This window comes from Nelumbo nucifera, chromosome 2, assembly GCF_055504915.1.
Source record: "Nelumbo nucifera cultivar China Antique chromosome 2, China Antique-T2T, whole genome shotgun sequence".
NCBI lineage: Eukaryota > Viridiplantae > Streptophyta > Magnoliopsida > Proteales > Nelumbonaceae > Nelumbo > Nelumbo nucifera.
This window is the reverse complement of record NC_142650.1, coordinates 107,861,511-107,971,161: the sequence shown is the minus strand read 5'-3', so window position 1 is coordinate 107,971,161 and position 109,651 is coordinate 107,861,511. Positions and strand designations below refer to the sequence as shown.

At 41.4% G+C, this 109,651-nt stretch overlaps 1 protein-coding gene, 1 non-coding gene and 4 pseudogenes across 6 annotated transcripts in view; 4 read left to right on the top strand and 2 right to left on the bottom strand.

The window, feature by feature from the left end:
- Nucleotides 1–2,214: 2,214 nt before the first annotated feature.
- Nucleotides 2,215–30,981, bottom strand: LOC104603569 (origin of replication complex subunit 1B-like; annotated as a pseudogene). The gene is made up of 18 exons (XR_016082460.1): nucleotides 30,017–30,981; nucleotides 29,786–29,927; nucleotides 23,008–23,160; nucleotides 22,752–22,889; nucleotides 22,515–22,662; nucleotides 22,337–22,435; nucleotides 22,059–22,188; nucleotides 21,813–21,973; nucleotides 21,643–21,700; nucleotides 21,373–21,551; nucleotides 21,147–21,261; nucleotides 8,671–8,883; nucleotides 8,060–8,307; nucleotides 4,528–4,596; nucleotides 3,800–3,895; nucleotides 3,214–3,290; nucleotides 2,890–2,962; nucleotides 2,215–2,651 (listed from the first exon to the last, which is right to left on the bottom strand). The product of XR_016082460.1 is annotated as an origin of replication complex subunit 1B-like (transcript).
- Nucleotides 23,023–23,100, bottom strand: LOC148802746 (small nucleolar RNA snoR28). Its single transcript, XR_016083307.1, has one exon. It is a non-coding gene; the product is annotated as a small nucleolar RNA snoR28 (small nucleolar RNA).
- A 487-nt stretch (nucleotides 30,982–31,468) lies between the features above and the next one.
- Nucleotides 31,469–89,225, top strand: LOC104603433 (uncharacterized). 2 transcript variants are annotated; one of them, XM_010267458.2, is made up of 11 exons: nucleotides 31,469–31,657; nucleotides 33,789–33,850; nucleotides 67,316–67,452; nucleotides 67,843–67,901; nucleotides 68,101–68,124; nucleotides 69,860–69,942; nucleotides 70,058–70,122; nucleotides 70,344–70,393; nucleotides 84,524–84,625; nucleotides 87,571–87,630; nucleotides 88,724–89,225. In XM_010267458.2, the coding sequence occupies exons 1-11, from the start codon at nucleotides 31,655–31,657 to the stop codon at nucleotides 88,832–88,834; spliced, it is 756 nt and encodes a 251-aa protein (XP_010265760.1). In that variant the 5' UTR covers nucleotides 31,469–31,654; the 3' UTR covers nucleotides 88,835–89,225. The 2 variants fall into 2 exon arrangements, with proteins under 2 accessions (XP_010265760.1, XP_088753701.1); XM_088897575.1 differs by having other exon boundaries at nucleotides 31,469–31,699.
- A 9,671-nt stretch (nucleotides 89,226–98,896) lies between these two features.
- Nucleotides 98,897–100,653, top strand: LOC104603570 (pentatricopeptide repeat-containing protein At5g42450, mitochondrial pseudogene; annotated as a pseudogene). Its single transcript, XR_016082459.1, has 2 exons — nucleotides 98,897–99,192; nucleotides 99,501–100,653. The product of XR_016082459.1 is annotated as a pentatricopeptide repeat-containing protein At5g42450, mitochondrial pseudogene (transcript).
- A 31-nt stretch (nucleotides 100,654–100,684) lies between these two features.
- LOC148802745 (pentatricopeptide repeat-containing protein At5g42450, mitochondrial pseudogene) lies at nucleotides 100,685–101,167 on the top strand (annotated as a pseudogene).
- Nucleotides 101,168–108,395: 7,228 nt separating this feature from the next.
- Nucleotides 108,396–109,651, top strand: part of LOC104603434 (folate synthesis bifunctional protein, mitochondrial-like) — a 3,545-nt pseudogene continuing 2,289 nt past the window's right edge. Inside the window, exons 1-2 of the transcript XR_016083132.1 lie at nucleotides 108,396–108,536; nucleotides 109,600–109,651. The exon at nucleotides 109,600–109,651 is cut by the window's right edge and continues 37 nt beyond it. The product of XR_016083132.1 is annotated as a folate synthesis bifunctional protein, mitochondrial-like (transcript). The remainder of the gene's footprint in view (nucleotides 108,537–109,599) is intronic.

Genomic DNA, 109,651 nt, shown 5'->3' with positions numbered 1-109,651 from the left:
TAATAGCAATACTCTATTACTATTTTAGAGTAATGATCATGAGAGAGCACTCAGCAGCCACGTCAATAAAACTGGTGAATCCCACCATGCACATTGGTGGGATTTAAAAAACTTGCTAATAGTTATTTTGGAGCCATTGACTGAAGAGCACTGTTATAGCTCATAACATTTACTAGTGATGCAAACTGATTGGAGCGGATTTGAATCAGCGTATATTTGAATCTAATCCGATATTATTCATAGTGGGTTTGATATGTCTCGATCTAAATTTGAATCTTATTGGCAAGTCGGATCTGATCCGATTTGACTTGTTTTCTTTAAAAAATTAATAAATTATTAAAAGAAAAATAAAATATACCTAAATAAAGAAAAAACAAAAAGTACAAGTATTTTTTCATTATTTTCATCATATATACATGTTTTTATAAAAAAATAAATAATATAACAAATTTATAAAAATACAATATAAATAATATATTTATAAGTAAATAAATAAATAACATATATATTATATATATTTATATAAATAAATATATAACATATATCAAATCAAATCTTCTCGGATCGGATAGGGGTGATCTGAATTCAACCAAATAGGATTGAATCTTGGATCGGATCAGTTTCACCCCCTAGCATTTATCTAGGAAGTCAAGAAGGGATAGCTTCTGAGGAATCATCCAATTTAGAAAGCCATGTTTTTCGTCTAATAAAAGTTTGGTGCATCTTTTTGCCCAAGTTGTTGGCTTTTTAAAAGCCCAACAGCCTACTTTTTCGTCTTTTTCCATTTGGTTGGGAAATGATCTAGTTGCCGAAAGATGCAGTCCCGAAAAGATGTGAAAAGCCTGTTTCAGGCTATTTTCAAGAAGCTCCAAATGGATATTTTCACTTTTCTTTTGCCTCATCTTCATGCAGAAAGACGCATGAAAAGATGTGCCTCCACCAAACGGTCTATAACTATAAGCTACCAAGATCTTTATGCAAAAGCTCAGTCTTTTGACTGTTAAATTTTCGAGAAGATCCTTAATAAAGACTTATCAAACGACACTGAAGAAAAAAGCCAAATTCATGCTTCAATTGGAAGGGCTGAAGTTGGTTGAACTTTTCACTGAGTTACTTAGAGCCATCTTTTTTTCTGTCTGAACAAGAGCAAATTTGAGCTTTCCATAATCCAGATTTTTTACCAGCATTGACTAATAGGCTGTTCGGATGGGGCCTAGCATGCAAAGCCAAAAGCCGCCACAGGAAAGCCCCCTCAAAGGGCACAAATAATGTGGGGCTACAGCCTACAATCCCACGAGCAATAGATAGATGCTGGAAGAGTAATAATCAGGAATTCACATTGCACTCCACATGCACATCATCACAGCGTGCATCAGGAATATTTACCGTACTTGACATTGGTTGATGTTCTCAATACACGATTGAGATGCGTTGATGTCGATTCAATGAGTGAACTTGAGTCACGAGTAAGAGCTCTCGTTTGACAAACCATTACAGAAAAGAATGCTTTTCAAAACTCAAAAGGGTTTCTTCTGGCAACATAGCATGGGGTTACCAGTCCAAACTTGCCACGTGAGAGGATGATGTGGCAAGCATAAGAAGCACTTTTGGGCTAGTACTTACCTGTAGGAATGGCAAAGGGGCAAGGCGGGGCCGGGTTTTTCCTGCCTCTTACCCAAACCTAAATTTAAAATCTCCACCCCATACCTGCCCCGAACCCCAATGGGGCTAAAAATCTTAACCCCATCCCCATCCCTGCAGGGAACGGGAATCCCAATTTTACCTCGCCCCAGTATACTTAATAATTTATTTTTTTTAAAATTTATCTAAAACTATTTTATATTATATAATATAATATAGTCAAGTCGGACCCCACCCCAACCCGAGTTTCGGGTTTTCCTCGAATCTGCCCCAAACCCCAATCAGTGGTCAAAAAAACCCCGCCCTGATTGGGGTGGGACCCCACGGTACGGGTCAAATTGCCGTCTCTACTTACCTGCCACTAGTAAGAGCCCTGGCTTTTCCTTTGGCCATAAACCGATTATCTATTTGTGCCAACCATGGCTTTGCTTCTGGCACAAGGAATCCACCATTTGACCTGTAATTCACTCCATACAAATAGAAATACTGACCCTAGAAACAATCACTGCTAGGAACCTAGCGCAAATGTAAGACCTTTTTACAATTAATGCTTTAACCAATGATTCTTGGAGCATTTTCATTTGCATCCACCAGCAAAGGGACGAACGTTCCCTCTCATATTTGTCAAATGGACTAAAGATCCTCGTTTGAGTCAAGTCATCCATGATGTTATCCACCCCAGTACACAATTTCCTCTCTCTCTCTCTCTCTCGTGTGTTGTTTGGGGGGGGGGGTTTAAATACATGGTCCTAAAAATTGGCATTCATTGTCTAGAAAAATTGAATGTGAAGTTCAAAAAAGAATTGTGTGAAGAAAACATCATTGATAAAAAAAAGATCATCTAATCCAGGAAACTCGATCCATACTTTGATGAGAAGGTGAAAACGGAAAAGTCAATAAATAATTCCAAGAATGTAGTTATGATTTTTTCCTCTCAAGTCATCTGTCACAGGTACTTTGCCAACCAAGGTATCTCTTTGCTGTCTTTCAGTGCGAATGCCACATCATCACTGCCATGTCATAACATTTTCTATTCAATTGCTGTCATCTGATGCTAACGTTTTAATCGAGATGATTAGAAACTACAGAACAAGCGGAGATATGCAGATTGCAGACTGACAAGAATGATCACACGTTATTTGGACAAATCCATAAATAATATATGTGCAGAAATATGCAGTCGAATCAGTCTGATCAGTTAGGATACTTGGATACTTAAATATGAATTCTTCAGTAAAAGGAACTAACCTCGGGAAGTTAAGCTGCAACTTTTGTAATCTATGCCTAGCTCCAGACAATCCTAGTTTGTTACACACGACAACTATTGCAGAGGCCAAAAGTCAGTCTTATGTTTTTTACACATTGAGATATGTAATACGGTGCCAGAAGCCAATCTAAAATACCAAATTTATTTTGACAAGCTACAAATTCAAGGGGTGTTGATAATTGATGTGCCCAATCCAGAGGGTGTCCCAGTGGAAAACCTGGATTGGTCATTTTGTTACTCTGTTCAACCTGACAGAGATGGAATGTAAATTGACCAAACAAAAAATAAATGTCAGCATGTCTTACCCAACTCTCAAGAGCACATCCCAGCCAGGAAATGCTTCACCATTGCTTGCACAGAGACAGGAAATGGTTGTCGCTATCTGCAACGGTCGAAATGAATTAGAAAAAAAATTGAAATTCGCCTTTTAGAACAGGAACCATCTCATCAAGATTAATTATCATCATAAGTACTTGCATCTAAAGATGTTATTGAAAAATGACAAGTTCCTGTTTGGATGTAATTTGTTGCTAAATCTCAGTATGCCTGAGAAGCAAGCAAACCTCATATATTCTGAAAATCAAGTATCTCAGCAATATATATTTTTTTGATGAATAAAGAAAAATTTTATTACTTCAGAAGCTAATAGAGAACTTTAAAACTCATATAACAGCCCTTGGAGGGGCGCAAGCTGGAGCCTCTCCCAAATGAGCCCAAAACAAGACTTCCCAATTTGTCCCTTGCTTAGATAAACCATCAGCCAAACAAGTATCTCAGTAATATTGCATAACAAAGCTATCTTGTATGAAGGAAAATAACAGAATACTGCAGGCTTTAAAAGTTACACCTTGAAATTGAGTGTTCAGATAAGCAGGGACAGAAAATATGTACCTTCTCAAAGGTGGTTTCACCCATTCCAGTTTTGTAGAGCTCATGCACCATAGCAACCAGAAAGACTTTACTCAGTCTGGAACAGTTTTTCATAACCTGCAAAAAGAAAAACGAAAGTCGTTTGCCAAGAAAAGAAAGGATCAATTAGTTGTAAGTGGTGATCCAGGAAGTGGAAAAAATGTGCATCCAAGAAAAAAAAGAAAACAAAGAAAAGTATTGCCAGGACCGAACAACCATCTATGAAAATATCTGTGACAATCAAGTTTCCACACAAATATATAAGTTGTAATTTCTACTGAAAAAGAAATTTTAGAAACCAATTAAACATTTATATGCAGCAGTTGTAAGACATGCTGGCTCCTGTTAGACAAAAACAACCACATAAATATGTACGTAAATACATGCACATGCTTTCCCACCATGCACACACATTCAATCACTAGATATAACTTTCATTACATATTTTTTAAGATACAAATATAATTTCATTATTATGAGGCAGAACCCCAAGAGAACAGCTAGCAAATATACAGTGACTGTACAGAAGGCCTCCCACAAAAATAAAATCAAGGAGAGCATGCATTACAATATTTTTCAATTACATTATATACAAGGCACAGTCTCTTTATATTGCATAGTACCATGAAGTAAATTATGTCAGAAACATAACTTATTAAGCAGCATGTTTTCCTTTTTCTTAGCTGAACATAATGCATTTGCATCATTACCACCAACAAACTCTCCAAAAGAACAAAGGAGACAAGAACACTAATTCTGTGGTGCAAACTTTCAGATAACTGCAGCATTTCAAGTATAAATACTCAGTCATTCACTTTCCTGTTTCTATCTTTCATACATGCTCTCTGGATCCTCTAGTCACAAAATACTGATGCAGCTCTACGGGTTGTTGATATTAGATCCATATCCAGATGTTAGGAATACAAAGACATGTCAAGACATAATCACATAAAAATTCAATAAGAAATGGAGGATCCCACCTCATCAAGCTTCTTAAATAATTCATTTGGTAGTCTACTTAACGAGTTAAAATTTGTATCTCATCAGGTACCTTCAAATTTAAGTTTTGAAGAGCATTCTAGTGCCTCTTTTTCTTTCTTTGTTTATACAAGAAGAATTGGTGTGGCTTTAATTACTTTCAGAGATGGCATGAAGCAAACAGTTTCTCATACATCAATTCTTAAAAGAAAAACTAAAAAAAAAGAGAGATGCCAGAGGTGGAGATCCAGTATGGGAGAAAATAAATGAAATAGTAGCAGATGAAAATTGGTGCCTCTTATTAGACAATCTGATAAAGACATGGAAGTAAGGAAAGAAGCCATGGGTATTCAGAAACGAGATGAAGAAAATTATTCATATTACAAAGGATATGCAAATATTATATCAGTGGACTCCAAGAGCAGCAAATGGATTTGCGGACCAGCTGGTGAAGCAAGGGGCTAATAGGGAACACTGTTTCTGGTCTCAGGTGTAAGGATGTAAAGCAAGTCCTAGGTGGAATCTTAAAGGTTATTGGGGTAGCCGAGGCTACTCATTCTCTGTACTAAATCCATTATCAATTCTTAAAAAAATCACTTTTACTGATCAAAAAAAAGAAAAAGGAAAGAAGCCATGGCAGAATAAGTCAAGTTACTATGGCTTCCTGCATCGGTGGCAATTTTATAATTTTTAGGTGATCTAAATTGTAGTCAAATTGAGATATTTAAAATTGATGTGATAGGTTGTCTGTTATTATTTTGAACTGATAAATTGTCACTTGATGTGATAGGTTGTCTGTTTTCATTTAATAACAATGAAATGCCATAAATGTAAGTAAAAGGTGTTCTGGTGGCCTTAAAAACTGATACAGTTAACCCTGTATTGGATGTATTGTATCAATACTTTGAACCTTGGGTAACAGGTTGGCAGCTGGCACTAAAACTTTTGCCAAACCCTCATGATCATGGATCCTGATTTGTCTTTTCGTGCTCATGCTAGGGTGTCCTTTGGAAATGATGCACTACACCTTTAACTAAGTGAGAGGAGGAGTGGCTGGGATGAAGAAGGGGGAGAGGAGGAGGTTCTGGGGGAGGATATGTGAGAAATTGGGCCTCAATTTGTTTGTAGGGGTCAGACAGGGTCTTGAGGATGAGGATTTGGGATGGAACATTAGGGGTCTGAGGGAAAAGAAAAGCAGTGGTCAGGAATTTAATCAGACGATTCAAACCAGAGGTTGTCCTCCAGGAAACAAAGTCAGAGAGACCTTCAACCTTACAATAGGCAATGTTTTAAAACGCGGAGGCATTCCGCTACCTAGAGGTGTGACGCGTAGTTCAGAATGCAAGAGGTGTAAGCCTCCTGAACACAAAGAGGCGTAAGCCTCCTTAAGAGGAGGAGGATTAGGAGGAGGATGAAGAATAAGGGGAGATCTCATTTTTTCTTTATTTTTAACAAAAATCTTTTATTTTAAGAAGAATAAAGATGAATAACATTAGTTGAAAGAGGGGGTCTGGGGGGCGAAGCCCCCTAGCCGAAGGGGCAAGGGGCAAACTACTTTCTTTCCCCTTATCTTTTCTTCCCTTTCCTTTCCTTTCCTTTTCTTTTCTTTCCTTTTCTCTTTTTTATCTTCTCTTTCTTTTTCTTTCCCTTCCCTTCCCTTTCTTTTCCTTTCCTTTCCTTTTTTTTTGTTTTTTTTGTTTTTTTCTGTCTTTTTATATAAGATGTGCATGAGGCGCAAGAGGTGTGCACCTCTAGCACGCCTCATGAAAAAGGCACAGGAGGGGTATGCCTCTGGCATACGCCTCAGGGCGTTTTGGGAGCGCTCCAGGCGTACACCTCCCATGCCTTTTAAAACACTGCCAATAGGTTGTCCTCCATTTATTGGAAGCCCTATACTTGCTGTTGTACTAGAAATGGTTCCTCACTTTCTTGATTACCAGTTGACCCCTGCTACAACTGCCAAGGTTTGTTTAGGCCACTTCTAGCTTGAGGCTACACCACTCTATCCGTCTTAGTCAATTTTTGAGGCTCTGGTAGAGGCCTCCCCTCCCCCTTCACACTTGATGTGTCTTGGTTGCCACCGGATTCAACACCCAACCAGACCTGAACTATTTCTCCACACTATCAATACTTGAAGCTTCTTTTGAAGCACTAGCCTCTTCGGAATCATTGTAGCTGTTCCACCCTTCATCATCAGATCATCTCTCCAATCTGCATTTGGTCTAGTATACCGTGGGTTGGGTTTGTCTTGGAGAGAGGGAGGATGTTTCACCCAAGCCAATTGATTAGACTTCTACCCTTGTAAGTTTGACAGAGTGGAGGACCAAGCAGGATCTGAAATACTATCTCCCTTCAACTTGTCCTATTTACAAACCTTGTACAGTATTAAACAAAATCCCATCCCAATTACCATGACCAAAAACCTAAATCAAATATCGCAAAAATCCCTACCACATAACACCAAAAATAATCAAACAAAAACACAAATCCATCCAACCCATCCATCCCCTACCTTAATACAATGAAAAGTCACCTTGATCCCAAAATACATTTCCGATGAGAGGCAAATCTCCTACTTTATCCATTTTCTAAGCACATCCATTGTCTAAGACAGAGCTTTCACTTCTTATTTGAGAGGCTTTCTTTAACTTCTTCCCCTTCTTTAGCCCCATTCCAAATACTACCAACTTTAATCTAGAAAAAACTTTTGAAACTTGCACTATTTGGTTCATTTTCTGTCTTCTAAATTTTCTTATTGCATTAGGAATTTTCTCCATCATCGAAGAGGTCTCCCTTCTAGAATTGATTGTTTCCAATTCAAGCATTGCTTTCTTCTCGAAAAATTGAGCTGCACCCAATTTACTCTCCTAGTGTTCCCCTCCCCCATGTCTCTGTCAACGTTTAAACTCACATCCTTCTCAGCCATCTGAGAACTGGAACCAGCTGCCTTTGTACCTGAGATAAATGTCCCCATGTTCTTCTCCTTCAACTGCTCTCTAGGCTCTTCTTCCACCTCCCTAAATGCTTCCTTTGCAAAATCCCCCCCCCTCCCCAAGAAGAATAAACCCAAGATTTTACTAATCTCCACCTCTTTGTTCAGCACCATTTCCATATCCGCTACTCTCTTGATTTTGTGAGTCTCTTCTATAATTACTTCTATCCCCTTTTAGCTGATTCTACACCATCCTCATTGCCTAAGTCCTCATCATCTTATAAGAGTCTAGTTCTATATTTTTGTTTCCTTCTATATACTCTTGAATATACTCTTGAAAAGGACTTTCCTTTTTCACCCTTTTCATCATCCTTCTCAACATTCTTCTCTGCTGCTTCACTATCTTTCCTGATTTCTGCATCCTCCAATTCAGGCCCTGTTTGAATACTGCCCCCTCTCTCTCTTCTCCATTTATCTTCTTCCCCGACTGTTCTCCCTTCTGTCCCCTTCTTTTCTACCTCCAACGTTTCCATCTTTTTGATATCAACTTCTCTTACCCTGTCATCTTCTTTTGAAGGTTCTTTTTCCGATTGAAAGCATTCATCATCCTTGGATTCCTCCCTCCCTTCTTTGAGTTCTCCCACTGATTCTTCTCATTCTTCTAGCTCTACCCCATCTGAGGAAGACACAACATAAGTGGCAACTATGTTTGGTGAGGCCCAATTGCTCGAGTTTATCAATGCTCTATACCCAACCCCATGCAATCTAATCTTTTGAACTGCTGGCGGACCAGCCGGTTCACTTCCTCTTCTCTTTTATTGATGGACTCCACCAACTAACCCACTCAGCCCCTTTCGTTGCTACTTCCCCGTGCAATTCTTCTCTTTATTAACAGCATTCATTTCCCCTATTGCATTTGGCTTTGGCATTCAAAACATCTTACCCGATGTCTTCCCTGCATCCTTCCCAACGTCCATGCCACTACATACATGTGCATATTCAGTTGCACATGCCTTGCCACTTGTAACCCATCTAGCCATGTCATCATCTTCCTCCTTTGTCTTCCCAAACCAGAATGCCGCTTCCACATCCAAAGCCACCCACACCCTTTTCCATAGGCCTCCGACATGCAGCATGAAGGATCTTGGAATCACCTCTAGCTTGCTCCAGCAACCCTCAAGCGTAATGCTCTCAGATCACGTTTGTTATACGAAAGCAGAGCTCCATGGTGCAATCACCTCCCATTGCCGTCACAATCTGCTCAAGAATATATCTCTTCCAAAGTGAGTGCGTTTTGTTGGGAGGTCTTCCATGGTGCAATCAACACTTGTGATATTTTACAGAGGAAGAGACCTGGATGGTGCCTCTCCCCTAATTGGTGCTGCTTGTGTGAATCCAATGGTGAATCTGCTCTTCACTTGTTCATTTCCTGTCCTTTTGCTTGTGGTATTTGGGATCGGTTCTTTTCTCTTTTTGGGTGCAGGTGGAATACTTTGGACAGATTGGACAGGTTGTTTGATAGATCCACTTTCAGCTAGCCAAAAAGGAGGGGAAGACGGATGTGGAGGTGCACAAGAGCAGCAATAACATGGACCCTATGGGAGGAAAGAAATAAGTGTATATTTGAGGAAAAGAAAAGAAGCAAGGAAGCATTCATTGAAGGGATCATGACAAAAGTGGCCTTCTGGATAAAGACTTTGGAGTTGTTCTCAGATTTCTCTATTGATGATATATTAAGGAACTGGAGAACAATTGCAGCCTCAACTTCAGCTAAGCGGAGAACACTAAAGGAATGGGAACCCCCAGAGGTAGGTTTCATGAAATTAAATTTCAATGGAAGTAGTTTTGGGAACCCAGGGCCCTCTGGAATTGGAAGGGTTCTAAGGAATGAAAGCGGAGTGATTTTGGGAATGTACTCGGGTTCCATTGGAGTGTGTGACTCTGTAACAACAGAATTGAAGGCAGTACTTTATGGGATGCAGAAATCTTTGGAAATGGGGTTCCAGAAGCTAATAGTTGAAGGCGACTCCAAAATAGTAATAAGTTGGTTTAAGCAGAACGAGAAGATTCCTTGGTTTTTCAGAAACAATTTCAAACAGTTCAAGAGGTTCTCAAGGGATATACAGCTGATATTTCAATGGGCTTCTAGGTCAGCAAATGGCTTAGCTGACCATCTAGCAAAGCAAGGGATAGATAGAGCAGAGTGCTTTTGGGCTCAATTGTGAGACTGATCACCAATTTGTCTATGTTTTCTATTGTTGGTAGCTGAGGCTGCCTGTTTGCTGGAACACAACAGCCGAAGAAGAAGAAGAAGAACTAGTTTCCGGAAGAAGTGAGGTGAGAAGAAGGTAGAGGGATGTGTAGAAGGAGAGAAATGGAGTTCGTGCAGAATTTGGCATCTAGATTTAGATGGTTTATTTTCCTATTCATCTTTCTTCAACTTACTTGCTCGGTCGACTGGGGGGGGGGGGGAGGTAAACTTTCCTATAAAAGAAATTTGGTGTAAACTAATTCCTCCTTGTTAGCGTAGGGGTATTTCTGTCTTTATACTTGTTGAGGTTGCTGATCTGTATTATTATGTTAGAACTAGTGTCTCTTACTTAAATAAGGGCACTTGTGTCTTTTCCATTATATTAATAATATAAAAACATGTCTGGCCGAATGGTAGGCCGAATTATAACATGGTATCAGAGCCAAACTAAGCAAATCGGATCTGCCTAGATTTCTGTTCTCTGCGCACTCAATCTAGGGTTTTCCCTTGAATTCTTTGCCATCGATTGGAGATCAGGGAAAGGGCTGAAAAAGAGTGATCACCTTCTTCCCTTGGAGGTTTCTATGCCTCCGGTTGTGTCTTGTGTGGTTGGTTGCTGTGGTTTCTAAGCCCTCCCCTAATCAATGTAGGGCTGGCTCGTGTAGTGCAGTGGGTGTCTTGTGTGGACTGATTTCCTTCTCGTGTGGTTGTCCTTTAGGTGATGAAGTAAGGGATTTCTATGCATATTTTCTGTTATGAATCATATAGGAAGTATGTTGCAGATCGTATGATGGGATTTCAGAATGTAGTGTGCTAGGGTTTATGCTGTTTTTTGTGTGATTCGAAGGAGAAGTGGTGTTCATATAGTGGTGAGATTTCAGGTAGCCGTAGGGTAGGGTTTGTGGTGTAACGAGTGCAACTTTCAGCAATAATAAGTGCTGAAACCAGTGTGATCAGTGTGATCAAGTCGTGTGCAGTGTGCAGAATTCAGTGATAAAAGAATTCAGCAAGTGTGCAGAATTCAGTGATAACAGAATTCAGCAATGGGAGATAACAGTGATAGCAAATCTAATGTGATGATACCTACTGACTACCTGAATGTTCAAATGACCTCCATTAAATTGAATGGGGAGAATTATGTCCCTTGGGCTAAATCTGTAGAAGTTTTTCTGAAGGCAAAGAAGAAGGTGAAACACATAAGAGAGGAGAAACCCTCCACTGACTCTCATGAGTACGAAGGTTGGGAACAAGAGGATGCACAGATTATCACGTGGTTATGGAATAGTATGGAACCCAGTATTATTGTAAACTTCATGTTTCTTGACACTGCCAAAGATGTGTGGGACCATGCTAAGAAATTGTGTTCTAGTCAAGACAATACAACCAGGGTATATCAGCTGTATCAGGAATACTTTAATCTGCAACAGGGCAATCAAAGTCTTGAGGAGTACTATGCCAGTATGAGAAACATCCATAATGAGTTGAATGTTTATCATCCCCTCACTTCTGATGCCAAGATTTAGCAATAATAGAGAAAACAACTTGATGTGACTCGATTTTTGGTGGGGCTGAAATCTAAGTATGAACCAGTACGAGCCCAGATACTAGGAGGATCAGCTCTTCCGTCTTTAGAAGAGGAGTTTGCCCGACTTCGGAGGACTTCTATTGGATCTACGGAGAATTCTAATGTCTTAGATCAGCATTTGCAGTGTCGAGAGGCCGTGGTGTTAGAGGTGGAGCTCTAGGAGCTCAGTCTGGCCATGGTGGTAGTAGTGGTCCGATATATGGCCGGAGTGGTAGTGGTGGATCTACATATACCTGTGGTGGTGGTCGTACTGGAGGCAGAGATTCAGGGGGAGCCCGTGGTAGAGGACGTGGCTCGGGTCCACGGAGGTGTACTCATTGTGGTATGGATGGACATACCATTAATTATTGCTATGACTTGCATGGTCCACCCTCAACCTGGGCCAATCATGCCATGACTAGTGACACCAGTTCCAGTTTTAGACAGGAGAATCGTTCAGCTGATCAGATGCCTCCTACCTCTTAGATGGTCCCGGGAAGGAGATGGTGAGTGTTCCCCGTGATGAGTATGAGAGGTTTGTTCAATCCACGTCTCAGCAGAACACGGCTACTTTCGCACACTCAGGTATGGCTTGCTTGGCATCCACACCCAATCCCTGGATTATTGATTCTGGAGCCTCTGATCACATGACTGGAACTCCAGGTTTGTTTTCTTCCCTCTCTCATTGCTCAACATCACAATCTGTTACCCTTGCTAATGGTTCCACATCCTCCATTTGTGGTGTTGGTACTGTTGACCTGGACCCTGTATCCCTGTCCTCAGTTTTGTATGTCCCTAAATTTCCGTTTAGTCTTATGTCTGTTAGTAAGCTGACCAAGTCACTTAATTGCTCCATTACCTTTTACCCTTCTATGTGTGTTTTTCAGGATCTCAAGACGGGGATGAAGATTGGTGGAGGGCATGAAACCAGTGGACTGTATTATCTTGACAGTGGTGGAAGAACATCAACAGCACTCCAGTCATCTATCTCTCCTCTCCAATGGCATTGTCGATTTGGTCATCCTTCGTTGAAAACTTTGAAATCTTTGGTTCTTTCGTTGAGTCAACTTTCTGTTTTAGATTGTGAGTCGTGCCAGTTTTGGAAACACCATCGTGTTCCCTTTAGTTCTAGGGTTGACCACCATGTGTCGAGTCCTTTTTCTTTGATTCACTCAGATGTTTGGGGTCCTTATAAAGTGATGTCATACAATGGATATAGATATTTTGTTATTTTTGTTGATGACTTTTCAAGGATGACGTGGCTCTATTTAATGAAAGAAAGAAGTGAATTGTTTACCATCTTCGTGAAATTTTATGCTGAGATTCGCAATCAATTTGGTGTTCAAATTAAACTTTTTCGTTCTGATAATGGGCGTGAATAGTTGTCTTCATCATTTCAAGAATACTTGGACCAACATGGCATTATACATCAGACCTCATGTACCTACACCCCACAACAAAATGGGGTGGCTGAGAGAAAGAATCGACATCTATTAGAAATAGCACGATCCCTCACGCATCACATGAATGTTCCCAAACCCTTTTGGAGTGATGCGATGCTTACCTCTTGCTTCTTGACTAATCGGATGCCCACGTCTATCCTTGATGGTCATTCCCCATTTACTGTCTTGTTTCCCACCGTGTCTCCGTTTCCGCTTTCTCTCGGGTATTTGGGTGTGTCTGCTTCGTCCATAATCTGGGCCCCGTGAACGACAAGTTAGATGCACTTAAGGGTGCATCTTCCTTGGCTATTTCCGGACCCAGAAAGGGTATAAGTGTTACCATCCTAGTTCTCGCCGTTCCTTTGTGTGTGCTGATGTCACATTCTTTGAGTCTACTCCGTTCTTCTTGGGGTCCGGTGATGCTTCTTCCTCCTCCTCGCCTCCTCTTCCACTTCCAGTTGCCGATCCTCTTCCCCTTGTTCCAACCGTGCCTACGTCCTTGCCTCCAGTGCCACCACCCGTTGAATGTCCACCTATCCGTCAAGTTTATACACATCGCCCACGTGTACCGGCTGCTACTCCTTCGGCTCCATCACCGTCGATAGATCCAGCTCCAGATCCGAACCCAGTTTCTGATCTTGATCTTCCCATTGCCTTGCGGAAAGGTAAACAAACTTGCACCCTTCATCCTATTTCTAATCATGTTTCACTTACTCACCTTTCCGCCTCCCATCGCCAGTTTATCTCTTTGTTATCCTCAGTGGTTGTCCCTAAGGATGTCCAGGAAGCCCTTGCCTCTCCAGGGTGGTGCCGTGCTATGGAAGAAGAGTTCTCCGCTCTACATCATAATCATACTTGGGACCTCACCGCTCTTCCTCCTGGGAAGCAGGCTGTCGGTTGTAAGTGGGTTTATACCGTTAAGTATTTGCCTAATGATAGTGTTGAGCGCCTGAAAGCGCGATTGGTTACAAAAGGGTACTCCCAAACCTATGGTATTGACTACACAGAGACCTTCTCCCCGGTTGCTAAGATAGGGTCAGTTCGCGTTGTAATCTCTCTTGCAGCTATGTATGATTGGCCCCTATATTAGCTTGATATCAAAAATGCCTTTTTGCATGGTGATTTGCTCAAGGAGGTCTACATGGAGCAACCACCAGGGTTTGTTGCTCAGGAGGAGGATGGTAAGGTATGCAGACTCAAGAAGGCTATATATGGGCTTAAACAGTCTCCTCGAGCATGGTTTGGTAGGTTCAGTGAGGTGGTCAAGAAGTTTGGTATGAAACAGTGCCAAGTTGATCATTCCGTCTTCAGTCATGACTCTCCGACAGGAAAAATACTACTGGTGGTATATGTAGATGATATCGTTATTACCGGGAATGATAAAATGGGCATTGACAGGTTGAAGACCTTTCTACAGGAACACTTTCAAACAAAGGACCTTGGTAAATTGAAATATTTCTTGGGCATAGAGGTAGCAAGATCTAAGCATGGTATTAATTTGTGTCAGAGGAAATATGTGCTTGATTTGCTGGAAGAAACAAGTTTGTTAGGTGCTAAACCAACTGAGACACCTATGGAAACAAATACTAGGCTGAGCAGTGATATGGGTGAAGTGTTTGAAGACCCTGGAAGATACCGGCGACTTGTAGGTAAACTGAACTACCTAACCATTACTTGGCCAGACATTTCATTTGCGGTTAGTGGGGTGAGTCAGTTCATGCAAAAACCTCTGGTTCCTCATTGGAATGCGGTTCTAAGAATTGTGAGGTATTCGAAAGGAGCCCTTGGTCGTGGTTTGATATACAAAAGTGGTGGAAAACTGGAAATAAAAGGGTATACTGATGCTGACTGGGCTGGTTCTATGTCTGATAGGCGGTCTACCACAGGCTGTTGCACTTTTCTGGGGGGTAATCTGGTGACTTGGAAAAGTAAGAAGCAGACAGTCGTGGCAAGAAGTAGTGCAGAGGCAGAATATAGGGCTATGGCACATACTGCTTGTGAATTAGTGTGGCTAAGGAACCTTCTACAGGAGATAGGGTACGACATTAGTACTCTAATGAAGTTCTATTGTGACAATCAGGCTGCAGTTCATATTTCTTCTAATCCGGTGTTTCATGAAAGAACCAAGCACATTGAGGTTGATTATCATTTTGTGAGAGAGAAGGTGCTAAATGGAGTGATAGACATTGCATACGTTAATACGGGAAACCAGTGGGCAAACTTATTTACAAAAGGGTTGAGTTAGGGAAGAGTGGACTACATATGTAACAAGCTGGGATTATATGATATATACTCACCAGCTTGAGGGGGAGTGTTAGCGTAGGGGTATTTTTGTCTTTATACTTGTTGAGGTTGCTGATCTGGAAGAGGTGTTATCGAGGGAAGAAATCAGAGTGTTAAGGAGACAATTAAAAAAGGATTTGGAAGAGGTGTTATTGAGGGAAGAAATCAGTTGGAGACAAAAATCTAGACACAAGTGGATTAAGGAAGGCGATGAGAACACTAGATTCTTCCATGATTTGGCAAATGGGAGACGAAGAAAGAATTTTGTGACCAAGCTAGAGATAGGAGAGGAGGTGTTTACCAACCAGGATGACATAGCCAGAAAATTTGTGGACCACTTCAAATCGATTTGTAGAAGGCCTTTGAGAGAGAGAATAGTCAAGGAAAGGGTGGATTGGTCAAGAATTGATGGAGTGGCAAGGTGGCTGGAAAGGGATTTCGAGGAAGAAGAGATTAAGAAAGCTGTCTTTATAATGGATAGATCCAAGGCTCCGGGTCCAGATGGCTTTACAATGTATTTTTTCAAGACTGTTGGGAGGTGTTGAAAGAGGATCTAGCTGAAGTCTTTAAGGAATTTGCAAACAATCACACTATAAGCCCTGGAATTAATGCCACCTTTTTGGCCTTGATACCTAAGAAGAATGATGGCAACCACCCAAAAGATTATAGGCCTATTAGTATGGTGACAAGCATCTATAAAATTCTGGCTAAAGTGCTCTCATTGAGAATCAAAACAGTCCTCCCTACCATCATTAGTGAAACCCAGGGGGCTTTCATTCAAGGGTGACAAATAACAGATCAGATCTTAATTGCGAATGAGTGTGTGGAGGAAATGAAAAGGTCTAGTAAGAGAGGATTCATTTGTAAATTGGATCTTGAAAAGGCCTATGATTTGGTGGACTGGAAGTTTCTATTGGAGGTTATGCAAAACTGTGGACTTGGGGACAAGTGGTGTAGTTGGATCTTTGGGTGTATCAGTACTTGTCACTACTCTATTCTGGTAAATGGTATGGTGAGAGACTTTTTTCCAGCTTGTAGGGGTGTCAGGCAAGGGGATCCACTTTCACCCTTCCATTTTACCTTAGTAGCTGATGTGATTAGTAGGATCATTACTAAGGCTGACAGCGAAGATGCCATTAGGGGTTGGAGAATAGGGAGACACCAAGTCCCCGTCACCCACCTTCAGTTTGCAGATGACCTAATGATTTTTTGTGAAGGAGGTATTAGTGAAAAGGTAGCAAACCTAAAGGAGATAGAAAAAAGGATTTGAAAGTGTCTCTAATTTGAGAATAAATCTGGAAAAGAGCTGCATAGCGGGTATAAATTTGGAGGTAGAGGAGGTCGAGGCTATTGCGGAGTGTCTTGAGTGTTCCACCTCTGCTTGGCCTATGTCATATTTAGGGCTTCCTTTAGGGGCAAATCCTAGGGAGAGTAGATTTTGGACCCCAGTGATAGAAAAGTTTGAGAAGAGATTAGCCTCATGGAAGAGGAACTATATCTCTTTAGGAGGGAAAATTAACCTAATAAGAGCTACCTTGGCTAACTTACCTACCTATTATTTGTTTGTCTTTAGGATACCAGTTAGGGAAGCCAGGAAACTGGAGAAGTTGATGAGAGACTTCTTATGGGAGCCGGGACAAGAAAAAAAGGATCACTTGGTTAATTGGGAAATTGTGTGCAGAAGTAAAGAAGAGGGGGGCTTGGGAATTGGGAGGGTAATTAGAAAGAATCAAGCTCTGTTAGGGAAATGGTTGTGGAGATGGCCTTTGGAAAGAGAGAGATTGTGGCATGAGGTGGTGGGAAGCATTCATGGGAGGTCAGAGAACGGATGGGATGCTGGTGTATCGAGGCAAGCTAACCTAGCAGCACCATGGAAGGCTATTCACAACACCCTTCCTCAATTCCTCAATTTTATCAGGTATGAAGTTTGTTCTGGCAACTCTGTTCTTTTTTGGGAGGATATTTGGGTAGGAGACTCACCGTTAAAGGACTTGTTCCCTTCGCTTTTTTCTATTTCTTTGTAAAAAAAGAGGTGGTCTCAAAATTTGTTTCACCTTTGGGAACACCCTTAGATCCTACTTGGGATTTTGGGTTTCGTAGAGGACTTAGGGATGCTGAAATTGAGTCTCTTTCTATTTTGCTTGGTTGTCTTAATCAGGTTTGTTTGGATCCCTCCAAGCCAGATAAGAGAGTTTGGACTCCTAGACCCATTGAAACCTTCTCTTGTGCTTCTTTCTTCAAGTCCATCTCTCAACTTTCTTCTCACCAACCCTTTCCGTCTAAAGAAATTTGGTGCAGGCCAGTCCCCCCAAAAATTATGGCTTTTTGTTGGGAAGTATTCCATGGGAAAGTAAACACTTTAGACAACCTACAAAAGAGAGGACCTTTTCTCTGTATTTCTCCTAATTGGTGTATCCTCTATAGAGCTCACGTTGAGGATTGTTACCATCTACTAGTATCTTGTCCCTTTTCTGCAGACCTTTGGGCTTGGCTACTTTCGTTGTTTGGGGGTAGTTGGAGTCTACCAGCAGAAGTTCACATGCTCTTCAACCATTCTACCTTTTATTGGCCTACAAAAATAGGGAGAATTATGTGGAGATGTGCTCGTGCTGCTTTGACTTGGACTCTTTGGGAAGAAAGGAATCTTAGAATTTTTCAAGACAAGGAAAGGAACAGCCAAGATTTGAAAGACTATGTGTTAAACAGGGCAATACATTGGCTGAAGACCTTGGAAATCTTCCATCAATTCTCCTTTAATGACCTTTGGAGAAATTGGTCAGCAGTAGCAAGGTACTCATCTTTAAAGGACAAATCAATTACAAGCTGGTCTCCTCCACCCGAAGGCTCAATAAAGTTGAACTTTGATGGAAGCAGCATGGGTAATCCAGGATTATCCGGAGTGGGGGGTGCTTTGAGAAATGAGAAGGGAGAGATTTTGTTGCTCTACTCAGGTCCCTTGGGAATTGGGAACTCCATCAGGGCAGAACTCTTAGCTGCTGTACAAGGGGTGCAATTTGCAAACCAGCGGGGGGTACAACACCTAATAATCGAGGGGGATTCCAAAGTGGTGGTGGGTTGGTTAAAAAATTCTGAAGAGGCTATGTGGCGATACAAGAATGAAATGAAGAAATTTAGTTGGTTGACAAGGAATATGTTGGTCACTGTACAGTGGGTGGGGAGATCAACAAATACTTTGTCAGATGTGTTAGCTAAGCAAGGGGTAAATAGGGAAGAATTATTTTGGGCTCAGTTGTGATTATTGTTTTTCTTTCCTAGTTTACTTGTAAGACTCAAGGAGGGGCTGCAGCTCGTGCCTCTCGTTGGGATGATGTATGAACTCACTCTAAAGTTGCTTCTGAATCAATAAACTTATTATTATTCATCAAAAAACTAGTGTCTCTTACTTAAATAAGGGCACTTGTGTCTTTTCCATTATATTAATAATATAAAAACATGTCTGGCCGAATGGTAGGGTTTACTTTTCCCTAATTCGAACCAGACTTTTCTCCTCCTTTTCTCTCTCTCTTTCTTTTTTCTTTCTTTCTCTTTCTTCTTGACTGTTAACAGACAAACAGAATTCAAAGGCAGGCCGAATTATAACACTCCTAAAGTACAAACTTTTGCTAGGAAATGTTTCTAGGGAAGGTAAATACCTGTGACATGCTACAAAAAAAAGGCCAAACATGTGCCTTGCTCCTCATGTGTGTGTTCTGTAAGGCTTGTGGTGAAACTCTCTCTCACTTACTGCTCTCCTGTTCATTTGTTTCTTCTATTTGGGACTATTTGTGTTAAGAAAAGGGGAAGATGCATGTGGAAGACAGTACGTGCTGTTGTGGTTTGGTCAATTTGGGAAGAGAGAAATCAGAGGATCTTCAATTGAAAAAGTAAATTCTTAGCGGAGGTGATTGAAGCCATCAAAATCAGATTGGTACATTGGGTCAAAACCTTGGGTTTGTTCAAAGGTATTCCCACAGATGACTTCTCAAGAAATTGGACAGAAGTGGCATTCTCAGAACTACATAGAGAAAATATAAGAGTGGAGTGGAAACCACCAGGACCAAATAAATTGAAACTAAACTTCGATGGGAGTTCCTTTGGCAACCCATAAAGAGCAGGAGTATGGGCCTAGGGGAGTCTTTTGAGACCATCATGGAGTAGTGCTGGCCTTGTTCTCAAGACTAATTGGGTTTGCAGATTCGATCCAAGCTGAATTAAAGGCTCTATGGCAAGGAATGAAGCTTGTAGAACAGCTAGGGGCAAGAGAGCTGGAAATTGAAGGAGACTCTGATTATAACATGGGCAAAACAAATTGAGTCAGCACCTTGGAAGCTAAGGTTCACTTTAAACCAAATTGACCAACTTGCAAACAGATTTAACTCTACTTTCAATTGGGTTAAAAGCAGTGTTCTAAAAACCGACCCAGAGGCCGAACTGTTTTTTGCCTTTGGGTCGTGGGTCACCGGTTCGACCAGCCGGGTCAAACAGTTGAGACTGTGCCATGTCATCGCATGTATGTGTATATATATATATATATTTATATTTATATTTATATACATTATATATGTGTATATATAGGCCCAATGGTTGGGCCTGAATGTATTCTGTTGGTACAGAGACAAAGCCCAGCCCAAACCCAGCCTGTCCCGGCCCATGAACAGGTCTAATCATGGGATCCTTGTGCACAAGGTACGTGCTATAAGCAGTGTGTGCAGTATAGATGATGAGTGAAACTCGTTTTTGGCTGTGTAGCTAGTGTATGAGGAGGTTTTCAGCAGTTCCACTAGTTTGATTAGGGTTTGGTCCCTTATTTTTCCCTTTGTGTGTGCTGAAAGTGGGGTGTTAGGTTCTGTTTATTGAGTTCAGACTGTGTTTCTGGTAGTTTGGGTGTTTGGTTGCATGGCAACTAATGATTCTGCATCATCTGGAGTAATATATCATCTTAGGGAACCTCCACTGTTGGGGTTGACAGCATGTCCATTAAATGGATTAAATTATCTGGAATGGTCTAAGGGAGTAAACTTGTATGTTACAGCCAGGAGGAAAGCTGGTTAATATTAATGGGAAATTAAAGGAACGTAACACAGGGACTGCTGAGCATGACAGATGGGACCAGGAGAACAGTATGGTGATTGTCATTGACATGAGAGCAGTTTGGCTGTTATAATATTAATATCCCATTGTGGTCTCCAAGGTGGTGGTAATGGTAGTTGAAGAATCCAGAGCAAGCTGTGTGGTGGTACAAGAAGAAATTTAAATGGCTAATATGAAAGTCCTAATAATAAGATGCATCAGCTTGCATTTGAAACACATAGGGTTGTTGCTGACTGTACGGGCTGCTGAGGCCAACTGGCAGCATGCTGACATCAGCAGGTCTTCTTGTGAGTCACAACCAGCAGTAGAAGAGTCCCTAATCTCAAGGGTGCTTTAATACCAAATTATAAAGATTAAAGAGAAGAAGAAAGAAGAAGAAGAAGAAAGAAGAAGAAGAAGAAAGAAGAAGAAGAGAGATTTGTCTCAATAATGTGCTTAGTGTTCACCCACAAGAACTTAGTATTTGTATAGGATAAAGAAATTACAACAATACTCTTAACTGGGCACCCCAATACCCTTACTCTCTCAATAGAGTCCACAAGGATCAAAACCGGGTTGTTAATGTGTGGTTGGGATAAGATCAATCTCATGCATACCAGAGATTAGAAACAACAATTTCTATAGACAACATCCTAAAGAGATCCTTAGGAGCATGGAAAACACATAGTACTTGAAAGGCAGTAATTGAATTGAATGCAAGTTCTTATCAGATTATTTCCCTACTGTGATGTTGCTTTCTTCTTCAACTTTGAAATGCATGATCTCATAACTTAGAAAAAAAATAATACCTGAAGCAGCAGGATCATGATCAGAGTGTGATTTCTTAAGTCGATAATCTGCTAATTCTGCTGCACGCCTACAAATTTCCAGGGCACAACGAGCATCTCCTGAAATAGCTGCTACCTGAGTACAAGAGCAGGTCCATGTGATGATTGAGTTTAGAAAACAGAGCACACACAGAATTAAATATAAGATTATAAGGCAAAATGAAATAAAATATAACAAGGGATTTACCTTTCTTGATGCAAACTCTATAGCTTGTTTGTCAAATGCATCAATGCCTTTAAGACGAGTTGAAATTATCTCTTGAAGTTGTTGATAATTATAGGGGCCAAAGCAGAGCCTTTGAATCCCCATGCGGCTTGAAATGCGAGGAAGCAACTTCTCTGGAAGATCCATGGTATTAGCTATTCCTGCATTTCAATATGTAGCAAAGGTAACAGAGTGTTTACAATTTAGCAACAATATGGTTCACCATGAAAGAAACATGATGAAGGGTTATGCCTCACCTATTACAATTTGAGTGTGGCTTTGTAGGCCAGTCAAGAATATTATACAGAACCTGCAGTTGGAAGAAACTCTCACAATTCACTAATAACAAACTTCTAAAATTCATGAAAGAAAATAGCCATAAAAATGGTGCAAATTATACAAATTATATATGCAAAAATTACCGATTGATTCCTGGTTACAAGAAGATCAAGTTCATCAATAAGTAGGACGCGTGGTTGGTTGTCCTCTTTGTTGACTTTATTACCCTCTGAAAATCGTTCATTCAGCAAGTGCAAAGCCTTTTTCCAACTTACCCTGTGACCACTTAGTGCCTCGTATAAACCTGCAAGTACATTGAATAGAAATATTATAGGAAGGAGAAGGAATACAAACAAGAAGATGTGGGTGAGGATAAATTTTCATGAAACAATTTACCCTGTAAATATTCTCTGGTGAAGCCAATTTTAAACCATTAATTTCTACAAAACAATATGGTTTTATACTTCCTGCATCAACTTCAGACTTTAGATTCCTCATCACTGCAAGTACACTCATAGTCTGCAGTATGGTGTAGAGAGAAATATAGAATCAACAAATAAGTAATCACTCATTAAAGCAGCACAGGATAAGAAGAAAACCAATAATTCTCTAGAGTTGTATCTGAAAAATATAAGCCAGAACGTTATTAGATAAGCGCAACCACTACCTTGCCAGTTCCAGGAACACCATGGATGTACAAGCAACGCCCTAGACATTGATCATCACAAATGGCACCTTCAAAAATGTAGTAATCTCCTCCATCTCCCTGGAATTTAAGCATGTATTGGAGATCTAATGCACATACAGTGAAAACCTAAAAAAAAAAAATCAACACCAGTACATACTTGTTCCTGCAGGGCAGTGATTTTGGTAAAGTTGCCAACAACAGCGTGGCTTTTGCTCTTTCAAGTTCAGTTAGCTTGTGAGATCTCACATGCTCTGGGATCTTCTTTGCCCCTATTTTCTGAAGGCCAAAAATCCGTTGTGTGAGTTCTGTATGAAAGATATAGATGTCAGTATTGTCCACCAATTAACCATCAAATTAAAGGCTTTAAATATATAATTCAGAAAAGTGACCACACCACAGCCAGTTCATGAGCAGGGGATTGTCCAGCTAATAAACCCTTCTCATTCTTCTCTTCATATTCCAATTCTTCTTCTGTATCAGAACCTGATTCCTTGCAAGAATCCCAATCTTCATCACTATCAGCTTCTCCATCCTAGCAAATAAGAAAGATTTAATAAAATCTGTGCTCCAAGGTTCAACCCTTATAATACCACCATTTTCTTGAATTCAGAGATACCAAAATGCTTCTTTCTAGTGCCTTAGGGACCTACCTCATCATTGTTATCAATCTCTGCTATACGCTTGAACCTGTGCCAATGGATATCATATTCATATTCACAGAGAAATACATCATCTCCCTCATTGTTCGCTTTAGAAAATTCCTTGGGGTTCATAACATAGCAATGTCTAAGGACAGATTCCATCTGGCTAATAAAACACAGGTTAGCATAGTTGCATCATTGCATGAGACATCAAACTTCTCAAAAAGTTGATATTACATTGAGAAAATAATGTTGCATATTCTTTATCTTAGATAGGGGCCATTGCTTGGTGTAATGATAAAATCTTGGGCTAACAAACATGAAAACACAATTTTGAGTCTGAGAGCAGCCACTTTGTGCCAAAAAAAAAAAAACAAGGTTAGGTCCATACCCAGTCCATCCCTCACAATTCCCCAGATAACTGGGACCAACATTGGGTTATGACCTTTATCTTAGCTTAAGACCATCCATTTCTTGTACAAAAATCCAATAAAACAAAGCAGAAAGGAACAGCTTGATGCAATAAATTTGGTAAACTGAAATGGGTACCATGTAAAATTGTTAAAACATATATGATATGACATCAAAGAGTTCTTGATTGAGATGTTGGTTTATAGTCATGCAACTACTAGTTCTAGTAGTTAAAAAGGTGAAGAATTTTGGTATGCCATGTATAGCAATGGACCTGCTATATCTACAATAGCTGATCGATAAAATTGATTCTTTGATGTGTTATTTTTCATGGAAAAAATTTTCCTATGTTGCAAACTATCCAAGTTCTCAATAATCCAGATTAGTTTTCATGCGTCTTGTTAGAGTTGGTCGGGTAAGGGTAGCTTAGTCTTTTCATTATGTTTTAAGTTAAGTGATGATGTGGTAATTCTGTTTTATCTTTTTTAATTCACTTGTCCCATACTTAAAGTAATTTGACCTTGCACCCTAATTCTAATATAATAGAGATTATGGTTGACTAGGAGAGTTAATGTCTCTAGTTCAACTTCTTCTTCTTCTTCTTCTTATTCTTCTTCTTCTTCTTCTTCTCTCTCTCAGAACAGGAGTACAAGACCTATCTGAACCATTGAAACATGGTATCAGAGCATTAAATACAGGAGAAGAAGGCTGCGGTTTCAAGTATCTGGACCTGCGATCTCCTCTCCTCTTCTTTTCTTAGTTTCTGGGCTGCGATCTAAGGTGCATAGGTAGAAGGCTACGGCAAGTTATTTTTTGGTAATCCAGGACTGCCACAATCTTCATTACAGGTGTTAGGAAGGTGCAGCAGCCCTAGGTTAGTAGTTCTAATACTGCTGTCACCATGAGTGACAGCCCTAGTGGTTGTGTTGTGGTGTTTGTGGTATTCCAGACCCTCTACTGAGCAGTTTCAAGAGGGTTCTTGGTGGTTGTTGAGTAACAGTTATGGTGGTTTATTATCAGTAGTGGTGTGAAGATTTTTTTTTTGGGGCTGAAAGAGTGGTCGAATGTGTCTGAATGGTGGTTTACATCAAGTTTTTCCTTTCTTTGGTTGTGGCGGGTTGAGAAATTGCTGTAAGTGATGTGGAGACTGCTGTAGTGTTGACTTAACAGCAGTATTTTTTTTGGTAGTTGATAATCCAGAATTAGAAATTGTATTAGGGAACACAATGGCAGCAACTAGAGATGGTGGTAGTGAATCGAAATCTGGTGTTCTCCCTCAGACTATCTAGGTGTGCAGATGACATCAATTAAACTTAATGGTGAAAAATATGTGACACGGTCCAAGTTAGTGGAAATTTTTCTCAAGGCAAAGAGGAAGGTGAAGCATGTAAAAGAGGATACCATCAGTTGAATCTCCAGGGTTTGATGACTGGGAACAAGAAGATGCCCAAACCATGACATAGTTGTGGAACAGTATGGAACCCAAGATAAGTGTCAACTTTATGTTCTTAGATACAACCAAGGAAATATGAGAACATGCCAAGAAACTTTATCCTAGATAGGGTAATACCATGGGAGTATTTTAGCTCTATCAGGAGTATTTCAATTTGCAGCAAGGAAATCAAACCCTAGAAGTGTATTATGCTAGTATGAGAAACCTTAGAAGTGAACTCAATGTCTATCATCCCCTAACTCTAGATGTTAAAATTTAGTAACAACAAAGGGAGCAACTGGATGTAACCAGGTTCTTAGTGGGGCTAAAATCAGAGTATGAACCAAGTAGAAAACAAATATTGGGAGGTTCTGCTCTTCCTATACTTGAGGAAGTATTTGCTCGGCTTCATAGGATTTCATTGGGACCCACAGAGAATACCACAACGTCTGACAGATCAATGTTTGTTGTAGCAGAGGAGGTGGACATGGTAACAGAGGGGGAGGACATGCATTTCAAGGAGGCCGTGGTAGTCCCATGTTTGGTCGTGGTGGTGGAGGTTGTGACTCAAGGGGAGGTCGTGGTAAAGGAAGAGGGAACACTACTAGAAAGTGTACACATTGTGGTAAAGACAGACATACGATTAACTTCTATGATCTACATGGCCGACCCTCTACATGGGCTAATCATGTGGTTGCTAGTGGGGGTGATGTGAGTGATAACCAACAGACAGATCAAACACCTTCCATGTCTACATCTGCTTCTAGGAAGGAGATGATGAGTGTACCACGAGATGAGTATGAGAGGTTCCTTCAGGCCACTTCACAACATACCACTGTTACTCTTGCATACTCAGGAATGGCTTGTCTAGCATCCAAACCTTTTCATTGGATTATTGGTTCTGGAGCCTCTGATCACATGACCAGGACTCCAGGTGTGTTTTCTTCCCTCTCTGAAACTTCCACATCACAAACTGTTACCCTGGCCAATGGTTTGTCTTCCCCCATTTGTTGTGTTGGTAAAGTTGACACCGCATCTCTTTCTTTATCATCTGTTCTATATGTGCCTAAATTTTCATTCAACCTCATGTCAGTTAGTAAATTAACTAAGGCCCTTAATTGCTCTATCACATTTTACCCTTCATCTTGTGTTTTTCAGGATCTCAAGATGGGGAAGAAAATTGGTGGAGGGCATAAGGCCGGTGGATTGTATTATCTTGACGGTGGTAGATCTTTGGTTGCACTTCAAACTTCCTTAACTCCCCTCCAATGGCATTGTCGACTGGGACATCCATCTCTCAAGGCACTCAAGCTACTAGTTCCTTCTTTGAGTCATTTGTCTTCTTTACACTGTGAGTCATGTCAGTATGGCAAAATACCATCGGGTTTCCTTTAGTCCTAGGGTTGATAGTCGTATGTTGAGTCCTTTTTCTTTACTCCATTTAGATGTTCGGGGTCCGAATATAATTGAGTCCTATAATGGTTACAAGTATTTTGTCATTTTTATTGATGATTGTTCAAGGATGACATGGATTTATTTAATGAAATAAAGGAGTGAATTGTTTTCTATTTTCCAAAATTTCCATGCTAAAATACACACACAATTTGGCATTCCAATAAAAGTTCTTCATTTAGATAATGATCGCGAATACTTTCTTACTTCTTTTCAACAATATTTGGAACAACATGGCATCATTCATCAGACTTCGTGTGCATCCACCCCTCAACAAAATGGGGTGGTTGAACGAAAGAACTGCCATCTTCTTGAGACTACTTGGTCTATTCTTCATCCTATGAATGTTCTAAACGTTTTTGGAGTGATGCAGTGCTTACTTCTTATTTCCTTATTAATCAGATGCCCTCCTTCATCCTTCATGGTCAATCTCCCTTTTCTATTTTGTTCCCTACTTTGTCTCCCATTCCATTAACTCCCTAGGTCTTTGGGTGTGTGCTTTGTTCACAATTTGAGTCCTGGTTTAGACAAGCTGGATGCACATTCTATTAAGTGTATCTTTCTTGGCTATTCTCGGACCCGGAAAGGGTATAAGTGTTACAATCCTATCACTCGGAAGTCATTTGCCTGCACTAAAGTCACCTTTTTTTAGTCTGTACCGTTCTTCTCGGGGCCTGATGTACCTTCCTCTTCACCATTGATCCCTCTTCCTCTTCCAGTTGGTGATCTCGTTTGGGTTGTTCCTATTATGTCTGAACCTTCACATCCTCTAGTGCAGATTCCTACTGAACAACCACCAATTCGGCACGCGCATACTCATTGATAGACACCGACACCTCCTCCAACTTCTACCTCATCTGTGGATCCTGTAGTTGCTCCTGTCCCAGAGCCTTTTGAACTTGATCTTCCCACTGCTTTACAGAAAGGTCAACGTAGTTGTACCCTACATCCCATTTCCAATTATGTTTTTGTCTCTCACCCTTCCAATTCGCATCGGCAGTTTGTTTCTCTATTGTCCTCTATATCTATACCTAAGGATGTCTAGGAGGCCCTTACTTCACCCGGGTGGTGTCAAGCAATAGAGGAGGAATTCTTTGTTCTTCAACACAATCACATGTGGGAGCTCACGACGCTTCCTCCAAATAATCATATTATAGGTTGTAAATGGGTGTATACTGTTAAATTTTTACCAAATGGTAGTGTGGAGTAGTTGAAGGCCCAATTGGTTGCTAAAGGTTATTCTCCATTATATGGGGTGGACTATATGGAAATCTTCTTCCTTGCGGCTAAGATTGGTTCAGTTCGTGTCTTAATTTCCTTGGTAGTTATGTATGATTGGCCTCTGCTTTAGCTTGACATTAAAAATGCCTTCCTCCATGATGACCTTGTAGAGGAGGTATATATGGAGCAACCACCAGGGTTTGTTGCTTCAAGGGAGGATGGTGAGGTGTGTAGATTGAAAAAGGCAATTTATGGGCCGAAACAATCTCCTTGTGCTTGGTTTGGGAAGTTTAGTGAAGTGGTGAATAATTTTGGAATGAAATAATGTTAGGTCGACCACTCAGTGTTTAGCTATGATTTTGAAACCGGAAAGATTTTATTAGTGGTTTATGTGGATGATATAGTCATAACTGGTAGTGACAGATTAGGGATTGACAAACTAAAGGCATTTCTGCAAAACCATTTCCAAACAAAAGATCTTGGGAAGTTGAAGTATTTCTTGGGTATAGAAGTTACTAGGTGCGAAACTACTTAACACCCATTTGATCTGTTGAAAGAAACGGGATTGTTAGGTGCGAAACCAACTGAAACACCCATGGAACCAAATGCTAAGTCGAGTAGTGATGCAGGTGAAATATTTGATCTTGGAATAGATGGTTGGTGGGGAAGCTGAACTACTTAACCATTACTAGACTAGACATCTCCTTTGTTGTTAGTGTGGTGAGCCAATTTATGCAAAATCCCTAAGTACCTCATTGGGATGCAGTTCTTAGAATTGTACTGTACTTGAAGGGAGCTCCAGGTCGTGGGTTATTGTACAAACCAGGGGGAAGACTTGAGATAGTTGGGTATACAGATGCAGATTGGGAAGGCTCGGTGTCTGACAGGAGATTTAATATAGGCTATCACATGTTTCTTGGAGGAAATTTGGTGATGTGGAAGAATAAGAAGCAGACTGTTGTGGCAAGGAGTAGTGCTGAAGCTGAATACAAGTCCATAGCACACACTACATGTGAGTTAGTATGGCTGAAAATCTTCTACAAGAGGTTGGATTCTCAATGAGAAAACCTATGAGATTGTACTATGACAACCAAGCTGCAACCTACATCTCTTCTAATCCATTTTTCCATGAAAGAGCGAAACACATAGAGGTTGATTACCATTTTGTGAGGGAGAAAGTCTTTATTGGAGAGATAAGCACAGAACACGTGAGTTCAGGTGATCAATGGGCAGATTTGTTTACAAAAGGTTTGAGCTCAGGGAGAGTGAACTATATATGTAACAAGCTGAGATTATATGACATATATTCTCCAGCTTAAGAGGGAGTGTTAGAGTTGGTTAAGGGTAACTTAGTCTTTTCATTACGTTTTAAGTTAAGTGATGATGTGGCAATTCTGTTTTATCTTTTTTAATTCACTTGTCCCATACTTAAGTAGGGGTATATTTGACCTTGTACCCTTGACCTTGTACCCTAATTCTAATATAATAGAGATTATGGTTGACTAGGAGGGTTAATCTCTCTAGTTCGACAACTTCTTCTTCTTCTTCTTCTTCTCTTCTTCTCTCTCTCTCTCTCTCTCTCTCTGAACAGGATCTATTTGAACCATTGAAACACTTCTAACTAGCAGCAAGTCCCATTCTATACAAACTGTAACTGGTTAATATTGTGCCTGATATGATCTAAATATAGGATATATTTCTGGGGAGTTGGGAGTGGCTGTGTACAAGAATTTTAGTTTTCATTCATCCCTATCTTTATGATCATGGTTTCACAAGGTAAAGCCGTAGGCCCATAGCCCTATGCAATAGGAGACTCATTGTTCACTCCATGTTATTCCTGCACTAATTTATTTCCAAGCATTTGGTGATCTCAGATGTGTCCACATCAATGGAACATGAGACTCATTGTTTTGATGAATCACTTCTTCAGACAAGAAAATTATGTAAACACTTGTCAAAATCTTATTAGATTACATCATGGAAGGCAATCTTACTTACTAGATTACATCATGGAAGGCAATCTTACTTGTTAGATTACATCATGGAAGGCACCATTTTCCCAAGGAATTGGCCATGACATATCCGATCTATGCATAATATCGTGAAAAATGGAAACGTGTTTTGAGATTTAGTCCCATAGTAGTCACTGAATTGTCATGGAGAACCCCAGCCTTAAAAGTTAAAAGATTATCACTGGAAAAACAGAAAAATAGCAATGACATAACATGTTTCCATGAAGGAAAAGAAAAACACAAGTAATAAATAAATGGCACTAATCTCAATGTCAGCAAAATCATTTGTGCGATAAAGCTCTCTCCTTAGATTGTGTGGTTGTCTTCCTGATGCAGTTTCTTCTGGAATTATATACCAACGTCCCCGAAACCAGTAGACCCCTTCTGGTTCTTTCCATAAACTAGTCCAATTCCAAAAGAAAAATCTCAATAGACTACTACATAAGACGATCAGAGCAAAAAGTGATATTACTCTACTAAGAGAATCTACCTCTCAATACGTGCAGCCCATGGATCGCTTGAAAGAAGCTTCTCTCTCAAGGTTCTACGTCGTTTCTTCCCCTTTGGAAGGGATGGAAGTTCAACCGCCTTCCCCATTTTCCTAGCCTCACAAAATCCACAATATCCAATCCCCTTCTAGAACCTCCTTTAAAGGAGGTTTGAGACATCTGAGATGAAATCCGCCCAAGCAATCATCGCATTCAATCATCCGAGCCTTTCCAGACTTGAAGCATATGCGACACTCATCCACCTCAGGATCTTCATCATCAGAGCTTGCGTCCTCTCTCCTCTTGACATAAACATCATCTCCTATACTGAATTCCCCTTCGTCATAGACGACCTTCTTGTAATACACACGCCTCTTGGGTACGTCATTGTTCTTTTTCTTTTTATGAGACGTCGAGTTTCTCAAAAACCGAGCTCTCGTTTTAGCTGTTTCCGCCCTCTCAGATCTTTTCCTTTTCTTTGACTCTGAACAATCAGGAGAAATCGGAGCAAATGAAGCTCCGATCGATGCTTTCTCCGAACGTTTGGTAGATCTTCTGCCATTTTTAGCGGAATTTGGAGTTTCTCCATGAATGTTAGTGGTTTCTTCAACTTGAAGAAGTGATTTGCAGGGGGGTGGAGGGCTGGAACCCAAAGAGATCCGCCACGACGACCGGCGAGGAACCAAAGCTTCCGGTGTCGGGGGGATCGAAACGGCTGAAGATGGCGACGATTTGAGAATCCGAGGAGAGGATCGTTTCGTTAGTTTGGGGGTTTCGCCCATCTTCCTGCAGATAAGCTGCTAGGGTTCGTGAGCTCAGAGTCAGTAGAGGGAGGGAGACCAAGAAGTTCGGCATTTCCTTTAGAACGACAGGTTTTGGCGGGAAACGTTCCTTCCTTTTTGAGCCGTTGAGCTCATCTGCTGTTGTAACTTGTAAGACTAATCCAAGTCCGATGGGATTCGAATTAGTTCACTCCGGATCGATTGCATTTTTAAACAATTGAAATAGGTTCAAAACTTCAAATATAGCTGTGGATCCGTTTCGAACCTAACCCGATTACAACGACATAGATCCCACGATAAGAACAAAGTAATGGCAACGGGGCGGGGCGGGGCCGGGTTTTGCATATCCGTCCCGACGAGAGGTTAAAAGTCCTGCCCCGACTGAGGCGGAGGGGGTGGAGGGCCGTGGAGCTCTGACGGGGCGGGTCAAATTGCCAAAGAAAGTTTAGGGGAAAAACCGCAAAAAAAGTCCAGGGCGGGAGTTTTTTGTACAAAACAAAGTATAGAGCACGTGTCTGTAATTTATTTATAAAATAGGAGGTGTTTTAACGCTAATCTGTACATCGCATAACTCCTCTAAATGAAATAGAAAAAGTTATATGTCTTTGTTAGTAATTTAGCAAATTAACCGGGCGTGGGGCGGTGGGGTGAATATGGCGTCGACGCCTTTCTATGGTGTAATTGGAATCGGAAACCGAAGCCAGGGAAAAGGAGGGCGAGAAGTAGAGAGGGAGGAGAGAGAGAGAGAGTGCACGACAGTGAGGCAGAAAATCGAAAGCCTAGTTTCTCTCTCTCCGTAATTCTGTAAAGAAAGCCGTCCTTTTCTTCGATAATTAGGTTTTCTACAACGAACTCAAAATGGTCAGTATCTCTGATAGAATTTCGGTTCCAAATTTTCATATGGTCAGTATCTCTAATTGTGTTTATTTTATATCATTTTATATTCATGAAGCGTTTAGGCTTTAACAGTACGGTTCTCCTTTTGTTTCTTTTTTATCTATCTTTTTCTTGAATTAAAGATGATCGACTTTGCTGTTTTTTGGTTTGACACCTTGTATCTAACCTGAGTGTCGTATTCTAAGATAGAATTTTATGTTTTTAAGCAATTCGGGTATTCTTTGCGATGATCATTTACAGGATAATAAATCATTATTCCCTGAACCAAATTATAATCATACTAGAGAGGATCATTAATCTTCGTATATTTTGGTGCATATGGGTTTGCAAGTTGCATTTTAATTAATATTTTGATGAATACCAACATATTTATATTGCAAGAAATGATAATTACTTGATGAATGGGAAGATAACCAGCCACAAAACAGTCATCAAACACGATTACACAAAAGGGTGAAGAAGAAAATTTTCCTTTGCACAATGCACCAACTGAAAAATTACTCAATGTGATCCCATCTCATGCTTATAAAATCCTTATGAGTATATGGGCTTTAAGAGGAACTGGCCTGCTTCCACAGGGTCCAAACAAAGCTGTGGTGTAGGAAGTTTTTTCTATCATATGCTCAAACTGCACTGCCAAATGGAAAAATGAAGAAAAGTCTCCAAAATCTGCTCATTCATGCTGATTGATATCTAAACCCCCCCTTAACAGTCACGGGACTGAACAAAATATTGCTAAAAAGAAGGGAATCCTGCACTGATTGAACAGCAAGCAAATAATATAAATGCCCTCTTAAGGTCCATGACAGATCCTTGTTCTGTTGGGTCATTTCTAGATCCAAGTTTTTAGGCCTGAAATAATTCTGTTGGTAGAGGGCTTACCCTGATTGGGCTGATAAGGATCTGAACTTATTATATAAATATATAATAACATATGATATAGTCTATATTGATATCAGTGCATATATTTAAAACATGATTACGATCTATTTGGGGAAATCTAATCTCCTTGTCCTAGGTGGGTGGCTTCATTCTCATATCTTTTCATACAAAAAATACTCTATAACATGTTGTTAAGGGAAAATGTAAAACCAGGTAATATAGTTCTCTTTCGTCATTCTTGTTTCTCCTTCCTAACTATGTCTTCTTCCCCAGTGAAAATGAGATAAATCCTAAACCTTTTGGTTCAGGCAGCTGGCAGCCATTTTCCTCTTTGTCTGATCTAAAATCCTGACTGTTTGTCACAGTAAGAAGATCCCCACTTGCTTCTCAGTCACCTTTGAAACACGGTATCCACCTCCCCCCTTCTCTATCATTGCTTTCCCCCCTTTCCATGCAAGAGCAGAGGCTGTGCTTTGCCTCATTCACAATGAGAAAATTTTGGTGTCCTTTGCTGTCCATGGAGTCCTTCCTATGTAACATGATAGTCCATACAAATTCCATAAACCAGTAACATCAGTCCCTATGGACTCCATACACCAGTACTTTCAAAAATACACTGGTAACAGGTAACGGGCCAGAGGCTTGACTATGTGGACTAATGTGTCATGTGAAGAGAGCCTGTGTGGACTGTGGACAGCATAGGATCTTGAGCGGGGACAGTAAAAGATTTCTCATTAACAATTTCCCAATCAGCAAGCCACTGCACTGCTGCAGCTGTTAATTATCTCCTTTTCAGATGCATTATCCTCTGTTAGTCTCCATGAAAATATGCAATTGGAGATAAACACTCCCGTCAGTCATCTGGTTCTTTGACAGCAGATTGACTCTAAAACATTCATCAGTTAGATGTTTATGTAAGGGTTTTCTGGGATGTGAACTGCTATTTTTTTTTTTTTTTCAATCACCATGGATAATAAGCCTTGTCTAATATATATGTTATATTACCATAGAGAACAAGGGTAAACCACAAAAGGATAGAAGGACTTTACATGATTAATGAGCCAAAACCATGTGCCGAGTCTATGTGCATTCCTGCTTTACAGCATATACATGCTTTCTTGAAATGTTAAACTTTTTTATTGGTATATTCCTTGCAATATTATTATTTATTAATTATTAATGATGTGCTAACTGCAATCTGCTTGCCTGACAGCATAAATTGGGCAGAGGGCACCGTGACAAAGTTCAGCAATTCATGGCAATAACTGGAACAAGGCAAGCATTTCAAATTTGCATTTTATTTTTTCTTTTTTCCTCTTTTTGCTCAGATTTTTATCTATGTATATTTTATTTGACTTCACATTGTGCTTGCTTCATTTGCTTTATTTCTTTTTCTGATAGTTTTGGTGTGCATGAACACATGCATGGACAGACATTCTGACCGAAGGCCCTATATTTTCCAATTAATAGCCATAGGTGTTGTCAACTCCAACACCTAGAAGCTTAACATTCCCTGTTGAACAACTGCCAAATTGAGCATCTCTAATAGCAAATTTGCAATGATTATCCTAGGTGTGTGAGGCCTATATGGAAAGAACATGGAATTTTGATCCCATATATTCCACAAATGGCAGCCAAGATGCATCTCCACATGCTTTCCTCCTGCTTGTAGGAAGGAGGCTTTTGGCATACCAACTCTACAATGACTCCTGAATATTTTTATCGATAACAATAATATGCATTAAAAAAGCAAGAGAAGGAATAATGCAAGGAAAAGGAACCCCACTGTAGGGAAGGGTCTCAAAAGAAAACCAAACAAAGAAGAACTTAACAAACAATTTTGCAAGCTTAAATCCCCAAATATTGATACAAAGAATGGAAATCTGTCCTATGATTGATGTCTCCAAAACAATTTCCCTACTTGGCTCTTAGCCAAACTGCCAGTTGAAGAGTTAGCCATACCTTCAAAAATGGCTCCTCACCTGTTGAGAAGTTGCATGGAAAATTTGAAAGAATTGTGCTGAAATGGGCATCTGTTAATAGTCTTTTATGGGCCTTCAACTAGAGAACCTTGGGCATTTCACTAAAGCAGTTATTAATCTTCTATCAACGATGCCATGGTTTCCATCTTGAGCTCCATGGCCTCCTATTACTGAATTCACTGAACTTTCTTCCTTGCAATTGATGTCTCAAAAAATGTCTGTTTCCACAATCAATGAAGGAAGTGGGAAAGATAGGAGATTGCTTGGGGTGGAGAAAGCCAAAGAAATTTATATTGGCAGGGTTAATCATTGAAGATGATTCAAAGATTGTAGTAGGTTGGCCAAGAAAAGGTGAAGGGGTGATTTGGAAGCTCAAAAATGAATTCAGGCACTTCAAATGGCTCTCAAAAGATCTGAATATTCAAGTAAGATGGATTAGAAGATCTGCTAACAGCTTGGCAGACAATCTTGCTAAGCAAGGAGTTCAGAAACAAAATTTGTACTAGGCACAATTGTAATACTTATGGGGGGATAGTCTTGTTTTGTACTGCTTTTCTTCTGGTGATTTAAAAGGCATGCCTAGGAGCACAGGCAAGGCGCATTTTAGGGTAGGTACCTCACCCAGGTCCTAGGTGCAGCCCTTTCCCTAGGTGTGCACCTGATGCCCCTTGTGCCTCAGCCCAGGCGTGTGCCTTTTGAAAATTTGATGCTTTTTTCCTTTTTTTGAACCTAGTAGTTGGGTTGGGGGCTTCGCCCCCAAATCCCCGTGCTATACCCCTTGAGGTAAGCCCAAACAACCCCCTATTTGGTAATGTTGGTCATTCATTCATCCTAATAAAATATCTTCTTAAAAAGCAATTAAAATTACAAAATCATTATTTTTTGTGTGAGAACTAAGAATTTAAGACCCTAAAATGGACTTGTTTGGGCTTGCCTTGAGGGACGTGGCACAAAGGCGGCTCGTAAAATCAGGAATGTAATATGTTTTACATCGCATTAGTTGCTTGAAGTAATGCAATTGAAGAAAAAAAAAGAGATTGTGGTTTTTACATGCTTGAAAATGTTTTATATGTTTTATTTTATTTTTAAGTTCTCATTTGAATATGCTTTACATGTTATTTTTATGTATTTTAATTTTAGATAATAGGTTTTTTTAAACATTTATTTTAAAATTTAAGTTTATATTTTTTATTAATATTTGTTTTGCATTTTTTTATTATTTTTTTATTTTTTAGCATTTTTTTTTTTAATTTTGTGCCTTGCTTCAAAAAGGTGCACACCTTGCCTTGCACCTTGCGCTTTTAAAACACTGTTTTCTTCACAACTTCTTGTTGTAATCTGTACTTTCTTTTCTTTAATAAAATTCTTTTCGTTGTGTTGCTGATAAAAAAATTCTATTATCTAAAATTGACTAATAAAAAAAATCTTATATCTAAAGTTGAATAAGACCAATTATAAAAAAAGAGGGGTCCCTATTCAGGACCTTGGGAGCCCATGTCCTTCAGGAGTTGGGGGGATCTTTAGGAACCATGAAGGTGCTATCGTGTTCATCTATTCAGGACCTATAGGCCATGGGAACTTGGTGAAAGCATATGTTGGCATTACTATATGGCTTAAGATTCAACATGTCTCTTAACATTACAAGCCTCCATGTGGAAGGTGCTTCAAGGACTGTCTAGTGTATATAGCAATTTTTCAAATTTAATAAAAAGTTCCGAGAGAGAGAGAGAGAGAGAGAGAGGAGCCCCTAGAATCAATTGTAAATATATGCAAAGAGAAGTGCATTTTTCTCTAGTCTCTTTGGACAACAAGCCGCTCCCCCACCCCCAAAGCTTTAAACTATTTCTTGGAATGTCAGGGAAGCTTCAAATGTAAGTCTAAGGAAACTAATATGAAGTCATGGAAAGCCATTATTTGGAAATATCCTCAAGTGGGGTCCATTAAAATCAATTTTGATGCATCCTGTATTAATGGTGAGGTCTGTTCAGTAGCTTGTATTGCTAGGAATCATTTGGGGGAGGTTCTTAACCTTAAAGCTTGTTGTCTGGGTATATCCACTATTAACCTTGTAGAAGCATGGGCTGCTCCAAGTTGGTCATTTTGTGCCCTCTAAAGTTCTTTCCACCTTGGTGGTTAAAAAGCAGTTTACAAAAGACAAGGGGATGTGAGGCTTAGAGTGGAAGGGTTAGAGTGGCCTAGATTGGACCCTGAGGTGGCAAATGTTTTTTTGATGAATGAAAATAAATTTATTAATTCAGAAGCAGATTTAGAGTGAGTTCATACAACATCCTAGGGAGAGGCGCGAGCTGCAGCCCCTCCTTGAATCTTACAAGTAAACTAGGAAAGAAAAGCAAGAATCACAACTGAGCCCAAAACAATTCTTCCCTATTTACCCCTTGCTTAGCTAACACATCTGACAAAGTATTTGCTGATCTCCCCACCCACTATACAGTGACCAACATATTCCTTGTCAACCAACTAAATTTCTTCATTTCATTCTTGTAACGCCACAGCCTCTTCAGGATTTTTCAACCAACCCACCACCATTTTGGAATCCCCCTCGATTGTTAGGTGTTGTACCCCCAACTGGTTTGCAAATTGCACCCCTTGTACAACAACTAAAAGTTCTGCCCTGATGGAGTCCCCAATTCCCAAGGGACCTGAGTAGAGCAACAAAATCTCTCCCTTCTCATTTCTCAAAGCACCCCCCATTCCGGATAATCCTGGATTACCCATGCTACTTCCATCAAAGTTCAGCTTCAGTGAGCCTTCAAATGGAGGAAACCATCTTGTAATTGATTTGTCCTTTAGGGATGAACACCTCGCTACTGCTAACCAATTTCTCTAAAGGTCATTAAAGGAGAATTGATGAAAGATTTCCAAGGTCTTCAGCCAAGGTATTGCCCTATTTAACACATAGTCTTTCAATTCCTGATTGCTCCTTTCCTTTTCTTGAAAAATTCTAACATTCCTTTCTTCCCAAAGAGTCCAAATCAAGGCAGCACGAGCACATCTCCACATAATTCTCCCTATTTTTGTAGGCCAATAAAAGGTAGAATGGTTGAAGAGCATGTGAACTTCTGCTGGTAGACTCCAACTACTCCCAAACAACGAAAGTAGCCAAGCCCAAAAGTCTGCAGAAAAGGGACAAGATATTAATAGGTGGTAACAATCCTCACCGTGAACTCTATAGAGGATACACCAATTAGGAGAAATACAGAGGAAAGGTCTTCTCTTTTGTAGGCTATCTAGAGTGATTACTTTCCCATGGAATACTTCCCAACAAAACGCCATAATTTTTTGGGAAATTGGCCTGCACCAAATTTCTTTTGACGGAAAGGGTTGGTGAGTAGAAAGTTGAGAGATGGACTTGAAGAAAGAAGCACAAGTGAAGGTTTCATTGGGTCTAGGAGTCCATACCCTCTTATCTGGCTTGGAGGGATCCAAACAAACCTGATTAAGACAACCAAGCAAGATAGGAAGAGATTCAATTTCATCATCCCTAAGTCCTCTATGAAACCCAAAATCCCAAGTAGGATCTAAGGGTGTTCCCAAAGGCGAGACAAATTTTGAGACCACCTCTTTTTTGTACAAAGAAACAGAAAATAGCGAAGGGAACAAATCCTTTAAAGGTGTCTCCTACTCAAATATCCTCCCAAAAAAGGACAGAGTTGCTAGAACAAACTTCATACCTGATGAAATTGAGGAATTGAGGAAGGGTGTTGTGAATGGCCTTCCAAGGTGCCGCTAAGTTAGCTTTCCTTGATACACTAGCATCTCATCCATTCTCTGACCTCCCATGAATGCTTCCCACCACCTCATGCCACAATCTCTCGCTTTCCAATGGCCATCGCCACAACCATTTCCCTAACAGAGCTTGATTTTTTCTAGTTACCCTCCCAAGTCCTAAACCCCCCTCTTCTTTACTTCTGCACAGTTTCCCAATTAACCTAGTGATCCTTTTTTTCTTGTCTCGGCTCCCATAAGAAATCTCTTATCAACTTTTCCAGTTTCCTAGCTTTCCTAACTTGTATTCTAAAAACAGACAAAAAATAGGTAGGTAAGTTATCCAAGGTAGCTCTTATTAGGGTAATTTTCCCTCCTAAAGAGACATAGTTCCTCTTCCATGATGCTAATCTCTTCTCAAACTTTTCTATCACTGGGGTCCAAAATCTACTCTCCCTACGATTTGCCACTAAAGGAAGCCCTAAGTATGACATAGGCCAAGTAGAGGTGGAACACTCAAGACACTTCGCAATAGCCTCGACCTCCCCTACCTCCAAATTTATACCCGCTATGCAGCTCTTTTCCAAATTTATTCTCAAATTAGAAATACTTTCAAATCCTTTGATTAGCTCCTTTAGGTTTGCTACCTTTTCGCTAAAACCTCCTTCACAAAAGATCATTAGGTCATCTGCAAACTGAAGGTGGGTGACGGGGACTTGGTATCTCCCTAATCTCCAACCCCTAATGGCATCTTCACTGTCAGCCTTAGTAATGATCCTACTAATCACATCAGCTACTAAGGTAAAAAGGAAGGGTGAGAGTGGATCCCCTTGCCTGACACCCTTGCAAGCTAGAAAAAAGTCCCTTACCAGAATAGAGTAGTGACAAGTACTGATACACCCAAAAATCCAACTACACCACTTGTCCCCAAATCCACAGTTTCGCATAACCTCTAATAGAAACTCCTAGTCCACCAAACCATAGGCCTTTTCAAGATCCAATTTACAAATGAAACCTCTCTTCCTAGACATTTTCATTTCCTCCACACACTCATTCACAATTAAGATCTGATCTGCTATTTGTCGTCCTTGAATGAAAGCCCCCTGGGTTTTCACTAATGATAGAATGGAGGACTGTTTTGATCCTCAAAGAGAGCACTTAAGCCCGAAGTTTATAGAAGCTTGTCACCAGACTAATATAGATGCTTGTCACCAGACTAATAGGCCTATAATCTTTTGGGTGGTTGGCATCATTCTTCTTAGGTACCAAGGCCAAAAAGGTGACATTAATTCCAGGACTTATAAAGTAATTGTCTGCAAATTCCTTAAAGACTTCAACTAAATCCTCTTTCAACACCTCCCAACAGTCTTGATAAAAACCCATTGTAAAGCCATCTGGACCTGGAGCCTTGGATCTATACATTAGAAAGACATCTATCTTAATCTCTTCTTCCTCAAACTCCCTTTCCAGCCACTTTGCCACTCCGTCATCAATTCTTGGCCATTCCACCCCTTCCACGACTGCTCTCACTCAAAGGTCTTCTATAAATCGATTTGAAGTGGTCCACAAATTTTTTGGCCTTGTCATCCTGGTTGGTAATCACCTCCTCTCCATTCTCTAGCTTGGTCACAAGATTCTTTCTTCATCTCCCATTTGCCAAATCATGGAAAAATCTTGTGTTCCCATCGCCTTCCTTAATTCACTTGTGTCTAGATTTTTGTCTCCAACTGATTTCTTCCCTCAGTAACACCTCTTCCAAATCCTTTTTCAATTGTCTCCTTAACACTTTGTCCTCCTTAGTCAACCCATTTTGAGATTCCTTTACATCCAAGTTTTCTATTCGAGAGATTAGGCACAATTTTTGCTCCTCAATTCTACCAAAATGATCTCTATTCCACTCTTTTATTTTGGCTCTCAACCTTTTTAATTTCTTATGAAACTTGATCCCCTTCCATCTTATCCCCCTCTCCTCCTCACCCCACCATTCCTTCACTTTTTTCACAAAATCTGGATGGGTAAGCCACATTTTCGATCTAAAAGGTTTGGGTCCTGTAGGAAAAAACTCAGTATCTATCTGGATCGGACAATGATCGGAGGTAACCCTGGGTAACGCTTTAGCAACCAAGTTTTCCAAACTATTCTCCCAGGCAAGGTTAAATAGGAACCTATCCAACTTCGAACACAAAGGGGTTTCTTGAAGGTTGGACCAAGTGTAACTGGCTTGCAGCAGAGGTATTTCCTTCAATTCACATTCTTCAATAAAACCATTAAATTTCCTTATGCTTGTTGTAATTACCTGTTGGGGATTACTGGTTTCATCAAAGAATCTAGTGACATTAAAATCCCAGCCCAGGCACCAAGGGCCATCTCATAGCCCCTTGATTGCATATAGTTCCTCCCACATCTCATTCCTCTCTCTATAGGAATTAGGGCCATAAACATTGGTTAAGATCCATACACACCCATCCTCTACATTCTTACACTTAATGGAAACTGAGAATCTGCCCATCAATTCTTCCACTACTTCCACCACATCCTCCCTCCACAATGTTACTATCACCCCCGAGGCTCCCCAACCTAAACCTCTAGACCTCCAAAAATTCCTCACCCATCTCCCATCTAATTCCATCATTTTGGATTCTTGTAATAGCACAATATCGGGTTTTTCCCTTCGGAGTAGGTCTTTGATCACCCTTCTCTTTCTTGCACTCCCTAACCCTCTTACATTCCAGCTAATAATTTTCATCGAGACAAAATAGCAAAAACACTCATTAAAAGGCCATAATCTCCTCATTTTAGGCCCTTCCTCCTATCCCCTCTACCACTAAATTCTAAATCTCCCTCAATGTCTTAGATTAGTCTTTCCACTTCAGATCTTTTTTTCTTCTTTGTTCCTTCCCCCCCTCCCTTCCTAATACAACAATCATCCTCTTTCTTTTCTTCATCCTTTCCAGCCAATGTCTGAGGAAGAATTTTACCTTGCTCACACTTATTTTGGCTACAACATCTCTCTAAGAATCCTTCCTTTTTTTAAGTTCCTCCATCATTGTACAAATCAACTCCCAAATTCTGTCCGCCTCCCCCTTACTACTTCCTTCCATCACCCTCTCTCCTCCTTCCACTATCACCCTCTCTCTTGCATCAGAACCTCCTGGATGGGAAGCTGGCATATCTGTTACAGGCATAGCACACTAGTTAGTACCTAAAGAAGAATTGACACCCATGCCTGGTAGGACGGGGGTAGGACTAGAATCACTAGAATTTAGTTGTTGGCAGTCGACAAATGGTTTTAAGGCCTTTCCCCTTTTTGGACAAAGTTGTGAAGTAGACATAGTGAAAGAATCACTTCCTGACGACCTACCCACTTGGAAATCCTTTCTCTGTGTTTCCGACACTAGAATACCCACATCCATCCTCACGGCCGATTCTTGTCCCTCTCCACCAACATCTTGTAATTCATTAGACTCAGGGCAGCTCCCTCAACGAAGGGAAAAGGAGTTTTCACAGCTTTAGGACCATTTTCTTTGCCATTTCTAGTCTTCCCGCCACCTGCCTCTTCAATCTCTTCCTCTAAAAACAACAGCTTTGTATGCAAACTTTCTATTTCAAGTAAATCATTGTTGCTTTTCGGAGACAGACTTCCCAAGCTTACAGTTTCGTCTCTATCAGAATCGTCACTGTTGTTTTGTTCACTCAACCAAACTTCAGACCCTGTTTTGTTCATATCACTAGGCTTCAGGTATCTCGGGTTGTGCCTATCTGGTGAGAGACAGTTCGCCAGGTTGGATGGGACCCACTGTAGAGAGCCTCGAGACTGAGAGTCTTGAGATTTTGCACCTGAACTGTTCGACCAAAAGGAGGGATTCGGGGTAGAAGAAGATAGACGCTTAATCTTGTCTATCAGTTCATCCCTCCTCCCAGTCACATGCTTACTTAAAGGGTCCCTTGGCCCATCTGTCTTGTAATGGGCCTTGGGCTCAAAACTTGTAATATAAGAACCCGACTTTAAAACCTTTACTTGAGTTGCCTTCTCCGGCGCACCAGAAAAGGGATCCACTTGATTGGGTCCATTTTCTAAGTCTTTTCCTCCCACATGACCTCTTAACAAGTCACGCCCCCCTGTTTTAATGGTCGAACCAGCAATCCTCCCTGTCTGAGGTTGCTGGTTCAGCTCTCTCCCTTTAGACATTGGTATATTTTTGTCTATTTCCCCTGACACCACCTGCGCAAAAGATCTGCCATTTGTCATAGCCTTTTCTTGCTTTCTACAGGTTTGACCTTCCATCTGCCCCAAAGCTTTTTGGCTTCCCAGAATTTGTTGGCCCTTTTTAGTGAAACATTCCTTTCCATTTGAATTAACCAATCTCACAAGTCCATGTAATGCTTCTTCTTCCTCCTTCTCCCCTCCTACCATACGAGCCTCCTTCCACAGCCTTGCTTCAATGGAGGATGCTAGCCACACAGAGACAAAACTCCCCTCTGTTCGTACCTCTACCTTTCGTGGAATGTCTTCTGGTTTCACACCACTTAGCAGGATTGCTACTGAATAAAGAGCACCCCAGAAAGCTCCTTTCAAGATTCCTCCACACAATAATGCTATAGACTCTGCTACTTCTTGTTTCCACAGATGAAATGGCAAGCCTATTACACGCAACACCACACCATCTTCGACGAATAAATCCTTGGAGTTGGATGTTGGATTCCATTTAAAGACTGTGAATGATCTGAAATCAATATTTCCAATTCATTCTCTACTGGATCTAGGAGGGCTTTACAGTTATCGAAGGGGGTTACTATGAAGACACTCTTCAGCTTCAACCTAGTTGCCAGTAAGTCAGCTACCCTCCTCCAATCATTAACCTTATTCTTGGCTTGTATCACAAACTTACTATCCCACTCCTCTCTCTAGATCTCCCACCATTCTGCATTGGCCTTTTTTTTTGCCATGACCACTGGTCCTTGTTCTACCCTGCTGTTGCTGAGATATGCCTTCTCCTCCCTTATGGAGGCTTTTTTATCATTTGCTACTCTTTAGGCTAAAAACTCTTTGAGCAACCAGTCAACTTCCCCCCATTCTTGGCTCTGTTTTCCTGCTGGTAAACACACCAGTTGCCTTTGTCCCTTACCAAAAAATTCAGCGAAAGCTATGAAGAAGCCTTTTCTATTCCTCTTACATTCAACAACATATCTTCTCCCTTCTAATGTACTAAAATCCTGCCAGTTTATCTGCTTACCTTTTGAACAGGCTCCAGCTATGAACTCTCTTAGCCACTTGATCACTTCTAATCCTTCCAGCAATATTGTACCCTTTTTCGCTTTCCTTACCTTTAGGCTTACCTTCCCCTTGATTCTCATCTCTTCAAACGGGAAATTTTTTGCTTCTATCTTCAAGGATCTCCTCCACTGACCTGCCTGCATGAACTCCATTCCCTTTTGGTTCAAACTACCCCCCACCCCTCCTTTCCTTACCATTCGTTCAACTGATAAAGGGGGGAAAATCCTTCCCAATGCAATAATACCAAATTGCAGCTTCAGACAACACTACAAAATATTAGTTTCTCACATCACATTATTAACAAGCCCACTTTCTTTCTTTCTTTCTTTTCCTCTTCCTCTTTAACAATGCAAACACCATTGTTCGGATCGCTCGAATATTTACACGTAGAGATGCCACAGGACCAGAACGCAACAGGGATCTGCAGGTAGCATATTCTGGTTTGTTGGATTCCAAAGCCTTCTCTGCATGGAATAGTGATAAAAAATACAGGTTTCAAACCCAAGTTCGTAGCCTGAGGTGGCAAATTTGCTGGAAAGGATTTTGACTTGGAAGAAATAAAGGGAGTTGTGTTTTCAATGGATAGATCTAAAGCACCTGGACTTGACGGTTTCACTATTGCTTTCTTTCAGGATTGTTGGGATATCATCAAGTTAGATTTGTTGGCAGTATTTGTGGAGTTTGTGGGTGTTCACTTTATAAGTCTAGGGATCAACTCCACTTTCTTGGCCTTGATACCTAAAAGGGAGATGCTGTCCAACCGAAGGACTTTAGGCCCATCAGCCTAGTGACTAGCATTTATAAAATTATGGCCAAAGTGTTGTCATTAAGGTTAAAACTAGCCCTTTCTAATTTAATAAGCCAATCACAAGGGGCCTTCATTCAAGGAAGACAGATTATAGATCAAATTTTGATAGCAAATGAATGTGTGGAGGGTTTCAAGAGAAGGGGGAAGAAAGGTTTCGTATGTAAACTAGACTTGGAGAAAGCGTAGGACATGGTTGATTGGTCTTTTTTGTTGGAGTCCCTGAGGAACTTTGGGTTTGGAGAGAAATGGTGTGGTTGGATCGAGGCTTGTTTAAAAATTTTCCATTTTTCAGTTTTAGTTAAGGGAGTGGTTAGAAACTTCTTTCCAGCCTCTGGAGGGTTGAGACAAGGGGATCCCCTTTCTCCTTTCCTTTTCACTTTGGTAGCTGATGTGTTTAGTAGGCTCATTTTGAGAGCTGATGGTTTGGACATGTTTAGAGGATGGAGGGTAGGAAGAGAAGGTATTGTGGTAACACACTTGCAATTTGCGGATGATACAATCATTTTTTGTGAGACTGGAGAACCCGTAAAGGCTAGGAACTTGAAATGAGTAATAAAGTTGTTTGAATGCGTGTCGAAGATGAAGGTCGATTTTGAAAAGAGTTGTGTAGTTGTGGTAAATTTGGAGATGGAGGAGTTGAGTGAAGTAGCAGAGTCCTTAGGTTGCCTTACCTCTAGTTGGCCTTTGAAGTACTTGGGTATGCCTTTAGGAGATAGTCCAAGAGAAGGAAGATTTTGGAATTAAATTATAGAAAAATGCACAAAGAAGCTTGAAGTAGATTGGAAGAGAAACTACATTTTCCTTGGGGGTCGTATTACTTTAATAAGAGCTACTCTTGCAGACTTTCCAACTTACTTTCTCTCGGTCTTTAGAACGCTACAAAAGGTGATTTTGAAGGTAGAGAAAGTCATGAGGGATTTCTTGTGGGAGTCGGGGGAAGGAAGGATCATGTGGTTAGGTGGGAAATACGCTTAGGAGGAAGGAGCAGGGGGGTTTGGGATTAGGCAATCTAAGGAAAAAAAATACAGCCTTACTAGGCAAATGGCTGTGGAGGTGGCCTCTAGAAAGGGAAAGACTTTGGCATAAAGTTGTAAGGAGTGTGCATGGTGTTGCAGGCAATGGTTGGGATGTTGGTGTATCTCGGCTGGCTATGCTGAAATCTCCATGGGCTATTCATAGTATTCTTCCTGTTTTCTTGAACCTGATCAGGTATGATGCTTGTACTAGAGATAGGGTTTTGTTTCGGGAGGATGTTTGGATTGGTGGCTTCACCCTCAAGGACCTTTTTCTCTCCTTGTATTCCATCCTGTGTTTAAAAAAGAGCCAATTGAAAGGTTTATGTCCTCCTCCTTTTCTTTTGGTATAAACTAGAATCTAGGTTTTAGAAGAGAGATTTGAGAGATTCTGAGCTTGACCAGGTTGCTTTGTTCCTTAAAGCTATCGATCCTGTTTGCTTGGACCCTTCTTCTCTAGATACCCGTATTTGGAAGCCTTTGCCCTCAGGATCCTTTTTTTGTTCTTCTTTCTTTACTTCCTTGTGTGCCTATCTGCTGCCTCAACCTTTTCATAACAAGGATGTGTGGTCCAAACCTGTCCCTCCAAAAGTGGGAGCCCTTTGTTGGGAAGTTTTCCTTGGAAAAATCAACACGTTGGATGTTTTGCAAAAAAGAAGACCTAGTCTTTGTATCTCTCCTAACTGGTGTACCCTACGAAAAGCAAATGAAGAAAGTTGCTACTATATACTAATCACCTGCCCTTTTGTTGTGGGCCTTTGGGAAAAGCTTTTTGATCCTTTTGGGTGCAGGTGGACAGAATCGGAGCAGATTTGCAATCTTTTTGACCCTACTACTTTCAGGTGGCCAAAGAGAAGAGGAAGAGTTTTGTGGAGGTGTGCTAGAGCTGCTTTGGTGTGGATCGTGTGGGAGGGGAACGAAATGCTAGAGTCTTTAATAACAAGGAGAAGGATCAGGCATGTGTATTAGAAAGTATTTTATGTAGGGCCATAAGCTGGGTAAAATCCTTGGACTTGTTCTCATCCTACACTTTTGATGATATAAGTAGGAATTGGGAACAACTAGCCAAAAGTTCTGCAGTCAGAAGCAAGTCAGTTGTAGATTGGAAGCCTCCTGATGTAGGCTTCATAAAATTATATTTTGATGGCACTAGTTTGGGCAACCCGGGGCCATCTGGATTAGGGGGAGTCTTTAGAAATGCTGAGGGCCAGATTGTAGCCCTATTTTCTGGTCCTATAGGGATGGGGGATTCAGTCAATGTAGAACTCCAAGCTGTGATACAAGGAGCAGAAATTGCAGAAGAGTTGGCAGTGGAGCATTTAATGATTGAATGTGGCTTTGAGAAGATTTAAGTGGCTAACATGAAATATTTCAGTCACAGTTCAATGGGAAAGAAGATTGGTAAATGGGCTGGAAGATTTCCTAGCCAAACAAGGACTACATAGGAATTAGATCTTTTGGGCTCAATTGTAAGCTTTATGATGTAGTTTGGAGGCTGCACCTTGCGCCTCTTTGGGGGGAGTTGTAGGATGTATACTATGTTTTTTTTTTTTTTATTTAATAAAATTATCATTATCCATAAAAAAAAAAGATAACTGTCTGAAGCTATCGGATTTGTTCAAGCAGGGAGTTCTTTACCAGCATCATATCTATCATGAAGCTAATCAGGCAGCTGACTGGCTGGTGTGAGAGGTTCAAAATGCTGTTTGTTGTGCTCTTTCTGTTGATGTTCTCAGTCTTCCCTGCTGTCTGAATTATATCTGCTTTTGTGGTTCTTAGGGACGTTCTACTCCTCATCTTGTGTAGCCCCTTTGGATTTATCAAGAAAAAGTGAGATATGAAAAGATTTGAAATTTAAAATTGGCATAAATTCAGGCGCATTGTTGAAATGATTCCAAATTATGCAGAAACGAACCCAAACTTAAAAATGACTTTATCATTCAACAATTAAGTAGACCTTGAGTTGCTGGAATGCTGAATGACACGTTTTTAAATTTGGAACTTTTTCAGCATTCTACTTTCTTATTTCAGCAGTTATTGAATGCCACCATAAGACCAGAAGCACCAGAGACAGAAAAGAATGAAGTAGACAGATTGGAAAACAGAAAGTATCTATTTAGTTCGATTCTGCCTCCCAATGATAACCTAGGTTTGGTGCTGATGCTGCACGATCTGGGCACTCCTAGCTGGCTGTGAAATGGCTTCTGACTGGAACGAACGGCACCTGAGAGGAAAGAGAAGAAGGGTTCCCGGGGAGTTATCCCGGTGGGAACACTCCGATGGCTAAGTTAGAACTGGAGAAAATCTCAGAGAAAGAGTAGAGAGTAAGAGTGCTGAAAGTGCTTAAGCTTCAATACCTTTTCCTCGTGTGAGTTAGAGTTCTTTTATGTCGGAGCCCGGTCATACCTGGCATAACCGCCACCGCCCTAGCCGTTACTGCCAGGGCAGGTGTGGCAGGCGCAGGTTGCTGCTACAGACTACCATCGCCAGGTATAGGCTCGACAGACGTGTCATGCTTTCCAGAGACGGCAAACAGAATGCCGCCTAGCAGGCGGAACGCCGCCTGGCAAGGGATCAGAGCCCTGCCACCGGGTTCGACGGGTACGGATGTCAGACAGGCCTCCCCATAGCCTATCGAGCTACTGTACGCCGGACTACCTGGGGTAGGTTTGTCCTGGTACCGAGGTGCCGAGGTGCCTGCGTTGGAGGCGGTGCTGCCCCGAGGTGCCCCTCCCTCGGGACACTTAGCCAAAAACCGGGGTGCTCCCTTCTTGGGGAGGGAGAACTCAGGGCCCCTTAGGGGGAGCTCGGGCCCCAAGGGGAGCTCGGGACCTCCCACACTTGGTGGGAGTCAAAGTTGGCCAGGTGTTAGTTCCCGGCGAGTTGCTTAACCCGTCGAGTGGCCAACGTTGGACTCGGCGTGTCTCTCCCGTCGAGTCGCGGTCGTGCTGTCAGGCTGAGATGTTCATTGAGCCAGGTCACGCACACGTGTCCCCGGACTACGAGGTCGTGCCAAATCACCCTCCATTCACGGTGCGCCGGGTGGATTTGGCTCGGTACTCATGCCACCTTGTTGGGCGACTCGTTGGCCGGACCGGTCTGGTGTTTAGTTCATTCGGAATGAAAAAGCTAGGTTGCGTACAGCTTACGCGGGGACGTCACGCGATCTAGACTTCGCGGACGCCAAAAAACGCGCTAAACTGATTTCGCCTTGAGAGTCTCGCAGTCGGTTTTCTTGAGGACCGTCAGATCGCTTCGATCCTGACCGTTGGCGTCTGGGCCCAGCGGCTATAAATAAGGGGGGACCTTGGTCATTTTCTTTTGCCACTAAGTATCTTTCGTCTACTTTGAGCTCGCGTCTGGAGTCTTCAGCTCGGGTCTTCTAGTCCGGTTGCGTCTTTTTCCCGGTGAGTCCCCGAGCTTCCCTTTCTCCTTTTTCTCCAATTCATTCCCTTCCATGTCTAGCGGGGACAGTCTCTTAGACGAACCCGAGGTGGGTACCTTGGGTCAGGGTGACCCTGCCGTCGCCTGGCCTTCCCACGAGGCACGGGTGACCTCGGGTATGCTGGCGTCTACCTCTCGTCGAGGTCGGGTGCCGGATCAGTTCGGTCCATCTGTTATGATGCTGGAGAGGCTTCAACACCTCATCCGACAATTCAACCTACCTCAGGAGTATTCGTAGTCTTTCCACCGGTATATTCCCTTGGGAACACGGTCCAGATGAGATCGTGATTTTTAGGGAGCAACTTGTTGGCGGGCTTCGTCTCCCTCTTCACCACCTTATTCCCGAGGTGTTGAGGCGCTTCAACATCACGCTGGACCAACTCCTCCCCAATTCTATTCGGAACTTGGTCGGGACCTCCCTTTGTTCCGAACGTAACTTCCCCTTAGCCGTAGATATCCTTTGTTCCATTCTGTTAATAAAAAAGAGTGCCTCAGGCGCTCCCCCCGAGCACAGGCAGACCTACTATCTATCCCCTCGCCCGGGCTTCAAAATGCTACATAAATTCCCAAGCAAGGTCCCGGCCTGGAAGCGGGATTACTTTGTAGTCCGGAGCAGTACGGAGTGGCCTTTTCTTACCAACTGGAGGGTGGCCACTCAAGCTCCCAACATTGCTCTTAATCGGAAGACGTGGGAAACCTTTCACTCATGGGCTCAGGCCGGGTTCGATCATAGGGACTACATTGTCGAAGGGAAGCTCATTCAGGCCGGTTTGAGCCCGGGTAGGTCTATTTCTACTTTAGTGTCTTGCTTAATCGGCCAAGTGTTTTTGAGCTTACTGACGCCGAGCTCTATTGCAGGTCCCATGGAGGAAGAGAGGATCACTGGTCCGAGGCTCCTTCACCAGATGAAGAAGAGGAAGAAGCGAGCTGCCAAGAAGGCGCACGTGGAATCCCCAAGGACCCCCACCCTTGAACCAGACCTTCCGCACGTCCCTCTTCGGGGCCCGAGCTCCCTAATGCCTCTCCAGTGATAGACTTGGAGGGGGACTTACCATCTCGGGAGCCTAAAACGGCAGCAGAGTTGATCGCGGAGCCAGCCGGGGCTGCCGCCGAAGTCTCTGATCCTGCTGGGGTTGCTGCCGAGGCTTCTGAGGGATCGGCTCATCGTGCCGCAGACACGACGACATCCAGCTCGGGGAGCCAAGGGGAGGAAGAGAGTATCTTGAACCCCCAGGTCAGCCTTGAAAGAAGTAAAGGGGCTGTCATCTCCGCAGAGGTCATAGACTGAGCAGACCTCACCCCTGGTCAGCTCGGGGCTCACGCTGCAACCCACGCTATGGTGGTGAGTTCGCACTCTAAGGGTCACTATTTTCCCTTTCTTTTGTTCCTTCCTCCCCGGTACTGACCGACCTCCTTTTGCTAGGTTAACACTGCCGTGCACGCGTTGGCCTTTCAGTCTGACAAATACCTAAGGCGCGCTTTGGCTGCGGAGGATTCATCTCGCACAGCTCATACTGACCTGAGGGCAGCTTGGTGCAAGATTCATCAGTTGGAGAGTGATGTTGCAGCTCAGAAGAGCTTCGTTGAGGTTCTGCTGTTAGAGAAGGAGGAGCTAGCTCGCGAAAGGGATAGACTGAAGGCCGAGGAAGCCCTGAAGCTCGAGGTGGAGAGCTTCAGGGCGGGTCAAAAGGCTTCGCAGCTCGAGGTGCAGGGACTCAAGGAGGTCAAGGGTGCCTTGGAGCACGAGGTGGAGTACCTCAAAGCCAACATCAAGGAGAAGACCGAGATCTTCGACGAAGCTCTCGAAGAGGCGAAGGCCCAGGCCGTCATCAACTACGTCAAATCGTCTAGGTTTGACGACGTAATGTCGCAGGCCTACCGTAGGGGATTTAAGCTCGGCAGGTGGTGGATGAGGCGCGCGTACCCCGACCTCGACATAAGTGCCTTCACCACCTCGAACATCACAGATGACATGGCCCGCCAGGCCGCAGATGACCCAGACTCCGACGATGAGGGCGGCAATGAGGAGGCTGATGCTACTGACCTGGCTGACACCCCCGAGGAGGCCCCCGAAGAGGCTCCAAGTAAAGTTGACAAGCCTTCAGAGTAGAGTTGACAAGCCTTCAGACTCCGACGATGAAGGCGGCAACGAGGAGGCTGATGCTACTGACCTGGCTGACACCCCCGAGGAGGCCCCCGAAGAGGCTCCAAGTAAAGTTGACAAGCCTTCAGAGTAGAGTTGACAAGCCTTCAGAATATGCACTCTCCTTGTATTCCGAGCCTGTGGGCTTAGTTTTACTTTCTCTTTTTCTTGATTCTTTGTAATGGGGTTTCTTGTAATGAAAGCATACTTATGTAATGAGAGTATATATTCTGTTAAGTGTCTGTGTAGTTCTCTTCTGCCGAAGTGCTTGTCTTATCTGAGCTATTCAGTTAGTGAATTTGGCTCTTGAGGTGGGTGACCCTTTACCGCTATCACCTCGAATTGTTTTCTCGTACTTAGTAGGGGTGATCATAAGATTTTAGCAACGCACGCCGAGGTAGGCATAGTAAGGCGCGTGCCCGACCTGTCTACTTGGCCATTTAGGCTAGTGTTTACCCCTAGCAGTGTATACCGAGGTAGGCTAGTAAGGCGCGTGCCCGACCTGTCTACTTGGCCATTTAGGCTGGTGTTTACCCCTAGCAGCATATACCGAGGTAGGCTAGGAGTCGGAGAGTCCGTACTCGAGACGCCTTTGGTCCTTGGTATGCTAAGCCTATGCTGGCGAGGCGGTAAGGTCATGCATAGTGCCGAGGTCTTTAGTCAACCCAGCTCGCTGGCCCTTAGGCTATAGGGAGTGACTCGTGATCCGTTTTCCTGGAGTCTGCCCTTTCTGAGGGGGTGACCGGATCTCGTGTTGCCGAGGTCGTCGCTAGCTCGGCGAATTGGCCCTTAGGCTCTGGGAGCGATTCGTGGTCTACTCAGTTCGGTGATCTACGGGTAATATTGTCTTAGGTTGATAATATTCCACGCCCGAGGTACTTGTTTCCCTTCTAGGGTTTCGAGCTCGTATGTTCCTTCCCCGAGTATTCGCTTTATTCGGTAGGGTCCTTCCCAATTCGGACCGAACTTGCCAACGCTGGGCTCAGGCACCATAACCTTGTGGAGAACTAGGTCGCCAGCGTGGAGAGTCCGCTTTTTGACCCTGGCCTTATAGTACCGAGCTATCCTTTGCTGATAGGCTGTGGTCCTGATGTATGCGAGGTCCCGTACTTCGTCTAGCAGGTCGAGGTTGGTACGTAGCTCGTCTTCGTTTGCTCTATCTTCATATGCTTCGAATCTTAGCGAGGGGACTTCAATCTCGGCTGGGATGACTACTTCGGTGCCGTATGTGAGGTTAAAGGGGGTTTCTCCTGTGGCAGTCCTTTCCGTGGTATGGTAGGCCCATAGTACACTGGGCAGCTCGTCCGTCCACAGCCCCTTAGCTCGGTCCAGGCGCGCTTTCAGTTCTCGAAGGATAGCTCTGTTCGTAACTTCCGTTTGGCCGTTCGCCTGAGGGTGCACCACCGAGGTGAAGTTCTGCTGAATCTCCATGTCTCGGCACCAATTTTGGAACTTGATGTCTTCGAACTGCTTACCATTGTCTGAGATCAGTACCCGAGGTAATCTGAAACGACACACTATGTTCTTCCAAAAGAAGTTTTGCACGTTCCGAGCTGTGATTGTCGTGAGAGGCTCAGCTTCGACCCACTTTGTGAAATAGTCCACTGCCACCACTAGGAACCTTCTTTGTCCTGTTGCTGGCGGGAATGGCCCGAGTAGGTCAATCCCCCATTGTGCAAATGGCCATGGGCTGGTGAGGTATTTCAGGTTGGCAGCGGGCCGGTGGTGGATGTTAGTGTGCGTCTGGCACTTGTCGCAATTTTTGACAAGCTCGGTCACATCTGCTTTCATGGTTGGCCAGTAATGCCCTTGTCATAGTGCTTTCTGAGTGAGGGCCCTGCCCCCAAGTGTCCACCGCACAGGCCTTCATGAGTGTCGTGGAGGACGAGCTCGACTTCCAAGGGTCGCAGGCAACGCAGGTAGGGGAGCGTGTAGGATCTTCGATACAGCCGTTCGTCTATCATGACGTATTTGGCTGCCTGGCGCTCTACCCTCCTGGCGGCATTACAGTTTGCGGGGAGGGCTCCGTGTAGCAGAAAGCTCGTGAGTGGATCAATCCAGCTCGGCTCTACTTGAACGACGGGTGCGACCTCCTCTGCTCCCCTAAGAATGCTAGGCCGAGGTAAGTTTTCTATATACACAGTCCTCATGGTGTTGTCTCCCGTGTTGGCTAACCGTGACAGGGCATTGGCCTCAACATTCTCTGATCTCGAGATTTGCTGGATGAAGTGTGACCAGAAGTTGAGCAGAGTCTCTCTTACTTTGGCTAAGTATGCTACCATAGTTGGTTCGTGAGCTTTGTACTCAGCCAGAACTTGATTTACCACGAGCTGGGAGTCACTGCAGACGACGATGTGCTTGGCTTTCACTTCCTTTGCAAGGTCCAGCCCGGCTAGCAACGCCTCGTATTCTGCTTCGTTGTTGGATGCCGCAAACTCAAAGCGTAGCGCGTACTCCAGTTTCACACCGCTTGGTCCGTACAGAACGATCCCAGCTCCGCTGCCCTGCCGATTTGACGAGCCATCTACGTGAAGGATCCAGGGTTCTTCATCCTAGTTCGGGCTTGGCCTAACTAGGAGAGATGTCGCGCTGGTTGCTACTTCACGGTGCTCGAGTTCAACCAGTCCAGGAACTCCGAGCTCTCCCGTATTGGGGGAGAGCGATTCGCAGTTTATACTGGAGCTCGTACTTGCTGAGCTCGATGGCCTACTTTGTCAACCTTCTTCGAGACCTCGGGCTTGAGCAAAACTTGACTCAGAGGTTTATTGGTAAGGACAATGTTGGTGTGAGCTTGGAAGTATGGGCGGAGCTTTCGGGCTGCTATAACCAATGCATAGGCTAACTTTTCTATCTCCGGGTACCTCGTCTCTGCTCCCTGCAACACTTTACCAACATAATAGACGGGTCATTGGACCCGATCTACTTCTCTTATTAGTACCGAGCTGACCACCTCGTCACTCGTCGAGAGGTATAGCTCTAAAACATCACCCACTTCGGGCCGGGTCAAGACTGGGATACTGGTGAGGTGCCTTTTGAGCTCGTCGAACGCAAGCTGGCACTCTTCGGTCCATTCAACGCCTTTGCTTTTTATGGCCTTAAAGAAGGGCAGACAGCGATCTGCGGACTTGGACAAAAGGCGACTTAAGGCGGCCAATCGGCCGTTCAGCTTCTGGACCTCTTTTAACTTTCGGGGTGGTCTCATTTCTAGGATGGCCTTGATTTTGTCCGGGTTGGCCTCAATGCCTTGCCGGTTGACGATGAACCCTAGGAATTTACCCGAGGTGACACCGAAGACGCACTTATTCGGATTTAACTTCATATTAAATCTACGCAAGATTTCAAAGACTGAGTGTAAATCTTGTATTAATTCATGTGAAAATTGGGTTTTGACGACCATGTTGTCTACATAACACTCTACTTTTATGCCAACAAGTGGCTCAAACAACTTATTTACAAGTCTATGAAAAGTAGCCTCAGCGTTCTTCAACCCGAAGGGCATGACCTTGTAGCAGTACAGGCCAAACTCGGTTATGAAGGCGGTCTTCTCCTCGTCAGCTGGGTCCATTTTTATTTGGTTATAGCCCGAATAGGCGTCCAAGAAGCTCAGCAACTCGTGCCCTGAGGTCGCGTCCACTAGGCGGTCGATCCTGGGAAGTGGGAAGCAGTCCTTTGGGCAAGCCCGATTCAGGTCGGTGTAGTCGACACACATGCGCCACTTACCGTTTGCCTTTTTCACCAGAATGGGGTTGGCCACCCAGCTCGGGTAATGGACTTCCCTGATAAAATCGGTTGCAAGGAGTTTCCCGACCTCCTCGTCGACTGCCCTCCATCGCTCCGGGGCTAGGTTGCGTTTCTTTTGTCTAACGGGCCTAACTGAAGGATCAATATTAAGTCTGTGAGTGATAATGTTGGGGTCTATGTCGGGCATTTTTGCCGCCGACCATGCAGAAACGTCTAAATTTTCAAGAAGCTTACCAGTTGAGACCGCAGGGGCTCCTCAATAGAAGCGCCGATCTGAAGTACCCACGTTGGATCGTCCGTCGAGGTCGGGACGGGGATGGTCTCTTCAGCAGGTGTGGCCCGCTCTGCGAACTGGTCTGCGGGTCGTCCCAGCTCGAGGCCGTCAGCTGCCTTGGCTTTTCCTTTGAGGGTGGCTACGTAGCATTTGTGGGACTCGAGATGATCGCCTCACGCCACTCCGACTCCAAAGTCTGTAGGGAACTTCATTGCTAGGTGGTAGGTGGAGACTACTGCTCGCAGGACGTGGGTGATGGGCCGACCTACTATTGCGTTGTATGAAGAGGGGGTTGTGACCACCAGGAACTCGTGATTGAGCCTTACCACACTGGGCCAGGTACCGACCTCCACCGGCATAGTGACTTTCCCCAAAGGCCTAACCTTCTCGCCGCTGAATCCCACCAGTGGAGTGCTTGCGGGCTTCAGGTCACCTTTTGGGATCTGAAGCTGATCGAAGGCTGCCTTGAAGAGGATATCCGTCGAACTGCCCGAATCTACCAGGACATGCTTGACTTCAAAGTCATTGATCTTGATCTTGATGACGAGCACGTCATCGTGGGGGTAATGGACCCCTCGCGCGTCGTCTTCAGTGAAGAAGATTGGCTCCTCCACCCTCTGCCGCTTCGGGGGGTTTAGTTCTTCTCTGGCGGCTTCGTGGGCTGATGACCGAGCTGCTGCCGAAGTGCAGCCCGCGACAATCGATCCTCCAACGATTACGTGGATGGTCCCTCGGACTGGTCTCTCGTCTGGGGGTTGCCTCTACGGTTGCTCCGCCTGTCTGCTGGACTCGGGGGTGTCTTTATCCTGCTCCCCATGCCAACCTGCTTTATTACTATTACCACCATTCCGTACAAAATTTCTCAAATATCTGTGACGGATGAGTTCTTCTATCTCATCGCGGAGGTTATTATAATTTTCGGAGCTATGACCGTGATCTCTATGGAAACTACAACACAAGTTTTTGTTCCTAACATTGGGATTGACCTTGAGCCGAGGTGGCCACTTTACACATGGGGCGTCCTTGATCGCCATGAGGATCTCGGTTCGCTTCGTGTTGAGGGGTGTAAACACCCTTTCTACTACTGGAGCTCGGAAAGGCTGAACTGGCTTTGCCCCCCGAGCTTGATCCTTCTTCTTCTTGTAGTCACTAGGAGCCGGGAGTTCCGGTTCCCTTTTTCTTTTTTCGAGGGTGTGCTCGCCCTTCTGGTTGATCTCCTCCTCTGTTCCTATGAACCAATCTACGAGCTCGAGGAACTCGGTCACGGTCTTGGGCTGGTTGACGACCACGTGCCATTTGAACTCTTTGTCAGCAGCCGATTTCAATCGTTGAGATTTGTTTTGCAACATATATTTTATATGAGATATAAAAGTATATATATTATGGTTTCCAAAAAGTTTGCAAAAGGTTTTAATTCTCGGGATCCATGTAAGCAGAGGGTGCAACACTGTTCCTTGCAGTCGAGGGAGAGGTCCTCTCTTGTCGGGCAGTGTTTGATCATTATGGGCTGAGAGGTTAAGTATAATACCATTGAGGGTAATACCTGATGGGCTAATCTTGCATCTGCCCACAGAGGGTAAGTGTTGGGCCCATAGAGCCCATATGATGGGTTTCAGGGGTGCACTGCCCATAACAGTGTATTTGGTCAGGCCTTGTAACAAAGGCTGGGCTGAACCCATGTGGCTGATGTGTAGATAAATGTTTGGGTCCCACGCCATACAAGGAAGCCCAACTGGGCAGCAGTTAGGAAGGCTAAGTGAGCACATGACCTTAATGGGCCTAAAGCCCATTTCGAACTGGGCTAATTTAATCGGTTAAATAAGGGGCGAATTCTGAGATTGGATTAGCAGATAGGATTGGGTCTTAACCCTATCCACTCAGAGAGTCTAGATTTGAATATGATTCAGATCTGGAAACCTCCTAATGAGATTAGGAGAAGGCTGATCCAATCTACAGATAAGATAAGGGTTTACCCTTATCACTTAGAGGGAAGTCTGATCCAAATATGATTTGGATCAGCAACTCCTAATGGGATTAGGAGCTGATCCCTTTAAGGTTATAAAAGGAGGAGGGGGCGGCAACCTTTAGACACACAACACAAGTCCTTCACTTGTCTTCACAGCTGAAATCACAGAAGAGAGAATTCAGCACATCTGCGAAAATTCTCTCTTGCCGCCTCCTTCCTACCGCTACCTCACCTGCCAGTTCGACCTCCAGTTCAGTGGGAGAAATCAAGATTCGATCTTGACATCAGTTCCTTGTGAAGGGACTGATAGGAAGTTGTGCTCACGTGCCATCCTGCTATTTTTTGCGAAGGATTAGGTTCTTGGAGAGAACACTGCTGATTTTGCTCCATCCTACACTACGCCATCTTCAGTGGAAGCAGTCTTTGGATCCTTCCTTGGGCGTGAACACCTTCCTTGGGAGATATTATTTCTCCGTATTAGGTAAAATCCTCTCCTACTGCTTTTGTTTAGATCTGGTTCGATTCATGGTTCAAGATTGATCCTTGAAAAATATGATTTTTCTAAAATAGGAAATGCGATTCCCAGTTGAGGGGAGAGATTTTTGAAATTCGCCCACCTTATTCCGCAAGATTTGGGCGTCCATACGATGGATCTCTCACTCCCTTCAGTGGTATCGGAGCCAAGTTCAAGTTTTGAACCAAATTGGATCAAATCTGAACCAGCGCAAATGGACAGAAGGTGTTCTACCCGATTTGCATAGATATGATGTTTTTCTCGAAAATTTGTTTCCAGTTAATGGGCGATTATTCTGAAATTAATTTTTATAAATCTGATTATTATTTAGAACTGTTCTTTATAATTTTCTTGATTTATGGGCTATTCGAACACATGGAGATCGAAATCTTGATTGGCGCAGGGAATCTGCGATTTTGCAGTTTCTTGATTATTTTATTACTTTTGGTCTGTAAAATAATTTTTTTTTTATTTTTTAGACTGAATGTATAGGCATTCGATCTAAAGTAATTATTAATAGAAATTAGGTTTTCTATTTATTTATTTATTTTGGATCGAAGATGGTGGCGCAGAGAAGGAGATTTCGCAGATGGGAGAATCGCTATCTGCGATTTTTGCAGTTTATGAAACTGCAACCTGTGATCTAACCTCTGTTTTGCAGGATGGATTGTGCGAACATCCCTATTTGACTGATTCTTGCCTATTCTTTTATCAGTAATTAATTTCAGAATAATTCTTAAATTAAATGTTTAATTAAAGATCAAACCCTAGACCCATTCGAACCAGATTGGTCCAAACTGGTTGGACCGAATCTAGGGTTCGATCAAGGCTGAATGTCTGCCCTATTTTTCCCACTAATGGGCCTGAGGATTGATAATTAATTAAATGTTTAATTCGGCCCAACCTGTAAAGGCTCTGTTTTAAGTTGTTAAAACTGCTAAAGCCCACTTCGCGGATTAAGTTATATGGGCCGAACTGATCAACCCTAATTCAGCCCATATACCTAGATAATATTAATGGTTAATATTATGGATTAAAAATGGGCTTCAAATGGGCTTTATAGATATTTAATTGATTGGATCAATTTATCCTTGCATGTGATGTATGGATGTGTGATGTGCTTTGAGCATGAACCATAAGAACTTGGTTCATGCAATTTTGACAGTGGCTCTTGCGCACCCATGGCTGAATGCACATCATTGCCATGGTGTCCCTTTTGGTCATTGGATGACCTCCCTCAGTGGTGGGCCCCACCCCTCATGGAGAGGATACGTGTGGAACCCTAGCCGATTTGGGCCCATCGAAATCTGGCTTTATGAAAGTCAGTGGGAGCCACTTTTGGTTTGACCTAGATCAAACTAGGGCGTAATTACTATTCCCTCCAACTAATATGAGTGCATGTGATAGGGAGATTCATATGATGAACTCTCTAAAGGCCTTCCATCATTAGCATGAGGATGGGTCCTTTAGTAATGAGGAAACGCACCAGAAAATGGGCTATCCATTTGTTGTTGGGCTTGTCTGAGTGTTTCATAAGATGATAGGGGCGTCATAGACCGATGTGGGAGGGGCTTCACAAAAAAATGGGAACTCTCTCACGGTACCTTGACATTCACGAATATGATGGGTGAGCACTCACTGGATAGAAAGGTTTACCTAAAAACGGCTATGAACTTTGTCTGGCAGAGGCCAAAGGGAAAGTTCATATGATGAGTGGATATGATCCTTCACAGAAAGGTGGTGGGGTTATGCAGTTGAAACAGTTGGCTCCATGCACCCTATGTGATTTCCCACATTTTCAGAGACAACTCGTAGTCTCCGTCACTGAGCTGGGAGGGAAATCTCAGAGATGAATAAATGGGAATGGAACGTAGATTAAAAGCCATATTTGTGTAATGAACATGAATCAAATTAGGTTGTGGACTGATGTTTGCTCTTTTATCAGAAAATGGCAAACAGACAATTTGCAAAGCTTCTTGATGACAACAAGCTAAAGGGCCTGAACTATGTCGACTGGTATAGGAACCTTATGTTGGTCCTAACTTCTGAAAAGTTAGACAAAGTGGCTAAAAATCCTGCCCCGGAGCGTCCGGGTGGTGGGGCTTCTGATGCCCAAATGAGAGATTATCAGGATTGAGAGGAAAAAAACTCCCTTGCCCGGTGTTACATCATTGCCTCATTGGACAATCCAATACAGAGGCAGTTCGATCAGATCGAACTTGCCAAGGACATATTAGACAGTCTCAAGACGATGTATGAAGAGAAGAATCGTTATACTCGACAAAAGGTCTTGAAACAGTTCATGACCGCTCAAATGTCCAAAGGGCAACAAGTTCATGATCATTGTCTTCGGATGATGGGCTACATCAATGAGCTTGAAGCTCTTGGATCCGGGCTGGACCTTGCGACCCAGATAGATGCCATCCTTAATTCTTTGCCTCATTCCTTTAATCCGTTCATCATGAATTATAACATGAATAAGCTGAATGTCAGTTTACAAGAGCTCAGCAATATGTTGCAACGAGTAGAAGAACTGATTAAAAAGGATGAGCCTGTAGTTATGCTTGTTGAAGCTAGCAAGACAGGCAAGAGAAAGAGGAAGGCAAAGAAGCCTCAGAAGAAAGCCACTAAGGGTAAGAAGCAGAAGAAAGACAAAGCATCAGATGCCTGTCACTTCTACAAGAAGACTGGCCATTGAAAAAGGAACTGTCCTGCCTACCTGGAATCCAAGAAAGGTAATTTTGAATCTTGTATTATAGAAACCAATTTATTGGTAGCTTCTGCGTCCTGGTGTATTGACTCCGGGGCTTCAACTCATGCGTGTAACTCACTGCAGGGGTTCAAGGTAAGCAGAAGGCTGAGTGAAGGAGAAGTTACGCTCTACTTGGGGACTTCTGCAAGTGTTGCAGTCGCGGTCATTGGAACCGTGGAGTTAATTTTTAGAGAATGAACAATTGTACTGAAAGATTGCCTTTATGTACAAAATTTAAGAAGAAATTTGATTTTTGTCTCAAAACTGTGTGCGGATGGTTATTCTGTCTTCTTTAGTAATACGATTAGTATTAAAAGAAACAACAGATTCATCGCATGCGGGGAACTAGAGAGCGGTCTCTATGTTCTACATCATTCTCTAGAAACTAACATAATCGAAACTACGTCGGCTGAAATCCCCAAGGAAAGAGTCCGTGATACAGTTAATCCCACGTGCCTGTGTCATTACTGACTTGGCCATATCGGTGTTAACCGAATCACAAGGTTGGTAAAGGATGGTCCTTTGGATTTTCTAACTGTAGAAGATCTTCCCACTTGTGAGCCTTGCCTACAAGGCAAGATGACGAAATGACCATTTAACGGTAAGCCTGAAAGATGTACAGCCACACTTGATCTTATACATACTGATGTATGTGGTCTCCTGAGTGTTAGGACACGCAATCAACACGTGTATTTCATCACCTTTACAGATGATTTCTCACGATATGGTTACGTGTATCTAATGAGACATAAGTCTGAATCCTTTGAAAAGTTCAAAGAGTACAGACAAGAGGTCGAGAAACAGTTAGGGAGAGAAATTAAAGCCCTTCGATCATATCGAGGTGGCGAGTATCTCTCTGACGAATTCAGGGACTACTTAAAGGACAACGGGATAATATCACAATTGGCTCCTCTTGCTACACCACAACTTAATGGTGTTTCAGAGAGGAGGAATAGGACCTTATTGGATATGGTCCGGTCACTTCTCATACACTCAGAATTACCCACATCCTTTTGGGGTTACGCATTAGAGACTGCGATTTACGTGTTGAATCGGGTTCCAACCAAATCGGTTCCGAACACTCCATATGAACTTTGGACCGGAAAAAAACCAAGTGTCAGACACTTGAAGATTTGGGGTTGTCCAGCACACGTTAAAAGATCGAGTGCAGACAAGTTGGAATCCAAGACCAGCCGTTGCCTATTCATAGGCTACCCAAAAGGCTCTATGGGTTACCTGTTCTTTGACCCAAGTGAGCAGAAAGTGTTCTGCAGCCGAAATGCACACTTCTTGGAAACCGATTACATCCTAGACACCCATTGTCAGGAAGTAGTTCTTGATGAAGAGAGCTCAGGAGCAGTGGGAGATGTCCCACAAGTTCCAGGTAGTGACCAACCTAGAAGATCCACTCGGGTATCTAGGCCACCTGTCCGTTATGGTTATGACCAGGATAGTTACCTGGTGGAAACCTTGACTAGTGAGGAGGATCCCGTGACTTATGCGGAAGCTATGTTGGACATAGACTCCCAGAAGTGGGTGGAGGCCTTGAGAGCTGAGATGGACTCAATGGAGACCAATGGAGTCTAGACTCTAGTAGATCCGCCCTCCGGGGTAAAAGCAATTGGTTGCAAGTGGATTTACAAGGGGAAGAAGGGCCTCGATGGTAGGGTTGAGACCTTCAAAGCTCGTCTGGTGGCGAAAGGGTACACTTAGAAAGAGGGCATCGATTATGAGGAAACCTTTTCGCCTGTGGCCATGCTTAAATCCATTAGGATCCTGCTAGCTATAGCAGCATACCATGATTATGAGATTTGGCAAATGGATGTCAAAACTACATTCCTCAATGGAGATCTTACTGAAGATATCTATATGCAGCAGCCACAAGGCTTCATTGCTGCAGGTCAGGAACACATGATATGTAAACTTAATAGATCCATTTATGGACTTAAGCAAGCTTCTAGGAGTTGGAACATCTGTTTTGACTTTGTTGTTAAATCGTCTGACTTCAAGCAGAATCCGGATGAGCCCTGTGTTTACAGGAAGACCAGTGAGGATAAGGTTACTTTTTTGATTCTGTATGTAGATGACATTCTATTCATTGGGAATGATGTAGGAATGTTAACTACGGTGAAAGTATGGCTTTCACAGCAATTCTCCATGAAAGATCTTGGAGAAGTCTCCTATATACTGGGTCTTCGACTCTATAGAGATAGATCGAAGCGGATAATAGGATTATCCCAATCTGCTTACATTGACAAAATAGTCAAAAGATACAGCATGGAGAACTCCACGAAAGGAAATGTTCCTTTTAGGTACGGAGTCACTCTCTCCAAGAAGATGTCTCCCAAGACCTCTGAGGAGATTGAGGGCATGAAAGACATTCCCTATGCCTCAGCCGTAGGGAGCATCATGTATGCCATGTTGTGCACTCGTCCTGACATTGCTCAGGCAGTGAGTGTGGTAAGCAGATTCCAAACCAACCCAGGGTAGGAGCACTGGACTGCTGTGAAAAACATATTTAAGTACCTTCGAAGGACAAAGGAGTTTTGTTCGGTATTTGATGGTAGCTCACTACAGATCCAAGGGTATACTGATGCCGATTTCCAGTCGGATCCAGACGATAGAAAGTCTACATCTGGATTTGTTTTCATGATAGGATCGTGTGTTGTTTGCTAGAAAAGCAACAAATAGGGGTCCACTGCAGACTCCATGACCGAAGCCGAATACATTGCCGCAAGCGAGGCTACCAAAGAAGCCGTGTGGATGAAGAAGTTCGTTCACGAGTTGGGAGTAGTTCCATCCAGCACATCACCCATCCTATTGTTGTGTGACAACAATGGAGCAATTGCTCAGGCTAAGGAGCCACAAGCCCACTCGAAGTCAAAGCACATCAAGAGGAAGTACCACGTACTGCGGGAGATTGTTGGTAGAGGGGACGTCCTGATTCAGAAGGTAGCATCAGCGGAAAATGTAGCAGACCCATTGACAAAGCCACTATCACAGAAAGTTTTTGTGAAATGCATGGAAAGCATGGGACTCCGGCTTGTACCAGATTGAACCTAAGTGCAAGTGGGAGTTGTTAGACAGTTTTTGTATGCCCTTAGTTTCAATCAGAATGATGTACATTATGAGTATATTGTAAATGAATAAAGTACATATTTGATTTATGTTCCTGTGGTGTGTTTCTTTGTAATACCCTTAAACTGGACACTTAATGAGACTCGTGTTAGTTTAGAATGTTCACAGCCAGTGGGTCGGCCTGGGGAGATCTATCTTGATAAGGCTGACACTGATGAGCAACCAAGTCGGTTGGGGTGGCCTGTCTCAGTCGCCAGGGTGAGACCCAAGGCACATGCGGTGTAGGATTAATTGAATCTTTGAACCGGACCAGATTTCCAGTATTGCCCTGGACCTTGGAGATTAATGGGCAAAACTGGAAAGTTACACCCGAACCCTAGACTCGATTATGATACTGCACTAGGTGTCGGATTGGGCTGTCTTTGATGTACCAATCCTTGAGATCCTTAGCAGGGGTCAAAACCTGGGTATGTTGGGACAATCTGAGAATTCATCTGAGTGGGTGATCATAGTGACAGGATCAGCCCCTTTGTCGGACAAAGGTAATGATCGGGGATGCACTCTCTGATGGAAACCAAGACTGCCGGCAACCAATTTCAATCGTTGAGATTTGTTTTGCAAAATATATTTTATATGAGATATAAAAGTATTTATATGAGATATAAAAGTATTTATATTATGGTTTCCAAAATGTTTGCAAAATGTTTTAATTCCCGGGATCCATGTAAGCAGAGGGTGCAACATTGTTCCTTGCAGCCGAGGGAGAGGTCCTCTCTTGTCGGGCAGTGTTTGATCATTATGGGCTGAGAGGTTAATTGTAAGTCCATTGAGGGTAATACCTGATGGGTTAATCTTGCATCTGTCCACAGTCCCTAGGTGTTACAAGGTGGTTTGGCCCAGGGACCACTTAGGGTAAGTGTTGGGCCCATAGAGCCCATATGATGGGTTTCAGGGGTGCACTGCCCATAACAGTGTATTTGGTCAGGCCTTGTAACAAAGGCTGGGCTGAACCCATGTGGCTGATGTGTAGATAAATGTTTGGGTCCCACGCCATACAAGGAAGCCCAACTGGGCAGCAGTTAGGAAGGCTAAGTGAGCACATGACCTTAATGGGCCTAAAGCCCATTTCGAACTGGGCTAATTTAATCGGTTAAATAAGGGGCGAATTCTGAGATTGGATTAGCAGATAGGATTGGGTCTTAACCCTATCCACTCAGAGAGTCTAGATTTGAATATGATTCAGATCTGGAAACCTCCTAATGAGATTAGGAGAAGGCTGATCCAATCTACAGATAAGATAAGGGTTTACCCTTATCACTTAGAGGGAAGTCTGATCCAAATATGATTTGGATCAGCAACTCCTAATGGGATTAGGAGCTGATCCCTTTAAGGTTATAAAAGGAGGAGGGGGCGGCAACCTTTAGACACACAACACAAGTCCTTCACTTGTCTTCACAGCTGAAATCACAGAAGAGAGAATTCAGCACATCTGCGAAAATTCTCTCTTGCCGCCTCCTTCCTACCGCTACCTCACCTGCCAGTTCGACCTCCAGTTCAGTGGGAGAAATCAAGATTCGATCTTGACATCAGTTCCTTGTGAAGGGACTGATAGGAAGTTGTGCTCACGTGCCATCCTGCTATTTTTTGCGAAGGATTAGGTTCTTGGAGAGAACACTGCTGATTTTGCTCCATCCTACACTACGCCATCTTCAGTGGAAGCAGTCTTTGGATCCTTCCTTGGGCGTGAACACCTTCCTTGGGAGATATTATTTCTCCGTATTAGGTAAAATCCTCTCCTACTGCTTTTGTTCAGATCTGGTTCGATTCATGGTTCAAGATTGATCCTTGAAAAATATGATTTTTCTAAAATAGGGAATGCGATTCCCAGTTGAGGGGAGAGAAATTTTTGAAATTCGTCCACCTTATTCCGCAAGATTTGGGTGTCCATACGATGGATCTCTCACTCCCTTCATCAACATGGTCATTGGGGTCAAAGGACCCATCGTACTTGTCCAATGGTGGGAGCTTGAAGTCCCTGGACATGGGGACTGCGAGGAGCTCCGGAGACGGAGAGGGGACTAAGAGAAGTGGTGCAGCTCTTACCTCTCCCGAGCTTATTTCTATTTTGCCTTTGATCTCGGGCAGATTGTGGACGATGGCAGTTCGGCGAGCCCGGCGGCGTCTCCACTGGTTCTTGGCCGGCTCGGCATTGGTGCTGCTGGCTTCTGTACTGGTGAGCTCGATGGGCCTAGGGGGAGGCAGGGATGGCTGTCGGTAGCTTTGGATAGGACCTTGCTTCAGGTCGTCGGCTTGCACCTCGAACCTGTTCTCCGCGAGCGGAGGCTCGAACTGCGAGTGTTGGGGTGATGCCGACCTAACCGGATGGGAAGCCTCCGACCTGACCACGGGCCGCGTGGCGGGGGTGGGGAGTCTTCCCTTCCTTCCGTGAGATGATGCCGAAGTCTCTCCCCGGTGGGAAGGGAGTTCACTGCGGTGCTGAGGCTTAGTTGGCTGTGCAGTCGGATGACGGGGAGGGAGTGAAGGGAATTGTTGCTGGTATTGGTACTGGGATACTTGGTGCAGCACTTGCTGTTGGTGAAACTGGAGTTGTTGAAATTGCTGCATCTGGGCCTGCATGGCCCGCATGCACTGCATCAAGTCTTCAAGTTGGCCTTGGCCGGCCACCGGAGGGAGAATGGTGGGTTCGGCGGAGGTCGTCCCGACTGCAGGGGGTTGCGGGACAGTTATGGGTGCCACCGTTGCAGGCACGTTCAGGCTAGGAATCCCGTCCGTAGAGAGGGGACGGTGAACTGCCCGATGCAAACGGTGGGCAGTTGGAGTTGCTCCTCTGGGGTGTTCTGGCGTTTGGAGTTTTTAGAAGAAGCTATGGGTGTCGGTGGTGCTGGTGAGTAAAAGAAAGAAGTTTCGCGGAGAATAAAGGGAGGCTTTTTGAAGCGTTTCCCACAGACGGCGCCAAATGATGCTGCACAATCTGGGCACTCCTAGCTGGCTATGACCTGGCTTCTGACTGGAACGAACGACACCTGAGAGGAAAGAGAAGAAGAAGGGTTCCCAGGGAGTTATCCTGGTGGGAACACTCTGATGGCTAAGTTAGAACTGGAGAAAATCTCAGAGAAAGAGTAGAGAGTAAGAGTGCTGAAAGTGCTTAAGCTCCAATACCTTTTCCTTGTGAGAGTTAGAGTTCTTTTATGTCGGAGCCCGGTCATACCTGGCATAACCGCCACCGCCCTAGCCGTTACTGCCAGGGCAGGTGTGGCAGGCGCAGGTTGCTGCTACAGACTGCCATCGCTAGGTACGGGCTCGACAGACGTGCCATGCTTTCCAGAGACGACAAACAGAGCGCCGCCTAGTAAGGGATCAGAGCCTGCCACCGGGTCCGGCGGGTACGGATGTCAGACATTCCTCCCCACAGCCTACCGAGCTACTGTACGCCGGACTACCTGGGGCAGGTTTGTCCTGGTACCGAGGTGCCGAGGTGCCTGCGCTGGAGGCGGTGCTGCCTCGAGGTCCCCCTCCCTCGGGACACTTGGCCCAATACCGGGGTGCTCCCTTCTTGGGGAGGGAGAGCTTAGGGCCCCTTAGGGGGAGCTCGGGACCTCCCACACTTGGTGGGAGTCAAAGTTGGCTAGGTGTTAGTCCCCGACGAGTTGCTTAACCCACCGAGTGTTCAGCGTTGGACTCGGCGTGTCTCTCCCGTCAAGTCACGGTCGTGCTGTCAAGCTGAGCTGTTCATTGAGCCAGGTCACACACACGTGTCCCCGGACTATGAGGTCAGGCCAAATCACCCTCCATCAGGTGCCAATATACTTCAAGAAGCGATATCATCCGGGGGTTTGTATTTGTAACTTTATTTGCCTCATGAATATGTTTGATTGCCTATTTATTTTGGCGATTGTAGCTTTCCATGGTTTTGTCTTCCAGACATCATGAAAAGGCATTCATTAGAGTTCCATATTATACATTTCTTGCTTTAGAATTTCATATCATGACATCATCTTTGCAGTGAAAAAGTAGCTCTCCAGGCTTTGAAGGCCAGTGATTGGCACCTTGAAGGAGCCTTTGATATATTCTACAGTCAGCCTCAGGTTAAAGCCATTCCTGATTCTAGGCATCTTGAAGAGCTTTACAATAGATATAAAGGTAATTGTTAGTTTTTTATTGTAATTACATTTGCAGTATTTGTCATTTTTTGTCTTACATTTGGGATTCAATTTCCAAGTGATGTCTTATCTATGTTGAAGTTGTATGACTTGTTGAAGATGGACATAGTTAAAACATGGTACATGGTCTTGGACAAACAAAATTATACCACCAGCAGCACAAAAAAAAAAGGAAGGAAAAAAGGGAGGGTTTATATACTTTTTTTGGGTCGTTTTGTACTCTTCTATACTTTTATTGTACCGATAAAGAAAAGGGAGGGTTTATATTTTATATATACATTTCTTTGGTTGCTCATTCCTTTGTTAATTATTTGTGTATCACATTATGTTGCTTAGTAAGTTGCATTCTAAAAGATGATATTTTGTGCAGATCCTTATGTTGATATGATTCTAGCAGATGGTATCTCTCTTCTTTGCAATGACCTACAGGTATCTTGGCTCAATTAAATTATATTATTCATGATTCTTTGAACGATCGAATATATTTGGCATTCCCAGTTGAATATATTTATGAAAAATCTCTCTACATTTTCCTTTTGCAAGATTATCTAGACTCTACCTTTCTATTACCACCTGCATTTCTCCCTTGAAACCTGTTGACATATTTATGTGGCTTTGTTTTTGGTAGGTCGATCCTGGGGACATTGTAATGGTATGTGCCCGTTCTTTAAGCAAATACTTTTTTCCTGGACCATGGATAATTAGCTAATGTGTAGGAAACTAGGTCATTTTGATTAGATTATTGTTGAAGCTAACATTAATGTGTGCTTGGGGGAGAGGAATACTTAAAATTTTGAGAGTCCCTAGTTTCCCTAATATTTCCACGACATATTTCCATTTCCATGGGTAGCGACATGAAATTGTACCGGAGTCAACATATTCCCCAATGAACACTAGCAGCACTATGTGGAGTACAACTGTACAAGAGATAGTTTCCATGGCATACATATTCCCCAGTGAACACTAACCAGCACTATATGAAGTACAAGAGATGGTATTAAAACACAAGTTGGTGATAATATTGTAGATATGTGGAGTAACAATGTTATTGCCTACCTAGCTAAATATTCATTTCAAGCATGAAATTAAATATTAATTTTTCTTTGTTTATAGATTATTTGGTTGATCTATTACAACCATTTACATTTTCTGTTAGTTTAAATTTTGCTTTAACTCATTCTATAAGCTTTGAATCTTAAGGTTTATAGGGCAACTCCTGAATGTATCATTTTGTCCATAACCTTAATTAGCTTTGTTTAGTGATTTGGAACAAGATAATAATTTAAAAGGGTGTGCCTATGCTCTCTTTTATCATTTCATAAAATATCATTCTATATTTTGCGTACAATGTTTCAACCAGGCCTATAATTTTTACAATATTTCCATACAATGTTTCCGACATTTCCAACATGTTTCTTGTATTCGGACGATTGACATTTCCATTAACATTGACATTTCAAACCTTGTTTGGGAACACTAGTTCCACTGATCAAGTGATACTGGGAGGAATCAAAGGAAAGCTATGTTCCTGGTTATTAGTGCACAAGAAACTCAGAAGTTAAGATTATAATTGATCTTTTGACAGGTACATATTTTCTTGTTAATTGCTTGCTAACAGAATTTACAGAAATACTGTGTAGTCCCATACACAACATGGGTATACATGGTCAGTAGTTGTATCCTTATTTTTTGTTAATATCACAGTACATTGCATTTCAAATAAAACCCTAACATTTAGATGGCTTCTTTGTGGGATGATCCTCCTTCCTAATTGGCTCCAATTGAAAAAGAAGGGTATTTCTAATTAAAATTTCATATTTGAGGTAGCTATAAATTTGGTCTAATGGATTTGGGGATATTGTCTTAATGCCACTTGATCAGTGATTTCAAAGGCCTGCCTTGGGTGTGCCTAGGCAAAAAAGTGAGGTTCAATTTAAGGTATGTGCCTTGCCTAGGTTCCAGATGTGCCTTTTTATTTTTTGTGCTTTTAGTGTTTTTAAAACATGGTGGCTGGGTCAGGAGCTCTGCCCCTGGACCCTCAACCAACTCCCTTGAGGCAAGTCCAAACAAAGTCCATGTGGTCTTAAAATTCTTAATCCCTAAAAACTGATTTTATAATTTTAATTATCTTTTAAAAATGGGAAAATCTATGATGTAGAAAAGATATGGTATGGAAAGAGTTTTGACCAATCAAAACACACCCATGAATTTTGATAAATAACACCTGATTCTCTACCAAGTTTATGATTCCAGTTGATTGGTCAGATGTTTTTTTTGGTCAATAACAGTTAATGCACTTGTGATTGTTGTCTTAATTTCTTATAATCGTCAACGTCAATTAATTGTGTCGAGGTTCTTGTTACCATGGATTTTTACCTTCTCTGCAGTTGGTTGTTTCCTGGCATATGAAGGCTGCTACCATGTGTGAATTTTCAAGGCAGGAGTTCGTAGGTGGATTACAGTCATTGGGGCAAGTATTAATTAATTACTGTTATCATTTTCATTATGTTCTAGGTTTTTGTTGTATATAGGATTGAAACATGGTTTCTTCTGAGTCATATTGAGGTTGAATATTGTGATGACAGGGTAGATTCACTTGAGAAGTTCCATGAAAGGATACAGTTTATGCGATCAGAACTAAAGGATGAGCGTATGTTTATTTTATTCTGGGAAATACAAAATGATCATCCTGTATTCAGAAAATTGTTTTGTATTTTTTGTTTATTTTTATATGGGATAGACTTGTAAGTTTGCAACTTTTGGGGGAAACTTGGAACTCTCCAAGGTTTTTATTAACATTTTGGAGGTAGTAGGTTTAAGTGTAGTTACTCTTGCTGAGTTAATGTTCACTCTTCCACTATGCTTGCACAGAAAAGTTCCGTGAGATATACAACTTTGCCTTTGGCTGGGCTAAAGAAAAGGTATGTCGATTTATCAGCTGTGGTAACTGCTTGTTTGTTCTTTGATAACTTTCTGGATGCTTGCTTTTGTTTCTAATTTGGAAAAGAATTTATTGCAGTTGGTATGGCTTTTTACAAATTGCATGATATTACTTATCTGGGGGCTTCTGTGTGATATAGAGATTGTAATAGGCCTTTCTATGAATTTTAGGTTTGGTTTATCAATCTGGTGAGGCAATGACTAGTCATCATAGCCTCTTTAGTTGATGTTATGACTAGTCCCTAGGTGTTAACCAGCTCACCACAAATAAAAAAAAAATGTTTTGAAATATTGATATATTCACGTTAGTATAGATTGAAATTTGCGATAAAAAAAATGATACAGAATGTTTCATAGCAATCTTTGTTTTGCAAACACAAAATTGAAGGCTGGATACGCTGGGATAGAGAGTTACAACCTTTGTTTTCAAATAAGCTTGATTATTTAATGTTGGTCCATTGATTGTGGCAACTCCATACGAGTATAACACTGATTGGAAGGAAAAGTTAAAAGAACTCCTTTACTGTCTTCTTTCATTTTATGCTTTGTTTTATTTTGTATACACCATTACCCAGCCATGTGCCATCAGCATTGCTTTAAGTAGCACACATATAACAAAATAAAAGCATATGTGATATTTTAAATAATTATGATAAGCACAAATAAATGAAACTTTAAAATGATGGCTTAATATTAGGTGTGACTTATGAGGATGGATACAATCAAGGTTTAAAATTTTACCGTCTTCTTTCATTTTATGCTTTGTTTTATTTTGTGTACCATTACCCAGCCATGTGCCATCAGCATTGCTTTAAGTAGCATGCATATAACAAAATAAAAGCATATGTGATATTTTAAGTAATTACGATAAGCACAAATAGATAAAACTTTCAAATGATGTCTTAATATTAGGTATGACTTATGAGGATGGATACAATCAAGGTTTAAAACTTTGACACGTATTGGGCCATATCGGCTAATATGTATCGTATCAGGAGCTTCGCGATATACCCCTACAGAGAAGGTGTTTCGGGGTCTGATCTGGTTCGGGGGGTAGAAGGGCCTTAAACCAACCCTTCTGAACCAGTTGCAGAAGAAAAACTAAAAAAAAAATAAAACCGAGCCACAATACAAGCCGATACACCGGTGTATCGGCTTGTATCGATATTTTGTACCTTGGATACAATGACATTATGGTGGGGAGCTCATATCTCCATTTGACTTGATCATAGGTTTTTTCCATGTCCAACTTGCATTACACCCTGCATTGATGCCTGACTAAATATATTCATTAGCTTAGCTAATAAGGATTCTCGAGTATTTATTAGCATCCATTGAATCAGAGAACTTTAGTGGAAGGAGTGGACTAGCCTAGATTGAGTGATGAGAAGGTAAGTTGGTTGGAAAGAAACTTTAAGAGGAGATTACACAAGCAATTTTTCTGGTAGTAGAAGTTCAGGACTGTTATCAGTCTTGAACCCTAATGGATTTCAGGATCGAAGATAAGAAGAAAGGTAAGAGGAAAGAAGAGGAAGAGGGAGGAGAAGCAGTAGAACACAAGGGTTGAAAAGGAGGAGCAGAAGCTTAATATTCTGCTGCCGCCACTTTAATTAATATTTATAGGTTATGCTCATTACATGGAAAGGACAGATCTGCCCTTAGTCTTTACATAGCAAATAGAGCAAAAAATAAGACTGAAATAAATAACAACTGAAACAACTAAATGACCAATAGCTAACCCTAGGTAGACTATAACATCTTCTACCCTACGAACACAGTGGGACCGTAGCTGTGGGGCCCACATCAGTGTTCTCTACACTCCCCCTCAAGTTGGGAATAAATGTTTATCATTCCCAACTTGGATAGATCTGCCTCTAGCTTCTTCCGTGGTACAGCTTTGGTGAGGATATCTGCCAGCTGCATATTGGAGGTGATGTATGGGAGACACACTTCTTGTGATGAGACCCTTTCTCGTACAAAGTGTCGATCAAGTTCAATATGTTTAGTCCTGTCATGCTGCACTGGGTTGTGTGCTATATTAATAGCCGCTTGATTATCACAATACAACATCAGGGGCTTCTCATACTCAATACCCAAATCCTCAAGTAGTGATCTCAGCCAAAGAATTTCAGCCACTCCATTAGCCATTGACCTGTACTCAGCTTCAGCACTGGACCGGGAGACAACACTCTGTTTCTTACTCCTCCAAGAAACCAGGTTACCTCCCACAAGAGCACAATATCCAGAGGTAGACCTTCTGTCATCAACACTCCCAGCCCAATCGGCATCCGTATAGACTTCCACCTTCATGTGGTCATTGTTCTTGAACAGTATACCTCTACCCGGGCATCTCTTCAAGTATGCTAGTATTCTTTCTACTGCTAGAAGGTGCGTGGTTCTAGGAGAATGCATGTACTGACTGACAGCACTAACGACATAACTGATATCTGGCCGGGTGAGGCATAGATATAGGAGCTTTCCCACTAACCGCTGGAACATAACTTTGTCTTCAAGCAGCTCCCCACTCTCTGCACTAATCCTGTGGTTTTGTTCAATGGGTGTATCTGCAGGTTTGACACCCAGCTTTCCAGTTTCAGCCAAGAGATCTAAAACATATTTCCTCTGAGAGACAAAGATCCCCTGTTTAGATCTAGCAACCTCAATACCCAAAAAATACCGTAGTGTACCCAGATCTTTCACCTCAAACTCTTGATGAAGGAGCTGTTTGAGGGACTCAATCTCATGGTTGTCATTTCCTGTCACCACAATATCATCAACATATACTGCAAGTAGTGTCAGTGACGACTCCACCCTCTTGATGAACAATGTATGATCTGACTGGGCCTGTACATAACCGAACTTCCCAAGGGCTAGTCTGAATCTGTCGAACCAAGCTCTAGGTGACTGCTTCAAACCATACAATGCCTTATTGAGCCGACAGACCTTCTTACCTGCCTCTGTATCATAGAATCCAGGAGGCAACTGCATGTAAACCTCTTCCTACAAGTCCCCATTCAAGAAGGCATTCTTAACATCCATTTGGTACAAGGGCCAAGTGTAGTTTGCTGCAAGAGATAATAAAACCCGAATGGTGGTCATCTTGGCTACTGGGGCAAATGTCTCCAAGTAATCTATACCATAAGTATGAGTGAACCCTTTTGCAACTAGCCGAGCTTTGTACCTCTCAATGGAACCATCCGCATTGTGCTTCACAGTAAATACCCACCTGCATCCAACTGGTTTCTTTCCTTTGGGCAAGTCAACTAGCTCCCAAGTATTATTTTTCAACAGGGCATCCATTTCAACTTGCATTGCACCTCTCCACTCCGGGACTGATAGGGCTTCTTGCATTGTTCTCGGAATAGGGACATCAGCAACGGAGGTGAAATAGGACCTGTAGGAGGGAGATAGGCGATCATAGGACAAAAACTGGGAGATGCAGTGGGCTGTAGATGTGGTGCATTGTCGTTTTCCTTTACGGAGGGCAATGGGAAGGTCAAGGTCATCTGCAGAGGGTGAGGTAGCAACAATGGAAGGGGTCTCTGTGGGCCCTGGGACTGTAATATCTAGACTTGGAGCCACAGAAGTGGTTGGAGCTGGTCGGGACTGCTGATGACCGGGATCAACCTGCCTGCATCGCCTGTGATAGACTCTCAACTCCCGATCCTTCTAACCACCCTCGCTACTGCAGCCCTCATCACCAACTGGAATAGGTAAGGGAACAGCCCCAAAAGTATTAACCCTGTCCTCATTGCACTCCCCCTGAAGAAAAGGACCCAAATCTCCACGCTCACTACTCTCCCCCTAAGGAGAGTCCCGAGAATAGTAGGGTGTCTCCTCAAAGAAAGTGACATCCATGGATACAAACTTCTTCCCTGAGACAGGATCATAACAACAATAACCCTTTTGAGTTTGTGCATAACCAAGAAAGATGCATTTGGAGGCCTTGGGTTCAAACTTGGAGTGATGGGGACCGAGAAGCTGAACAAAACAGGTACAACCAAATGTCTTGAGGGGAATAGTGAACAACTCCTCATTGGGGTATAGAAGGGAAAACGGAGGTTTCATATCAAGAACCCGAGAAGGAATCCGATTAATAAGATATATGGCCGTAAGGATAGCATCACCCCAGAAGCGAATAGGGACATTGGAGGTAAACATAATACTTCTAGCCACCTCCAAGATGTGCCTATTCTTCCTCTCTGCAACCCCATTTTGCTGAGGTGTATGAGGGCAAGTGCTCTGGTGGATAACCCCATGATTAAGGAGGTACGATGCCAATGGCTTAGCAAAGTATTCCTTTGCATTATCAGATCTAAGCACTTTGATCCTGGCATCAAACTGGGTTAGGATCATTTAGTGGAAGTTTTGGGTCAGGTTAGGCACCTCATCTCGTGATCGCATAAGATAAACCCAAGAAAACCGGGTGTGGTCATCAACAAATAACAAAAAATACCTGTACCCACCCATAGAAGGAATGTGATATGGCCCCCAAACATCAGTATGCACAATATCAAAAGAACTATTACTCCTTTTAATACTCAATGAATAAGAGTTTCTACAATGTTTAGCAAACTCACAACTTTCACACTTCAACTGAGATGACTCAACAAACTCAAACAAAGTAGGAAACAAACTCTTCAAGGACCGAAAAGATAAATGACCCAATCGGTTATGCCAAAGCATAACCGGACTCACAACCTGAGAAACAAGTAACTTCTTATCCACTGACTCTTCCCGACGAGAACTCTCCCCGAGCAGATAGATCCCATTCGTCTCACGACCAATCCAATCACCTTCTTCGTCTCTTTGTTCTGAAAAACACATCGGTCAGGAAAGAAGGTTGCTGAGCAGTTCAAATGTTTGGTAATACTACTAACGGAAAGGAGGTTAGTATCCAGTTTAGGAACATGCAAGACAGAGGACAAGGATATAGTATCCGACAGTTTGATGTCACCCTTGCCGGAAATAGGGACAAGAGAGCCATCAGCTATAGATACTTTATCCCTACCAGAAGATAAGTAATAAGTAGTAAACAAAGAGGGCAAGCTAGTCATATGGTCGGATGCACTTGAATCTATTACCCAACAAGGTTCAGTAGTACCTGGAGCGGAGGCATGGTAGGTTGAGGCTCGAGTACCTGAGTGTGCAAAGGCCGATGTGGCCAGAGCTGATAATGACTGCGGTAACTGAGCTGAACTGCCAACTTCCTTCTCCAATTGTATTAGAGCAGTCCGAACTGCAGCTAAGGTCTCTAATGGTGTGCCTCTTGTGCCCGATGAGGATGCTGAATCAGTAGTCATAGCCACATGAGCATTACCCTTTTTATTTCTCAACTTTGCCGAGACCAAATGTGGATGCAGCTTCCAACATGTTTCTTTTGTGTGTTTAGGTTTCTTGCAATGCTCACACACCACATCCCTTTTATCTTCCTTCTTTTTGTCCCTCTCTGAATCACACTCTGTTTTGGGTTTGACAGCTACCAAGGCAGGTGTAAGCGGCTGAGGTTGCATCATGACTTTCCTCCCGGTCTCTTCACTGTGCACTAAGGAGTATGCCTGAGAGAGGGTCACACTATCTCTGGTCAAAATCTGCTGCCTCACAATATCATATTCTGAATTCAATCCTGCCAGGAACTCAAACACTCTGTTTGTCTTGATGTGCTTTCTATGTATCTGAGCATCTTTGGGACTCTCCCACTCAAGAGTCTCTAAGTGATCAATCTCATGCCACAAGGATTTCAAGGTAGAGAAGTAGACCGACACCGGTTTTTCTCCTTGTTTAAGGGAATTCACCTCACATTTCAACTCATATGCTCTGGCAACATTAAGGGGTTGGGAGTAAGTCTCTTTCATCACATTCCATTATCTCCTTGGCTGTCTTTGCCCATAAGTAATTTCGGCTGATATGGGGCTGCATAGAATTACAGAGCCATGTCATAACCAAGTAATTTTTTTGGACCCACTTGGTATACATAGGGTCTTCCTTGGAAGGTTCTGCCACATCTCCCAAGAGATACCCTACTTTGCCCCTTCCCCCAATAGCCATCATGGCTGATTGGGCCCATTCCAAATAGTTTGATCCATCAAACTTTACGGTTGTAATCTGAAAACCTGTCTCAGAACCACCACCATAACTGCTGTTCCCAAAACTGCCTTCTGCCTGATTCTTAAACTCCATTTCGGTCAAGAACCAGAAGTCTCAAAAATAGGGTTACTACAGTCAAAACCAGCACTAGGACTACCAACCACAATCACAAAATCAGTATAGAACCAATCTGTACTCACAGTAGATGTGCATGAAACATGTATAAAACTGATCTGAAATCAACAACCACACACAACAGCAACAATCCGAACTGTTTTCACCCCTTTAGAAGTGTTCGAAACCCCAAAAGAAAACTGAAAAACAGTTTGAAGAACAATTTGATATGCTGAAGCCAATTTAAGGTTTTAATCAGTCCTAAAAGCCGTACACTCCAGAAAGTACCGTACGGATAAGGTTTGTATTAGGGTTAATATGAAACCCTAAAACTGATCAATCAGATATGCTGAAACCCTAAAACTGAACTATTAGGGTTTGCCGCAGAGATAAGATCACAAGGTTCAGTCCAATACTAGGGTTTGCCGCAGGAATAAGACAAAACCCTAGAGAATAGAGAGATAAAACCCTAGAGTGGTTCGGCCACCCTTGCTGGATAGGTCCAACCTATCTTCTCTGATGTTACTTCTCTCAGAAAATAAAAGACTTACAATAGGATGCAGTTCGCTGCCTACCAAGGTTACCCGAACCCTAGCCTTCTCTGATTCTTCCTGATCACCAACTCGCTGCAACTGTGGCACTTCCTCAAACAGCTGCAAATCCTCTGGAGATCTCCAAGAACCAGTCAACGAACTCTGCTTTCTCAGCTTCCAGCCTTAGATGGTTCTCATGTGGTAGGCTGGACTAGACTCACATGAGAAACCCTAGCTCTGATACCAAGTAGAAGTTCAGGACTGTTATCAGTCTTGAACCCTAATGGATTTCAGGATCGAAGATAAGAAGAAAGGTAAGAGGAAGAGGGAGGAGAAGCAGTAGAACACAAGGGTTGAAAAGGAGGAGCAGAAGCTTAATATTCTGCCGCCGCCACTTTAATTAATATTTATAGGTTATGCTCATTACATGGAAAGGACAGATCTGCCCTTAGTCTTTACATAGCAAATAGAGCAAGAAATAAGACTGAAATAAATAACAACTGAAACAACTAAATGACCAATTGCTAACCCTAGGCAGACTATAACATCTTCTACCCTACGAACACAGTGGGACCGTAGCTGTGGGGCCCACATCAGTGTTCTCTACACTGGTGAACAAATCTAAAGCTCTGAGCTCGGATGGCTTTATGATGGCTTTCTTTCAAGATTGTTGGGAAGTGATAAAAGATGACTTGTGTGGTGTCTAGGAATTTATAGATAAGCACATAGTAAATGCTGGAGTGAATGCTACCTTTTTGGCCTTAGTCCCAAAGAAGCTTGAGGCTAGCCACCCTAAGGACTTTAGACCAATTAGCTTGGTGACAAGTATCTATAAAATATTAACTAAGGTCCTTTTTTTGATGCTTAAAGAAGTTCTAACTTCTATCATCAGCCAAGCCCAAGGGGCCTTCATACAAGGGAGACAAATAGTATATCAGATTCTCATTGCCAATGAGTGTGTCCATGAAATGAGGATATCTAAGCAAAAAGGCTTTGTGTGTAAGTTGGCTTGAAAAAAGCCTACAATCTGGTGTATTAAGTAACTATGGGTTTGGGGAAAGGTGGTGTAGTTGGGTGTTTGGTTGCATTAGTTCTTGCCACTATTCTATCCTAGTTAATGGAGTAGTGAAGGACTTCTTTCCCACTTGTAAGGGGGTTAGGCAAGGGGATCTGCTTATTCCCTTCTCCTTTACTCTATTAGTTGATTTTCTTAGCGAGTTGATCTCCAAGGCTGATAGAGAAGATGTTGTAAGAGGTTAGAGAATAGGTAGAAATAGCAGATGTTTCAGCAAGTAGGGGGTTGAAAGACCGTATTTGTTCTGGGCAAAATTGTAATCTGGTGCTGATTGGTTTGTTGGTTTCCCAGTCAGTTGTAATTTTCACTGAAAGTCAATAAAATTGCTCATTCTTTACTGATAAAAAAAGAATGGGTAAAGATGGGGTTGGTGTGGGGAATGTAGCAAATCTAAAGGTGTTGCTTAGAAGCTTTGAAAGAATATCCCATTTGAGAATCAATTTAGAAAAGATCTGTATAGAAGGGGTCAATTTGGATGCGAGGGAGGTTGAGACTGTGGCTGAGAGTTTAGAATGTTCCATTTCTTCTTATCCTTTAACCTATCTAGGGCTTCTAACCCTAGGGAGAGTAGCTTTTGGAACGCAATGTTAGAAAATGAAAAGAGATTAGGCTCGTGGAAGAACTACATCTCCTTGGCTGGTAGGATCACTTTGATCAGCCACACTCTTGAATATGCCCACCTATTTTCTGTCTGTTTTTAGAATACTACCTAGGGAAGAAAAGAAGTTGGACAAAATAATGAGAGATTTCTTTTGGAACCAAAGGAAAGTAAAAAGGACCATTTGCTCAAGTGGGAGATTGTGTGCAAGAGTAAGGAGGGAACTTGGGGTTAGGTAGTGTGATTCAAAAGAATATTGCTTTGTTGGGGAAGTGGCTGTGGCATGATGTGGTAGGAAGCATTGATGGTTATTTAGAGAATGGATGGGATGTTGTTGTATCTCAGAGGGCAACTTTGGCAACACCCTGGAAGGCAATTTGCAGTATTTTTCCTATTTTCCTTAGGTTTGTCAGGATGATATTTTCTCTGCAAACTTTACTCGGTTTTGGGAGGATGTCTGGATTGGGGATAGCCCCTTAAAGGACCTATTCCCTTTTTTTGTCTCCTTGTACAAAAAAGATGTGGTTTCAAAGTTTCTCTGTCCTTCTATAAATCCTTTGGCTCCAAATTGGGATTTTGGGTTCCACGGAGGGTTAAGGGATGAGTAAATTGATTGCTTGTCTAATTTGCTTTGCCTCCTCAATAAGGTTTGTTTGGATACCTTTGAATCAGATAAGTGGGTTTGGTTTCCATAGCTTAAAGGAGCCTTCTCTTGTACCTCTTTTTTCAAGTCCCTTTTGCCAATCTTTGTCTCAGTAAGATTTCCCTATTAAGGAAGTTTGGTGCAGACTGTACCCCAAAAATTATGGCTTTTTATTGGGAAGTGTTATACGGGAAAATAAACACCTTGGACAACTTACAGAAGAGACCACCTTACCTTTGTATTTCACCAAACTGGTGTGCATCCTTTGCAGGTCTTATGCTGAGGATTGCTACCGTCTGCTAGTCACTTGCTCCTTTACTGCAGAGTTGTGGGGTTGGCTTTTTTATTGTTTGGGTGCAGGTAGAATATGCCAGCAGATGTAAGCATGCTCTTTAATCTTTCTACATTCGCGTGACCTAACAAAAGAGGAAGGGTTATGTGGAGATACAGCTTTGCTTTGGACAATTTGGGAAGAGAGGAATGCGAGAGTATTCCAAGAGAAGGAGAGAAGCTGCCAAGAATTAAAGGAGTGTGTATTGAATAAGGTAATATACTGGTTAAAGATGATGGATTTATTTAACCAACTCTCGTTTAATGATATTTGGAGGAATTGGTCAGTAGTAGCAAGGTGTTTTCCTCCCAAAAATTAGGGTGGAATCAAGCTAGGCACCCCCTCCTGAAGGTTTATTTTTGAAGCTGAATTTTGATGGGAGTAGTCAAGGCAACCCAAGTCCCTCTTGTTTGGGAGGAGTTGTGAGGAACGAGTTTGGAGAGATTGTGCTTTTCTACCTAGGGTTCTTTGGGCGTTGGAGACTCTACTAGGGAAGAATTACTAGCGGCCATTCAAGGAGTGCAGTTTGCAACCTTTTTAGGTGTGGAGCAGCTTTTGATTCAAGGGGATTCCAAGGTGGTAGTGTGCTGATTGAAGGACCCAAACACTGGTGTGGTCCTACAAGAATGAAGTCAAAACGTTCAAGTGGCTAACACATAATATATCTGTAAGAATACAATGGGTGGGGGAGATCAGCAAATGCAGTAGCTCATTGTCTAGCCAAGCAAGGGGAAAATAGGGAACTTTTGTCCTGGGCTCAGGTGTATTTTGTTGTTTGTTGTTATTATTATTATTATTATTATTATTATTTTTGTGCTTTCTTTATACTTTGCCAGGAGAAGTCGCAGCTCACGCCTCTGCAAGGGATGCTTGTATCAGCAGAAGTGGCGGTTTCTCCCCTTTATACTTTTGCCCATCAACACAATCTTCTCTGCAACCAGCGGAAGTGGCGATTGCTCCCCTTTAGCGAACATTGAGAGGCAGGAGTCATTCCAGCAGTGGTGATCTATTACCAGCAGTCGAAATCGCAGCAGAAATCATTTTAGGCATCCCAGAGAGGAGAGAAGAGAGATGGAGAACAGGTTTGTGGAAGTTGCAAAATGGAGGAAAGAGATAATGATTGGAGCAAAAGTTTTCATTCTTGAAGAGATAAGGATCAGAGGCCAGCAGAGCTTGATGATTAGGGAGGCAAAGAGAGCTACAATATTGCTGGAAGGTCTTGAAGTGACCGAATGGATGCAGAAGTTTGTTTAAGAAGCAAGTTCTAAAGGTAAACAAATGAACTTTACGAAGTTCAACCTTGATGGAAGAAAGAGGTATGAGTTGGAATGCAAAAGGAATGCAAAAGGTTGTTACATAACTCTGCAGGAATTCTTTGGAGGAAGAAAGAAGCAGGTGGTCTGTTTCCCAGAAAGTAGAAGGGGTAATGGTTGGAAGGCAGTGGCACAGGTACTGAGTGACTTTATTCAGCAGCTGAAAACAAAACAAGTAGAGGCTGTAGCAAAGGAAAAGAAAGGGGGTTTGCAAAGGAGAGAGGAAGAACCCAGTTTTGGGTAAATGGTTGTGGAGATGGCCTTTGGAGAGGGAGAGACTCTAACATTAAGATTATAGGAAGTATTCATGGATGCGTAGATAATGGTTGGGATGTTGGTATTATCTTGGCGGGCTACTTTAAACTCTCCGTTGAAGACTATAATTGGTGTTCTTCCCAAATTCCCAAGCCTTATCAAGTATGAAGTGTGTTCTAGAGATTGGGTTCTGTTTGGAAAGATATTTGGATTGGTAACTCCACCCTCATGGACTGTTTTCCCTCTTTGTATTCTATTTCTTTCTATAAACATTCAAAGGTTTGTCTCTTTCTCACAGTCTTCTAGTATCAACTGGAACCTGGGCTTTGGGGGAGACTTGAATTCGATTGGGTTGCCTTGCTCCTTAAAATTCTTGATCCTGTTTGTTTGGACCCTTCTAAACCTGATGCTAGCATTTGGACTCCTAAACTCTGGGCTTGTTCTCTTGTACTTCTTTCTTCTCTTCTTTGTGTTATGTTCCTAACCCTCAGCCTTTCCACTGTAAGGAAATTTGATCAAAACCCATCCCTCCTAAGTGGGAGCTCTTTGTTAGGAAGCCTCTCTTAGAAAATTAAACACTTTGGACAATTTGCAAAAGAGAAGGCCTAGACTTAGTATTTCTCCTAACTGGTGTATACTCTACAAAGCTAATGGACTAAGTTGTTACCACTTACTAATCTCCTGCTCCTTTGTTGTAGGCTTTCAGGAAATTTTTTGGGTCTTTTTGGATGCAAGTGGAATGAGCCTCTGTAGATTGGTAGTCTAAAGGACAGGGATGAGGCTTCTATTTGTGATTGTATAATTAACAGAGTTATAAATTGGGATAAAGCCTCGGACTTGTTTTCATATTTCTCCTTTGATGACATTTGCAGAATTGGGAACTGGTGGCAAAAGGCCCTTCTATCACTGACAAGTCTGTTGTAGATTGGAGGCACCTTGAAGAAGGCTTTATCAAGCTAAATTTTGATTGCAGTAGTCTAGGAAACTTTGGGCCCTCTGGTATTGGGGGAGTTATCAGAAATGCAAGAGGGTAGGTTATTGTGTTATTCTCTGCTCCCATTGGAGTGGGGGATGTAATGTGGAAGTCCATGCAGTCTTACAGGGTGCAAGAGATTGCTAGAGAGCTGGGCTATGAGAGATTGCTAATTGAAGGTGACTCTAAACTGGTAATTGGGTGGCTGAAGTAACCAGAGACAGTAGCTTGGTCCTATAGGGGGCTTTCTGAAGGATCAAGTGGCTGACCACATATATGATAGTTTTCAATGGGAAAGAAGATTGGCAAATGGGTTGGCAGATTGTTTGTCTAAGCAAGGGATGCATAAGAATCAGTTATTTTGGGTTAAATTGTAGTTTTGTTTTTTTACTTTTGAGGCCACATCCCATGCCTCTTTGTGGGAAGCCTTTACAGGGGGCTTTGCTTTGCTTCCCACCATTTTTATGGTGAGAGCACCTCTATCAGAGCTGAATTTAATGCTCTCTATGATGGCCTTCAGGCTTGCCTATCTCACAACATTTTGGAGGTAGAGATTGAGAGTGATAATCATGTTTGTTTGATATTCCCCTTGGAAAAATTCCCCACCCTTGGCATCTAACTTATATCTTTCGTAAATAGAGAAAACATGTTATATTATGCACCTTTCTTTCTCTCATACATTAAGAGAAGGGAACAAATGCACCGACTTCTTTGCTTATGAGGGTATTAATGAAGGAAACTACTATGCTTACAATTCCACCAATGAGGTTCCAAGAGAGGCGAGATTACTGCTTAAAGAGGACTGTTTTGGGATTCCGTCACTTTTTATAGGTTAATGGTAGTAATTATTTTTGTTTTTCTGCTTTTTGAGCCTTGTATTGGATTGGGATGAGAGGGTAAGGTTGTGTTTTCTGTTGTTGGGTTTGTGGGCAAGGCGGGCTACACCCTCCCTGTTTTGATTTACTTCTCATTTGATAATGGTTAATAAAATTTTTAGGTGGCCACTCCTCCACCTGGAGTTAACTTTGGGGTGTAAAAAAATCTCTCATTTTGAATCTTAATAATATAACTATCACCTATCTTAAAAAAGAAATTATCATGCATTGAAGGTTCAATAAAGAAATTATCATGCATTGAAGGTTCAATATTTATTTTTTATTGAGATTGGGGATTCTTCTACTAGCTTGTCAACATGGAGGTGTGGTCACTGGTGAAGTCTTAATGACATCTTTGCTTACTGGCCATCTCTTAATGGGAATAAAAAGGCAATAAATTTTTGGAGCTGTGTGTTGGGAGGTTTGGAAGGAAGAAACAGAAGGGTTTTTGAAGGAAAATCAAGATCTAAGGAGAAGCTTTACGTGGGAATTGGTTCCAAGCTGCTGGATTGGATTTTGATATTACCTGAATTTAAGGGAATTCAAAAAGAGGATTTTGTATCCAGTTTTGGTCTACTTTAGGGTTAGAATAGTGATCTTAAGTGAAGAGTTATTTGTTATCTTTTTAGCTATGTTTTTCTATCTTGTATTAGGTGATGCCTTGTCATTTTGATATCTTGTAATTTATTTTGTATATAGGTGATAAAATGAGAGAAAGTAGACTTAGATGGTTTGGCCACATGCATAGAAGACCATCAACATCTCCAGTTAGAAGAAGTGATTTGTTAGAAATCAAAGGGGCTGGAAGAGCTAGGGGCAGGCCAAAAAGGACATGGGTAGTAGTGGTAGGAAATGATTTAAGTACTGATAACTTAACAGTGAATATGGCTTTAAATAGAATGGATTAGTGAAACATGACTAACGTGGCCAATGATTAATGAATTTTCTTTTTTATTTATTTTCAAAAAATATTGGAGGATGACTCAGTATGGTTCTTTGGATGTTACATTTGGTTTCTAGTTATAATATGACGTAGTTGTAGAAATTCTATTTTCAAGCTCCTGACATATTTGATTGCACAGAATGAATGCAAGTAAAATGGAAGAATTGTTTTAGTGGTTTTTATGCACATTTATTCATCTTGGAACAGAAATCTTGCCAATAAAATCTTTTATTTATTTTTATTTGAAATGGCCTTTCCCTTACTTCCCCACTGTTATTGTCACTAGTAAAGAAACTTCAGAATTCTGCTACCCTGTCAAAGATTTGGTTATTTGCAGGGTATTCACAAATTTGGTTGCTAATTATTTGCAGGGCCAGAAATCGTTGGCATTGGATACATCCATTGGGATGTGGCAGCTGTTGTTTGCTGAAAAGCAGTGGCCTTTGGTTGATCACTGGTGCCAGTTCTTGCAGGTAATGTCTATAAGTGATGTCTGATCTCTACTTACCAAGTTTATAGTAGTTTTATCTAAGGAGTTAAATGTGGGAATTTTCCGGTTATTGTTGGTTTTAATTGTGGATGTTTTTGTTTCCATGAGTATAGGTGACTTCAGTTCTTCTTGAGTGCTCCATAACATTAGACATGATTAGTACATTTTCGGTTATTGAAGAAATATTATCATTTTGCTCATGTATGAATTTTATGCGATGAATTGCTGGCCTCTTTGTTCTTTTTGATCATTTATTTATATTTTTTTGGGAGAAACTGCAGATTACCTTTATTTGCAATTTGTTGCATGTTGGTTTCACAAGGTCATGCTGAAGAGTTGTTTTCTTGATCTTGGTGGGTTGTAGGGGTGCTACTATATGGTATGTGATTATTTTGCAATGATGGGGTGGCCAATCCTATTAGAACTAAATGAAAATACAGAACTGCCACTATCATCAAAAAAGTCAATAACTTGTAAACATTCAATCAATGTTGTTAAAATTTTAAACACAACTATGACTATACAAATCAATCGCTAGTGGGCCCTACAAAAGATCCCATGTGTGACTTCTGCAGTTGTTTAAAATGCACACCTAGGCACATAGCAAGGCGCATTTTAAGTTATGCACCTCGGCTAGGTCCTAAGTGCACCACTTTCGAAAAGTGTGCACCTTATTTTTTGCGCTTTTTGGTGTCGTTCGCTCACTTCACCCACTCAACGAAGCTTCAATGACCCCCCCCCCCCCTATTTGTTGACGTTGTTCATTCATTCGTCCTAATAAAAAATATTTTAAAAATATAATTAAAATTATAAAACCATTTTTTAGGGGTTAAGAATTTTAAGACCCTAACATAGACTTGTTTGGGCGTGCCTCTAGGGGCTTGGTACAAAGGCAGCTTGTAGAATTAGGAATGAAAGATGTAACATCACATAAACTATTTGAAATAATGCAGCAGAGAAAGAAATAAAGAATTAAAAATTTAACATGCTTTAATATGTTTTATATGTTATGTTTGTGTTTTTAAATTTGAGTTAATAGGCTCTTTCAAAGCATTTAGTTTAAAATTAAAGTTTGACTTTTTATTCTTAGTAATTTCTTAATTTATTTTGAATTTTTAGATTTTTTTCATTCTTTGCATTTTTTGTATTTTTTTTTAAATTCTGTGCCTTGCTTCAAAAAGGTGTGTATCTTGCCTTGCTCCTTGGGCACAAAATGACCTCTGCACTTCTTTTACGCCTTGTGTTTTTAAAACATTGGATTTTTGTGGAGAGCAAGAAAATCCCTCTTGCATAGCTTGTTCAAACCATTTGATTGAAGGGCTTCATGAATAGAAGATAATAACAAGGAAATGGTGTGATGAAAAGCGAAAGATAAATGATCATAACAAAGAAAACTAGACAGTGGCTGGGCAGTACAACTGCATTTACCTTTTCAAAGAGCAAGCAATATGAAGATCAAGATTAGGTGGGGAAGGTGGACCATTTGGTGGAGAATTAGATGGAAGAGGAGCTGGAGTATTGTGTTGTGTATACACTCATTCAGTTGGTAGATTCTCTGTAGGAAAAGTGCTAGAAATAAGAATAGTAGAGTACATAGAGAAACAGGAAAAGACACCATAGAATCGTCAGCAGAAACAACATCAAGAGCAAAGTAGGGCATAGTTTCAAAGAAAGTAACATTGTAACAGACAAAGGGCTTTCTTAAAGTAGGTTTCTAACACTTGTTTCTCTTCTGGGTACAAGGATAGCCAAGAAAAATAAATTTTACATACTTGACATCCAATTTATACCTGGACCAAGGAGTTGAACAAAATTAGACACAACCAAAGATATGTGGAGTCAAATGAAAAAGATATTGAGAAAATGTGAAGGAACAAAACAGAGGAGGGAGTATTATTATGCAGAACAGATGATGTCATTCTATTAATTAAAAAACATGCAGTAAGGACTACTTGCACTAGATGAGAACTTCAATGAAGAATGCTTCTAACTAAAATTGCAGTCTTAAACCCTAGCAAAACAAGGGGCAAAATAGATCTTCATTGTATTGGGCAGAATTGTAACTGATTGCTGGAGATTGCAGTTTATTCCTCTGCAATCTTTATCTATTGTAGCTTAATTTCTCTGTTATTAATGAAAGTTTTTTTGCTGATAAAAAAATTGCATTCTTAAACCCTAAGATCCACAAATCTGCAGTACCTAGGAACTAAAAACACTTGACCACAATGGAGAGAACCCCTCCTAATAGCATCCATCAGGTCTGCCATCTCTTCTGGAGTAATCTGACCTGCTCTGATACCATGTGAATAGTATCAACCTGCATGAAAGAAAGAAACTGAGAGATGAAAAAAAGACAGAATCCCCTCCCCCTGGTGGTCAGAGCTATTTATCTATACTATATAAAGTGGATATTTTCCTTGGTTCCCATGCATACTATAAAAGAAGTTAAAGCACATATTTACTAGCATCATATTGTATAAGAGTTTTCATTTTTACTCTTTCATCTTTACTTCCATTCCGCACATGCACTCACACTAGAAGTTAGTAGAATGAATAGACAGAGACCAATCTGCACCTAGTTAGTATGGACAGATGCATTAATGTGGGGACTGACCTGTATCATTACTAATAAGACATGTTAAATAAAAACATACTAATGTCCCTGTTTACATGTTTCTCAACACTGATTTATCATTGTAATGCATTTTGCTGAACGTGTGATGGATCTTTTTTCATTGTTACTGGTCCTAAGAATTATCACTTCAATCTTGTTGCTTCTGAATGTGCATTTTCTTGGTGTTTTATAGCAGTCAGTCTTAATAGTATATGCTTTATTTAATTTTTGGGTTTGATTCATTGACAAGCCCAGTCTCTTTAACTTCAATACAGTTGTTCATATTATTAATTTTTTTATGCCTTTGAACTTAGGCCCGGCATAACAAAGCAATCCCAAGGGATACTTGGTCTCAACTACTGGAGTTTGCTAGGGTAAGGATTCATAAACATGTACCATGAGTATCATGGCCATGCTGAGTATTACAGCTGATATTTAATAACTGCATGTGTTGCACAAATGTGTTATTGCGCATTTGGTATATTCACTAGCATAAGATCCTAGGTTTGTTTTTGCTGTGTGCATTCTCAAGCAGAAATTGATGCATCCTATATGAGAGAAAGAAATGCTTTGTTGCCATAATTGGTAATACACATTTAAAATTGCAAATTTCAAAAGTCAACTCTGGAAAGTTCTCACTTTCGAGATCGGCTTCAGTCACTGCAAGGCCCGTTCGAACACTGTTCGAACAGCCTTGCATCGGGAACATCTCTGTACTTTTATGCTTTATTTCATGGGGAGATATTCCCAATGCAAGGCTATGATGGTTGTTCAAACGGTTCTTGCAGTGACTGAATCCCATCACCTCACTTTCTCCATATGCACTCTTGTTTTCTGTGTGCTCTTCTACTTTCAATGTTTCAGCCCAATTTTCTTCTGTAACTTGTTATTTTATTTCATATATAAGGTAAATTGTATGGGTGTTCAAATTTGGATAATAAACCAAAAACCAAACTGAATAAGCTAGTTCAGTTTGGTTAATTCAAGTTTTGGTTCAGTTTTGTTTGTCTGGGGAAGATGGTCAAACCAAATAGTTGGTTAGGTTTGGTTGGGGAAGATGGTCAAACCGAATAGTCTGTCAAGTCCTTGGTTCTAACTGAACCGACTGATTTTGTTCAGTAACGTTCAAGTGGGACAACTTTTTGGTGCTTCGGGGAGCAAAGTAAATTATGGCTTATAGAAAAATGAGTTGACTAGCTGCTTAGCTCATTTGTTGTTGGTACCCCCACCTAATATAACTCCAAAGTTGAGCCTCAAAACCAGAAGAATAGAAGGGAAGAAAAGGAGAGCCCTAGATACCACATTTTGTCATTGCTAACTAGGAATTGTTTTGAACACCCGGGAGTATTGTAAAATCTGGAAAACTCGGAGCGTAGATATGACTGTAAGAAGGGCGGATGTCTTTTGTATTTGCCTGGAGGATGCTGAGTGCAAACACATCACTGATGTTTGTCTTGGCTCATGCAGACGGTGGATTCCACTCTATCGAACTATGATGCAGAAGGTGCTTGGCCCTACCTCATCGATGAATTTGTTGAATATTTAATTGAGAATGGTATTTTCCAAAAAAGCAGCTGAGAGGAGGAAACTGAAGATGGACTGTGGGAGTTGGTGTATGCTAGTTTTGGGTTCTGTCTTTCGCTTTCTATGGTGTGATTTGAGTTGTGCTGCGACAAAGGTCTATGAAAATCGAAAACCCTGATGAGGGCCTCTTAGCTGCTTGTATTCTCCTTGTACCAAAAAAATGGAAAAGGAAGGAGGGAAAAAAAATACTGAAAAACGTTAAGCCCCTTCCTTTCTGCCAATTGATTCACTATTGTAGTTGATATGATTGTTAGTAAATATTATATATGCTTCTTATTTCAGTGACAGAATCTGAACCTACTGATGGGGTAACAGAGCTTCAGTAAGGGGTTGAGATTTGAAAATAAAGAAGAAATTTTCATAACCGAATGGGGTTTTGGAAAAACATGATTCTGTGTTGTTTGTAATATCTAGTATGTAATATTTCTCAAATCTCAATAGTATTCATGCCTCATGGCTCTACCAAAGCCATGGTTTAAACTAATGATACGTTTCAAGTCTGTATCAGCCAAATACACTTCCTATTCCTTCTGTGGTCCGATATAGTCCTACCATCTTTTATGACCTCTCTAAATCAAATTCAAATTCTCAGTCTCTCCTCTCATTAACTGGCCATTATCTCTCCCTCTTAATTCATGTCATTAATTTTCACTAATCATGTCATTTGACTCTCCAATATGAACTCTTATTTTCTCATTAACTTCCATATTTCGCTTTCTCATACACATCCTCTCTTTAACTTGCCGTTAAATTTACAAAGAAGGTGATTCGAGGCAACTTATCTACCAGAACTCGATTATTTGTCATAATTATGTGAGCTAAATTTTAACTTATATGTACTATACTAAGTTCATGCTTACCAGCATTTTTTTATTATCATCAAACCTTAGGCTCAGTTTGGAAGGAGTACAAATACAAATATGTAGAGTAGAAAACTATGCATTTTGTATTATTTTGTAAGTTTTTGTACTGTACATATTTGTATTTGTACTCCTTACAACTTGAGCCTTAAAGAAAAAATACTTGATTATTAAAATTTATATATGCCACCAGCGTTTTAATGTATTGGAAAGACAATTTTAAGAAATGTATCGGGATACATCTCGAATACATGTATATCGGAGAAAAATGAAGATACACATATACATATGAAAATACCGAAACATTATAAACATTGTAAATAATTAAATTTTTAAATAAATTATAAAGGTATATCAATAACACTAAACATAAGGCTTTAGTGAGTTATAAATTCATTAAATAATTTAAATTAATATTTGCATGGTTTTATGAAGAAATACATTGTAGCTAATTATAATTTCATTAAAAAACCCTATCTAACTTTATAATTTATAAATTCTAATTCTTAAGTTTCAAGGGAATGGAAAAATCCAATTATCTTATCCAACCATAAAACATGCATTGGCACAACTTCAAAGTGAGAATATTGTTAATAATTATTTATTATTTAAATAATTATTATTTATTTTTTATTTTCAAAAATTACAAAAATAATAAAGAAATAAACATTGTACAATATATTAAAAAAATGCAAAAGAAATTTCAATTGCTCTATTGATATGATGGATCATCCATAGATTTATAATATATTCAATCATTGTGATTCGATCATAAAATATAATTGATTATTGTTTATTTTTTAATTCTAAAATATAAAAATATTGAAGAAGAAATTTCATTTGCTCTGTGGATGTGTTAGATAATCCATAAATCTAAAACATATTAAGTCTTTATAGGCAAATAAAAAATTACATTTTCAACTTTTTTGTTATTTTATATTTTTCCCAAATCTCTTCATAAAATCTCCACAAATCTACTCATAACACAAAAAATTGTGATTTTTTTAATATAAGAAATATAGATCAACATAGATTTAAACATTTTCAGGAATTCAAGAAAAAATCACAAGATATTATGAAAATTTGAAAAATCTCGCTCATTTTTGCCATATTTTTCAAAACCTAAAACACTTCAAAAAGCATTAATGATTCACACTTTTTTCTTGCATTTTTTACATATCTAGCACTATAAGAATGAGGTTTGGAGTTTTAGAGCCATTTGGGTGGGGGGGCAATATGGCCTGGTTATTTCCGATATTCTCAAATTATATTGAAACTCTTAGCCAGTAATTTATTAGAGAATTTTTGGGTCTTAGATTTATTTTCTTTTCCATTTCTTTTTAAAGTTTCCTTGTGGGTTTGATGAAATTAAACATGAAAACTAATCTCTAAATGTTATCAATTGGTTCCAACTCTTTACTGTGGTATTAGATCTATTGTTGTTGCTTGAATATCTCCATTGAAATACCATTTGTACTTCGCAAAGTATAATCCTAATTTTAGGCGTTTCTTTTTTCTTAAAAAATAGAAAAAAAAAAAAAAAAAACTTGTGTGAAGAATACATTTAAAACCCCCCAAGAGTCTAGAAGGCCACAAGACTTGCTCGCAAAAGAAGGTTTAAATTGAGACTTGGATTCCATTGTCCATTCAAGCAAAAATGATATATGGTTTTTGGGTATTTAAAGGCACTTTAAAAATATTTGTTGCGATAAAAAATTCTCTAAAGTGACAATTAGTCAGAGCTTGTGTGAGCTTGGTTTTGGTTAATGTTAATAGCTTCTTTGTGCAGACTTAGAACTCTTTAAAATTTTGGTTGTTGGGACTGGAATGTATCATATTGTGTGATGAAACACAATAATGATGCAAAAAGGCAAGGTTCAAATACATTGTATTGGTAAAGTTAGAGATAGATGCTGATGCAGCTAAAATCATCCTCACAAACGTATGAGGGCATGTGGCATGTCGACGTGGGTTATCATCGTCATGATGTAGGGGCATCTTTGCCATTTCCTTCTCAATTTATTGCGGAGCCTTAATAATAGATGTTATGACTTTGGCGGAGCCCCTCTTAATGCATTTATGATAGGATAACTTTTGTCCACGTGGTTATTGTTAGGCCAACAATGAAATCGAGTTTTAATTGAACAGTTTGGGCTCAAATTCGATTAAGTTCGATTTGAGCTCAAACCGTGGAGTAAGCTCGATTAGATATTTGAGCTCAAGCTTGACTAATAAAAAGTTTGCCTCGAAAGCTTGGAGTTTGGCTTGATTAAAACAAATATACATACATAAACATATACATATATTATAAAATATTACATACATTATATTATAAAAAGTATCATACATAAATATATAAATATATATATTTTCGAGCTTTTGAGCTAAATTTGAGCTCATTGAATATTTAATCAAATCGAGCTCAAACTTGAACCTAGTAGTATTTTAGTCGAGTCAAACCAAGACATGCCAAAGTTTGGCTTAGCTTGACTCGTTTACAGCCCTAGTCATTGCCTTAATGACCCCTCTCTTAATGGTGCTTGATGTGTGGAGTCATTACCAAGAGCTCATTGCACCAATGCAGGGGACTTCAACTATAAGAACTAATTCAAGCCCTTAGGTAAACTCTTTTGTGCTTTTCAATGCACTTAACTATTCTTGCACTCTTACCACCTTGGCTTCTTTGAGTCTTCGATTGACTTTATCATTAGAGTTTTCACCCCTGTGACCACACCTCGAGGGTATCCTGGTATTACACATCTCATGTCCAACGACATTAGTTCAAGGAAGGTGAATTCATTTTTAGAAAAGTCATTATCCTAGAACCCAACTTGTGAAATCTCAACCCCAACAGGAAGGGCCATACAAAGTATCCGAGGTGGTGGGGCCAAGAATTTATCGACTAGAACACCTTTGCGAAATATTAGTGCCTTGTATATGAAACTCTAACAACCTATGTATGTACTACCATTGACGTAAGGCAAGTGTACTCACTTGTATAATGAAATCAAAAGTTCCTCATTGCCACACACTTGTCTTGCAAAATTTGTCACACATGTTATTTTAAGCCTTGAATATAAACCTCGCCTAACCTCGACTAAGACCTTAGGAATACTTTCTAATTGGTTACATGCACAACAAGTCACCTTGGTTGGACATAAGACGTAGAGGGCTTGGCCAAATTTTAATATAATAAGCGAAAATGACTTAACAACCCTCATACACTTCAAGTTGAATACCTTATCTACCTATGGGCTAAGCTAAGCGAAAAGAGAATGGACTTTGTGAATTGAGGCCTTAAACTCCTCTAAGCATAACAATCAAACACTTCATCACCTTGGCTTACTATTCAGTTAGTACAAAGGCTCAAAATAAAGAACGATATCACACTTTCCAAACAAAATAAATTTCATTGGTTGTGTTGGTTACAAGAGTATAAGGGGTTGAGGGGCACTTCAAACCCCTATGTAAAAACAAACAATAGAAAAGAAATCAGAAGGAAGAATGAGAAGAAGTGGGGGTGGAAAGGGCCCTCAACCCAAGAAGAAACATCATTTAAGGACACGAAGGCCCAACAACAACTATGATCAAGACTAAGCTCCCTCAGCCCTATCTACTACCACTTTCACCTCTGGGCACCGCCTTCAGTTACTTGGTCTTGTCTCTACCATCATCTTCACATCCTCATCCACTCTCTAACTTGGCTCTACCTCTTGAATATTCACGAATCACTCAAGCTTACCAATATCAAAGTCTAAGACAATGGCTAAAAGTTGCCCTTGGCACAGGGAAAACCCTTCAATGAAAGACTTGCTTGTAAATTCAACCAACTCATTATGATATTCCTCTAGTGCCTTGTACTCTATTACATCCTTCACCATGACCTCCTCCAACTTGTTCTCTAGCCCTTGGACCATTACCTTCAATTCCTTCAACTAGCCCCTCATAGTAGACACCTTGGCCTTGGCCACCTTCATCTTAGACTTTACTTCCTTCAAGGCAAAAAAGGCCTTACGATGCTCGACATTCGCTCTCTTGGCACGACCCTTCATTTGGAGTGATTCTTCCTTTAACTCCACCCTCTCCTAGGTCAGATGATTTACCTTGGTCTTGCTTTGCCCCAACATCCTCTCCTAGGTGTCCAACTACAAGGCCAACTGCAATAACAACACATTAAAAGTCAGAGCAACAAAAAGAAAAGCTATAGAGTAAATACTCACCTAGATGTAAGACTATGTTGTCCAATGCCAAGTTCTTGATGGGAGAGTTTAGCTCCATTGCTAATGATTTCCGATCACTTGGAAACACAATGCCCATGGAAAGCTATTAGCCAATTCCCTCCATGGTGACCGAATATTCTTCCTTCATCGATTAACTCATATGATGGAAGGGCATATGCCAGATGAGCAATTCATTATCCAACTCTTAACTGAGCTAGTAGGAGTGAAGTAAAGATGGCAATTTAACCCATTCTTATGGGACCCCACCTTGATTGGGGTGGGTTTTTTTACCACTAATCGGGGTTTAGGATGGGTTTTGGGGAAACCCAAAACACTAGGGATCGGGGAAACCCTTCCCAATTATATTATATGACAATATATATTATACTATTTTATTTTATATTATACTATATTATATTACATAATATAAAATAGTTCTATATAAGTTTCAAAAAAAAATGTAAATTTGTAAGTATGCAAGTAGAAATGATTGGTTAAGGGCAAATTTGGGGAGCCCCATTCCCCGTAGGGACAAGGATGGGGTTAGGACTTTAAGCCTTGATGGGGTTCGGGGCGGGGATGTGGTGGGGCATTTGAGTTTGGGATTGAGGATGAGGCATGGAAGCATGCAAAACCCGGCCTTGCCCTGCCCTGCTGCCATTCTTAAAGGGAAGGACAACCTAGAGAGGATGTTATGGGGTGACAACAGAGGGCCTTCCCCTTAGTGTGAGATTCCTTGAATGGTATGCTTCATTGCTTATATTTTGTGTGGCTTGTCCTCCACTACACCCTTGGTGGGCCTCTTTTTTGCAATTGCCTTTTTCTTTTGGGCGACCTTGACTTCAACGTCATTCTTCTTACATGTCTCCACCATGATTATCTTGTCTTTTTAGACTTCACACCCCTTCTTCCTAGCCTCAGCTACTGCCCTCCTAGCCACAACCTCCCCCTCAGCCTTTTTTGAGCAAGAGCAACCCTTTTCCTCTGAGTTGAATCCATATCTATGCAAGGAAAAGAGAGTCATCTAACTATACTTTACAACCTATGAAAATTACCTAAGGAGATGTCTTGCTAAGGTTTATTGGGCTGAGACCAGCCTACACTAGAGCCTCCTCTTTTAAGAGATTATTGACCTTGAAAAACCAGCCAAGCTTGAGGCAATTCAATAGTATTCCCCCTTCCTTGGAACAAAATGGCTTGGCATTCTTTATAGTGGAACATGGATTTTCCCATTGTGTGCTAAAGGGCTAGTCCTTGAGACATGACAAGAAGAAGTATTTGCACTTTTAGAAGTGCATAAAAGATGGGTTATCCAGGGCTCTCGGCTTTGAAAATACCACCATCCTTCACCAAAGAGGTGATGTCTAAGATGAAAAGATTCCTAAACAAGTTTTAGGTGGGATGAACACCTCGAAGACAAGCCATAGAGGGAGCACCAATGATGGTTCTAATGGTATTATGAGCAAATTGTAGAGGGTAATTTTGTAATGGTTCAAGACCTTAGGCATGACAGAATACATATGAAAACACAACATAAATTACAAGCAATGATCGTGACCACAAATCTCACCCTTATCGATTGACTAGGGCTTCTCACCAACCTTGGGGACCCTAATAGTAAAGTGGTTGGGAATGTGATATTTGCGGCCTAGCCTTTCTACAGTTGAAGGACGTAGTATACACTTTAACTCCAATACCACTTCCTTAGCATCAGGAAACCCGTCGCCTTGGAAAACCTCATTAGGAACTTTCCTAGGGACATGGCCAGAGGCTAGATCTGTTCATGGGCCGGGTAGCCCGATGGCCCGGCCCGGCCCGACCCGCACCCCGGTCGGGCTTGGTCATGTAATTAGGCCCGTGGGCTTGACCGGCCTAACATAGTAAGCTTGAGTGTGTTTCGGGTCGGGCTCGGGATTTGTCAAAATAGCCCGGCCTGACTCAGCATTATATATTTTATAAAATATATAATATGTATTTTATATATTATATAAAATATATAAATAATATAATATTTATTAAAATATATATTTATAATTTAATATATACATTTTTATTCTTTTCTTTATAATCTCTCTCTCTCTCTCTTTATTCAGCCGCTAACAGTATGGGCTAAATTTCGGGCTCGGGCCCAGGCTCGAGCTTCGGGCTTTTTATGAGGGCTGGGCTCGGGCCCAAGTTGTAGGCCCGATGGTCGGGCCGGGCTTGGGCTCGGGCGTTAGAAAATTCTGTTAATATAGAGTGAAAGCCCGACCTGAGCCCGGCCTGGCTCGACCCATGAACAGGTCTACCAGAGGCTTCACCCCGTTCAGCCTTCGACATACCTATTCCCTCTCTCTACTCCAAAGACAAGCTAGATACTACATTGCACTTAGCCCTGCAAAGCCGTAACTCTTCTTTGTAAGACCTCCACCTCTAGAGGTTGAGTAGAGCCCTTAGAGTTCGATTTAGACTCACTAGAAGAAAAAAAAGTCTCATTATGGGTTGACCACTAAGGGAGATCATAAACCTCTCTACTTGAATTGGAAGACATGGTAAGGAAGATGGGAACTTACTAACAAGTATGAAAGGAAGACAAGGATGACAGAGATGGCAAAGGCCTCAAAGAACGAATGTAGAAGCATAGGCCGATATGGTCTGAGAGTTCTCTAGAAATAACTCAAGTAACAAATGACAGTCCTATAGTCCCTCAACCTCTCCTTTTATAATAAACTCCAATGACTATGATCTTCCCCATCTAATGGTCATTATCGTGTTTCTTCAATTTTCCACATCGATGAGGACTACGTGGTGTGCACCTTGAAAACTGAAATGATGTAAAGTGAGATGATCCTGATCTATCACCCCTTTCCGATCCAGATGCCCCCACAAGCCTTGAATCACTATCATTATCGACAAATAAAATTGTAGCAGGACTCACATGAAGTAGTGAACACACCCAATTGACTCCTCTACTTCGAATGCTCGAAGCCGATCTCAAGACTGTGATGTAGCCAAAATCATCCTCACAACCATATGAGGACACATGGCACATCCATGGGGGCATCATCGTCATCATGTTGAGCCTTAATAACTGACATTACATCCTCGGTTGAGCCCCTCTTGATGCATTTATGGTAGGATAACACTTGGCCACGTGGTCATTGCCTTAATAACCCCTCTTTTAATGGCACCAACATCCAGAGAAGTTACCAGCTCACACTGCACTAATGCAAGGGGGACTTCAACTATAAGTACGGACTCAAGCACTCAGGTAACTCTCTTACACTTTTCAACACACTTAACTACTCTTGCACTCTTACCACCTCAGCGTCTTTGAGTCCTTGGATAACTTGACCGTTGGAGTCATTGCCCTTGGGACTACACCCTGAGGGACTTTGACAACTTTTCTGTGCTTATAGGTGGGACCTTTGGCCTCATCACCTTGTGAATTCCAACTTTAACCTCATTGCTATCCGTGGCAACGTCAGATGCACATTTACATGAATATGTCAGAAAAATAGGGACAAGGTTCAAAATTTTGATATTGTATAAGTGGCCTATTGATATGCGAAAAATACACATGTTTTGGGGTTAAACCCCATTTGAAGGGGGTAGGTTTGCCTTCAAACCAACCTCTCTGAAAAGGTTTTGAAAAAAACTACAAAAAAAAAAAAATATAAATATGGGGTTCAAAATAGCGATACACTCCTTTTGCCATATTGGGGTGTATCAATACTTTGAACCTGGGATATCGGGATATGGATGCAAATCTCATTATGTTACCAAAAAGGCACAATATCTAAAAAACTTATAACCAATCAATTAGTATCATAAAAGTGGGAACAATCAATTGGTATTCATCAAAAATCGTGGTCTAACCCATGATCACCTTTAGTAAATGATTACAATTATGATTCTAGGGGATTTTACTTCTGATTCCAATTTCATGCTGATTATCTGTCAATTGAACGGACCCTTGTTAATTATCAAATGTATCTACATGACTACTCGTATCTGCATTTGGTCTGTTTTGATATTTATTGTATATTATCTGATCGAGTCAAGTATCCTCCCAATATGCATCATCTTTACCAACTCATTTGAGTCTGACTTGTAGGCTTAAATGTTCTAGTTAGGCACCTAGTTTTCCTACCATGATTAGGCTTGTTAATGATACTTAAATATTTGAAGTCTGATCTGACATCCAATTTGATTATCTTGAATTCAGATTAGATTTGAATTTGACTTTATCTGATTCAATTAAAATTAAAATTTAATTATATTATAAAATTTATTGATCTTAATATATAAATTTTATTAAATTATATTTAAAATTATAAAAATATATTTTATATGTTACAATATATATTAATTTCTTATATTCAAAAGTTAAAAAACAAATAACTTCTTAACTTTTTATATTTTAAAAAATTAAAGCAGAATTGGATTAAATTCAAATTCCATCCAAATACATTAGGATTTTAATTTGAATATAAGGTCTTCAAGTCCATTTGGATCCATTTGGATTTCATATCGGATTTAGATGTTTTAAATAATTGGATTGAATTCGGATTTTGCTATATAATCCGTTTATAGCCCTAACTATATATGATCAATTATTAGGAATTTCGATGGACAATGGGTTGGGTCTATCTCACGGACCTGTACTTACCGAACTGGTTATAACGATTCTGGTTTCACGATTTTGTTCTGATTTATAATTGGGTCAATTTCGGTTCTTGCCCATTCTGAATTGATTCAGATCAAGAGTTGATTATTTTATTAAATATATAAGATATTTTTAAAATTCTTATAATTTTTATCATATTTTATACTTGAAACAATAATTTTGATAAATAATATATAAGATAATAATATTTAAAGTCTTAATTTATTAAAATATACATAATTTAGTATTTTTTTTATCAAGGTTATATCAAGATTTTAAAACCGTCATTGACCCGGACGGTTTTTCCAGTCGGCTCGGGAAGGGAACTGGCCAAAGTACCGATGTGCGGCTGGGCTGGAACAGCTGTGAGCCTGTTCGGTCTGGATTCGCTTCTGTCCTAACTGGCCAAGACCTATTTCGACAAATACTGACTTTACTCCTTGAGTCTTGGGAGAGTAGTGCCGGCGACCCCCACTTGTAGCGGTGAGACCGCAAACACCACTTGGATTTTTTCAGTTTAGCATTCTCTGTTTCTCAAGTTTTTTTTCTCTGTTGAGGGCTATGGATTAGCGCCGGCGGCCACCACTTGCCGCAGCTACCATGACTTGCAGTGGCGACCACCAGGTGACTACTCTTTAGATTTTTCAAATAGTGTGAAGATAGATGATTCACCCCTTTCCCATTTCTTCTAAAAACTTTATGATTGCTAGTTTTTCTTTTATTTTTATTTTTTTGTTTGAAGTGTAATTCCTGAGTTCTAGATGGATCCAAGTAACCAAATTAAACTTGTAGTTGTGATCCAAATATTATGTTTAACTGAATATGAATCGTAAAACAAAGCCTGAGAATGTAAGAAGGAAACCGGGTTTTAGTTTGTTCCTACATTGTCCGACCACCTGATGGTTTTTAATTTTTCTTTGTGGTGGTGGTAGTCTCTGACTCTAAGCTGCTCAATGTGCGTTTTGCGCACACCCTCGCCAAGCAGAAACAGTAGTAGCTCATGGAAATGTACGTTTTGCCCAATATCTTGCCCTTCACTCGAAAATTACATAGACAGCGTGTTCACAGTTTAGCTTCAATCCATATCGCCGCTGAGACCCAGCAAGCTCACGCCCGTCTACTCAAACTAGGAAGTTCAAACCTTGTCGAGTCGGGCCTCTTGCCACCTATTGTGAATCCAAGGCATTTTCGTATGCTCGGCAGTTGTTCGGCGAAACGTATCACTGGGACCTAATTTCAGCCACCTCTATAATTGGTCTCTTTGCTCGGCACAATCGCCATAAGGAGGCCATTGATATTTTCTCTCGCATGCTTGTCCTCGACACCAGATCCAATGGGTTCACTTTCGGCCCAGTCATTCATTCCTATACTGCCACAGGGAATATCACTACAGCCAAGCAGCTTCATGCTTGCGCGACAAAGGTGGGTTTGCATTCAGATGTCTTTGTGGGTAGTTCGCTCCTTGACAGCTACGCCAAGTTGACTACAACTGAAGAAGCTCAAAGAGCCTTCCAAGATATCGACAACCCCAATGTGGTTTCTTATACAACTTTGATCTCTGCATACCTCAAGCACGAGAACTTCGAGGGTGCTCTCTGATATTTCTAGGAGATGCCGGACAGAAATGTGGTGTCATGGAATGCGGTGATTGGCGGGTATAGCCAGATGGGCCACAACGAAGAGGCCGTAAACCTTTTCGTTGAGATGATTAGAGAAGGCCTGAGGCCTAATGAATCGACTTTTCCTTGTGTCTTAAGTGCAGCTGCCAATATCGCTGCTCTTGGGATGGGCAAGAGCTTCCACGCCTGTGCTATCAAGTCTTTAGGTAAGCACGATGTGTTTGTGGGTAATTCTCTTATCAACTTCTACGCCAAATGTGGGAGCATGGAGGATGGTCTTTTAGCTTTCGACAGACTTGCTCAAAGAAGTATTGTTTCTTGGAATTCTCTGATTTGTGGTTATGCACAAAATGGGAGAGGGAAAGAAGCAATAGACTATTTCCGAAGGATGAAAGCTTCGGGGTTTAAACCCAACAGTGTCACCCTTCTGTCTTTTGTTGGCATGCAACCACGTAGGCCTTGTTGACGAAGGTTATTCGTATTTCAACTTGATAAGGATGGAAAATCCTAGCCTTTTGAGACCTGGACACTATGCCTGTGTGGTTGATCTACTCTCCTGCTCTGGGCATTTCCTCCAGGCAGAGAGGTTCCTTGAGGAACTTCCCTTCGATCCGAGAGTTGGGTTTTGGAAAGCATTGCTTGGTGGTTGCCAGACCCACTCTAATACGGAATTGGTTGAGCTTGCAGCTCGTAAGATACTGGCCTTGGATCCTAAAGATGTCTCATCGTATGTCATGCTGTCAAATGCACATTCTGCCACTGGTAGGTGGGAGAGTGTGTCGATGATCAGAAGGGAGAATAGAGAGAAACGAATGAAGAGAGTCCCTGGTAGTAGTTGGATTGAGGTCAAGAACAACATTCATTTTTTTGTTAATGGAGACAAGAGACATATCCAAAGCGATGAGATCTATACGGTATTGACATCTTGTATTCAACATTTAAAGGATATCACAAGTGCTTTCTCTGTTGCAGGATCTTGATAGTAAATCTGATTAAAGGTTACAGCAAGAGAAGAGGAGAGAAGAGAAGAGAAGAGAAGGAAGGAAGAAGAAGTATTGAGGTAATGGAACAGTACTGGCGGCGCCAGCTTCATTATAATATATAGGGCGAAAAAATAAGAAGGGAAATAACCCTTATGCCCCTACTAAGTGATAGTACAATAATAGATTAAAATAAAAATGGCTTTAATTAGCCAAACAAACCCTAACAAACATAAAATCAATTATTTTAACACTTCCAACACTCCCCCTCAAGTTGGAGCATAGATGTCAATCATGCCCAACTTGTCACACAAATCATTATGTCGCACATGATGAAGGCCTTTGGTGAAGATGTCTGTAAGTTGTTCTTCTGAGCTGACATATGTGGTGCACACTTCTCCACGTACAAGTTTCTCTCTAATAAAATGCTTGTTCACTTCAATGTGTTTTGTCCTATGATGGATGACTGAATTAGCTGCAATGTTGATAGCAGCCTTATTGTCGCAATAGAGTGACATAGGGTTGCTAATTGTAAAACCCAATTATCCTAACTGATTTCTTATCCACATGATTTCAGCAACTCCATGAGACAACTCTGTATTCTGCTTCAGCACTAAACCTAGCCACCACACTTTGCTTCTTACTTCTCCATGTAACTAGGTTTCCCCCTACAAAGGCACAATATCCACTAGTAGACTTTCGGTCATCAACTGTCCCTGCCCAATCAGCATCAGTATATACCTCCACCTTTAAATGTCCATGTTTCTGGAACAACAAACCAGTTCCAGGAAACTTCTTGAGGTATCTGAGGATCCTCTCTGCAGCTTCAAGGTGAGTTGTCTTAGGATTGTGCATGAATTGACTAAGGACACCCACTGCATAAGCAATATCAGGCCTAGTCATAGACAAATACATGAGTCTCCCTACAAGTCTCTAAAACTTCTTTACATCTTTCAAGAACTCTCCCTGACTGTCTCCCAGATGATGGTTAGGTTCAATTGGTGAGTCAATTGGTCTCACCCCTAGTTTGCCTGTATCTTCTAGTAGATCTAGTACATATTTCCGTTGGGAAATAAAGATGCCCTTGTGAGAGCGGGCAGCTTCAATTCCAAGGAAATAACGTAAGGGGCCTAGATCTTTCACCTCAAATTGAGTGGCTAAGAACTTTTTTAATCTCTGTATTTCAGCCTCCCAATCTCTTATGATCACTATGTCATCCACATACACAATTAGAGTTGCAATTTTCCCTTCACCTTTCTTTACAAATAGTGTGTGATCTGACTGGCATTGTTTGAAGCCCATTTGCTGAACTACTGAGTGGAACTTACTAAACCAGGCTCGAGGAGATTGTTTCAGCCCATATAAAGATTTTTTTAACTTGCACATTTTTTGTTCACTGCCTTTAGCACAAAAACCTGGAGGTTGGGTCATGTACACTTCCTCTTCTAAGTCACCATTCAAAAAAGCATTTTTGATGTCCAATTGGTGAAGTTCCCAGTCAAGATTTTCCGCCAGTGAAAGGAGAATTCTGATAGAGTTCATCTTGGCTACTGGGGCAAAAGTCTCTGCATAGTCCACTCCATATACTTGTGTAAAACCTTTTGCCACCAGTTTGGCATTGTACCTTTCAACAGTTCCATCAGCCTTGTGTTTCACTATGAACACCCACTTGCACCCCACTGGTTCTTTCCCTTCAGGAAGATCCATCAACTCCCAAGTGCCATTTTTGTGTAATGCATCAATCTCTTCCTTCATTGCATCTGTCCATTCAGGTTTGGATAAAGCTTCTGCCACATTCTTAGGAACGGGGATACTGTTAACAGAGGAGAGGAATGCATGATATGAAGATGAAATATGATCATAGGACACAAAGTGAGAGATAGGATGGTTAGTGGTACAAGATCTAACACCCTTTCTCTTAGTAATAGGAACATCAAGATCATTAATGACAGGGGAATCAACATTGAGAGGAACAGGCATATCAATAGAAGCAAGTGTACCTGGTTGATGGGAAGGATCAACCTCCGGTGAAGCCAATGATGTTGGTTGCATAGTGTTAGGTTCCACGGCTCTTGAACTCTACTGGCTTTTGTGGCGGCAAAGAAAGACACGGAATGAAGGAGGGTCAGGTAGAGGAGGTAGTTGAGTCTGAGCCTGTTTCTCCTCAACCCTACTCTCCACCTGAGGAGAAATCGAGAAGAAAGGTTGATTCTCAAAGGACACATCTATTGAGACATAGTACTTACGAGAGACGGGATCATAGCAACGGTACCCCTTCTGAGATAGAGGGTAACCAAGGAAGACACAAGGAATAGCATGAGGATCAAGTTTACCCCGAGTAGGTGACAAGTTATGAACAAAGCAACGACACCAAAAACACGCATTGGAATGGGGAACAACGGAGTTGTAGTAAAGAAAAGCTGATGTGGGGCCTTATACTCTAGTAACCGAGAGGGCATGCAGTTGATGATGTACGTAGCACACAGAACAACATCCATCCAAAAGCGCTTTGGAACATTCATATGGATTAACAAGCCACAAGCTACTTCAAGAAGATGACAGTTTTTACTTTCAGCAACACCGTTTTGTTGAGGTGTCCTAGCACAAGAGCTTCGTTGAAGTGATCCACTCGAAGCAAAGAATTCTGTGAGATCACTATAGAAGTATTCCTTTGCATTGTCCGACTGGAAAATACGGATTTCAGTTTGGAACTGAGTGAACACCATTCGTTGAAAGTCTTTCACAATTTTAGGCACTTCCTCTCTACATGCATAGGGTAAAACCAGGTGTATCTAGAGTAATCATCGATCAAGGTAATGAAGTACTTATATCCAGCCTCAATAGGTAGAGTAATAAGGTCCCAAATATCAAAATAAACAATATGAAACGGAAATTCAGATCTTTTATTTCTCAAAGGAAAAGAGCTTCTACAATGTTTACTCAATTGACATGTTTGATACTGCAATTGACTCACTGACAAAGACTTAAATAACTTTGGAAACATAACTTTTAACGACTCAAAAGAAAGATGACCAAGACGACTATGCCATAAATAGGCTTGACTCTCACTGGACGAACTCAAAGATTCTGTAGCCACAAAACCAACTTTATTCTCCAACACGTAGAGGCCATCCCCCCATGCTTCCTCTACCAATCGTCTTCCCCGAGGCCAAATCCTGAAACACACATGAAGACGGATAGAAAGTAACTGAATAGTTCAAGGAGTGAGTAATACTACTAATGGAAAACAGATTTATAGGTAACTTAGGAACATGTAGTACATTAGAAAGGGTAAGGCCGAGTGGGAGAGATATGGTTCCTTGGCCGGCTATGATGGAGAAAGAGCCATCAATTAGTCTCACCTTATCTCTCCTAGAGAGAAGATTGTATGCTTGAAATAAATTTGACTTACCGGTCATGTGGTTTGAGGCTCCAGAGTCAATTACCCAAGGGGAATCAGAGGTACGAGATGACACATGGAAGGTAGTGGCAGTGTTACCTGAAGCAGATGCAAAAGAGGTAGAAGGAGTATGACCAGTATCCATCTGGCGAAGAGTCCTACCATATAACTCCAAATGGTCACGGAAGGAGTTGATGATCCCTTCCTTAGGGTCAGAACTGGGATGCCTTTCTTGAGTTACCATGGGACTAGTCTCTTGAGATGCCATATTAGCTGAGTTATACCTTTTTTGATTCTACTGACTTGGTTTCTTGCCCTGATTAGTTGTTGACTTCTTACCCAAATTCTGTGCCCATTTAGGTTTTCCATGGAGATCCCAGCAGGTATCTATGGTGTGTCTTGCTTTCTGGCAGTGAGTGCACCAAAGCCTATTCTTATCATCTGTTTTCTTCTGAGAGTCACCCTTCTTAGAACCACCTCCAACATTAGTATTTGAACGTCCCCGGACAGCTAGAGCAATTGGCTCTTCCTCTGTAGAATTCATCACATTTCTTCTACTTTCTTCTGACTGAACCAAGGCATAAACCTCCTGAACTGATGGCAAGTCTTTACTTCCCAAGATCTGCACCCCGATGGACTCATATGAAGGATTAAGCCCCAAGAGGAAGGCAAATACCTGTTGCTGAGATACAAGTGATTTGTATGCCTTTGCATCCTCATCACACTTCCAGTTAACATTCCGATAGTGATCAAGTTCTTTCCATATCGACGTCAGATCCGAATAGTACACCGAGAGACTCCTTTCTCCCTGCTTACAAGTGGACGTTCAGCTTGTAGTTGGTATATCTTGGCATAGTGTCTTTGCTCTGAATAGGTGAACTTTGCTTGTTCCCATATTTCACAAGCAGTTTCAACCCACATAAAAGTTTTTCTCACCTGTGGCAGCATGGAAACCAAGAGCTATGACATCACCATACTATTTTCTTGGTTCCATCTATCATATTCAGCACTTCCGCACTTCGGTTCCTTCACTTTCCCATTGATGTATCCTATTTTTCCCTTAGCAGTGATGTAGAGTTTTATTCCCCTGGACCATTCAAGGTAATTCAGACCATCAAAGGGAATGACAACCATGGGGAAATTCGTATCCATTCCCCCACTTACCCCATTTTGATTTCCAGAAATCCCTGAAGTAGCAGAATTCTCAGAAGACATGGTCAACATAGAATTTTTTTATCAAAAAACTTCAACTTAGTATCCCTCCTTATATCAGAACAAAAAACTCCACACACAGCAAGTGATTAGTTCACCCACACTGCTGTTTTTGGACTTAATTTGAGCACAAGACCAGCACCAATTTCCAGAATAAGCAAGATGACAGATCTGATTTTCAGACCTGTACAGAGTAGCAGTCCCAGCCTACTAGTTTTCTCAGCGGTCTACAAGCAATAATCACAAGGGGAGATCCTTACACACAAGGCATCAAGCCAACCAGTAGAGAAAACAGGTCATACGTGACCTACAACAGCCTTTCACAGGTACAGGATCACACGATCCAAAACAAGCAGAGGAAAAACCTCACAAGGGTGTGCGAACATTCAGTGGTTCAGGTCCGTTCGTTTTCCTCTTGGTACACAACCAAGGGAAGAGAAGAAGAGAAAAGAAAAAAAATGGGGTGGTACCAGTTGCAGGTCTGATTCGAATAACTCAGATGTACTCCTCTGTTCCGCCCAGACTCAGCAGCTTTGAGAAGACACTTGATCGCCCAGATTCAATGGCCACGCTCTGGTACCATCTTGACAGTAAATCTGATTGAAGGTTACAGCAAGAGAAGAGAAGAGGAGAGAAGAGAAGAGAAGAAGGAAGGAAGAAGAAGTGTTGAGGCAATGGAACAGTACTGGCGGCGCCAGCTTCATTATAATATATAGGGCGAAAAAATAAGAAGGGAAATGACCCTTGTGCTCCTAGTAAGTGATAGTACAATAATAGATTAAAATAAAAAAGGCTTTAATCAGCCAAACAGACCCTAACAAACATAAAATCAATTATTTTAACACTTTCAACACAGGATATTAATCTTTGGTTTCGTCCATAGGGAATGACAACCGTAGCAAGGTTTGCAAGCTTTATTTATTAATATCCCCGTCAGCTCATGAGATTTCATTCCATCATCTTCCTTCTATTCGACCATCATCGAGTTTTCGTGTTTCATTTCCCCCATAGTCGATAAAAAAACAGTCTACAGGGACAAAGGAAGCTATACGGATCGAGCCCAAAGGACACTCAAAACACAGAGGGAAAATAACCCAATACGACTAGCCATCTTGTCATTCACCAAGATTGAAATGAAAACAAAAGAAATAGTGAAAGAGGGGAAGTAATCATACATGGAGTTGCAATTCTCTTCAGGGGGTGAAAGAGGTGAAGGGAAATCAGAGAGAGAGAGAAAGAGAGAGAGAGGGAGAGAAGAAGAGATGATATATTGAAGTTGGGAAAAGAAGATGAACTCTATCTATGTGTCTAAGACTGAGAATGAGAGTAGATGACTTTTAGAAGAGTCACCACACCACTGGAAAAGCGAAAAAGAGAATTCCCCTGTTTGGAGATATGGGGTGATGAAATTGGAAGAGCACAGCATTTTTTGGTAAGTATGAACAGTGGTAGTCAATATGAATGAAGAAAAATAAATAAATAATTAAAAAGAAGTGTTGATGGATGTATTATCTGCAATCTGCATATTATTTCGCTCTTATTATTTTAGTGATATTTTAGAAAATCAAATAAAGCTTCCCATCCTGGAGAAGGATGCAAGGATCTGATAGACAAACAAATATAACCAATTCTCTCCTGAATTATTACTTACAGTATCTACAATATCTGTCATGCACATATGAGGGAGGAAGACTTTGCTATCAAGTGACTATCATATTCTTATTTCTTTGGAATGTCAATGAAGCTCTATCACTTGAATTTGTCGGTCTTAGCCAACAAAATGTTGCAAACCCCTAGTGGTTCCACTAAATTTAATAAATATACATAATTTTTGTTCTATACACTAGTGCAATATTTATTGTACAAGTACTTGGCAAAGTATAAATTAGAGGATGTACAAAGCTACAAAAGAGAAGTTAAATAGCATTTCTTCCTAGACAACATTATAAAGGTAAAGAAACTGTCAATATACAAAAAGCCCTTTGTATCAGTGATTTTGCCAGTTCGGTATTTAGCTCATTCAAATAATATCAACTTACTTGAACAAGAATAAGGGAATGAACTAGGGGAAAAAAGAAGATTACCTCATTTGCAACTTTTTCAATAATGAGAGGACCATTAAAATCCCCCTTCTGGGATATCATCAAAAGCAACAGTGATTGAACAATATATACCACTCAATATGGCAGAAAGTGAAAATGATCGACAAGAGAGGACATTGATCTTATACAGGACCATACATGTATACTCTTTTTTCAGTTAATAGTAATACAGCATACTTTACCTTATTAAAGAAAGAAAGAAAGAAAGAAAGAAAGCTTTTTGGTCTATGATTCCATTTGCTGTCTTTTGGATAGCATGGCATGGAGGAAATTCACATATTTGAAAACAGGTTAGCTAGCTAGCTAGTTCAGGAGATATCCATTAAATCCCACTTCTGGGATATATCATCAAAAGCAGCAGTGATTGAAAAAATGCCATTGCAGGAAAGCAAGCATATACAGGGGTAGCCTTTCTGAAATGGTGCCACACTTCACAAGAAAATTTACAAAACATGAAAAGCATTCCCTGTCTCTTATCTCCCCATTACAGAGAGGGCATTCATTATCTGGAAGACAGACTCCCTTTCTAGTTAAACACCTCACCCATACTACTACCCATGCAAAGAATTCAACTTTTGATGGTGCTGCTGACCCCCACATGGCCTTGGAAGGAATGGATCTGTCCTGCTTAACCAATAATCCATGGTAGAATGAGGTGAGCTAATTGAAAATTGATTGGACTTGGACCATTTTCATTTCCTTAAGTCCTGCTCTTCCCTGTAAATTTTTTGATTGTTAGAAGAGCCAATAGGACCTCCATTAGATGAAAGAGCTTTACCTCTCTTATTTCAATTTTTTATCTGCCAACTATTAAAGAAGACTTGCATGGATTTCAAGAAACACCCCTGTGATCTGATAATACCCAGGAAGTGAAATGATTGGCTGATGCTTATGGCCATCTTCTTGGTGCCTTATTCGGGTTATGGCTAATTAAAGTATTAAGTCATTGTTAATTTTATTCTCTTTTCATGATGGTTTTAGTTTAGCATTTTAATAAGTAGGATTCTCCAAACGCAGGCCCCACCAATGAATATGTCAGACTTAAAAAGCCCAATTGTGTGAGCATGACAACAAATCTTCAGGTTATTTACACATTAGGTTCTTTAATTTATTGCTCTCAAATTCATACAATTGAAAAGGTTTTTCCTAACCATTTTCCAAAGAGTCAACAGAACAAAAGGTTAATTTTCTATTAAATGGATTTCTGTATTCTAGAATGTCATTTGTAGAAAATCATAACATTGGTATTTTTTTTTTTTCACTTTCCTAAAAAAGGGCGGCCTAGTGTACAAGGCTCCCACTAATGCGGGTTCTGGGAAGGGGCATATGTATGCAGCCTTACCCCTACAGATACACAGAGAGGCTGTTTCCAAGATTTGAGCCCTGGTCATCCAGGTCACAATATTTTTCACTTTCCTCATCTTATTAATAGAATCTAAAACACCCAAAGTCTCCATTGTTTTGCTTAAATATGTTGCTAGTATCTATGATTTTCTGGAAAGTGGTGCAGTTTTTAAGCAACCCATCTGTGTCTGTGAGTAAAGGTTTAATCCCTTTGTTCTTTGCATCCTCAAGTTGGGTATTACGTGATTTTTAATACTTGTTATAATCATATCAGAACAATTTTTTAAGGTTTGATTTAAATGCATTATTTCCAAAGCGCAAGTAGCAGCACTGAGTAAGTTTTGAATCTTAAACTCCTATTACTTTTGTTTCAGGACATAGAGAACCACTAGCAGCATGAATGTTTTCAAGCAAATAAATCCCATT

Bases quoted from the DNA above. Each gene is read 5' to 3' on its own strand.
- LOC104603433 (XM_088897575.1), top strand. From the start codon at position 31,655: ATGGTCAGTATCTCTGATAGAATTTCGGTTCCAAATTTTCATATG. The intron at 70,123-70,343 runs GTATGTTTATTT...ATGCTTGCACAG, and splicing joins ATCAGAACTAAAGGATGAGC to AAAAGTTCCGTGAGATATAC. The intron at 84,626-87,570 runs GTAATGTCTATA...CTTTGAACTTAG, and splicing joins ACTGGTGCCAGTTCTTGCAG to GCCCGGCATAACAAAGCAAT.